This window comes from Eutrigla gurnardus (genome assembly GCF_963514095.1).
Source record: "Eutrigla gurnardus genome assembly, chromosome: 3".
NCBI classification, from domain to species: domain Eukaryota; kingdom Metazoa; phylum Chordata; class Actinopteri; order Perciformes; family Triglidae; genus Eutrigla; species Eutrigla gurnardus.
In genome coordinates this window covers 26,387,570-26,531,748 of record NC_139917.1, presented here as the reverse complement: position 1 = coordinate 26,531,748, position 144,179 = coordinate 26,387,570, and the positions used below count along the sequence as shown (strand labels likewise).

General features: G+C 42.2%; 6 protein-coding genes across 7 annotated transcripts; 3 read left to right on the top strand and 3 right to left on the bottom strand.

Moving 5' to 3' along the window:
* Nucleotides 1–33,764: 33,764 nt before the first annotated feature.
* On the top strand, nucleotides 33,765–34,850 carry LOC311011557 (myb-related transcription factor, partner of profilin-like; the record flags this gene model as incomplete). The annotated part of the gene is made up of 2 exons (XM_084006591.1): nucleotides 33,765–34,430; nucleotides 34,543–34,850. Exons 1-2 carry the CDS (start codon nucleotides 34,013–34,015, stop codon nucleotides 34,848–34,850), a joined length of 726 nt encoding a protein of 241 aa, XP_083862717.1. The 5' UTR covers nucleotides 33,765–34,012.
* A 45,481-nt stretch (nucleotides 34,851–80,331) lies between these two features.
* On the bottom strand, nucleotides 80,332–81,534 carry dctpp1 (dCTP pyrophosphatase 1). The gene has a single exon (XM_084005754.1). It carries the CDS (start codon nucleotides 81,396–81,398, stop codon nucleotides 80,859–80,861), a length of 540 nt encoding a protein of 179 aa, XP_083861880.1. The 5' UTR covers nucleotides 81,399–81,534; the 3' UTR covers nucleotides 80,332–80,858.
* gatb (glutamyl-tRNA(Gln) amidotransferase, subunit B) lies at nucleotides 81,481–97,607 on the top strand. The gene is made up of 13 exons (XM_084005748.1): nucleotides 81,481–81,791; nucleotides 82,562–82,715; nucleotides 82,805–82,918; nucleotides 87,704–87,902; nucleotides 88,266–88,388; nucleotides 88,506–88,619; nucleotides 90,073–90,157; nucleotides 91,115–91,159; nucleotides 91,499–91,691; nucleotides 91,835–91,968; nucleotides 95,723–95,801; nucleotides 95,881–96,015; nucleotides 96,113–97,607. Exons 1-13 carry the CDS (start codon nucleotides 81,637–81,639, stop codon nucleotides 96,236–96,238), a joined length of 1,656 nt encoding a protein of 551 aa, XP_083861874.1. The 5' UTR covers nucleotides 81,481–81,636; the 3' UTR covers nucleotides 96,239–97,607.
* Nucleotides 97,608–97,633: 26 nt separating this feature from the next.
* fhip1aa (FHF complex subunit HOOK interacting protein 1Aa) lies at nucleotides 97,634–123,966 on the bottom strand. Its single transcript, XM_084005730.1, has 13 exons — nucleotides 123,742–123,966; nucleotides 113,522–113,583; nucleotides 111,615–111,841; nucleotides 107,457–108,122; nucleotides 105,854–106,012; nucleotides 105,657–105,743; nucleotides 104,174–104,341; nucleotides 103,289–103,368; nucleotides 102,933–103,135; nucleotides 100,416–101,405; nucleotides 100,151–100,329; nucleotides 99,946–100,066; nucleotides 97,634–99,048 (listed from the first exon to the last, which is right to left on the bottom strand). Exons 3-13 carry the CDS (start codon nucleotides 111,720–111,722, stop codon nucleotides 98,843–98,845), a joined length of 2,967 nt encoding a protein of 988 aa, XP_083861856.1. The 5' UTR covers nucleotides 111,723–111,841; nucleotides 113,522–113,583; nucleotides 123,742–123,966; the 3' UTR covers nucleotides 97,634–98,842.
* Nucleotides 123,967–125,814: 1,848 nt separating this feature from the next.
* Nucleotides 125,815–138,784, top strand: sh3d19 (SH3 domain containing 19). Of its 2 annotated transcripts, none has more exons than XM_084005059.1 (21): nucleotides 125,815–126,055; nucleotides 131,362–131,401; nucleotides 131,912–131,952; nucleotides 132,224–132,263; nucleotides 132,463–132,589; nucleotides 132,807–132,936; nucleotides 133,025–134,026; nucleotides 134,145–134,261; nucleotides 134,453–134,565; nucleotides 134,985–135,025; nucleotides 135,111–135,324; nucleotides 135,415–135,483; nucleotides 135,577–135,720; nucleotides 135,808–135,865; nucleotides 136,599–136,729; nucleotides 136,829–136,887; nucleotides 136,978–137,207; nucleotides 137,747–137,796; nucleotides 137,934–138,120; nucleotides 138,263–138,363; nucleotides 138,442–138,784. In XM_084005059.1, the coding sequence occupies exons 1-21, from the start codon at nucleotides 125,974–125,976 to the stop codon at nucleotides 138,550–138,552; spliced, it is 3,087 nt and encodes a 1,028-aa protein (XP_083861185.1). In that variant the 5' UTR covers nucleotides 125,815–125,973; the 3' UTR covers nucleotides 138,553–138,784. The 2 variants fall into 2 exon arrangements, with proteins under 2 accessions (XP_083861185.1, XP_083861184.1); XM_084005058.1 differs by having other exon boundaries at nucleotides 125,817–126,055; nucleotides 132,786–132,936.
* A 615-nt stretch (nucleotides 138,785–139,399) lies between these two features.
* On the bottom strand, nucleotides 139,400–142,983 carry rps3a (ribosomal protein S3A). The gene is made up of 6 exons (XM_084005060.1): nucleotides 142,841–142,983; nucleotides 142,110–142,213; nucleotides 141,521–141,708; nucleotides 140,266–140,474; nucleotides 139,898–140,007; nucleotides 139,400–139,570 (listed from the first exon to the last, which is right to left on the bottom strand). Exons 1-6 carry the CDS (start codon nucleotides 142,900–142,902, stop codon nucleotides 139,443–139,445), a joined length of 801 nt encoding a protein of 266 aa, XP_083861186.1. The 5' UTR covers nucleotides 142,903–142,983; the 3' UTR covers nucleotides 139,400–139,442.
* Nucleotides 142,984–144,179: the final 1,196 nt, after the last annotated feature.

Genomic DNA, 144,179 nt, shown 5'->3' with positions numbered 1-144,179 from the left:
TCTTCAAATGGTGATTTTCTCGATCCAGAAGATGACAGATGAGATTTTGGTGAGAAGTAAAATACAAATTATGGGCTACGATGCAACAGAAGACACCGTGCAAGGATTTTTCATTTTGTTTTATTTTGGATAGTCGCTATTCGAACTGACAGACTGTAACTTTGCTGGGTGATGGATAGTTATCTAAACGTTTCCAGATGAGTTACGGAGCCTGCTCCAGCATATTTACGACTCCACGGCACCCAGAACCCAAATTTTGAATCCACAGAGACACACAGACAACAAGTCGGTTTTGTTTGTACATACTGTATCCTGTGAATCTTGCATTATTTACTGGAGATGCCAAAAGTTTTTTTCACAATTCTAATCAAACCAGCTCTCCACAAAGAGCAGAGCAGCCTCAATGACTTCAAAGTGAATGTTTGTAAGGTAACCTACAATTTAACAGATGATTCACAAGAGTGTATGATGTCAAATTATCGACAAGAAGTGGATAATCATTTTAATTTCGAGGTCTGTCTCTTTTTATGATAAAGTACATCATAAAGTACAGAAAGTGAGTGAGTAAAATCCTGTCTTATACAAGTAAGTACAATTAAGTAATTTTCTGTAAAATATCAATGTTTTAACTGTCATATCACTGAAAATGCCCAGATCTCAAGGTCCAAGGTCTGGCCTTCTAATTGTGTTTAAAACCCAAAATATTTAAATGAATATAACATTTCACAGAGAAAAGTAGCACATTCTCTCATTTGCAAAACTGGGAACAAATATGTTTGATATTTCTCTTGGCCAATTGGCTTCAATTATTAATCTGTTATGCAAATGGTTGATTTATCTCCATCAGTCAACAAACTGATTAATTATTTAATCATTTCCACACAACTAACAACAGAAATGTAAAAAATAGGACCCTCCAATATCCACATGTCTTCCCCACATCATCATTCTATTAACAGTAACAAAGTGAACTGTGTGTGTGTGTGTGCAGACAACAAGTACTGAAGGGAGGTAAATCAATCCGTAATAACACAGCAAAGAAAACTGACAGCAGGATTGCAGGTGCATATGAGCAGAGTGCTTTTTGAGTGCTATCGTTTATGATAAATATATTGTTGATAGTGTCCAGTGGGCTTTGAATGGTCGTGAAAATCAGCAAGTGGAAAACAAATCAAGTTGTGCGTCTCGGCTGAGTACTAGGGGCGCTCGGGTGTTTGCTTTTATTGGTCCTGAATCATTGTGATGTAGCGGGAACGACCTTGACTCCGCAGCCTCACGGTGCCGATCCTCTCAGAGGACGGTTTTACACGGCGTGGGCGTGAGCACGGGGAGTCAAGATATCGGCCAACAACTGCCCCTCTTGTAGGTTAATACCCCCCTCAGCACTACATCTGCCCGTTCATTAATTCCCTCTCCCTTGAGACTTCTGCACTTCCATCCAGTCAGACGGCCGACCTCTTCTCTGGGGTTTTTTCTGCTGTCAACACTGTTTAAAACAATTTGCAGCCTTGTCCCGCGGAGGAATATTACATTTTATAATCACACCAACACAGCCTGGTGATTGCATTGTGATCCCAAATCACTTACTGCTATTGTTAGGCAGCCATTGATGAATATGTGACGGTGTGAGAGTGACAAATGACAGGACTAATGACACGACAGGCTGACTGCAGATTAGCTGTGGCCTTATACGGTCAGGAGGAACTGCAGCAAACTGACGTGACTGACACACACACACACACACACACACACACACACACACACACACACACACACACACACACACACACACACACACACACACACACACACACTATGAAGGTAAATCGATGTCAAAACACTTAGAAAGATGCGCAGCAGCGTGTGTGTGAACGCATGGTTATTTGTTATGCGTGCGTGCGTGCGTGCGTTGTCGTGCGCAGGTTGTATGTCACGCGTAACAAGAAGCTGCGTACATATGAAGCAGCGTGCACACGTCTGTCTGTCACTGTTTGACAAATGTTGTTACGCGTTCACACGCACGTGCGGTCGCAGATTCTGATGCTGCGCGGCCGGAATTGATCTGCTGTGCGCACCTACTCCGCGTAACTTGAACGCGTAATGTAGTTGGCCTGTTCATTTCAGTCAACCAGGGGAGGCAACTACATTACACGCTCATGTTAGGCGGAGTAGGTGCGCACAGCAGATCAATTCCGGCCGCGCAGCATCAGAATCTGCGACCGCACGTGCGTGTGAACGCGTAACAACATTTGTCAAACAGTGAGAGACAGACGTGCGCACGCTGCTTCATATGTACGCAGCTTCTTGTTACGCGTGACAGAGTCTGCGCACGTCGTTTCCGCGTACATGTGAGCGCCTGACAAAAATGTTCAATTATCTTCATGCGAGCGTTAATGCGTGCGTTCGCTAAAAAACGCATGAATGTTACGCGTAGTTACTCCGCGTAATGTGATCACAGGCGTGCAGCAGCCATCACGCGTGAACGTGCGCGTGAACGCGTGACCATTATAAGTCAATGAGGAAACTACATTACACGTCAGGCGCTGTGTGCTGCACAGGCGTCAAAGCACGCGGGTGTGACGCGTTCAGTTGATAGTTGCGCAAGTAATATGAAACGATTCTGACGCCATACACACACACACACACACACACACACACACACACACACACACACACACACACACCGACTACTGCAAATAAACACAGTGGTAATAGACCGATGCATCCTATTTGTACTTGCACTGAGGTCTTGGTTTTGCACATGTGCATGAGGGTGTTTCATTGTATGTTGCTGAGCTCTTCTTGGCGCTGCTGTGTGACCCGCTGCTGGCCTGAGCACAATGACTGGACCCAATACACTGACAGGGGGATAAGTAATAGCTCCACTATGGCCGCCAGCCTATACAACAATCCCTGCTATTGCCTCCACTGATTTATTGAAAGACAACAACCTTTGCTTCCACTGAGCTCGCCGCCTGGACCGGCTCCCAATGCATGTATTGCTTTTCCCATTTAAAGCCACATATTGCGGGGGGGGGAGGAGACAATGTGGCCTTGAGCTGGAGCTGGGGTACCGGGACGTCTCTAAATATGCGACTGCGTTCATAAAGTGGCCACAATATAGTCTTATATTTGTGTTTTGTCAAAACATTTCAGGAATTACAAGGCAGTCTAATGTTATTTATGACACACAACCTTTGTGAGAGGCACTAATATATAACTCAATGAAATCTCATATATTTTACTGTGAAGTTCCCTTGATTGATGGCTAATGTATTAATTAAAATACGTTTCAATTAACTGAGTTGATGGAGTGCCGATATAGTGGCGTGGTAAATCATACAGACGGTGAACTGGACTGTTCTGGAGGCGAAACTAAATCACCTCCCAGTCATACTCTCCATCTCGGAGTGTTTGTTAATTTATAATCCATTTCGCTTTGTCCGGACAAAATGCTTTATGGGAAGGCAAACATTTCCACCCGAGCCAAAAGTTGCTTCCTGTGCACGGTCCTTTCATCAATCGCGTCACGGTGGGTGAGTGTACAGCCAGGAGCAACCACGCTGATAAAATAATGTGGCTTCGAGCAGACTTTGAAAGCAAATGAGCGGTCGGTGAGAAGAATGAAAGAGGGAAATGTGTAAAACCAGAGTTTCTGCTTTTATTAGGTTATCTGGCCTAGTTAGTGTGACGTCTACTCTTATCTACTCCGTTCTGTTTAATGAGATTGCAGCTAGAAGATGAGGATAAAAGGGGGGAATATTTCTCCTCCCACAAACTTCCTGCAATGATATCGGTTCTGCAAACCGCCACAAACCATAAGCTGAAGGTCAAGTATAACTTTAAATGGCGGACAGGGACATTTAAAAACATACATCTGCCACCTGTTAGCATATGATGGCGTTTTCTGCACTAAAAGCTCTGTTTCTATCAGAAATCACGGGGTCATTTTGGAAGGAAATGATATAACTTTTTAGTTTGGGGACATTGTTAAATACCTGACTTTGCTCACTATATTCATATATATGCTTAAAGAATCAGATGTTTTCAAACTCATCTTCCAAATAATGAGTCAACCAGGAGAGTTGCATGTTTCATTCAAACCTTGGAAGAGCTCCAACTACCAGTCACCTGATATTATCTATGCAATACTTTTGCTGAGATTTTAACTTCCAGAAGCATATTTAAGGTTTCATCAAAAAGTGGAATGAGAGAGTGAGAGAGAGAGAGAGAGAGAGTGTACTGAGGAAGAAGGATGGAGGGAGAGTGAAAATCCTCTGTCAGCTTACATATCGAGGTTGTGTTCTCCATCAGTGGGTTTGAGGGATTGAGGAAGGAGAGAGAGATCCAGTCCGCTGGGCACAAGAGCTCAGAGGGGTGACATGGAAGAGCGTGCACACACACACACACACACACACACACACACACACACACACACACACACACACACACACACACACACACACACACACACACACACACACACACACACACACACACACACACACACACACACACACACACACACACACACACACACACACCTCATCTACCTTTATCAACTCTCTGCCGCTTCCTCGAATATTTGTCCGTTTGCACTTACTTTCCTGCTGCATCCCTCCACTGCTTTTCCCCACTTCACCTCTCACTCACTCGGATGTGTTGCACTCATGACTGACTCCCTATCTCCCTACTGTTATTTCAAATTCATGTGCTTCACGCGACCCGTAAGACCTACTCAGGTAGCATACGAAATGCAGGCTTGTTTGTCTGCAAACAAACAACACGTCTGACGGTTAATACTGAATACTGAACACTCCGCTTTCGGTTTCCTCTCTGGGGCGATATACGCGGCTGGTAAAGAAAGAGTGGGTGACAGGTGAGCGAAGAGGAGCCTCACAGGTTCATTACCGGCTGGCAGTGGAGCACTCCGGGGCACGGCGGTTGGAGGTAACGCTTCGGGCCTCCTCATCAACATCCTGTCACCTCCATTTTCATACTCTCCAGTTTGGCACAGCGGCTGACCCGATTCGCCCCCGGGGGAGAACTGCCTTCCTGAACAATAAGTCTGCACCTGGTAGGAAGAAAAAAAGTGTTTGTTCAGTCACAGAGAAATACATAAAAAAAAAGCTATAGTCAGCTGACCTTCCTGCAAATCTAAAACAGTATTTAATGAACAGTAGTGTAGACTGTCGTTATTTGCTTTTTGCTTAAGGATGTTTTGTCACTTTGCACATCAGTCTCGAATCGATTATTTCTTCCACCTCTACTGATGATTATTGTTGTTTTCCAGTATTTTTTTATCTAATCTTTTGCCCAACACTGCAAGGGTAAACATTTATTTTTTGCCATGTTTTTAAACAACACAAAATTAAATTCAGGTGAAGAATCAGATGTAGAAAAAGATTGTGGTTTGGCTCAAAATAAGTAACCAATCTTTGGTAAAAAGAAAAAAATAACTCATTGGCTTCTGGTTTCACACTGGACATGCACAGTGGTCTCCCGGGTGAAAGTCCTGAGTTTGCTTGACCCATCCATCACACTTTAGAACCTGCAGAACAGATTTTGCCGCATTTTGTGGTCAGCGTCGTAATCGTGTATTCATATAATAATGAAATTATATATGAGTAATGAAACGTGTGAATAGATGATAACGGCCTTGTGAACCTACTAGGTTTAGCAGGCCCCTTCTAACACACATCCAGGAGGCTGATAACTGCCGATAACGCCCCATCTACCGGCTGATCACGTCCAAAACCACTGATTGTTTACTCCTCGCCCCGGCTCTGTAGTGGTGTAATGGACCGTATGATCCGTGATCCATACGCAACACCCCCACAGTCCGGCACGGACGTGATCCGCTGATTAATTACACCGTTTAATCATGATGCATTCAGGCCCGACTCAGTAAAAATGAGTATTGGGCGAAGGTCAAATATAAAACATTATCATGATTTATTTAAATTTAATCTTTTTTAGCTTGAAACCTTAACAAATACAGTTGTTTAAAAGGAGATGTTTTCACAGCAATATGTAGATATGAGAGAGCGAATTAGGACCTTTTTAACTCTAAACAGCGTATAATGCATAAGCAAAACTACTTCTTTGCTCAATCACATTTGGATTGTGTTCATTTGAGTTAAGTGTAGTGAATGAAAAAAAGCAATCATCAGTGGAGCTCCAACACCCCCATTCATCATGACAACAGGTAAATAAAAGGCAGAGCCTCCACTCTAAGTGGACAGAAGCATATTAATACGTAGGCTAATTTGTTACCATAATAAAGTTTTATCCAGTGCTGTCTATTAATTCATCGTTTACCAGACTTTCATTTCCTTAATGGATGTTAAAGTGGTGGAATATTTGTATTTTACATTTGTGCTCCACTCTAATCTGATGGGCAGGGAGACATAGAGCCATGATCGCAATCTGACCCAGTAATAATGTGTTTGATGATTAGCACTTGAAAAGGTATCGAGGTTAAAACACTGTCGATTTGAGATTTTAAAACAAAGGTAGTTAATTCAGACAAAGCACTGAAATGATGTTAAAACATGTTCAAACCTCACTTTCAAACATTCTGCAGCTGCCCCATGATCCAGCTCACTCGGAAATATGAAAATATAATCTAAAATATTATGGGAATCAGATGAAAGCTGTCTGATACACAACGTTTTGTATAAAAGTAGAACATGCAGGTTTTGATGTACAGTATCAGTGTGAACCAGGTAAGTTATCTCTCTTTCTGGAAGTGAACCCAGAGTTTCTCCTCTTACCTCTTACCTCACCAAACCTGCTTTCTGGAACAGAGCATAGCTGCTATAACAAAACAACACGACAACAAAATCCATATCAGCCAATCTGGCTCATCCGCGCATGACAATCAGCATCGCTGGCAAAATACATGAGGCATCTCTTAAAGTTATATTTCCTCCCTTTTTTTTCCAACCCTGCTGATCTGATCCGTGACTCAAAACTGTGATAAGATCCGAACCGTAAGATTTGTGATCCGTTGCACCCTGCACTGCACTGGAGGCGGAAAACCGGTTTCTCTCAGAGGAAAGACATGCAGCAAAGATCCAGGCGCAAAATGTTAGTTTATGGTTGGCGCCTTGATTCTAGGCCACCAGGTCGCCCCATGAAAGAAAAGTTTGTAGACCGTCCTGATGATACTCTACAACTTCAAATTGTCCATGATTTTTGTAGTTAATGACTTTTTTTGTGGATGCGAGATGATGATGTAATTATAATTATTGTTTATTCACCGCTGTGCTGCTGTTGGCTTTCTGTGACAGCACTCAGACTATACTGTGTCAGAAGAGTTACATAATTAGGATTTCTGGCCTTTATCAGATTGACTCAGGTGCTTTTGCTGTGCAAAAACAAATGAGAACAACATGGAAAATGAGCTGCACATTGATGTCATAGTGTTGCTTTGAAAAGTTGTAGACTCTGCTGCAATCCTATTAACTTTCCCATTACTACAGTCGGATTCTCTACTTCCTGTCAACACAGACTGCATGTTAGGACTCTTAATTTCAAACTTTGGAGCAAAGTCTTTGAGAAGTTCCCCCAGACAATTTCACTGCAGTATGAGTGTACTTTTCACTGTTATCTTTGGGTAGAAGAGGTAGGAGAAGCAAGTCATGCAATATCAGTCTGTAATATGTTTAGCTGAGGGCAAGAAATAGCCAGGCTTGTAATTGCTTTGGGACAAGCAAGGATGGTTCCTCTGGCAGGAGGAGATTTTCTTTTGGTCAACCACAAGTGCAATAAGACAGATAAGAAAAGGAGGGAGAGAGACTCAGAAAGCAAAACGGAGAGGGAGATTTTCTGATTCTCTGAAGTGTTCAGATGAAATAGAGGCATTATCGTCCCATGAGGTTACAATGAAACGCCCACGGTTGGTTGCCCTTCGAAAAAAACACATACATGAGTTGGGAAAAGAGTTTCGATTTCTGAGTGCATTTCTTCTTGTGAGCATCCTTTACAACTGTCCCTCAGCTTGTGGCGACTGTCACACAACCCTCGCAGGAATTGTGTCGCAGTCTCAGCTTTTAGTGCCACTATGAACAGCTTTTCTCTAAACGACTTCACTCCCGTTTCATTACCGCCTCTCGACCAGATAAAACCCTCTGGAAGATACAGGAGGAGAGAGTGGAGCCGCTGCAGCCAGCGGTGTGGCCGGCCGGCTGCTGCAGGTGTAACGTACGTCACTGTTACTGTCAGGACGGAGCTTGTTTACGGTCTCTAAGGTGTGTCTTCTAATTATTAGCTTCGGGGCTGTTCTGTGTCTTTGGCTGTCTGAGGTGGGAATGAGCTTATAACAGAATAGACAATAACAATCTTCTATTTATTTTTATTTTTTGCACTTTCCTGTACAGCTCTTTTATCAATCATCTCTCACTTTATGTCTCCGTTTGTTTATATTGTATATACTATATATTAGAGTCACTGTTTGTTTATTGTTATTGTCCTCAATGTATGCACCTTAGTCCCCATGACATATTCCTCGTTGGTGTAAAATCCTTCTTGGCACTAAATATGTTTCTGATTCCTGATTCTCCACACCTGCAGAAGGCAAAGTGGGTAAGAGCTGAAACAATAAGTCGATCAATCGATTAGCAGATTGCAAGAAATATTATATTTGGGTGATCGATTTCTTGTTTTTTTTTTTTTTATAAGAAAACACTTTTTAATTCTAAAGTGTGCTTATATAAATTAATATTTTTTTAGGTTTCACAGTTTTAGTTGGACAAAAGAAGAAGAAATGTCATCACAGCACCTTGGGCTTTAGGAAATGATAATGGGTAATTTCCCCCCATTTAAAAAATGAATCATCAGATTCATCGATAATGAAAATGAATAATACATTATTCAGATATACATAGAAACAGATGAGTCATCCTCTGCAGTGAGACGAGGAACTGCGACGGCTTTCTAGTGTTCAGGTTTGTCAAACTGTAAACAAATGAGCCACAAACAGGGAGATGAAGATCGAAATATAGACCTTTGAAAAGCTTCATCCTCTTTTAAAAAAGATTTGCAAGATAAAAACCTGACTGATGTTGCATTGGTTGTTATTTTCTCCTCACGATCTGATACTGAAGCCTGGCACCGTGCGTGATGAGAAAACTGAAGCGTTGGACTCAAACATCCATGAAAGTTGTCTCCAAAGAGCTTCGAGATCTTTGTCAATATCTTTCTCTTTTTTTTTCATAAAAACTTCCTGATCAACAGAATCTCCTCCCACTGCAAGAGACATCACAGCTGTGATTTTGGGTTAAGCTAGACGCTTTAAGTGCTTTAGTTTCCTCCTTCCAAAGAAGGATAAAGCCCAAATTCCACTGACTTGGATTTTCATTTAGAGACTCAATCTAGACTTTTGTTTAATTACTGGCACATGGAGAGGATATAATGATATTTTGTGTATTTTGGGGGGAAATTATACTAACACATACAAATCGGGGGTATAATTTGCAGTAGAAAACTTTTTAACACAGGAAATCAGCAATTTAGAGAATTTAATCAAATTCTGTTAAATTTCAGTCACAGCTTTGCCCACGTCTGGTATAAATCTGAATACAAATAGGGTTATTTAGTTAAAAAACAAACGGATACAGATAGCAGCACTGCTGCAAACCTAACCTGTAGACAACAGAGAACATCACATCTAGGACCAAACTTGTTGTAGGCCATCTGGTGATTAATTTCTATTACTCCCAATATTCTCGTTCTGTTTGGCAATGTTCCTGGGCCCAAAATATCCAAATGAATCTTATTAAACCGAACATATTGCCACCTAGAGGCACTCTTTTTCCTCCCTTTGTTTTAATCTCTCATTCTGCTCTTTTCTTAAAGAGCAACGTCGCGAGGAGATATTTCCATTCTCATATTGAACTCTATTACTTCCGTCTCTGGCTTTCCGCATTACAACCGTATGCCCCGAATACCTCCTGTTGCAAAACATTTACTCTGCCCGCTGCTTCGCTTCAACAACTCATAACAAATACCCCATTATCTGTAGCAATGCCCCGTTTCTTTGCCTCCTTGTTCTACGCTATATTTCCCCAAACACTCATTTTCCAGTCGGGCAGTTAATTGAATTCAGTGCTTCAGTGTAGTAAGTAGTCGGTCCTTAGCCACAGTTGCCTGCTCGCTGTGCATGAGGTAACCGGAGTTAGATTTACCAAAGCCGGGCTCAGATAGAGGAACCAATGGTGTGTGGATACACCCACTGAGTCACTGATCATGATATTCCATGCTGGATGCTCAGAGTCGCTACTGGCTCTCGACACGGATGCGGGCCTAACGGCAGCTGCTCCGCCGTACAGAAGGAAACGTTCTAATAACCCAGCGAGATGCTTGATTGGCTTTGGGCGATAGTGAGAGGATGGATACATGCAGCACATACAGATGCTTGATGGTCTTAATACACCAAACGATCCGGGTCGGGAGACCGTTTTCCTGTCTGTTCTCTGGCTGCACAGTATTATAGCCTGTAGTGGTTGTCAGAGCGCCACTTAAAACTTTAAAGCGGTTGGTTCCTGACAGATCTGGTCTCTTTTCATCACAGTGCAGTCCTTTTCAAATATTCATCCATATGCATTTTATTTTCATCATTCAAGCTCACACCTGGAACCACAGCAGTGTAAAGAAAACCCTCCTAGAAGCTGACGGGCATGCAGAAAAAAACCCTCCTAGAAGCCGAGGGGCACATAGAAAACCCTCCTAGAAGCCGAGGGGCACATCGAAAACCCTCCTAGAAACCGGCAGGCACGCGGAATAATGCTGCATTCGAGCCGACCTTTAGCGATGGATTGTGGCGTTAAAAATAGCCCTGGCTGTCCGCCTCTCCCTCCTCACTTCTCACAACACGCCACTGTCAGATTGTTGCACCTGCTGTGGTGAGAACATTGCATAACCATCGCTGCTCATGCAGAAGATCAGCGTTTCTGTCCAGCAACATGCAGAGTGTGTGTGTGTGTGTGTGTGTGTGTGAGAGAGAGAGAGAGAGAGAGACTAGTAAAGGACACTGAAGGTCAATACACACATCAACCCGGACCAAATGCACCTTTACACAAATATAACTATGTACGATGCTAAGATATTTTATCGTTTTATCACAAATTCATGTCACTTTTACAACACTGTGTGACGCCCTCGACTCAAGGACACAGGGCAGATCAAAGTACCAGTACATTGTACATTAACAGTAATTACAGTTTTGTCGTGAAATAACGTCTGTGTTTTTTCTGGGAAATCGCTAATGCTAAAAGCCTGAATTGGAAAGAGTTTCTCTCTCATAGGTGTGTAACATTTCAGCGGATCTGTTTGCAGAAATTTAATTAAATATACATAACTATGTTTGTATATTAGTGCATGAACACCTAAAACTAACAACTGTAGTGTTTTAGTTCCCTTAGAAAGGGTCCTTCATGTCTATAAAGGGAGTACGCCGTGTTACAGTAGCCCAGAATGGACAAAACTAACACCGGCTCTCGCGAGAACCTTTCATAATTTATCATGAGCTGAAGGCCACCGTAGTTCTCCGACATGATTATTAAACGTAGGTAACAAGGGCTGCAGAGTGCAAAACGTTGGTACCGCCAGTCACCGTTGTACTTTCAACAACAACAACAACAACAACAACAGCAACACAACTAACTCCTGAAGGACACCGTGCTCCTGTATTTTACCTTTTACATTTACACGACAATCCAGATTCAAGAGCCAACATTTCCCAGCAACTTCACTGATCCATCAACATTTATTTTCTTTCATGCCCTGTGAGGTTTAATCAAGCTGTAAATCAGGTGCTTAGTGTGTTTTACCGGCAGATTACTTCAACAAAGGTCACACAAGCTAAAAATGCCAGCGTATGAGAACCACTGATTATAAGCAGATTGAAGGGATGAACGAAGCATCTTAAGATTTCAGTATGATCCGTTATGCATGTAGGTCATCAAATGTGCCATTTAAAAAAAAGGAGGAACACACGGGATGCACAAAAGAGAGAGTGAGGGAATGAATACGAAAAGCAAACCAAAGCAACAGCAGGTTAAACTAACAATGTGCAATTCAACAGGATTTACAAGAAGTGCTTTCAGCATGTATCAAGAAAACGAAGTGAAATTCTCCTTGCTTTAGGGACAACCTGTAATAAATCAAGAAATAATAAATAGCCCTCGTGCTCGGATAGCTTGCCTTGAGGTTTAATGCCGACTTTAATTGTGCTGATTTACCGGATAACTCATCTATAAACTGTCCTAATGTGGCGTACACAGCAACCATTAGCTCCGTCAAATCTTAATACGACTGTGAAACATTTCACGTGGTTTAGCGCTCTCTTACTGAGATGTGGAGAAACATACTTACTGTTGACATAAATCACAACGCCAACAGTCACAAGTAAATCTTTTCATCTCACTTCGAATGGAAGTGGGACTCATGATATTCATGTAAATGTCTCCGCAATGACGATTTGAACATCCATAGAGATCGACAAGTGAAGTTTCTCCACTCGTACCATTATAGTATAAGCCATAACTGTATAATACCGCATGATAGAAGGGTTTCTTTCTGGGTAACTATAAATAATTGATGCAATATAACACCCTCTCAAGTGAGGCTTGTCCGGAAAAATTATTTTAACTTCTTACTGAAGAATCTGAAGAATAATTCCCCCCATTTTTGGCAACGTAATCTCACTCTGTGTCAACAGGATCGCCTTCAGAGGAGCTGCCTGCGAATTGATGGAGTTAAATTGCCTTTCCCCTTCAAACACTTCTTTAAATGCCATCTTCTTTCATTGCTAACTTTTAATAGGTTTTTAGGTACGGGCCGAAGTATTGACTGCAGAATAAAACCACGAAAGTCTCCTTTTACCAGGTTTTTGCAAACTTTTTTCCATATCTGTAACAATTTTTAATTTAACAGTAATGTTAAAGTTTTTTGAAGAGCTACTTGATGTTCATCTTGAGGCTTACTGAATAACACCTTTCAGAGGGCATTTCTTTTTCCACACTAAGCAGAACTTTGGAGAGGATTTTGTATGCTGCGAGTGCAAACAAAATTCACTCAACTGGTTTAATGTCCGACTGACTGAAATGAGATGGATTTGAAACTACGATCCAAGACGTGCGAATTGTGCGAGTCGTGTTTGCTGCGAGGTGTAGCGAGTCAATTATAGCAGGAGTGATGGGCAACAGCGCTCAATTTCAATTACTGTTATCACCTGCCTTTAAAGATGGTTGCATCAAGAGGCAACGCAACCTTCAACCAAACAGAATTGCTTTGTAGGTCGAGGCACAGATAGAAAAATGAACGGCTTTGATCGCAAATGGAGCTCTGAAGTGAAGATAAGAAAAGAGACGGAAGTTTCAAAACCTTTTGTGATCCTTTGCTGCAAGGCTATTAAATTGACTAAAATTTCAACTCTGACTTTTGGATTGCACTCTCCAAGTGTTACCTTTTACTGTACGCGTGCATTGAATGTGTTCATTGTTGAGGAGGACCAGTCGGAGCGAAGCGACTGGACACTGTGGGATGAAAGGTCGTCATGTTGGGTAAGCCTCCGATAGATGTCCTGACCAGAGCCATGAAACAGATGGAGTAGCTGAAGGGATTGATTCAGGTCTATTGTGTGTGTGTGTGTGTGTGTGTGTGTGTGTGTGTGTGTGTGTGTGTGTGTGTGTGTGTGTGTGTGTGTGTTGACTTACTATACTAAAAAGTCATAAGAAGAGACCAACTTTCATTTTGTAGAATATTAGATTTTAATTGAGTGTTACAATCGCACATTTTCTAATTGTACATCTTGTCTAATTGACTGCCTGATATGAACCCAAACTAACGGTACTACAGGCACGAATCTGCAGATTTGTAATTTCTTCTCTCCCGGCCCAAGGGACAGCTTGACAAATAGATTTTAACAAAAAACAAAACAAAAAAAAAACGTTTCTTATCATCCCCATTCGGCATCTCCATGACAACTAAGCAACTCAATCTGCTCAGGAAAGCCCACATGATGTGGCTGATATAGCTTAAGTCTGTAATTATTTTTGGTAATCATGTCAATTAAAACATGCACAGACTCCCACACCAATTGTGGGAAACATGTTGGACCGGAGGAGATGAAATATGCGAACATGTTACACAAACAATCCAGAAGTTTGGGATGAAGATAGTCAAGAGTGGGGAAAGAGAGATGTAAGGTACATTACTCCGTGTAAACTTCAACAGGGTCACCAGGATGTCACTATCAATAATTCAGGCTCCTCTAAGAGGCAGTGCACTGTGTGTGAGGCTGAGTTATTACAAACCAGTTTGCCAACCACAAGCATCATTTTTTTAATCAATTTTGTTGCTGTGTGACCAAAAACTAGATGTATATTGGATAAAGCTTGCCACATTACATCATATACTAATACAAAAAAGGACCACTGTCAGCTGCTCCTGATTTCATAACCCCGCAAGAAGTTCTATTGAAGTGAAGCAGGCATGCAAAAAGAGCATGACAGGAGTTAATAGGATCTTTATAGGGTGAGTTGATGGCCAGCAGCAGCATGGAGCGCTGGCTTTGAGATGTGGCGTGAGTAGGCGAAGGGAGAGTCAAAAAAACACCAATGTTCTCTGCTTCGGCTAAAAACCTCCACCCCTCCTTGGCTCAGCTATTTCAAACTGGGGAAAACAATTGCTTCGGACAAAAATAACAATCAATATGCAAATACCAAACAGAGCTGTAACTCGTGGCTTCATTCCCCCCCCGCTACAGTATGAATGTCACAAATACCTCCAACATTTTCATCATTTTGACAGTTGGGTTTGCAGAGAGCCATGAAATGAAGAGGATTTGCCAAAGTAACAGATTTAAATTCGAACCCATGCAGCCCTACAATAATGTACTTTCAGACAGATCTCCTAATCTTTCATGTCTTGATCTTTAACCACGGGGGGGGGGGGGGGGGGCTCTTTTACTTAAACATAACTAATATAATTTCACTTCTCCAGGAGGACGTGGACAAAGTATGTAACGGTTCTCAGCAGGCAGTGTAAAGTTCACATAAAAGGATATAGCCGTCATAATTGGCAGAGAATAAGGATAAAGGCAAACCCTATCTGTCCAATGAGACGTTGCAGAGGCGACACGAGGGAGGTTGGTGATTATTTCAAAAGGGTATAGTTATTGCAGTCGTCCATCAGCATGCAGGAGCTGTGTTTAAACTTTAAAGTCAAAGGGTTTTTTTTAAGTTGAGAAAAAGGACTTCCACCTTAAACATCAGCGGACCTTAAGTGAGCCTGGGCCTAGCTTCCAGGCTAACCCCCTTCACTTTAATCAGCAGGTGTCAAACAAGACATGGGAACTGTAAATGATACACTGCAGCAATAACGCTATTGTCTAATAGACATGGTCACACACATGCGCTCTCTCACAGCTCAACGAACTGATAAACTTAGTTGGAAAGTGTCCACAATAAACCAGGCAACATCGTGGCTGCCAACGCTCCCGGACCGGCAAACCGGGGGCCCTGCCCGTTTTGATCATACACTGCAGCTGGTGATAAATGATGGATTTAACCGGTTTGTGCATCTGGTTGTCTTTGCAGCTGTGCGGGTTGGCTTCACCCACAGCATTCCTGCATGCACGGAACTAATCTCGAGGGTTTGCAGTTAATCGGTTCACAAAATTAGCAGCCCTACTTACCGAAAAGGTACCTTGACTAAAGAACAGCCTTGACGCATGGCTTGTTGCTATAATGCCGTTTCTATAGACCTGAGAACAGGTGCCTCAAGGTCAATTCACACTTGCTGAAATGATGCTGTTGTTATTCTTGAGAGGAAAGTGTGAGGACACAATAATTTTCATCCCTCTTCTCTTAATCACGGTTCATTTACAGTCAAGTCGTGTCCAAACAGGTCAAATGTAGAAGTTATAGCCCACAGTGCTGTTTAGCTGCAATGATGCTTTGGAGAAAAGAAGGATGCTGATTTGGCATGAGGTTTCACTCTAAATGACGGTTGAATAAGTTGATAAGAAGTATTGAAGTATGTTTTTTGTTTTGCTAAAATCTGCTCCGGGTTCCGGAAAAAATACCAGTGGATTTTAATAATTTGTCCTTGTTTGCTTTCATTTCTGTGTGTGTACTGAAGAGCATCAAATGTACTTAAAAAGTTTGGGCATAAAAGACACCTTCACCAAACCTTATTAAGATAAAAGCTTGTCCGTCCTTGAATGACGTTATTAGCAATAATACAGTAATAAAGTGCAGTCGTAAAAATGGATCAATTTTTCACCTCCAGAGCCTTCTATTCCAAAATGACAGTTGATATCTCAGACTGTGAGAACGAAGCGAATGCAAAATCTCTGAATGAAAACCAGCGGCTGAATCTGACCGGCAGTATAATAAAGGGTATAATAATAATAGCAGCTGGGTATATATTGAGTGCAATCTATAAAAATAAACTTGACGGGGAGGAATGTGCACACGTGTACCGCAGACCTACAGGTGCACACATTATGAAAACTGGGGAGACGACGACGCAGATGTCGGAGGTGGTGAATTGAAGCCAGATTGTAGAAATTAAATGTAATTAGCATCATCATTATCATAATGATGCTTGTCACACATTTGATTTCACTTCATATCATGTGTTACTTATAGATCCACGTTGTCATAAACATTCAATCCAGCAGTGTTAGTTGAGCTAGTGAGCCGTAACTATTCCATAAGCACCGTTAAACTATAAAAGATAAAAGCAAACTCAGATCAAATTCAAGTCAACGTTCCATTAGAGCTGTCTCGCCATCACACTCGCCACCCTCCGGAGGGCAGAGAGGGCCGGACTGTGTGCTTCTGTTATTTAACCTTTATTTATCCAGGATGATCCCACTCAATCTCTTTTCCAAGGGGGTCCCGGCTACTGAAACTGAACAATCCTGGTTGAAAATGTCATCATCGGTTGTAGAAATTCAAGATCAAATAGCATTTAAAGAATTGCAGAAAAGCACATCAATAGTTTTCAGTAGTTTCTCCTGATACTGGGCATATATCACAAAGTACGATTTTAGTTTTCATACATTTTTACGGCTTCGGTGCGAAATTAGCAATTACCAGTTATTATTAATATCAATCATTACATTAATCATCTCATGATGCAGGCCAAGCTCGCCATAACAAAATAAATCGTCATGCGTTTTCAAATAATATCCAAGGGTGAGGGGCGTTACTGATTTTTGGGATTATCGTTGTCAGTCAGATTTAAACACATAAATATTCAGGTGACACAATGCTGCACTGCAGGAGAACTGCGTGGATGGAAAAATGATAAGGGAAGGAGTGTTCAGGGACCACCTCACCCACAAGCAGCTCCATTTCTGTGTCAGACAAATGCATTTTCTTGGTCTTCCGCTCGGTAATTACTGTGATTCACCGCAAAAAGACTAGTTTCTATGCTTAACATTCATGAGGTGCTTCACACTGAGCGTTTACGGTTGAATGAGGGCATGTAGAGGGCTGGATATGAGGCAGATCCACGTACCGACAATTCAAAGTTGATTTGGGATTTCAGAAGCCAATCTGTAGTTGTGGATCCTACACTCCGTTTTATTAATGAGAGCCCAGATGATTTGACGTTAATGTTGATATGAAAAAAATGTACAGTTGCCATTGGAGGAGAGGACCGTTAAAACAGTCAAATGTTCAGGGGGAGAAAGTTTGTAAATGTGCCAAAATAAAATGGGTATATTTTTTGGTGATCACTGAAAAGTACAATGTTGTTTTGCACACCCCACTGGGGCCAGTGCTTTGATCTCACTAGCTCCCAAATGCCCAGAATAAATACAAATAATCCTCTTGAATAACTAAATAAACAAGAGACCCAGCATCTGGGTTTGTTCTGTGAGCCTCCAAATTCTGGCGATCATAACTGGAAGCATCGTTTTAGGTCATGAGGGTCCAGTCGTCTCTCCTGCAGCCGAGGAACACCTCGGGATAAAATCTCGTCTGTCCTTCACCGGCTTTGAGAGGATTATCGGTGCATTCATCTCATCTTGTGGGCTACAAACTCTACTTTGTCCTCCGTCAGAGTTCGCTCTCCTGTCTAGTGCAGCTGTAGGGTTTATCACTATCTAAAAGCTGGACTTTTCTTTTCCTCTGGGCGCTCATTCTTTTTTTTTTTTTTTGGAATTAAGATTGGGCTCAAACTTTTAACAATCAATGTTGTCAAAGTCCATCAGAACAGGCTTTCGGTCCAATGTTCTACAAATGTGTAATTATAACACTTCGAGTGTTTGGATACTTTTATTACAGCCGGCACGTCACAGATAAAGAGATTAGCTGCAAACTCCAAGATAAATATCACTGCACTCTTATCTACAGCATCTTGTATATGCTCAACATTTTTTTTTTAATTATTGATAGTCACTCAGAATATGATGGTTAATAACTTACAAACTCGCAAATGAGCTGCTGTTGCCGGCACAGTGCTACACAGATATTCACTGATATCAATCATGGAGAAATTGTGCATTTGGAAACTCATATTTGTGCCAAATGAGTGAGTTCTTAGTTTGTGATAACTACTCTATTAAACTACTATTGAAGAGTTTCCAAATTGTTTTTCAGATCTGCAAACTTTAGAGTAGTAAATAAGTTGACATGGTATGAAACTGGGGAATTGAACCACCAACCTCATGATTTAAAGACAACCCGCTCTACCTTCTGAGTCACATTCTGAGTCATCGATTTGAATGGAATACGGTCGATGCTAGTCTGGATCGGCGCTCTCGTAGCAAAGATCATGTGCAATGGCAGTCATTCGGTCCAAACACGATTCACGCAAATTCCCTGGTTGATACTAAAAACAGCAGCTGTAAGGCAGCGACTTTGCAGGATTGCATTCACATCGAAAACCAAAATCTAAAAGTTGACTAATTTCAATCTAATTAGGCTGAAAGTTGAGGCAGGAAAGTTTCTATATTCATGGTTTGCTGACCTGGAAAGGACAAAACCAAAAATGTGTTAAAAAAATAAAACCTCATATGCACAAGCAGACACGCACTCAGATGTAGTCAGACTCACAGTGGCAGAATTACACCAATGATTTCAAAACCTCTGACTAATTGATTGGATGACAAGGCTGCGGCTAATGGGGAATAAATATGATTAGCATTCGCTCATATCCTTCATTAACAGGAAACAAAGAGTTGATCCTCATCAAATCAATCTAGCGGAGCTGTACTTGTCAGAATCCAATGAAATGGAAAAAATTAGAATATTAATATTAGAATATCAGTGTTTTTCCATTTCATTCACCAGAAGACTGATTATCCAAGACAAGGATGTCATTATTAAGCAAAATGTAGTGATTTCAGTTATGGACTTGGAGTTGAAACAGCTTCAGTGAATATCGGTTCTATGGAAAAGCACTTACTCAGGGCTTGATAACTGCCACTTCCCTCTCATTTCTTCATAAATGTGCACTTTCAAAAGAAGATACACCTGTCTCAGCAGTCAATCAATCACCTGGAAAATACTGTTGATATACATTATATTGCTATAGTTGCGTCTGTATTTTACTCAAATTCACTGGTATTATGTCAGCTCTGCATAACATTCACTTTTCTAATGCTATTTATATAAAATATTATACATATTCTCACTCTCAAAGACCTCTTGCTCCATGGTGAAAGGGTCTCCATGCTGTGTAGCGAGATGAGCCTCCTGAATTTGCAATTACCAGCCTTTTCTCAACTTGGAAAGAGGCAGAAAAAAACATCTTGGCTAAAAACATAAAAAGTCGAGAGAGGATGTTTTCTCTCTCAATGCTCATCCAAAACCATGATATTTCTCTAACTGTCTGGATTGGATTGGTGAGGATGAGATTACAAGAACAATCACCAAAAAATTGACACCAATGCATTCAAAAATCATAACATCTATGTATTACATACATATTTTGGGAGATAATTCTTCCCAGTAAGTCATATTCTGTCACCTGGAAGAACAATGCTAAGTGTAAAGGCTGATTAAATGGTGCAGTAGCTTTCATCATTTTCACATAGTCCCATATCACGTATCAAAATATAATTAACCTTTCAGATTGCGTATTTATGCTCCAAATGTCTCATTTAAATACGTAAATATGATATGAAGTGACACGCACAAATCTGCATAGTGCAACAAAACCACGGTGCTTTCTCATCTCCCACTGATCATGCCAATCTCCCATGATGCATCATTAATTGAACTCAACCCAGACTTGTCTGCCCTGACTAACGGAGGGTACCTCAGCTCCCGGATCAATGGGACTATTCGACCATAGGGAATCTGATGCTCTGCCTAATTGGACCTGCCTGCCAATCACTGTCAGGTTTGTTATGAAGCGACGATGCAGCTTTGGAGTCCTGCCTGCACATCGAGATGGTGGATCAGGTATGTCGGTCAGTGTCAGGCTAACAGAACAGGTGCTGACTCTGCTGATTCAGCTTGTTTCATGATAGCTCCACAATGGGCTCATTATAGTTAATGGTCCAGGGTTTTTTTCCCCCCCATAATGAACTGATCGTTATGTTTGGTTGGAGGTCAACTTGAGGTCAGAATTCATTTGGACTGCAACATTAGTGGAACGATTAAAAACTGAACAAATAACTTTTTGGCTAATTTAGTACAACACAGCTTTTGTTTTTTTTGTTTTTTTTTGCTTCTTTATCTTTGTTTTCTTTTTAATATTGAAAGAGAGAGCTGTCAGCCATTGTAATTGTTCCTCCTGTCCCTGCTGTTTGTGAAGAGATAATTTCCGGCCTCATTTCAGATGTAAGAGATGGAGGTCAAAATGAAGAGTCCTTGTTCCATTGTAAAACAACAAACACAGCTAAAATGAACTTAGATGTTACATAGGCCTCATATTAGCTTTAGCATTAGGATGAAATTCAGAGTGCACTTTTGTATTGTGAACATGCTTTAAATTCTCCCTGAACATTCCGTTTAACATCCTAAATTACCTTCACTTGCTCTTATTTATACTTCATGAATATATACAACATAACATTAAGATTTTGTGAAATATTCATATCCAAGATGCAATTTTGTATTAATGCAGCACAACAAGACAACATTGCTTGAGGTGCAATTATCATTGAAGACACTCAAGTTGTTTCTCGGGAAATAGGTCTCAAACTTTCCTCTCAACAAGAGTTTACTTACTGTGTTTACACATTGTCTATATTCCACATTTTAAAAGTCAAATTTGGAACTGTTTAGATCAAATATCTAAATAAATGTATATATTTTAGTATTTTCCATCTGGCAGTGTAAAGGTGAGACAACAATTAGACCAAAAAGAACATAAAAATATAAGTTCAACAATAAAACGATTGAAATGTTCCAATTTATATTAGATACCATAACATTTTACTGAATAGTTAAAATGTCTGGGGGTTCTGCTGCTTTTGTTTACTGTATTTTAGATGATTATAGATTGCTACAGCTCTGCACACTGCAGCAGCTCTGCTTAAATCAGCAATTCAGCCAAAGCAAGTCACCGACATAACAAACATGCACAGGCAATGCAGGATAATAATTGGCAAACAAAAACCCACCATGCACCAAAAATAGAGCCCGTATTGTTTCCGTGCTTTATCTTCATCTCCTTCCTCCTTCCTCATCTACTCGCACATCATCCCCTTCAGATTTACCACCCTCCACCATCACTAATGTGCACAGTCATGGAGCCTAAAGTTGCAGCAGCTTTGATTCAGTTTTTTTGTCCAGAGTCCAGCAGTTATCTGAGGACAGGAGTGCTGCTATCTAATCAGGAAGTTCACATCGATAAGATCCCATCAGCTCCTGTGACGAAGACTTGCTACATGGATGATAACACTTTTATTCATTATACTCAAAGGTTTTGGGGAATACCATTCACAGCTGAAACTCACGTGTGTCGATCGTTTATCCATATTTTGAGGCCCACTTTCCTTTTAGTGGGAATGTCTAGCGATTTATGAGTCCTTATCATTAAATATCTACTAGTTGTGAAATGTGTAGATCAAAGTCTACTACATACAGAAGCTCCGCAGTTCGAGGGCAAATTGGTTGTGAAGAAAACAGAACGGGTCAGTATGACTGTTGGCCCTCAAATTACTCAAAACTGAACTGTCTGTGACTTCTATGTGGACAAGAAGGAAGGATAATATAGATGTGAGTCTATGAATTCTAATACACCTCTGGTTTTCTTACCCAACCTCAAAGTAAGATTATAGAGAGTTTGAGACAATAAACTGAGACACCAACACAAAGAACCACATGCATCACTAAAATGCTGATGTAATATTCTTGTGTTTGTTGACATCTTAGAGACCCAACTACTTGTCAATAAACCGAGAATAATTGACGGATTAATTGATAATGAATAATAATAATAATAATAATAATAAATTATATTTGTAATGCACCTTTCATTGTTCAAAGTAATCTCAATGTGCTACAGAGTAAAACAAAAGAGGTTTAAGAACAGCACCAAAAGAGCACAATGTTTACTACTATGCTTTTTTTTGTTGTAATGAAAGCAATCATTAGTTTCAGCCAAAATCCAGTAGCCCTTTTTAACAATGGGAACCACCAACCTGGTCTGACAGACATGTGGAGCAAGACAGCGCAACATTATCCTGTACCTCCATAAGGCCACTTCAGACTGCTGTTTGATAGGTAGTAAGAGCCTCTAAAGTAAGAAGTACCTTCCTCTCCACAACACAAGGGTCATGTCATCTCATTCTCCAGGGAAAACTCTAACACAGTGCCAGTGTGGTATGAGTACCTTCATACCTGCCTTGCCCCTTCTTAACTTGGAGTAGAGCAACACTCTGGCCAATATACAGGACTTCAGTTCTAGTGCTGGGGCTGTGCAGGGGTTGCCCAACTGTATCTAGTTGCCACTTCACGACTTTAGCGCCAGCTCCATCTCTGCCAAAGAAAAAAAGGTGACGCTCGCTCTGCAGAGGCCGTTTTGTAGCCAAAGTACCGGCCTTCCCCTCCCACTTGATATTTTGAAATCCCATTTTTTAAATATCGTTGGGAAGATGTCAAAGAAGGAGTTTCCCCAAGAAGCAACCACCATAACTCACATCTGAAGCCAACGCCTAAGAGCATATAAGATGCAATACATCTAATGGAAAAACAGTAACTCCAAAAAAACTGACTGGATTGAAGTCAAGAGGCGAACCCCAAACATCTCATTAGAAATTCCAGAAACCTTTTTTCACTTGAATTTAGGGTCTTGATTAGCTAATGCCACCTTGTCTAATGTGCATCTTTTAAAAGTCGTTGTTCACTCAAGAGGCGTTTAAAAGGATTTAAAGTGGAATTTGACTGGGGGGCAGTGTTGCCTTGATTGCTTTGCCTATCACATTGATTATGGTGATGGCTGATTACTCGCATCAAGCAACATGTTCTCTGGATCCAAAAAACCCTCAAGATGCTGGTGAGCATTAGACCCTAACTCCGGGCTTCAAAGCACCGCTATAGAAACCCTATTGGTGATGTCACGGCCACTAGTCTTTCTATTGACTGAAGTGTGACCAAATGTGAAACAAGTTGCCTGTTAGTGTATCTTGACCTTTCAGGTATTTAATTCCCTGCATTGATGGAAAACAAATAATCTACCGGGAAATCTACATTCAAATATTGCACTGTATATATATACACTGGCGCAGTATTTTCTCATATTGTCCAATGCTGATTGTCGGCACAAAAACTATTTAAGGTTAGGGTATAACAGATCTTGGTCACGGTTTATATCAGAGTCATTGTTAAAGGAAACCCCCGTTTGTAGGAAATAAACAAGCGATCTCACACACTGACCCATCCACACAAAGTCCTTACTATGAGGTTTTGCAGCACTATAAGAAACAAAACTCTACTTATGCCATGACAGGGGTCATTTTTCACACAGCCACTAAAAGTTGTTGTCAAGTAAACAAGAAAGTTAACCAAATATGTTTTGCTTGAGGGACAGATTTGGCCCTTCGGCCACAATTTGCAGTCAGAGCTCTAACCTCACCTCCATTTGTGCAAAAAAAAAAGTGGTTAAGGGCAATATGAGAATGTGTCAGTTCCGATCCAGTTCAGACCTGCTCTACCTACACACCTCTATAACACCTTTAGACAGTTTCTTATGTCTATTCATTATTGCCAACGTGCAAAAAGCTGCACAGAATAGATCTTGTGATGTCTTTGGCTCACCTGTACAAATGTAGTGTGAAGTAAAGTGAGTCACATAGACGTCAGAGGAAGAGATACACTAGGACTGACCTTCAACAGTATCCATCCAGTCCATGAAAACACTGCTGCCCGCTTCACTGAATTGTGGTTTCCAGGGTAACAGAAGCAATTCAACCTCGAATCCTTCCCTTAACGTCTCATTTACTCCTACGATATTCTCTCTCTTTTTTGGGAAGTAACAAGCCTACTAATACAAAAATCTCTGCAGGTCCTAAGTGGACAGTAACCTGCCTTCATCAGGCTGACTGACAGCAGATATATACTGAACCAACATCGTCTTCATGTCTACTCCATAGGAAGAAAACAGGCCTATGTATTGATTGATTGATTTTATTTCCATGCCGAGTGAGGGGACTCACATACAGACTGCCAAACCTGCCAGCAGCGGTTGCCACTAGCAACAGGGTGTTTAACTCAAATAGACTACCGGTGGCAGAATAATTACTGAGGTTACTGATTAAAATTTGAAGGAGATTATCACTAATGTATGACGGATTAATCCATGCTACCCTGTACTGAGAACAATACAGTATTATAAAACGGGTAGCTCAAATCAAGCAATCTGATTGGTTCATAGCTGTGATAATACCGAATGGTATGCTATGACGTCTAATTCCTCTGCATTTTCTGTATGACAATTAAATGAACATGATGGACTGTGACATGAGGTTTAAAATGTGTGAATGGCTCATCGAAAAACTGCAGTGCAGAGGAGTATTATACTGTATATGACATTTTGGGACTTATTTTGATGCAAAGATTTGTTAATTAGCAGGAATGTAGCACAAAAGGATAGTCAAAGTAGTGCTCTGGTGGTATAATTGTGGCTAAAAAGTTAGAAACATTTAAATTGGAATGCATGACGGTTATAAAAACAGCTTACTTCAGCCCGTAATATGTTGTGACTATAGCAGCTATAGTGACGTTTGGCTGGTATGTGATGCAGAACACCACATACCACCGCCTGGCGTGAACTACAATCTATAGCATACGACAAAGCCAGAATATTCCTGCCCTTGAGCCGTTTCAGTAATGTACTGGAGAGGGTTCTGTCATGTACTTGGAGTAATCATTTACATTGACGGTGACAGCTGAGCAAGAGATTTTCTTTCTGGTGATTTATAGTGAAGGCGCCTGGGCTCAACACAGCCTCTGCTACATGAACAGAAGTGCACAAACATCAATAATGTCAAATGCCAACTGGCATGGGTGGTCCGGGCCTGACCGACAAACTTTTTCCTTTTCTTTTTCTTTTTTTATAACTGTGCCATGCTCGTTTAATCTGGCATTGGCTGCGATCATATCTTGACTCAGCTTTCTATATCGATTCTTGGCTTTGCTGACCTCTCTCACTATCTGGCCGACTTAACAAAAAAAAACACCACTAAAGAAGTTAAAGCCAACCCTACAGCTTCCAATTCTCCCAGGTCTGAAGTAAACTATATTGCTTGGCTTACCACTTGATACATCTTTGACTTGGTGTGTAGGATTATTGTCCATCAGTAGCAATATTTAGGTTCTTTTGTAAAGTTTTTTAAAAATTCATTTTTGGGAGTTTTGAATCAATTCAGAATCTTAGAAGATAAGAATCTCTATTCTTTCATCAATACATTTTTCCTTGACTCCTACTTCAAATAAAAGGGCAATTATACAAGTGTTTTTTTCTAAATTAAATGTAATTTATTTCTGCTGTGTCTACCCTCTAAAGATGTCCCTCTGAAATTTTAATTGCTGGAAAGAAACGGACCAAGGGTGAGGGTTAGACCCCTTCTACTGTCACATTGGGGCACAAGGAGATCTATAATGTTTTACCGCATGAGAGGATCGGTTCTGTGCTTGAAAGTAATGATCTGATTACTGAACGTTTGGAGGAAACCCATGCACTTTCTCCCACTAGAAAGAGTCACTTTATTGTAATCTTTCTTGACTTGGAAACCTTCAGGACAGAATATTGGATTTGGACACATTCACTTGGCTTAAAGCCAAAGGTCAAGGGTGACAATGCCGAAGGTGGATAGACCTGAACAGGATGTGAAAGAAATAAGGTGTATTTATGTTGCTTTTCTTCCTGTGTCTGGATGTTTCTTATTGCTTTTTGCTGTATGTTGTAGTGCTTTTTTCATATTGATCTTTAGCTATTTGGATTTAAAATCTCAATTTCCTTGGAGATATTTGACAACTGATCTGTTTGTGATGCTACAGCTCCCAGAGTGAGGAGTGCTGTGGTGTGAGGCATGGTGTACCGTTTCTTGAAAAGCAGCATTGAGTACATGAGGAGGAAATATCATTTCAGATGCAAGGAAGAAGCGTGCACCAGAAATGGATAAAATAACTCTGGCACTAAGAAATGGTCCTTTAAGACGAGTGTGTGACATGTTGGTTAATTCTGTTTGATTTTAATTTCAGAGTTTTAAATAATTTCATTGTTAACCGTTGGAACGGATGGTTGACGGTTAGGGAAACAGCCTCAGTCCTATTTCGGGCAACAGTAACGTGACAGGTCTGTGGCAACTGTGTGGAAATGGAGCTGAACACATGCAGGTTTAATTCAATAAAAATACACTTTCTATGTGCATCTGACTCAGATATTTAAGTAGAGGAGGAATATGTGGTTAGTGGGAAAGAGAGACGGTGGAATGTCTTGAAAAAAGATTAAGTCATCCCTCCAACTCACACATACACAAATTAAACTGAGCAATTATTTCAGTGTTGGCCTTTTCACTACATGCTAATAGCAGCCGTCACAGAAAGCTACGTACGAGAGGGTTGGGAATTTTATTTTCCATCTTTTCTGCTAATGAGTTAAAGAGGGACTTTGATCTCACACTGAAGATTCCTCGCAAAAGATTAAAATGCTAATTACTTAAAGGGGAACTGTTACTTTACGTATCAGAGAAAAATGTTCATAATACTCAGAGAAATTGGTGCTTTAGCTCACTCTGAGCTAAAGTACTGGCTTATATAAGCTGTGTGTGGATTTTCAACATTATCTCCTTGTGTTAGTCATACAGGTTGTATGTCTATAATGTCCACAGCTCTTTATCCACCTGTAGCAATTAACCTCCACCATCCACTGACGTATTGGATGCTTAAAGAGAGTAGATAGTTTACTGCAGGGCTATTTCTGGAGTTTTCCGGTCTGCTGTCAGTGCTGAGAAATGCATTTCGCATAGCCATGCAGTTTCCAGGCATGCTGCGGACATCATGGGTTCCTGCATATTTTAGATGTCGGCGTCAAAGCAGATTTGTTAGCGCTACAGTCCACTACGCAGGCAATGAAACTAGGCACAGCAGGGGAGTCTGGGACATCAAGTGGATGCTGGGTGTCTAAGTGTATTTTTGGAAACACACGTGTTCATATCCTTTGCCAGAGTTATATGTTAAGTAACCATTCGCCCCATGTCTGCGTGTTAAGTACAGAAATCTGCCAATCAAAACTTCTAAAGTCTTGTTCAATCCGAACACAACTCAAATGTTAAAAAAATAAAACTAGTTTTGGTTGTAAGGGGAGTTCCATGCCGTTACTATTTCTTGGGGAACAACAGTTAAGCGTAGTGACTCCCCACAGTCTTGTCGTCGTGGTGAGGTTGCCTGGTAACCGGCGCTTTAGAGTTGCTAAGTGGAACGAGCTGCTGATGAAGTATTTTTGCCCACTCCAAACTCCCGTTTCATGTCTTTTAATAACGGTTTGGTTTTTGACACAAAATGATCCAAATATGCACCAAAAAACAAACAACTATACACAGATGAAAACAAACATAAAACAAGGACATGAAAAAATAATGCCTATAATACATGTTTGAAGCATGCAACAGGATAAAAACACTCAAAGTTAAATAACTTTAATTAATAATTAAAAAATAACTACAAAGACTGCCATTTTGTTTTTATAGTTTTATGTTCTGACTATCCGTTTTTGATTATTTCAAGTATATTTCAAAAGTTTTTTTCCCATCAGTTTGTCATGGCATATGCCTGTAAACACCAATACCCATGAGTCTTGGCTGCCGTTGCCATGGAAAAGAAGCCAGTCAGAGCTGTAGTTGCAGTTGTCAACAGAATACGCTATAACGTCATCGTTTCCAAATCTAAATTGGTGAAAAGGTAAAAAAGAATCCAAAGGTAAAGTCGTTTAAACTACAGATTGTATATTTCCCCAACAGCACCAACTATAACTTCCACGCATAGAGTTCAGCATTCTGGCCGTCGCCATCTCAGAATTTTGTGCCACCAGTGATCGGAAATGACCACTTTTGTCCTGCAGAGAAACTGCAAGTTTAAGGCACTTAGCAGCATGTATAACAATGTCCATGTTCCGATTCTTACAGAAATGCACCTTCTAATTTTATGTTTTTATGTACATAAGCTTGCATCTTTAACCTTCTGTCAAAGAACACAATATTCTTTTTGTATCTTTTGTACTGATGATTCAACTGGGAGTTTCATCCTCATTTGCTTCTATCTCATCATGTCAATGCAGACTTACTTATGGAATCAAGGGCCTTTTAAAAAATACCCCCTTTGCAACTCTTTATCCAGAGATTCCTCAAATGGTAAAGCCAGGCGGATGGATAAGCTGTTTGTCAAGGAACTGTTACACGGCACAAATCCCCCGAAAACCACAAAGTGTTGTTTTTTACATTAGTGTGTGTGTTCGGATCAAACAAACAAGTTACATTGTGTTAATTAGTGAGTTTTAGAGGTCTTGGAAGGCAGATTTCTGAACTTTGGAGAGGCCCAGGCCTGCTGTTTCCCCCTGCTACCAGTATTTATGCAAATCTACACTAATTGCCTCCCCACTGCACCTCAACACTTAATATGCACACATGAGAGTGGTGTCAATCTTCTAATCTAACTCTCCGAAAAAGAAAGTGCATATTTTCAAAAATGAAGAACTAGGGCTGGGAGAAAATCACACATTGCAAGATTTTAGACTGAATGCCTTGATATCAATATTGTGACAACATTGTAGAGTATTGGTGTTTGCTATATTACAGTATTATGATATCCCAAGTAAGATGATATGTAGTCTCATTTCACGATATTGATAAAATATCGATATATTGCCCTATGTTGACGTATTTCCTTTAAGGGGTGGTTGGTTTGAGAGTAATATTAGTAGTGTTAGTGATTATACTGATGTGTAAAGGCAACCAATTTCCTGTTAGATTCAAAGCAGATGGGATAGCCTTACATTTGAGCCACAAAGTCTGATCGCACCACTTCTTTTAGGCCATATACGATATTTCTTTACCACATAATGCTTTGCTTACTTAAAGAAGTTACTCTGCCTTTGGTTGTGGGCTACTTTATGCCCCATTACTCCTGTTTACGGAGGATGGGAATTGGTTCCTGGATCCTCAGAAACAGCTTGGCAACACCTCCAACCACGTCTAGTCATCTGACGAGGACGCCAGCTACTCTGGATCATAACCAGTGAATCACTATCTAATATGACTCACAGAGGGGAGACCGGGGATTAGACTGGTGGGAGATAGCGTCAACTGTGTAATTGTGTATGATTTCAGCTTATAGATGACAGAAGGAAAAAAAAAAAAGTTAACTTCACATCCAGCTACAATTGCAGAGGCGCATGAATATCTATAAATTTCCCCTTCCTCAAAGTGCCTCCCAGGGCCGTGGCACATGGCAGACGCTCCACACTTTCATCCTGTCACGTTTGCTCATTATTGGAGAGCGACACACCAGCTGTGACTGGATTCTCTCTCTCACCCCCAAGGCTGGATAGAAACTCGTCTGCGTCTCCCTCCTCAATCACGTAAAACAAATGAAGAAGTGTTTCCTCACAAACGAACAAGGAAAATAAAAAAAAGTGGAAGACACTGGGCGAGAAACAACTTAACCGAGAACAGTGTCAGGTGAATAAATGATAGAATCGTGGATAACAATTTTTTTCTGGCCCTCGGGCTGAGAGCCAGTGTATTTCTCACTGGGTTATGATCGCTGGTGCAGAGAGCAGACCTGCTCCTTGGATATATTTCCTCCTCTGTGAAGGTTTTAGCTTTCATAAAAAGGAGGGAATAATGATGAGGACGATAGGGTCAAGGCCTTCGGATGCAAAGCATTTATAATCAAGGGCAAAAGGGAAAAAATGATCGCTGTCTCTTTAAGTGGAACATCTGGTTATAGATGGCTGTCATACTGAGACTATCAGTCTCCACAGACCTGTTTGAAAACATGTTTTCTAATTTTTTATACAGAATATGCCTGTGAAATATATTTGACTGCACTTCAGTCATTCAGATCCCCTGAATAAAGTGCCAGAATAATGTGAACATCAGAAAAAGGCATGCTGAATCACTGCTGTGGATGAGCTAAAAAATAATTTTAGTTGGGTTGAATTGTTGTTGTCTTTTATACCATAACTGCTCACATGTTGTGTCTGATATAATCCATATTTTCTTATTGACGATGGATAGAATCAATATGCTTGATGTATGCTACCTGCACATCGCCAAACAACATACAGAGAAAGTTCTGTGGGGCATTTTCTCCTGTTTTTTGACATTTCACACACTGAAAAGGTAATTGATTAATTGAAAAAATGAATTGGCAGATTAATCAATCATGAAAATAATAATTTGTTTCAGCCCTAATTAGCACTATCGCCAAAAGCCAAATAGAAGATCAGGGAAGACAACATTTCATAGCTAACTGCCTCACATTTACATATTTGCCATGTAGAAGACGTGTTATTATGTCTTTGCCTTATTTTCTCATTACTCCCTTCCCTCGGTGGCTGTCCTGAGGTTAATTCTTTAACAGTGAGGAGTCAGCCCTCGGTAACACCTGCTGAATAAATGACAGCAGTGATGGGTGTTTATAATGAGTATAGTAGAGTCATATGTGGTACACATCATGTCTAACAGGATTGTAATTCCAGCGGAGATAGAGGTGTGAGAGATCAGGGTGCCTCAGTCTTCCCTTATAGTATACATAGTGATTGAATTATTATTATTTTTCCCTTACATACATTATATAGAGCTGACTCGAAGTCTAATAAAATGCCTCATTACATGCATAATCATTTTTTCACTATTAGAAAAATAGAGGGGGGTGTAATATAAATGATAATACTACAGGAAAGGGAACATTACGTCCTACTGTTTTATTTAGAAATTACTTTTAATACAAGAAACGGCAACCAGAATTGCCTATTACGCCACATTCAAGTCGACATAAGAGAAACAGATTGTTATAAGGCAATTCATATTTCTTTTACATATTTCCAATGTTCCATTAAAATCGTTATTTCTCACAGAATATATTAGGCATGTTTAAAATATGGAAGAATCTGTTTTAATATTGAGGATAATATGGATTTATGAAGATGAATTTGCAACAATAAACTCCAGTGCTATTTTAATTGATGCCTGTGTGACTGAAAGGAGCATTTTATTTCTTATGTATGAATGCATATATTTGATACCTGCTAGACAACAAGTCTTAAACATTAAGCTTTCCTACAGTATGTAATCCACAAGCTGCTGTGTTTGTTGTACCTACAGATTGAGTCCCTGTGCTGGTGTCTCGTCCCTGCGAGGGCGTAATGGATGTCTAATCAGATTATGAACCATCTCCGTGTCCTTTCAACCTACAACAGATGTAGACATGTCCAGGAAAAGCAGTTATCCATTCCTGAAGCCTGAAGCCCCTTTCATCTTATTGTCTGATGAAATATACACCTTCAAAGGGCATATTTTCCATCAGGGAGAAACTGGGATTCAAGAAACTCTCTCTTATTAGGAAGAGACGTTTCCCAAATGTTGGCCACATTGTGCGTTATGCAATACTGGGTGTTCTGGGATGAAAGCACGAAAAAAAGGCATACAAGTCATACAATAAATCTGATGCCTGAAGGAACCAAATTTAATCTGCCCAAGTGAACATAATCTAATTACACATAGACAGCATCTTTGGATTCATGTCTTCCTTACAGGTCTGTGTAATTGTTTAAACGATACATGCATAGATACATTTTATTCATACATCTACGATGCTGGGAAGAGTTATTATTGCTAACCAGATAAAGTCACAATGTCTCCTGTAGGTTTCAACACATTACAGCCGAAAGATGCCATATCTCGTCTGCTTGATGGAGCTTAAGGCAGAACGGACACTAATAGGCTGGGTAATGCATTTGTGAGGTCATTCAATTAACATCGCCGGTTGATGTCTGCTGTTGATTCCAGCTCCTACGGTAAGTCGTGGGGAGACAGAAAATAACTCTCGGTTTGAAACAAAGAGGAGGTAAGATGACATGTTTTTATATATCTGGCATGTTGTTCTTTCTGACTAATTATTTGGTTATTTACTATTTAATTTTTCTTCATCATATTGTGATATTTATACATTAACACAACAAACTTTGAGCCGATTTATCAACCTATGTTAATCTGCGTCTATTCTCATAATAATAATAATAAATCATAGTGAATGCAACATTAACATAACATCAACTTTAAAAAATGTATATGTTCTTTTGTTTGGCTGAATGTTTTTTATTTTTCGTGTACGTTTTATTTTTCGTTTTATGGAATTCATAATTAAAGTGAATTTGAAATTATGTGGCAAATGTGTGGAAAATAATGACAAAACCAATGAACTGAATGATGCTAAAACGCTGAGGGGAACTGTGCAGATTTGCCACTCTGAGTGACCCTTTTCAAATTGCACAGACATTTGATCCATTGTGAATAGAAAAAATATTCATTACAACAGCTTTCCATTCATCTGAGGAGAGATCATCTGCAAAAACTGTGAGCCAACATTCTGGAAGACTAACCAGGTATATTTAGAAATCAGCAGGCACAGAAATATTTTCATTTGCAAGAGAAGTCATTAACTCCTGCAGTGGCTAAGTATTATTCAGAGAACACGGAGCCCTACAACTCGTGTAAACCATAATTTTCTGCCAAACATAGGTGTTCCAACAATCATAATGAGCACCGTCTTCCTGAAATAACAGTATGAAATAAAAGCTGTTTACGCCCATGTTTGGGCTGCATGGTGAAAACACTGCCTGTGTTGCATGACGGGAGAGGATGAAAGACGGGGAATGTGCTTAGACCTCTTAGAAAAAAGCTATAGTGGTATGTCAATCAAGATAATGAGTACTTACACTGAGGGAATGAGACTGTAATCAGCAGAGGTCTGTGTTGATGATCAGTGTTCAGCCAGTACCATCAGTCTGTTAATGAAGTCACTGGCTGAAGGCAACGAGAGCATGTCCGTTCACTGAGACACGCTCACGCTCTTCTTCACCCGTATTTCCCTTCACACACACTTCAGATTATAGCAGGTTGGAGTCTTTACTTGTGAATCCTGCAATATATCTAAACATTAACCAAATGGAATTGAGATTAAATCTTGTTCATGGTGCCCAGAAGAGATAGTCATGACTTCTGCCTTCCTTTGACTTTTCCTGTAGCGCTACCGTGAGGCGGTGACTCTTTGGGCCCTATTTTAACGGTCTGAAACGGAAGTGGGAAAGCGCATTGCGCAAGTAGCTTTGTGGGCGGTTCTACGGCGCTATCGCTATTTTACAGGCGGATAAATGACACTTCCGCCGCGGCGCAAGTGTCAAAAGGGTTGGTCTGAAGCAGCCTAATTACCCGTAGGTGTGGTTTGGGCGTAACGTGCAATGAACCAATCAGAGCGTTTTCTCGCATCCCCTTTAAGAACGATCGGCGCATGTTCCATGGCGGATTGCTATTATGATGGCGGGTTTGCCAGGCGCACGCAATGATAGGTTCACCAAAGAAGATACGGATGTGCTTGTCAGAGCAGTCAAAGAACGTGAGTTGGTTTTATATGGGGATGGGAGAAACCCACCCAAAATTGCTTCAGTGAAAGCGGCTTGGGAGGAAATCGCCGTAATTGTCTCAGCAGCTGGACAAAATAGGACATCTCTCCATTGCCGTAAGCGATACAACGACGTCAGGAGAAGAGGAAAGGCCAAGCTTGCGGCCAACTTGAAAGCGCGTCAAAAGACTGGAGGAGGATCTGGCAGTTACCAGGACCTCACGCCAGCAGAGGATATCGCTGCGTCAACACTGACCGCTGAAAGTGTTGAGGGTTTTGGGGGCTTAGAGGTCGGCACCCAACCCGATGCACCAGCTGTCCAACCCCAAGGTACATAAATAAAGTTCACATAAATAGAGATGTCGTGAAAATCTTTTTAATCATTTTTGACATTTATTAAATGTAACACAGCCATAAAATAAATCAAAACAATGTCACGTAGCTTCTCAGGAAGAAGACCCTGGCCTCGGGACCAGCGCGCACGGGGCAGCTGAGGGAGCCGCGCGGCGCCCTCAAGCACGACGCCGTGGCAGCAGCAGCAGCATGAGGCCGCAGGACCACCCGTTCCTGCAGCTCCAGCAAACCGGGTTCGACATGCTGGAGCGGGAGCTGGCCGGGATGCGGCGAAGCACCAACACCCGTCTGGACCGGGTGGCGATGTTGCTGCGGCCTCTCGGGCGCATCGCCTCAAGTTTGGACCGGATTGCGACAGCAATGGAACGTGCATGGCCCCCAAACGATAATAATTAATTAATTAATTTGATCCGTCATTACGCCTGCTACAATTCGCGTGAATAATTTGGGTAAATGTGTACGCTAGATTTATGCCTATTTATTTTATCTTTATGGACACCACAATGATTTTCCTTGTGTGGTAATATTTTATTGTCCTTGTAATTATGTATGGTTTGCAAAAATGGGAACTGCTGTCCGTGTAGATGAGAGAAGCAAAGTGTATGCGCGAGGTGCACAAGCAATCCGTATGCATCGCATGCGCATGTATGCATGCGCCCTTAAAATAGCATCTGAACAACGCGCCACTGACTTTAAACCAGGTATTTCCTGGCCAGTAGCGCAATGGTTTTTAGAAACGTCAAAATACCGTTTGCGCCAGAACACGCCTCCTCCTTCCGCCGAACCGCCCCTTGGGGCGCAAGATCATTCCCTAATTTAGCGGCGAGTGGCGCTGGTGGCAAAAGAACGCTCTGCGCCAGTTGTAAACTAGCAACGACACATGCGCCAGTGACTAAGTCACTTGCGCCGGATGCAAGATAGGGCCCTTTGGCTTTAAGTGAAGTGTCTCAACAACTAAGGCTGGACTTGGATGGATTGGCATGACATTTGGTACAAAGATGCATGCTCCCTTATACATTTTGGATGAGTAAAATGATAGCATGCTCACTAAGATTGAGTTGTTAAACTCATCACTTAAGGCAAACTTCTGATTGTAAACAAAGTACTGACTAAAAAGGGGGAAACTGGACTTTGTGATGCCAGTGTCAGCTGTAAAAGCAAAATAAATATCCAGTTTATACCCTCACCCATTCCTGCCTGAACTCATATTTAATGTAGTCAGGTTCCCATTTCCTCATTTTTTTATTTTTACTTGCTTTCTACAGTATCTGTGCGTGACAATTTGGATGGTTAAGGTGAGGAAAGGTTGTGGTTATGATTAATAGAGAGGCGGACATTCATTTCAGGTTTGTGACAAGATGCAAAAGGGTCTTCTGGATGAAAATCAGGCCCATCCACAATCCTGGTATACACATCCACACCAGTACCTGCATTGGCATGGAATATAAATTGGTAGGTGTGGATTTGTCAAATGTGGATGTACCTCCTCAGGATACTGAGCATGTATGCTTCTGAAAAATACTGACATGCTTTCAGATCTTTGATGACAGTCTCACTTTGAGAAGGAATCCCAGACTGAGGGAAAAACCGAGAGAGAACTTTTGACGGGGACATATCCTCCAACCTCAAGTTTGTTTGTTGGCATTAAACGCAGAGCTGGTGGATAGGATGTGGTCACGATGGCAGCTGTGTGGATGTGAGAATGCCAAGCCATCACTCTCTTTTTGAAGCCAAGTGTGAAATGGGCTTTAAATCACTTTCACCCCAAGCAGTCACATTATTGATGGGAGCCTCTGAATCCCATGAAAGAGGGAGTCTTATCGGTTTAGCACAAATGCTGCAAATTAGTTAAGTAATTATTATGGCTTTAGCTTTATAAATGCATAAAACCACAAATCCTCTCAACGACACGCATGCACGGAAATTAAATATATTAGGAACGGAACAGACCAGAGGGCACCTTGCACAAACCAGTCCGATTCATGTGAAATGTATCTCTACAGTACAAGTACAAAAAACCCTACCCCCCCTTCAATCTTTCAATTCATAATGAGAGGCTGGTTCATTGTATAATATTGTTTCATTAGACACAAATGGATGGAAAACAAATGAACGCCACTTCTAAGTGTTGTTGACACCTGAAGCCTCCATGGATGATTTACCGTTTCATCGTCAAACAGATCCCAAACTCTTTAAAAAAAAACAACTTGGCCCTTCTAGACTAGTAAACACTAACATGTCAGACTGAGATATGGAGAAGCACTCGCGGGATTGGATGACCTGCTCCAATCTGGAGTGTAACCCTTTTGAACCTCGATTGAACCTCAGCAGAAAGGAGAGGGCGACATCACGGATGCTGGACAACTATCACCTGTTGGGGCGACGGCGGGTTCTGTGCCAGTCTGGGTTGGTGTACTATCAGATCCTCAGCCGCTAACAATTCATCTTCGCTTTGTGTTTTTCTCTGGGAGATGCAATATGACATCATTCCCACTCTCATCTCATCTCATTCTCCGGAAGCTGTCGCTGCTGTGATGAATCCTTTCATCTTCTGTTCTTCGCTGGATGCTGGAGAGACGGAGCAGCAGGCGTTTCCAAGGCAAATGTATTGCATACTCATTTTTACAGGCCTTAAACAGCAAATCTAAACATCCAATATTAACATTCCCTATCTGCCTGAAGGACGATTATGGATCCATCACTGCCCCCGTATACCCATATGCTCTACACTTATTCTCAATGTATCTTGCTTTGTTCTAATATTGTAAATGATAATCTGTCTCTCTTTTTTTGTATTTCACACAAGACACAAGAGCAAAAAGTGGAAGAAATTCTAAACTACAGTATGTGTTTACCTGCTCTAATGTAAGCTGTGATAGTTGTGCATGTCTGGCTGACTAGCTTATTGCCTATAGTAACACAACAATATATTTCCAAAAGAAAGGGTTGGCACATCATTAAGCATCTACATTTCTTTGTGAGACTAAAAGTAAAAAAGAAAACAAAAACTCTTAAAAAGTTTACACTTTTGCAGCTGCAGCCAAAATTACCCGACAGTCTGATCTAAACACAGTTTCCTTCCACTGGCACTAACTAGCTCTACACTGCAATACAAGCACTGCTGCTTTGTTTTCCATATTCATCAATTGATGAGCATGCTGGGACATTTGCCTCAGTCTTTAAGGATTTAAGGTTGAAAACACTGACAACACCGTGATAGCAACAGGTCAATCACAAGGTTGCAATGGCCTAAAGCAAATTTACCATCTATTTAATCTAAATGGGACAATAATTCACTAAATGAACATCATGCAGCTTTGGAGAGGACTTGAAACGAGAGAAGTCAGGTAATTTTCTCTTTCGCCTACCTCGGTCTGAAATCAAGGAGTCATTTCTCCAACAGACCCTTGTGGTTTTGCTGTGTAATTGCTTCAAATCTGTCCATCACCAAAAAAAAACGGTGCTTTGTTATACTGAGGACCAGAAAAAGCCTGATGCTTTCATTGTTAATCCAAGGGTTAGAGAACCCCCTCCCCCCTCCGTGCAGCCAGATGTACTTTTCATACAAAACCAACATTAATCCTTCCACTTACACTTCAGAGGAAGGAAATTACCTATGGTGGGTGGAGATTCTGTGAAATGGATGTGAATATCTCAACGGTGAGTGCAGCTGTGCTCCATGATTGATGATTGAAGTGTAGGGTATTTTTAATTTTCACCCCGTCTCTGCTGTAAGGGGCTATTTTCAATCACAGCTCCCAATTGGCCTCCACTTCCATGCCATGCAGCCCCTGATACTATTATCTCGACTATTCTGAACCTAGAAATCTGATAGGTAAACTAACACATAGGGTTGCACGGTATACCGGTACTAATTTGGTACCGGGGTACTGAGGCATTTAAAACGGTACTATATTGCATTTGGACGGGACCGGTACTTGCAGCGCCCACAACAGCGCGGCGAACTCGCTGCGTGACGTCAGCGCGTTGTAACTACAGCTGAGAGGACGAGGAGCGAGCCGCAGCTTTGAGAGTTAAAAGCAAAAAGCAAGCAAGCCGGAGGAAACCGCTAGCAAGTTAGCGAGCAGTGTGGACTGTAGCAACAAACGGAGCAGGAGGAAAGCTTGGAGAGCGCGAGCGAGAGAGCGAGCGAGCGCGAGCGAGGGAAGCACGGAGAGGAGAATGGCTGCTGCCACCGTCACCACGCCGCAACTTGCGGACAAACCAGCGCCGCGAACTGCGATATGGCCGTACTTTAGCTTAAAACAAATGCGCAAGGCGAGGCAGTTAACGCTGATGCACCACTGTGTAAACGGTGTTTAAAACATGCATGGCTAACGGCGGAAACACCTCCGACTTAGCCAAACACTTAAAGGACAAGCACCCAGACCTGCACACTGAACTCAGGGAACGACAGGTCATTTACTCAGGAAAAAAAGACACATTCAGTGCTAAAAGCGCCACCCCCCTTCAATCTTAACAAAAGTAGCTCTGGAAGAAAAAAAATAGAGCTGGTTTATTTATATTATTATATTTTATATTATATTATTGTATTTATATTTTCACATTTTTAAAATTGTGTTATTAGAAACGCTTGTCTTTGTGGTATTTTATTTTATTTGCTGATAAATATGTTATTGTTCTAAGATTTTCTATTAAAATAAAGTCAGTAATGACATTTTTAGCATTCACTTTTTATTTGAAAAAGTATCGAAAAGTACCGGAAAGTACCGAAACACATGTTGGTACCGGTACCGGTACCAAAATGTTGGTATCGTGACAACACTACTAACACATCTTTAATATATAATCATAATAATGATAATAGGATGTATAAATACATAGATGAGGACAGAGAGTTGAGGGGTTGGACATGTTGCATGCTCTGTGGGTAGTGTTGATAATTAATCTTAAAATAATCTCTGAGAAACTTGTTGATGGCAGTTGAACGTAAGAGGACATTAGTTCAGGTGTTCATTCACTGGGAATAAAAGGCTTTTAAGATTTGAGCTACAGGTTACCTACAGCTGAAGGATCCCATTGTCTGTTGTTACTTCAATAGTGCTGCAACTAATGCTTACCGTATCATCATATTTTTGTTGATATTTTGTTTATAAAATATTAAGAAATAACAAAAAATTAATTAATTAATTAAAAAGCCCATTCAATTGCTTGTTTGGTTCAACCAGAACACGATAGTTGTCAAAATTCAAGGATATGAATCTCTGACATTTTTGCTTGAACAACAACTGAAACAATTGATCATCAAAAGAGTTGCCAATTGCCAACGGCACTTTAAGGCATCTTTAAACAGATCAACTCCGGGTACAGTGCACTTCAAACAATTCAGCGTTTGGTGAAGTCGTGGATAACGTTGGCAGCACAAGATGCTTTCATGTCAAAAACTTGGTTTATTGCCAGAGTGTTAGAAATGATATATGACTGAATCAGTGGCATTGACATGCAGGAGTTGCACATTAATTCACTCATTTGAGGCTGCTTCGTGCCATCAAGCACAGCACAAACACGGAAAGTAATTTACTGCAATGTCCTTTACTGGGCGGTGTGTCTGCGGTTGAAGGGAACAGAGTGGTAAATTGCAGTAGACATATGTTGTTGTGTGTGTTTGTGAATATGTGTCTTTCATTATCTGTGCATGGAGATAAAAGTAAAAACACATCTGCATGATCTCTGCGTGTCTGCCTCATCCAATATCTTCCTCTGACGAAAAGCAAGTTAAATGAAAACTCCCCCACTATCTGAAAGCATCGGGACAACAGTGTCATCATTACTGTAACAGAGGAGTAATTAAGAGTTCAGACTGGTGACACATCACAACTCAGCGGAAAGAGGAGAAACATAAATTGAAACGGAGACTTTTCAATCAGAGCGGCTGCACTTTGCAGATGTTCTATGTAATAGAGATATGGAAGCCAACAAATTGTTCAGGACAGAGTTGGAGAGTACACATAGCCACCGGGACGAAAGAGGAAAAAAACAAACAGAAAACCAATTACTGTCATTTTAAATGCTCCTTCTGCTTTTAAGAGCCGAGTGATACAATTGTCAAGCCATAAAGGAAATAGCCAAGAAGCCTTTACTCCGGTTTTTCGATTGTGGAGGGAAAACCAACAGTTCATATAAACGGCTGTAAATCTGTCCGCTTGACTTTATGTCGGTAACATCTTTTTCTAATGGGTGTAATAGACGACACTCGGTTTCTGCGTAGACTGCTGCCGGGAGACTGCGGTATTGACTTCAACATATTGTATTAAAGTCAATAAATTTTCCAGCTTCGTGCACTCACACAGATGTGGAAAGTTAATAAAGACAACACTGGAAACGTCTCTAAACAGACTAAAAAATGATGTTGGCTGGAGGGAAAAATAAGTTTGTATCGAGTTTCGAAGCCATTTATCTGCAGCAGTTGTTGCAGCTTTCTCCAAAAGGCAAAAAATCAAAGATAAAGCGACAGATAAGTGAAAATGAGCATGCAGAGTCACATGAACAACGTTCAGTCAATCACAGACGAATCCTTGGAAGCACCTATAATTGATTATTGAACGGCAATAATGTGAAAAGGCCGTCGCTTGTGATTTGACCAGAGAATCACTGAAATCGTGAATTTGCAGCTTATTGTTTCACCGTTTTGGTTTACTGTCATCGCTTTCATATCGTTGTTTTCAGTCACAGCAAACAGCTGTTTTCAGTGGAAACTCCCTAAAATCCCAGTGTACAATCCCTACTGCCACACAGACAGCAACTAGCTGGAGAACATAGTGGAGGCCGATATTGCCCACAGGAGTTGGTAGATACCAAAAACAGAGCAAAAACAGTGATTATTCGAGTTGCCTGGTGAACAGAAACACAACTCCACATCACCATCCACCACAAGATGACGATATGTCAATGTTGTGTTCACAACTTTAAAAGTGGATCCCTGTTTCGTGTGTTTTTGTGTATTTTTCCACAAAGCTGAACACACCAGTTTCACACTGTTCCTCTGATTGACAGTTGGTGGCTGTAAAGCGTGAAGAAGCGTAGGCAGTGGCCGTAAAGGCGGTGAAGAAGAATGAGCTTGATGCTTGCAAATGTTTTATGGAAGGAGGGAAATGCTTTCAACACGTTTGTAAGACCTCAAGGAGTGCAGGTGAGAAACTATGAATGTACAAAGAAACTTTGTTTACAAGAAAACTCTGATTTTTCCTAATCAGCTAAGTAGTGTCATCTTTCTACACAGTAGTATTTGTCAAACACCAAAACTGGACAAATATTATCCAATATGTATAAATTAGACAATTTCTACAGATACAGACCTGTAGCAAACTAGCAAATTGAACTCAGGTGTGTTTATTTTAAATTTTAAAATCAATATGCATTTCAACTTCGATGTGCTTTGAACTGAAAATTGCTTTTTTGTGGCGAGTACAAAAATGATAGCAGACTTATAATGTATGCCTCTTTACTTTTGAAAGTAAACAGACCAAAGTATTCTGATGAAATCTGATGACTCAGTGGAGATAAAAAAACAAATCTAATTTGATGCAAGCCGATACAAATAGATGAGATGTCACCAGGTTGACCCAGAAAGTTGTTTTCTTTCTGCAGGAATCAAGCCTCTTTAATGGCCCCGCTGTGGCTCAAAGACAACAACATTTGAATAACTGCAGTCTTTTCATCTCGGAGCTCATCTCAATGTGCCTCCCATGTGCTTCTTATCTGAAGGGCTTTCAAACTGGCGCATCGCTGAATACACAAACCCACAAGGCTGCAATGAGCCAAAGCTGCAGCCGTAGCGTCGACGCACCCAGAATCCATGCACCACTTGTTCGTATTGAAGTAGTAATTCGCATATTGGCATCTGCTCTGCCCCTCTGTGGATGAATGGTGAAACCATCCCATTGTGGGGTCTTTGTAGTATGTGGGGAGGGGCATGAATGTCTCAGCCGTGGCATCTTTCCATGGAAGTAGATTTTAATGTTCCCACTAAGGGAGTAATTGTAGACAGGCATGGCCAGACTGGAAGTACACACCACAACACACACACACACACACACGCCACTTAGAGGGGCCATGATGACAGTGCTAATGCTATCTGCTATAAAAAGGCAGGAGAATTAGCCATGAAGGACAAGAAATTTCAACATCAGAGACACGAGCTTGTTAATTGGGACGTTTAGATGAACCGAGTAAACAAACTTACAGCCGTTAATAATGGCAGCGAGGCATAAAGGGATTTGTAGTAATGATGCGGAGGAGCTGTCCGACGTTCACACAAAACAACGGGAATATAGGCAGAGAAATAAACAGACTTTCAATCATGTCTGTTTCTGACGGCGACGGTGTGACATTTCCACATCACTTAGCCAAGCGAAGTCATAATTAGTTGAGCAGCAGAGGTAGGATGAACTAGGCTTTTTTTAAGAGCAATGTTCATGTAGGTTTTACTTCTGAGTATGTAAGGAAAAGAAAAGCACAATAACGTTCAACCCTGTGGTAAAAAAAAATATACAAAAGGGCATTCAAGTTTCAGCTAAGGCTCCAGAGTATGACGATGCGTTTGAGCGCCGTGCTCCTTTTGCTCCCAAGATTGGTTTTGTCAAGTATCTTGTAATAGCAGCGTAATCAGAGAAGTTTCGTGAGTTGGATCTGAGGATTAGCTCGGGCCCGAAGAGAGCGGGGGGGGTTAAAACTGCTCAAATTAGAAAAAGAAAAACTTTGATCCTCCAAGAATAATTGTGTTTGCCTAACGCAGCTTTACTTACAAAAGAAAAGTGTAAAACTTCTCCCACCTGTCCTCTGGGAGGAAGACAGAGGCAGAAGTTTGCCAAAGGTAATATTGTCTTTGCATGAGGCAGTGAAGACGATGCATTATTCATCGCATCTGGTCAACTTCAAAAGGGTAGATGTAAGCAACAGTAAGGTATCGCCGCTTGAGTGTTATCTCCGAAGAGACCCTCCATAGGTTTATGTTCTCCAGGAGCAGCCTAACAAGATGTTGTCTTAGGAATCACACGTCAGATCAGAGCTCAGAGCTGGGAGAGATGAAGGGCGAAAGAAAGAGAGAGCTCTCTCCCAAGGATCAGTTATTCCATATTGATGTTGCACAATGTACAGATATGTCATCATTTTATCATAGACAGGTCTCCCTAAGCCCTATTCACATGGGACTACAATTACCTGGGGATCTCGAGTGATTTGGAATAATTGTGTGTGATGTTGACCCTGTGCAAATCAACCACGTCTGTAATTTGTAAAGTAAAAATTCCAGCGAGAATAGGCCACCATATTTTGTGGCAATTGGCATCTTTGTAATTCAGGGTTGTTTGTTTTTATAACCATTTTCACCCCTCCGCTCCCTTTTCCCGTCTCTTTCGCGATAAAAAATCATAGAGGCTGCATTGGAAATAATAAATTAATGTTTTGACAGCATATTGGGTGCAAATGCGTGAGGCTCATCTTGCTACACAACATGGAGACCCATATAGAGACAAAGCAAGCTCAAATCCACCAAAACAGCGAAATCTCTGAAGATGATAGGATGGATGAACATGTTTCTGTCTTTCAACAGGCTGAATACAAACGCCTATAGTGTTAGGTTATTTCTGTATGTGGTAGCCTCTCATCGCTGGAGAAAAAGGAAAGCAGGATACAGGAAACGGGTGTTAGGCAGGCCTGGATATTTTTAATCTGGGGGGACATGTCAGTAAGTTCGAGGAAAATACAGACTTCGATTATCTCGTGCAAATCCCCGGGATGAAACACAGAGGTCGGGAGGTAATTTCTAAATCACCTGAGGTCCTCATGTAATATGAGTCCCGTGCGAATAGAGCTTTAGTGTGCAATAAACTCTGAACTCGTAACTACTCTACCCATTTAGTGCAATAAACTAGAAGCCTGATATAATCAGGTGATAGTATCATATCACATATATGTCATATTGGCACGTGTCAGCCTAGCAACAAGAAATTGGAATACAGAAATGTCAAAGATATCTTATAGTAATTTAGGAAGAACAATTCTGACATTAGTTTTACCAACAGACAGAACAAATGTATCATAACTGTACAATAAAATGTCCTGCTCAGTACAAAGTTTTGTCACAATTCCTTAAATAAATTTAAGAGACAAAGATTTGTTTTTAACATCTATTAAAAAACAAAACAAATGTTGACTTATTATCAGATGTTTTACTATTTGACGGCATTATTCAGTATTGGTTGGGCTGTATAGTGAACTGTAATCTAAAATGTTTTGATTCGTACCCAAACTCAATCTGCATGAATTGATGTTATCAAATTAAGACCTAATGCGAAATGGGGTGGTGAGACTCAACGAGGATAATTCGATCTGATCAGAGATGCAGTCGACCCAAAAGACATACAAATAGGGAGAGAAACACTTTGGCAGCAGCATGACGCTCCACCAATTCATGAGCACTGTGAATTTTTAGCAAATTCCCTGTAACTTCACAGTTCATCAGGATAGGTCCAAATATATATAAAGTCAGTTGTTACAAGGAACCAAGTGGACCCATGAAGACCTTTACAATGAAGGTGTGATAGGAAGGACAAGGGGTCGTTAATGTGACTATCGATGCAATACAATTTCTACTTCTTCACTTAAGCCAGTGCTCTAAAGTGAAGGAGATATGAGGAAAGATCGGGACCGGACTCACAGCAGCTGATCCTGCAGATACAGGTCCAACACTAGTTGAGAGAAAGAACTGATAGACAAAGCTGCTGGGGCGCCGCACCGACAGTCGTCTGATTACTTTCCTCCTTAGCTAACAATGATGTTCACATCGGCAGGAGTACAACAAATATCTTACATCCCCGCCACCTCAACAAGAGCCTATTGTGCACCCATAAATCAACAAACTACTACCAGACCATAACATTAACTGCTCTCAGTTTCCCAGGCCACTGAATAGATCATAAAACAAAAATATGCACAGCAGATAAAGAAATCTAAATGTGCATTGTGATATATGTGCATTTCAGGAGGCGGGATAGCAGGGAAGGCTGCGAAACAAATGGACAAAAAATATATGGCTATAAGTTGAATTTAATTTCACAGGACATAAAGCTAGCCTTTATTACCTTTTCTCTCAGACTGTGAAGCATGCTCTAAAGCCATAGGCCATGGAATATGCTGTACCTATTGAAAATCAAATCATAAACAATACCGATGCTTACACCCGCCTTCAACATAAATAACGCTGCAGACGCCTATTCTGTGGTTTTGTTCGCACCTTAAAGCATCTCAATTTTCTTGTTCTCACGAATTGAAAACAAATGCATTTTTTTTCCTATCCTCATGCCACATCATTAAAGTAGGAATCCCAGGAAGTTTAAAGAGAAACAAGCAGATGGGAAATGAAAACTTTTCTGATATCTGATGCAGACAGTGTAGATTAAGACTTCATCGCTGCAGGTCCCTCAACTGGGTTTTCTGCCCTAATTGGCGTGGCTGAATAAAACATTTAATGAGTGCTCTGCAGAACAGAAGTGACAAATAATACATTCAGGGGCCGCCCGTCAGTGATCCTGTTTGCATTAAGTACTGAGAGGTTTATTTGTGTCTCGCATTGTCACCACGAGGTGATTACAAGCAAAATAAATAGATTTGCAGAGTTTGTTTCCACAACTAATGGTCAACGCTTAATGAGAATTGCCTTGCATTATTATTCAGAATCCATATTGTACATGTGATCGATTAAATGGCACAAAAGGCTGCCTGATGCTGAATCACTACGGGCAATACTGCATCCATCCATTACCTCTGTAAAAAGGGATACGGATCGCCCCTGCAACCATACTGAACATCCATCTTCCCTGTCTTGTTCGATTCCTAAGAGGCAGGATAATAATGAATAAAAAAAAGAGGCAACAGTGAGGGTTGAATGGGAGACAATTCTTTTAAAATGCAGGTATAAAAGACATCTTATACTCCAACAACCCCAGTCAGCTCATGACTTTCGCTTGGTATGTGAGGAGGGAATGAGACCAATAACCTTCAAATGATGCATGGTGCCTGCCTTCAACCTCCGAAGCAAACCAAACATATTTTTCTAAATGAGACAGTAGGAGGAGATACAGTAAAAATGTGGAAAGGGGGGTTGGAAATGCTTATTTCTCAATGCCAACTCTTAAGTAACCCACCCACGCACTTTTAAACTGCGCTGTGATTTCCCTCTTCAAATCGTAGAGCAAGACGTTACATATAATGTGAATGACAAGACGCCTTTTTAATGACTAAGTATGTTCTTCATTTGAATATTAAAATGGCTCTTCGTTGATCTATGTTTTGGCTGACGCTGTGATTGACTGTGTTAATTAAGCGTGTTGGGAGTGACATTTCCGTGCCCACTCCTTCTCCTGATGGGCTGACGGCACGGCGGGAAATCAACGCCACCATCACGTTTCGATGAAGAGGCTGAGAGTAATGAGAGAGATGACACTGAGGACATTGTGGTCTTGGTGAGGATGGAATACATGAATCAATGCAAAATATGTGGAGTCATACACTTCAATTTTAGGCACCAAGGGTTTGGCTTCACAATGTGCGTATTTTTTGTTTGTGTGCATCCGTTTTCTCGCATGAGTGTTGCTTTTGTGTGAATGGCCAGTAATAGGTTTTACATTATATATTAATGTCTCCTCACTGCCTTGACTGTGGATGTCAGATCAATCTTGCTTGTCAACTGGCACAAAGAAGCAAAGAGTTATGGATCCTGAGATTCAATTTTCTGCTTATGAAAAAGACATGATTGTTCTTGCAGAGAAATAGTCTTTGTTAATGCCACAGCGAGGGAACCGTGAGGCCATGCAGCGACACACTACCAGCTGGCATCACGATGACAGACCGACTGGTGACCAGAGGAGTTGTATTATCTCATTATACCAGATTCACTCGCCATATCTGCAGATTACTATGATAAACAGTAAATATATAAAGATACTCTAGGCAATAACAACAAGAGTTTATCTAATAGTACATATGTTATGAGATTTAAAACCAACAGTCCCATGTTGATTTGTAGTTGACTGCAATTTCTTAACTTTTATTGTCAGACTCGTCTTATTGACAGACTCGCTTATTCATCAGTCAAACAGGAGATATATATAATTTATAGCAGCTACAAATGTGGAAAGAGTTTGGGGCAACAAACAGGTGGTGACGTTCGGTGCATAAGCAGCTTTCTTTGCCGATAGAGCTGACTGACAGCAAGAGGGAAGAGTAAGAAAGTTCTGCATTTTGTTGTTCAACAAAACAATAAATCCGACATCTGCAACTCAGTCTGATCCGTCGTGAAATGTTTGTGGTGTAGCGGGGGGGTTCCACAGTTTGCTTGAGGCAACCTCACGTCAGGAAGCTCGAAGCCAAGAAGAGAACTCTGCTATGAAGCTCTGTTTTGGTGAAGTGAAGCGTTTCTGGAGATGCAACCCGGGCCATTAAAACTTTTAGAGGTTTTGTTTACGAGGACTTGAAAAGAAGACAGACAGTCAACAATCACACTAGTATGTGAGTCTCTGTTGCTAACGGGTTCAGACAATGCTATCATACTTATCAGGTGTAAGGTTTACCATGTTCACCATCATAGTTTGGTGTGTCAGTATGTTAATATTTGCTAAACAGATTTTGCAGATATTTAGTCATTAACCAAAACACCAGACAACTTTTGACCAGTTGGTGGCACTTGATGATCTTTTCAGTGGTTGAGATACTTCAGTCTGGACCAAAAAGGTGGATCGAACAGATATTTGATCTTACAACAGGCTGTACCACAGGTCATAGCTTTTGCAACAGCGTGCCACAGATTGCATCAAGTCAAAGAATGCTTGTGGTGATCGGCTGCACACGAAACCATACAAATAGTCTTTTTTTCCTAGATTTGGGTACAAAAAGGGTCAAATGCAGGTAATGTTTGACTGGAGAAGTTTTAATACTACTTGGAGCTGGGATATTTCGGTGATACACAGCCATAGATATGATACATATTGAGTGACAACCTTGATTTGCAGGAAGGAAACAATTATATGTCTCTGGGTGGTAAACGAGGGCTATTAAATCAGTCATTGCACTAAACTTTTACCCAATGAAATTCTATTATAAATTAGGGGTGTAACGGTACACAAAAATCTCGGTTCGGTACGTACCTCGGTTTTGAGGTCACGGTTCGGTTCATTTTCGGTACAGTAAGAAAACAAAATGCAAAATATTAATGTGCTAGTTGTTTATTACTTTTGTGCTTTTAACAGTAGGAACATGCACTGGAGCTAGAATGCTGCTCAAAAATATAAATACAAGTATTTAAAATATTTATTTAAAAAATAAAAATAAATAAAAATAACAGACTGTTTCTTTAAAAAAAAATCTCCATCTGATGTGCAAAATTGAACAGTTGCAACACTAAATAGTTTCAAGTTGTTGCTCAGATTAAATAACATGAATAAGGCTCAGACTGTTTTTTTAAAAACAAATCTTTTCTCCATCTGATGTGCAAAATTGAACAGGGCAGGGAGAGGCTGTTTAAATGCGGTGGAGAGCTGTGTTTGCACTAAAGGCGGGTCCACACCGGACCGAAAATCGGCGTCTTTGAGAGAGTCGGCGTCCGTGACATGAGTCTCCTTGGTGTGGTCGCTCGAATCGGCCCACGTCGGCGTTCATTTCAGCCGATTCAAATGTGTAATCCGCCATTCGAGTCGGCCATATTAAGTAGCCCGACTTCATTTACCGACGCGAGTCGGGCAGTCGGTGCGGTGTGGACCCGCCTTAACGCTACGCTCGTCTTTCTCCTCGTTGTAGCGATGTTCACGTGGGGGTGGTGCCGTTTCAAATGCGTCAACAGGTTTGACGTGTTGCCAGAAACATACCCGACCTCACATGAACAATGTCGGCAAACCGCTTTGCCGAAGTGTTCCCAAACGGGAGACCTTAATGTCGCGGGAGGGTCCTCCAACTCTGGCTTGTTGCCAACGCTAGCGGCATTAGCCATGACGGCCGCTACTACTGCTGTTTATTGTGTCGCGGTGTGCGCAACTGCGCATGTGCGGCTGCAGCACGCTCCACAAATGCGGTCCTCTACTTAATATGTCCGTGTGGAAACTCGTTCGGTACGCCTCCGTTCCGAACCGAGCACCCCGTACCGAAACGGTTCAATACAAATACATGTACCGTTACACCCCTTTAAACCGTTAAACCATTATAAATGCTTTCATAATATTGTGAAATATGTGACGTTTACTAATGTCGGATTTATCCCACTTTGCAAGTACCCCCCTTGGAACTGCATGTATGCTCAGTAAAATGTAAATGAGACCCTCTCTAACAGCCACAGTGACACCTTACACCACCTTACACCACCTACACCGTGAGCTCAATTTCAGCTTTTTATTGCGGGCAGAGATAAGGTGACTGCATCGCCCCATGTTGTGCAGTCATTCCCCACCTCCACAATAGACACTGTCTGCTTGCCTTCCAATCTGCCAACCCCCCTAAAAATGCTCAATCACCTCCCACCACCTTGTTCAGCCCGTGACAGAATGTCCTGATAGCCGGCTAGCCTTCCCTTCACACAGGCTGATAATTCCACCTGCGCCTGCATGCCTCCAAATTGATTCGTCCCTCTCGGCCTGTCCCTTTGGTACAGCCTGGCTGTATGATTGAGGTGCTCCCTAATGAATTCTCAGAGGCCAGGTGCTAATACTGTGTTAACTGCAGGCAGAGCGAGCCCCCTATAAAACAGGGGGGCGTGAGCCTCGTTGGACAGTTAAGCAGGGATCCTGATGGGACGGGGCAAATTAAATACAGGTGGTAAATATAACATCCACCAGCCGCTTTGTCACAAATCTTGCAGCACAAAATCCCCGCCATCACTGATGTGGTTTTATCATTTCATTATTATGATAAAAAAAATACAAAATAAATTGCATACCTTAGCTTCACCTTTAACAAGAGTGTGGCATGAAATGATCATTACCGAATTACTTTTTATCAGGGGCAATCTGGATAGACGTCTGCATTACGAGGCACGACACAAAAGGGTCCTGTTTTACATAAAGCTGCCATGATAGACACAATGTCACCCTGGCTGTTCAGAATTAATGGCGAGATGAAATGAGTTGTCTGTCTGGGGGCATGCGACGCAGGAGATGACTGCCATTAAGATGAGAGGGCAGGAAGGCAGAATGCGCTTTTTCCGATCGTCTGTCCGACATTGTAATACGTGCTGACAAGTTTATTGCTGTGTCCCATCCTTGAACGAGCGGCAATTACCGTGCCATGTTGTGATGGTCGGGCCCTGTCGCAGGAAGTTTGTCACATGAGAGTGGAGATTTTAAAAATCGAGTCAACAAATTCCTTTTTGTGTGAATGATTCAGGAGGTTTGAAATGGAGGTACAAAATGTAAAAAAAATAAAAATAAAAACGGAGGGGGGGGGGGGGGGGGGGATTCAAAATACATAATTCAGGAAGCACAGCAGTGGCTCCGATTCTTCTTTTGCTCACGGCCGAAATGATTAAATGAGTGCCCATGGTGGGCTGGTGTCAGAAGGCATCATGTAACTGTCCATCCACACTGAGCAGTTTAATTTGCGTTGCACTGCTTTAAGACAGCGGCCCACATAAAGCTGGAGGATTGTGGAGAAAATCCCATGTCACTCACTGGCATTAAGACTTAGTTAGGGCTGGAATGTAAATGGTGAAAGAATGATTTTTATTTTAAAAATCATACTACACAACTATGAACAGGATGTGAGTAACCGGTTGGGGCAATTTACATCAATCTCCATCCCCAAAGTTACCGTTTCAAACTTTATGTCCTCGCATGTCATGGCCAGAGTTTTTAATGATAACAGTAACAGATTTTAATGCTCAAATTTCATTTCTGAAAAACTAAATCTTTGATTGCAGACAAATGTAGACAAAAGCAGGCTTGTTATTTCTACGTAGCAACAGTCGAGCTTTGCCAGCTGAAATAACAACTGTCATTAGCAGATTTTAAAAGCTAGTTAGCATTAGCTTTGGCTAGAAATGCTGGCTCTGGCTCTTTCCAACGGATTCATTTTGAAACAATTGTGTAAAAAAAGTCTCTTTAACATGAACTTGATTGCTAAATACATGAAATTGTGCAAAAGGACCGAAACTAACACTGCAAATGATGAGTAAATGATCCATGTAGAACAGATTGCTGGTGTATTGGTGTAATATTTAGTAGTCAATACCAATGCCAGTGAAAAAAAAGAAACAAATGCCCTGACACGGTTCTTTCTGATATCATTTCAAAATGACAAAACTGGGTTTGTTCATGGCAGACGGTACCATTTCACATTGATGCGACTGTTTAACATAATCGATACAAAATCTGACATTACACCCAGAAGCAGTAATATCACTAGATGCCGAAAAGGCTTTCAATAGGATCGAGTGGGATTATCTCTCCCATACACTTAGTAGATTTAGCCCCAACTTTATTCAACTAATCAAGCTTATTTACACTGATCCAACTGCCTCTGTTCATACCAATTCTATCTCCTCTGATTACCTTTCTCTTCACAGAGGGATTAAACAGGGAGATCATTAAGTCCACTACTTTTTGTCCTTGCTATAGAGCCACTCTCCATAACTACTAGATCCAATTACATAATACAAGGGGCTCCCCAATGTCTTTTAAATTGCATCCACTCGTTGCATCTTAGTTCCTCCTACCGGGGATGCATGAAGAGACACAAGGATATGAGGAAATATGTTTTTAAAGAAATGAGATATCCTTTCCTCTGAAGCATCACATGAAGCAACGTCTGTTTCTGATGACGGCGGCTGCTGATCACAGCTGGATCAGCTGTCAGTCGGTTCTCACAGCTGTAGAGACTTTAGTTGGAGTGTGTGTACATATGTGCCCTGCATTAATAGTAATGAGGGCACATTTATAATCACTGCCAGAGCTGCACTCCACGAATAAATGTTTAAAAAACAAAACAATAAATTCAAAGTACTTCAACATACACTCCATTGTTACCGTTAGCTGGAAGCGCCGTTATTTAGCCAAGCAGGACTGTGCTGCATTGGCTGCTAATAGCTGTTTTTTTTATTTTGGCATTAACTTAGTCATGAATTATCGATTCTTGGGACATCCCGAACATAAAGCTAGTTACCTTTATCGTTGCAAGTATGAAGGAGAAAAATATACAATCAGACTGTTTACTGTTTAGTCTTTTAGCTTACATACTTATACCAAGATTTCACTGTTAACTTTACAAGAGAAAAAGGCTTTAAGGATGAGGATCTTGGCTAACAGGTTTGGCTGGAGTGTAAACATCCCCAACTCCAGTAAAGAGCCACTAACTTTACCCAATACTCGTCCAGAAAGCAGCTTCTACACGGGAAATACTACAAAGATCCCCCCCCCCCCCCCCCCCCCCAATACAACCTCACAAACGATATACTTTGTAATGATATACTCAAATGTGCTCCTGGGCCTTGACAGTTAAGCTTGATTACTAGCGTACATTGTCAGCTAGTTCAACTTGCTCACAATTGTAGCTTAATTGAAGTAAAATGAACCAATCTGAACTCAACTGATATTAAAAGTTCATTAAAAAGTGAAATGAACTACAGGGACCTGAATGCAACTGAACTGACTATGAAGTGAGAAAAAGAATGAGGAGGGAAAACGAGTCGTGCTGCATACACTGGTATCCTATTACCCAGTCTGGTCACACCTTTCTGCAAATTATACTGCTTATTGTCCCTGAGCGCTCTATCACAGCCCTAAATCAGACTGAATTATGGGTGCACACCCTCTGCCTGTGACCGAGCAACACTCCCCGGCTGTGTGACAGCCGAGAGAACATCATCCTACTCCTTCCATCCTCTCCTTTCTCCACCCGCCTCTCTTTCATCCCCTTTGTTTCTCGCGTTGTGTGCCAATGCATCTCTCCCAGTCAATTGGGCTTCACTTCAAAATCGGCTGTCTCCATCGATTCTCTATCTTGAATTTAAATTTTCTACTTCTCTGACTTCTCTCATTTTTTCCTTATCGAATTTAGAGTGGAGCTACTGTGTCCACGGACTCACTCTCCATCCCGTCTTTCACATACGATAACCGTTAACAGTTTCACTCACTGACAAACAAACCGGAAACAGTGATCTGAGAAATAAATCAAAATAGCATCCAAGCATAAACAGTAGCTTGGAGACAGAGGGTAACTTTATACCATAGAGTGGAGAGATGAAAAAGTTTGTCAATTAATACTATCATTATTATTGATTCTATTGATTCATGTACATGGAGACGAATTATACATTTCTTTAGCTCAGCACTACTTTAAAACTATTCCCATTGAAAGTGTCTTTCGTGCACCACATTTTCTTTTCTGTCAGTCAGGAGTACATTACACGACAAAATGAAGGTTTAGCCACAAAAACGTAGGTTTAGGAAAACGGTCATCAAAGCACAACAACAGCGGTCCTGTGTTTGTTTGACCCATCCACCTCCCCCAGCTGCCCAACACAACACCCAATATTGAATACTTCATCACTAGACCTGACCATTCCATAGTCCGGTGTATGCATTTAATTTGCAGGACAACAAAAAAAAGAAAGATCTGCCATGAGACTGGGTTGTAAAATCAGTATCAAGGACGATCCGGACCTGTTTTAATGGATTATATCAGCTGAAATAAAGCTGATCCAGACCCGATCCGATCATTCATATCTATAATCTATTTTTTTTCCATGGTGTGTCCATCTCAGTCTGCTGTCGCATCACAGCCGAGAGCAGCTGCAGATTCAACGGATGATTCTCTGCACATTCATCACTCCCAGTGAGCCCTTTCGCATCGTCATGTTGTTTCCACATTATTATTTGATAGATTTTATTGTAAAAAATATTAAAGTCGCTTTAAGTACATATACGGATCAGATCAGACAATTACAAAGCAAAAAAAGAAACGTGGACATCCTTTGAAATGTATTAAAATGATATTTAAAAAATCTATTTCAAACTGAAGCCAGAAACAGAAGAGAAGTGTCTTCTCTGCGACATGTAATATTAATATTGTTCATACATTATTTTAGAGTCGTCTACTGCAGCTCTGTCAGAAACACATGTCACATAGCAGAGAGAGATGGGAACACAGTCTGACTTGGCAGTATGCTTATACTCCCGGGGACGTTCTCTGCTGCGGCAGCACTGCATAACAACACTGAATACGCAGCACACAATAGCGAACATGCAGTGAGGATTGTAAACAATCCACCAATGGGAATCGACTAAGAAATAAAGACCCTCCAGGGCGGGTAGGAAATCAAAACAGGTAGAGGCTGCAGTGAGGGAGGCTCTCGGCAGCAGCTGATGTAACAAAAGAACGGCACGTGTCGTAGTTTAGAGTCAGCGTGAGGATGAGGCCTGTAAATCATGTGATGCAGGTTTTTATGACTTGTGTCAGGGTCAGATCATCAGTATAATAAAGTGTACCATCGCCACACTCGGGTGAAGGTTGAAGGAAGTATACACGACTGAAGTGAATAAAACTACTTTGAATCGACTCCACCTTGACACCGTAATTTAATATCAGGGACACAATAACTGAAAAAATATATTCATCGGTTGGCTTTTATTCTGCCATTACAAAACAACCTTCTTCCTGGTGTAATAACCACCAGATTTTTCAGCATGAATGTGCAGCCAATAAACTTTGTGAACGTATCAACATGGAGCAGAATCTCTGAATAAATATTTCCTGTGGTGTTTTTGCATACAACTCAAGCTAAAGACAATTTTGACACTGTGATGCGGAAGCTGTACTAACCAGGCAAATAGATCCAAGTTTGTTTTAACTGAACCAAACAGGTTAGATATTAAAGTCTGAAATGTTTCCAGCACCTTATTGAAGCCAAGGCATTTTGTTGCACGGGGGCAAAGGGTGGTCCAACCCAGTTTTATGAAGGTGCAGCTAATAAAGTGGCCCCTGTGTGTAGGCTCTACATGGACTAAAGAGTGTGTAGACGCCCTAAACTCAAACTATTATGAATGGACAGAGAAGCAAACCGATTGAAAGACAACTGAATAAGTCACAAATTAACCAAATGACACAAAATTGCAGTCTTGAGAATAAACATTCTCATGCGTCCCTTGTAGAATGAATAACACAATTTGTAGGAGTTAAATTTACCAAATGTCTTATATTTGGGATTTTATAAATACTCTAACCCCAAAAGATCCTGTGCGGCAGCAAGTGACCCGTTTGCATTTTTTAAAGTTTGGGAGGAGGATAAACACAATCTTGCTGTGTAATTAAGTGACAAAATATCTTGACAACATGAAACAGTAACGAGAAAAGTAGAATTAATTATGGAATCTCGAAGGGCCAAATCCTCATAGTTTTGCATATTTTTGCAGTTTTCAGAAATTTGACTTGCAGAAATGTTGCAGCGTATTCCCCATCTCTGTGTAACCTGTTACATCAGGATGAATACATGATTAGAGCTCAGCAGTTTCCCACAGCAGCAGCAGCAGTCCCTAATGATCAGCTTTCAACTTTATACTTGCTGATTGCATTAGCATTAGTATGTATTGCACTCAGTTTCCATTTGACTAAACTGTGGACCTCCGTTTGCTAGCGGGCGCGCGTGGAACGTGCTTGGGTAATTTAAAGTGTTTTGGAAGAAATCAACAGACGCAGGTAATACTATTACCACATGTGTATATTGATCGTCATCAAATTATTGCATTTTTTCCAACCAATTCAATGAAAACGCTGAAAAGAACAAGCTCTGTTTTTATTGCTCAGTAAGAGTGGACAGTATGATCAATGGTGTTAAACTGACAGTTCTGTCTCTCATTTTTCCTAGAGAGCAATTTCAAAGACTCAAATGATTTCTGAAGAGCCCTCACCATTGCCTACATCAAGAGATTGAGTGTCTTCCCTCTGGACGGACCACTAAAGGCCAGGACTAACAGGGTAAGAAATTCCTTAATCTCCCAGGCCATCAAATTCTTAAAAGGCTCATATAGGCCGGCTGATGAGTCATCTGTATAAAAAAAGTTGTGGGTTTGCAGTCATGGGTCGGCGATAGTGGTGATGTTTTAACTCTATATTGAGCTAGATGGTGATGGCTGAATGTACTGCAGGTTTTATGCCATGCAGTTGCTTTTATGTGCATTGTATTTTATGTAATGTTTTACATTCGGTTGCCACTTTATCAGGTCAGCCTAGTTAAAACGTATGCAGTGCAATACAAAAGCCCTGCAATAAATCCTACCCTCATGGAGGTTTAGCCTATACACAGTGATTTAAATGGGGTGGACCAAATAATAAATAGCACACACATTTAAGCCTTCAAAAATGACCAACAACTTGAATAAACAACAGTTATAACAAAACAACATTACAACCTTCATAAAAGGTAAGATTCATTGGTATAGTATAGTATAGTTTTTAGTTTTAGGTGTACTAAATAAACTGTGTATATATTCAGTCCTGTCAGGCTGATATCAGTGTCTTGGTTTTTATGGCTCATTATAGTTGACTGTTGAGTAAAATGCAGGAATTGGGTCACATTTGTCAGGCTGTCAGTTACAGGTTCATAGTAATGACTGCAGTTCATTGGCTGTTAATTGAGTAAATAGACCAAATTCATGTTTCTCAGATGGAAGAACTGTCGTCATGAATCGTCTGTGGTCTCCTGGCATCCGTGGTATTAGTGCTGTTTAACATACCAAACTGTTCATTTAAATTCCTAGTTAATTATGCATGTGTGTATATCTGACATTCAAGATATGGTGTGACAGACGTGCCAAGAATATCAAGATGTATGTAAGTCATTATGTCTCTTCTGGGAAACATCTACTTTTTCAACATTAACTACATTTTGGGGATCTAGAAAGTTTAGACTGCGTTCGATCACAATGGCACAAGGCGCATCGTGGCCTGTGGATGTCACAGTGAGCGAGTCACACAAAGGCTCAGTGTGAACAAGTGTTTGGAGTGTGTGAGGTTGGCTTCCGCTAAGGGGAAACCGCCCCCCTGCCAGGCCTTAAAGTCTTTGACAGAGAAACCGGGAAGCAGAATAGAGAGGAAGAGAAACCCAAGTGTAGACATAGAAATTCAACTGTTCTGTAAGAACTTCTATTATTCATCTAAGACATCGTCTTTACATGCCAGTGATGTGCCATTTTGTTTTTATTTGAAATTCTCCAACCAAAACAGACAAAAAATACTGTTATTGAGCTAGAATGTTTGCTATGTGTGCAAAAATGCATGGAATGAATGACACTAATACAATTCAAATGCAAATGTATGCAAATTACAGCTGCATAGCAAACCTGCTTGTTTGTTTATTTCATATTTTTCCTTACGAACAATGCTACAGTTACATTTGCACAATGAGAAGCCACGATTGGTTTATATTTATCAGGTGCAGGTGTGTGTGTTTGTGTGAGACTAAGCTGTGTGTGTGTTAGAGTTAAATTAGTGAGTAGGATTAGTGCCACTCCTGTGGCAGGTCCATATGGCACAGAGCTCAGCTCCAAGCCTGGCTCCACTCATTAACATTCCCCTATCATAGAGGCCAAGGGGAATGCACAAACCAGTGTGTGTGTGTGTGTGTGTGTGTGTGTGTGTGTGTGTGTGTGTGTGTGTGTGTGTGAGATAGAGAGAGAGAGAGAGAGAGAGAGAGTGAGTGTCCTCATCGTATCCAAAATCGTGATGTATCAGCACTCTTGCATGCAGCAGACATCAATGGATCTATTGATGCTGTACCTGCCCTTTCTCCACACACACACACTCTATAAATAAAAGCTAATATTTATGAGAATGAATGGAAAGATGAGCTAATTTGATGAAGAGCAGAGTGGGATCGGGGGGGTGGGGGGTGGCAGCGGATGGAGGTAGGATCAATCCCCAAATCACTGTGTCACATTCCAAAAAGGGTGTCTGCCATATGCTTGCTGTTGAAGAGGCAGCTGCCCCCGAAGCCTCAGATTCCATGTTTTTGTGGTTTTGTGTTCTGGCGCCAGCGTGATTCTGTACTAATTACTATTTTGGAACATGAGGAAAAAGGAGAGAGAGACAGGGACAGAGAGAGACAGACAGGCAGAGAGAGAGAGAGGCAGAAAAAACAGAGAAAAAATGAAATGCTCCAAGTTTGCACAATAATCACATTACAATGACAATGGAGGGTTGTTTTTTTGTCTACCTTCCAGCTTGCTCACATCGGATGCACAAAACCACCTTGAAATGGAAGAAATCTCAGGTGATTGAGACATTTTAAAACTACACCGTTCCAAGGTTTTATGGAGGTATTTGATAAACGAGCGCATGTATGAGACAGGAGGGAAATAACAGAGAGAACTGATGTTACAGCTAACGACCATAACTTGGTATATTGGCAGTTTGGGGTGAATACTGCACTAATAGTCCAGAAGTTAAATTTGGCTGAATAAGGAGAGGGAAAATCTTGCTTTACCCCCTGTTTGTGCACATTCTTGGCCAGACTTTTTGGACTTTTTTCCCTGCCCTGTCCTCTTGGTTCTGGTAGCCTGTTCCCAAACCCAACTCTGAATTTTAACACAGTAAAAAGGAGATTTTAGCTAACCTGTACATTCGAGATCTCTACAACTTTCACTCAGACGTTACATTTCCAGTGGAAGGACTACGTTGATGAAGCCACGTCATTGACCTCTTGATGACTACAGGAAGATGCTTAAGTTCAAGTTGGAAGTTCACAGGATGCCAACAAAATGACCTCAAAAGTTTGAATTCATACGAATCACATTAACTAAGGTAAATGACAAGTACTAATCACACAGATGGCAATGACTTTGCAGAAGACACATATATGCAACAGCGAGTCATTCAAAGTTGGTTTGGTGTGTGTATTATCAAGTGTGTTCTTGGCTGAATGCCTAAAAAACAACCACTCGCCCAAAAATGACTGGGGAAGTATTTTCATAAATGTGTTATAAGGTAGCTGTTCACTTTACAATATTTGTTTCCCCCCCCAGTTCCTGATCATACTGTCTGGAGACTGCTGTGATATCTGCTGTTTAACATTGAAAGATTGTTCAAGAAATAGTTTCTGGAACACACAAATCCAATTATTCAGCAACAACTACGGTATGCCATTCCCTGCAGTTTCAATCTACTTCTTTCCATCCGTCCCTTTGGAAAACACGGATCCGCGCATGACATCTTAAACACTGAGTGTCGGTAGCAGAACATAAGTCCAATCTCTCCTAGTGGCTGACCTGTAGGTCACAATATCTCCTGCTTCTCATCTCTAAACCACCCAAGAGTGCCTCACAGAAAATACCAAGGTCAAGTTCCTCTTCCCTCCCTGGTAAATAGAAATGTTAAGTCCTTGTTCGTAATGGCAACTGGCATCTCACACAGTGGGGAAAAAAACATCCACACATCCTCTGGAAATGCTGTGGTGTCATAGCACTGACATACTTAACTTGCAGCGACGCACAGTCTTTGGGGCGCACATAATTTAGGACATGGAAACAAAAATAACCACCCACACACTTCTAAGTGGCACACACACACAAGCACACACACACGGTGTAAGACATTTGGCTATTCTTCCAAAGCTCACAAGCTGAAACAAGAAGACAGAAGAATCACAAGTTCATATCTGCCTCATTTTGCCTCTAGCTTGTCACAAAGCTTAGGATTAATGAAATTTACGAAAACAAGACACCTGAACAGATATTTCCCTCACAGAAAGGGTTTTTTTTTTTGTCTTGATAATCACAAAGCAGCAAACATTGAACTACTGAATGAATACTGAGGACGTAAACACAAATTCTTGTTTGTTGCTGTAGAAAAACAGACATGGAAATTATATAATTATCTTATCTGACTCTGATCTAATTTGACTTGCCCAGGAAACGGCAAATTAACTTAAAAATGGATGAGAAAGGTAGAGAGAGATGAGGAAAACATTGCCTGTAAACTGGAGGAAAGAAACCTGGATGGACTGGATTGAAATTATTCTGACAAGACACCATGACTTTGAGAGGGAGGGGTTGCTTGTTTTATTAAGCTCTTTTTTTTTGCCTTTATGGGAAAACCTTAGGGCAGACAATAGTCGTGGGGAGAGTGAGAGGGTTATGACATGCAACATGGATTTAACCAAACATGCAATATGCAACTAAACCATTCAACTTCCACCCAATATTTTCCAGTTTTATCATTAGGACTATTTTTCTCTCACTGTGCGTGATGCGGCGGACCAATTGCTGTTGTAAAAATAGAAAAAGTAATTTATCTCTTCCTCAAATCCCTGTGTTGACTGTTCTTGATTTGAGATATAGTATTTCTGTGATTAGTTTACAGTCAATCCAGCTGGCAACCCAACAGTAGCTGCCCGAGTTTCCTGGTTATCATACCAGTTCATTTAAAAAAAATATTTGGTCTAATTCTTGTTTATACCATAGAATATCATTGTTATCAGATTTTCAATCACTGTCATTTAATTATAAATTTCTCCGAGCACAGGAAATATAGCTGCTGCAAAGCAATGAATGAAAGTAATGAATAATATTGAGTAGCTGTACTTCAGCACAGACAACATTTCTAAGAGTGGAGGTCGGTATGTGGGACATGGGCAGCTTCTAGTTTGAGCTTTTAGAAAGCACTCCAGTGTCCCGGGGAGTTGTTGAACCGTATGGAGCAGTTTATTTGACCCGGGTGAGTTAAAAACTGATTTCTGTGAAATTGCAGTCCAGCTCAGGACATTTGATGAAAACATAAACTCCATGACACAACATTTATTTATTTTTTTATTAGACAACGTTCTCAATTCCAGGTTTATGGCAATGATTTTCCCATTTTGCTCTTCTGTATTCATATTTCAATATTGTTTAATCCGTTGTTTTCATCTGCACATTCTTAACTACATATTTCCATGTATAGAATTTATGACAGACAGGTAGTGAATGGGCTAGACACACTGGATCCTTCTATTTATTGAATCAATGGTACATAAAAGGCTATGGGTGCTTGTTTAAATGCATTTTTGATTGCTTGCCTTTTATCCTCCAAGTCTGCTGTCTGGTAGATCTGACATTTATATAGAAGGACCCTCTATTAGCATGACCCAACATATGTATTAGTGCAGCCAAAGAACAATTATCAGTAATTAGAGCTTGGCCAATAATCATTAGAAATGCATCATTACATAATATGTAATTATATTACTGATGATTGTAGTACTGATCGTACTCAGAGCTTTTCTGTGTGTGTGTGTGTGTGTGTGTGTGTGTGTGTGTGTGTGTGTGTGTGTGTGTGTGTGTGTGTGTGTGTGTGTGTGTGTGTGTGTGTGCCTTCTCATGTTGAATCTAATGTTCTGTATTTGTTAAGTGAATGCTGATATGGACGGAGCTGTTGTCGCATGTTGCATTTCAGTTTTCATCATGGAATTGTGTGGGTGGCGTTAAAGTGAGGTGTATTTGCCACCACGTATATTTTTACTGTATTTTGACTGATGTGACGCAGCAGCTAATGGATATCCAAATAAACAGTGTGTTCCACCAGAGAATACTAGTGAGTGACAAGTTGTTGTTTTTTTTAACCAGTTAAATGCTCCATTCAATGTGCATCTTGGTCAGAGTTGTGCAACATAACGTCATCTGAGTTTTAAACTCTCAAATATGGGCCTCAAAATTCACAACACACAGTCTGGTCTGCCTGACTCCCTGATCCACATCTGACTGGAGGTTTGTGTGAGTTAGGATCTATGGCTCTGTAGCCCAACTGTGCTGTGTATTGATAAATCCATGGAGCTGTCCGCGGTGCTGAAGTTGCAGATGGATTTGTAATTGCGACTTTTTCCCAATGAGTCCTTGGTCTTGGATCATACTATTCTCTAAACTATATGGCTAGCAGGGTGTTCTTAGATTTGAAACGCTTTCAATACTAATTTTCAACAGTATCAATACACAGGTACTTGCTTCGCTTTGTGCTTCTCACTGACAATGTTCTGTACATTTTTCAATGGGAAAATGGCATTTAATATTGATATAATTTCAAGGGTATATAGCCTGCAAGTAATCTGTAAATCCAAGGGCACACACTGGTACGTTATAATAAAACTATATGCAGTAGAGTTGGGTGGTATCCAAATTTTGATACCGTCAAACCTCCTCCCTATTTTACCCCGGTATACGGGATTACCGTGACTAATTAAAAATGATGACGTAAGGCTCAGACGACGTCACTAAACTCATTAGAGTTTATCTTCTCTGCCCGAACCCGGCCCGAGACACTTGGAGACATAAAGGATTAATTAAAAACAGCACAATTAACGTTGAGCAAGTCATCAGGAAAGTCCGAGGGATCATTTCAAGTGGGAGAAGGCGATAACATACGTGTCGGCTTTGTCCAGTCATATCCTAATCGCGGCACTAACGTAGCCTATGTAATTATTTGGATATTTTTGTGACTGAGTAGCGGTGCAGCCGCACCCCCACTTCCCACGGATATGCACATACAACAGCCTCAACCAGGTCACTCGGTGCGTGACTCGCCATCTTTTTTTAATCTCTCTCTCTCTCTCTCTCTCTCCTATATAAGTGCATTGCATTTTTTTAATGACGGTATTGAAACTGATACCGTTGCTATTTTTAAGACCCGTGGTATACCGTATTACCGTATTACCGCCCAAGCCTAATATGCAGTAGTTCTTATTTATTCCCAAGATGAAAGCGTTTGTGGGAGTGGTCTCTTCAAAACTGTTTTCCATAGGTGATGAACAAGCGGCCATGGTGATAATTCAAACAAGAGCTTGTAAAGAGACGAGAAGAAAATGAAAAAGATTTAGAAGCACTCCTGCTCTGGGGGACATTTTCTTTTCAGGGAGAGAAAGGGCGCCTCTCTTCTGCCTCAGTGGTGCCCCTGGCTGTGCCTGTGTTTAGCTGTGGGAACAAACCACTTGGTGGCACGTACTGAATAGGGGGCCTTTACCCCTTTGGCCCTCCCAAAGTTGGCCTGCCATCCAACAGCCTTTGGACCATCTCTTTATCCTCTTCACTCTCATCTTGTTATTTTATTCTCTCAGAGACACACTTATCACAGCCCTACTACTTTCTGCTTACTTTTCTTTATTTCGCTTTTGTTTTCAGCTGCTCTCCCTTCATCGTTTTCCCCTCACTCACAGCAACAGGAATCGTGAAGAGGTAGAAGACGAGGGGGGACTCCGATGTGTAGATGCCTGTGTGTAATAATTAGTCATCTCTTCAGCAGCTTTCCAAAGAGGCTTCCCCGTTGGCTGGGATCTCTATTGTGGAGGGCTGGACTTGGTAGTAGGAGCTGGCCTGGAGGCCTGGCCCAGATTCCTCTCTCCCTCCTCCTGTAAGGGAGGTGGGGGGCGGGTTGTTACTACTGGCCCTGGTGGTCCAAAGCACACGGGCCAGACTAAGTCTATTAACCATAGTGATTTAAGTTCTTGATGAGGACTGATTTATCACCACCTATAGAGATGTGGGGCCCCTCACTTTGGCCAGCATACCGCCTCCTTCCAGAGGGGTCTTGATTGGAGTAAAGAGGGATGGTGGAGGGAGGCGGGGTCTAGGCAGCACCCATTAATGGACAATGGAGCCTGCCACACAGATGGACTAGTGGGAGCGAAGTAAAAGGTATTTCTGTGCGTGTGACAGAAAAGGAGGCATCGCATTTGTGTGAAAGCGCGTCTGGGAGCCTTGATGTGGTCTCCCTTGATCAGTTTGCCCAATAAACCAAATCACTGATTATAACTTCAAAAGTTCTTGTTGTCTATTAAAATCAATTTGGAGATGTAATGAAACCAGACTGAACAGTAAAGGGGGGGAAAAAATAATTGCCTTGAAATGCTCTTGTTCTGAGCTGAAACATGATTTTCTTATCTTTCAAAAGCTCCATTTTCAAAACGACAATCACTAATGAGCCAGAGGGCTCGTAGATGAATGAACAAACAGTTTTGATCCTCTGAATACTCTGTCAGATCTCATATTATATTGACAATGTATGAATATATTAAAAGAGCGGGACACACATTCAAAATAGGTCAAATGTGCAGAGGCAGAGTTGGAATTATTTGTTTCAATTCTCTAACTGGGAGGCCACTCGCATGATTCTGCACAGGTCCAGTTAATCCATAGTAATTTACAATCATATCAAAGCTTCATGGACCATAATGTATATGTATATTTAAAACCAGTAATCATACCAAATGTAGCCTGTCAGCCACCAGTCATCCATTCCACTCATTACCCCAGGAGGTGCATTGTGCTGCACATACCTGCTATCACAGATATCCAGGGGGCATCAATAATGACTGTGATCCATGTGTACTGCAGGTTCTCACTTGTTGTGTGTTTTGAGTACTCTGCCTCCCCATGATCCGTGGGAGGACATGGCCTCATACCGCATGAACCATCCATAATCTATGAGTTGCCATGTTTGAATGGAGATAAGGATGTCTGAGCGGCTCAGCGGCTCTGCCAGACGCTTCAGGACAACCGAGTCAATGCAGGATTTCACAGGCCAGTGGGAGGTAGAGATGGTCCCTGCTGGTCTCTGTCAGATTTACTGTCTGCTTGATTTCTTTTATATATATATATAAATTACACTTAACCATCACTTTCACTTCTTTTTTTTAAGTTCAAAAGTGCAATCAATGATTCATACTGTGTTGATTTGCCCTCTGCAGTCGATGTTTGTTAAAGACTGTTTATGAGGTCAAATAAACATCAACCTGTAACGTCACAGTACTACAAACAGATAAGCTACCTGGTACTTGACTCTGGAGTATGGAACAACTGTTCCAGTCATGAAGGGCTTTTCTAAAAACAATATTGTCTTGTAGTATAAATCTGTTCTCATCATCTCAAGTGAGCCTGTTCTATTTGAAGTTCGCTGTTCTAATGCAACCGCTCGTATGTAGTTGTGTGGCCGTAGTGGTGGTGTGAGGCATTAGCATTTCCTGCGCTGCTGCTGAGTGATAGCCTGCCAATGGAAACACTGGGAGAGAGCGGATGACCCCTGTTACAGGCCAAAGTTAGGAAGCCCCTCAAAGGTTAGACAAGTGGCAGGGTGAGAGACGAGGGAGCCCGGGAACAATGGAGGGACGGCGGGAGGAACCGGAGGAGGGTGAAGACCAACATAGGCAACTGTGTAAGGACCATGAAAGGAAAACAAGGAAAAGAGGTGTGACTCTGAAAGACAAATAGAGGGACTAAATCACCCATAGCAGGTGTGGCTTTTAGTACAAGGAAGCACACATTATCTCAGTGGAACTAATGGGGAGGTGTTTTGCGTATATAACCGGGGCTTATCTGTATTCTGGCTCCGTTCAGAGAAACACATGCGGGTGGTATTTATACAAAGAGCATCAGCCCACAGCTGCTGCTGCTGCCACTAGAATGATCAAGAATTCAAACACCCACCGCAGCAGGTGTTCACGGCAAACTCTACAACCTGGGGAAACAGGATGTTACATGAGCACTTGCGGTGTAAAATGCTCAGAACGTGTGCATGAGCGTGCAAATTAAACTTGCCAAACAAGCCTGAGAAAGTTTTGATCTGTTGTGCAGTAATCTGTAACACAACAGTAGCAGCTTGATGATGAGGGAATTGTTGGATGACACTGAATCCGTGGCTGGCCCTGAATGTTCTCAATGGCTGGCTTGGCTCGTCATGTGGACTGGCAACAAAGCAACGGTGAATCAAGCGTGGATATTTTCTGGTTATTCCACATGGAAAGTGCAGGAGAGCTTTGACAATGCCCGTTTCACTCCAATAACGCACAGCAGTCTTAACAGATGCTGGCGCAGCCTCCTAGCACTGGCCTACGTTAAAACAGCTGCAGCAGGTAGGCACTTTGGGATGGCGACTATGTCCTTGCAGGCCTGATCTTTGAGCATTGTAGCAGAGCCAACCTGCAGCAGCAGGTTGTACTCAGTGGGTTTCACAGACCAGGATGTTCTCTGATTGCAGCTCTCTGCGGAGGGGCAGTGCTGCAATGCTCAAAACACCAGCCTCGTTATATGATGCACACTTTCTCCTCCAGCAGGAAGTCCTTCAACTTCCACATGTAGCGAGAGACTTGAGGATTTTCAATTGAGCATATACACGAATGTAGCATGAATGTGGAGAGCAACAGTAAAGCTGTGGGCGGTATACTAGACAAGCATCATAGGGTATTTAAGGGAAGTATTTGAATGAGCCTTTTATGATCCAATGTGCACACATTCTCGCAGATTCAAATCATACCAGCTCTGTGAACGCTGCGTCCTCAAAATTATTTTTTACATCTACTAATTTGCAACAGGAAATTAATTGAAACATAATGGATGATGTTTTTATAACATGAGGAAAAGTTTTGCACAAAATATTTATATAGAATGCACCTTGAAAATGTTTCTTTCAGTGGCTTCGTTTTAATTAGTTTTCCCTCCAACATCAAGTAGCAAGTAAAGCATGATTAAGGTTTTATTGAGTGGTAATGTTTAATCGCTCACAGCACTTGGTTAAGGTAAGAGAAAGATTGTGGTCTTAGTTTAAAAAGCCAAAAGTGACTTGAAGCACGAAACGGGACATGTTTAATTCATCACAATAAAGTGCTTTTTTGTGTTGCTTACACCGAATCACATGGAGGACTGCAAACCCTGGGCTGAAAATGCCAAAATCAAACCATGACTTACACAGAGGCTTAAATCCTTGTATCATACCAGCAATCCTCTGGATTCTAGCTATAGCAGCAGAACCCTTCAAAACATGCCTGTTCAGAACATGCCGAATGCTTGGCCTGTGGCGTTTCTTCACACTCAACTATGAGCTTCTATGGGTGTTGCAATACACTAGCCATGACATAGTTGCATCACACACACACACACACACACACACACACACACACACACACACACACAGAAACAACAGGAAAATAGACCTACAGTTTGCTTCACGGGTGGAAAAACTACTAAAAAGGGCCCCAAACAGCTATAGTTCTACAGTATTATGATGTTTAGATATTAAAAGTATTCCAATCAAAGACCATGTTGGAAATACGTGTCATCACTTCAACATGTTATCGTTTGGATTATGTGTCTGTCTCTTAAATCCAAAATAAATCGATCAATCATCTCATTGTGCCCAAAAATTACTTACAAAAGGGCCCCACAGTATTTATAAGATATGCAACTCAACTGTCGTACTTCTACTTTAGAGGAAAACATTGTAGTACTGCATTTACCTGAGAGAGAAATGTTGCTGGTTGCGTCAGAATGAATGTATTATGCATTGTTATTCATTAAAACATCCAGCATCATGAATTGAAAGCCTCACCTTGAACACACTTTTAATAATCATGTTTGGAGTACTTCTGTTACCACTGCCATTCCCATCATTCCCAGAGAAAGTAAGACGCACTTAATCCGACCCTGAAAAAAAAAAAGGTTCCCCGGGAAACAAAGCAGGGGGGAGACTACCACAATAGGCATCTGCCTGTGGCCCCCAGCTAAAAGGCTCCCAATCAGAAATAGATTTATTATGTTAAGATATGAGAAATATTCTAGCTCATTGTACCCTGAAATAAGTTACAAAAGCCCCTTAAAAACATGCAACTCAACATACAACTTAGTGTGTACTTCTAAGTCAGAGGAAAACATTGTAGTACAACATTTACCTGACAGAGAGACTGGTTACATTGCAGATTCAGATTTTACTCACAATATATAATAAAATATATGATGAATTATTATGAATTTAAGTACCAGCATTAAAAATTCAAAGCTCCACATTGAAAAGACATTATAGCCTAAATTTAAGTAAATTGTGCCGATAATGGCTCTCTCTCACTCTTCACTTGAGCGAAGAACAGCACTGAAGGCTTTTCTCAATGGGAAAGATGTTTTTCACCTTTCCCAAGTCATTTCGGCAACACTTTGATTGACAGATGGTTCATCTAATAACCTATATTTTTTTTTAATTGCCTGCTCTCCCTCACAGGCACTAACATGCACAGGCATCTTATTTTACCAGCGGCAACGTTATTAGTTTCACATACGAGTATAGCAAAAACGTACACAATTTGAGTTGCAATGGCAGAGTGGCGATGTTCCTGTGTTGCTGTCCAGCAGCCAAAGTGAACTGCAGTCAACGAGCCAGCTGCTGTCTGCTGCACGCTGCAGATGACATGCGCAGGCCGCAGAGCCCTGAAGCTCCGCCCCCGCTGTTACACAGAGTATATTAATATTGAACATGTCACATGCCCAACAAGACACCCACCTATTGTGAAGTAAATCAGATGCTCAGCCCTCAGATATGCCAGACAGCGAGTCCTTGCTGTATACTTGTGTATACATTCTGGGATAACAGCTCCCATACAAATTATATAGCTAGCTAAATAAAACAGGAACCATGAGAAAACAGACACAAACCCATCTCTCCTCCCTTCAGAGACACTCACTTACAATCCCTAGTCCCACCTCTCTTGTCATAATGAAAAAGGGGATAAAGAGAGATTTGTCTTTAAAATCCGTGTAGAAACTGAATATTACAGTCTCTGTCTGTACCGATTAATAAAATTCGGTGTGTTTGATGTTACAACACTCTCAGTAAAACGTCATATGGTGAAATGCTGAATCGGTCTCGGATGTTAAAAACATTTTGACAAGACAGGCTGTTAACCAGCCATTCTGCAATTTGTTATTTCTACAACTGAATAATTGTTCTGCCATATCTCCCCACTTCTTACAAGCTCACAATATATCAGGGACTACACAACAACATCGGCAGCGATCGAGCATCTGTTTCCTGTGCATATTCCAAAGTTTATGAACATCATGGAAAATGTATATACTATGGATATTATTCACAGAGCCACTGTTCAGAATGTAAAAAGGCAGCAATGATGCATAAATAGCCTACAACTGTTGAGAGCAACTAAGAGTATCCATTGCACAGATGCAAACTTTGATCACTTCTTGAACTTGGTCAGTTTCCTCCTCAGTGTGAGTCAGAGAAGGAACCCCCACCCACTCCCTCAGGTTCGGACTCCTCAGGAAACATCACAGGAGACGAAGGGAGAGAAAGGGCTCCTCCCTGTGGCGACGCTACAGCTGTCCATCTCCATGAGAGGGTGAGAGACTCCTCCATAGCAACAGTCCTACATAGCAACAGTCCCATTGAATAAAGATAGCCTTGGATGCCATTCAGAGAGTATCTTGTATCTCCAGTCCTTAGAAACAGAGGACATTGTAAATGAGAATTGCTTTGCAGGAATTCAGAGGCCTCTTTTGCCTCATATGTGGTTAATGACATTGTTTCAGTAGGAGATTCATTCCAACTACAGCCTGGAAAATAAAAAAAGGCTAGCTCCTGATTTCCAATTTACGCTTGGCAGAGGAAAGAAAAGTGAAAGGAGAACAGAAACGGCCATAAGCGTTCAAACCCTTAAGATCTGCATTTGAATAACAACACCTCTTAGCCCCCTCTGGTAGAAACCAACCAAGAACTTGCTGGTCTCCATTTGAACTTTTCCCTCATCATTTCCACACTCAATCATTCAAAACTCTGCGCTGGAAATGAAACCAGACAGTACAGAACGTCATCTTGAGTTTTCTGAGGCCAGCCCAAGTCCAATTTCAGTCCGAAAAATGCAGCACTTTGATCAGTGTATACGGCTGATTTAGGATGTCGCTAATAACTGTCTGTCACTCCTACGCAGCCCCTCCAGGAGCAGTCGAGCTGAGCATGCTGGGATTTGGGACATGCCAGGAAAGCGGGAGTGATACTATTCTGTGGCTGACTTCCAAATCAAAGAATGTATGTCGTTGCCAAAAAAATCCCCCTGGCATCATTGTCACCCGTGTATAGTAAGACAGGATGTTCGGTCATGACGTGGAACTACTTAGTTCTCTTCCAAGGTATCAAAAGACATGTTGAGTGACGGGTTATATTTCTATTATTGACAAATAAAACCAACTAGGAATTCATCCTAGGTATTGCCAGCATAGCCAGACCGAATACAGCCCACTGTACTGTAACTCATGTGACAAATATCTCCCAAAACTATCACCACTGCAGTAGGTGCCACATGCACAAGGTATTTACTTCTACAGCACCCAGGTGTTAAAGACAATTATTTACCTTTTTTTTAATTAAATTACTAACCTGTGACTCATTTCTACAAATTTACAAAGTATACAATATTCACATATTATAGAAAAATTGACAAAAAGAGACTGATCAAGGTCAAGGGCCATCGCCAACACAACATAGAGAATATATCATTCAAACCAATGACCAAATAGGAGAAGGGAGGCAGGGGGTGTTTTGGACAAACTCATCAGCTGTCAGGGTATGGTCACCAGAATAACAATAGATAGATAATACCTGCATGCACAGACGTGTCTCCCCATTTAGATTCATTAAAGTATTAAACTCTATGCACACATTGTCTAATCCTGGAACCAAGAGCACAAATACGTTCATAAATGTTTGAATTTGTAAATATAGAATATTTGCATTCTATATCAAACACTGTCCTATGTCCTTTACTTTACATGAAAAAAAGTTTTAACCAGCACAGTACGTCAGCTAGTCTTTTTGATGCTGCACGGCTCAGTCAAAAGACAATCCTCCTGTCTCTCACTGTCACATATCAGCTTTGTTGCTCTTGGCTCCCTGTAGCCATTGTGTGGATGGGACCTGTGCCTGTTCTGTCACACTTTGATCATTCACCGTTATTAACCATTCGCCAGATACATGTGTCAGATGTGCTTTCACACAATTTAGTACCTGCTGCAAATGACAATGTCAAATACCTCGAGGGGTCGGACACCGTACGTGCAATCCAGTGCTGAAGCCATGCAATGTTATAAAATCCTTTTGAAGAAAACGCTCCACTTTTGTTTGAGTGTGAGAGTCAGAGTGTGATCATTTTCAACCATAGTTTAATGCCACTCATCTTCTAGTTTCCTTTACATAACGTACATAATTGTTATTATTTTTATTTTTTTTTAAAAGGTAATTCATTTGATGACTATTTCCTTATGTTTCTTATCTCACGACGTATACTCTGAAGCTTGCTTTCCATTTTTTCTCCAAGACAAAAAGGAGAGATAGGAGGATGCCAAAGGCAACAGAGATCTGAATGCTTCCATCAGTACAAATATAGCTTCACTAGCTTGGCGAGCTCTTCTTGGACCGGCTGTACAAAAAAACAGATATTTTCTCTCATGGAATATGTAGTCCCTTTTGTTTTGGGAAATGACACATTTTGTTGTCTCAAATCTAAAGTCTGCCAAAGAGGAGCTAACAAATTATCTTGTGTGTTCTAGTTCGGACTGTTCATACTCCACATATCACACAGTAGTGAAATATCTTAGCTGCTTTACATTTTTGCAGATTGTTTTGTTTCCATAAAATCCTATATCATTTGATCCCTATTTGATTTTTAGGTGTCCCTTACTCAAAAACAAGACCTGAGACATTTAATAAGAATCGATGTTGCCTTTGATGAAACAGTGGGTGAAACCATTTATTATAAAAAAAAATTCTACCAATTGAAAAGCCTCAGCCGCGTATATGAGGTATGAATTTTTGATACAATGGTCCGCTCAATGTAAAAAGCCAAAGGCAATTCAAAGGGGGTTCTCTCCTGTCCTTCACGGTACTTCCCTTTCAACAAGTAGATAAAACCACAAGGGGACTGCAGGATTAACCACACTGAGAGTCTCGGTACAATCATAAAAGCTGGCATGCATACAGTTTTTGGATGGAGAATGGTAATATATGGAATTGTGAAGTGAAACTGCAATAGTATGCGGCTGGAGAGTGTTTCCATTCTCTACTGAGAAACGTTGGACAGCTTGTCGGTTGTCCTGGTCGACAATGACGGTAAATTCTGTCAAAGCAGCATATTGGCAGTGGTGCTTTTTTATGCTACGTGTATACAGTCCTACATTGAAATCCACGGCATTAGCTCATCCGTTTCACACTTCAACTGTTGCATTTTCTTAGTTCTGTAGCGCTCGATCCAAACAAACAGCAGGCTTTCACAAAACCACCACCTTTGATGTGGTTCAAACATCATTTCAGGCATCTCTCATTGCTCGAGAGAGAGTAACAGTGTGGAGAAAGATTTCATGTTCAAAAGAAAGAAAGAAACGTCAATATAACCACAATATGCAGCAAAGTAACAATAGGAGACATCCACTCAACTGTTGGTGCTGAGATTCCCTTAATTGAAATGGCCTGTGCTTAACACTAATTCCTTTATTCGTCCACACTTAACGAGTTCAGTTCAATTCACTTTCAGTACCATTTGTCAGAGGAAGGTAATTGGTTTGCATCAAAGAGCACATGAGGCGAACGGAACAATTCACCACACAAAACAATAGGCGAGAGCTTTCAATGCAAAACAATATGCACGCAGAAACAAAACAGGCTATAAGAAGAGACCGACATGGATCACAAGAGCAACAGATGCCTGCAGGTTAAGATTCAACTTGAAAATATATATATGCATTGGATACATATCATACACTGGTGCACCACAGACAAGTCAAGAACAGCACACACACACACACACACACACACTCAACTGAATGGCTGTATTATTAAATGGATACAGAGCAGGACAGAGTGAATCTGGTGTCTGGAGACGGACCTGAAATCACTCCCTGCAAGCAAACACCAAGCTCAGCACAGCACAGATTGTGGGGTGACAGTGATAAACTCCTCCACGGGGGAATCAGAGCCTACAGGTGGATACTAGCGGTGGAGGTGGGGTTGATAAAGGACTGGATGAGCAGCAGCGATGCTGAGACGGTGTTTGCAGCAGTAATGTGAGCCCTCGCTGCCATATACTCACCTCAAACCAGCAGGGAAATTAACTACCTTGTGAAATCAGGTCAGTCCACCTCATGTGTGGCAGCAGGCTTTGCTATTGTTACCGCAAGTAACAAGAGCTCACTTATTCTCATTAAGTGTTATGAAGCAGCGGATCACCATGAGTTATGAACATGAGCATAAGGTTGGCAGCTGTTTTCGAGTAGAAGGACGGTAAAGCATGGAGTAAACTCTGTGTGTTTAAAGAATGGCAAAGCAAGCCTTCTTTGAGTTCAAATCTTCCTATAATGCTCAGCTAAATATGAAATATATAGAGACAATGTAAATGTGACTATTATAAGTGCAACCATAGTCATGTGTTTCCCTTTCAAATCTATTAGTATTATAAAGGTAGTGGATTGGCTGTGTGCACTAATGTTTATATTTCTAAAAGCATTACACAATAAATTATACTTTGTGTAGCTATTATAAAACACTGTAACATCATTTAGCTTGAGACACAAAAAAAAGCACAACACCAACAGCCTGGAGGGTGAAATATGCTGTAAAGCTCTACTAATAAAAAAACACTGCACGTTGCAGACAACATTAAAGAATCATAATGCATGTGCACAACTAAAAAAAAAATTACAATACAATTAACTCACAACATTGCACAAAACAGCATGACAGCAGAAATTAGCTAGCAGCCAGCATAAGATAGCAAACTCTTACCTTCGACTTGTGAAATGAAGCAGCGTCCAAGACATCTTTACATACGTTTAGTGAGGAAAGTCCTTGGGGGAAGAGTTGTCCTCAGGTAGGAGTTGTGGTCCAACGGGCGATTTGTGACTACTTCAAGCTTGAGGCGCCGCTAACAGACGAAGCTAACATGCCAAGCTAATGCTAATCGCTAAACGACTTAACATTCTTCCACTTAGCCAAGAGAAAGTCAACGTGAGATGATTCCAAGACGGGTTTCCTAATTAAGTGTTGACGTTGTTTGAAGTGTTGAAGTTGTTTGACTGTATAATTTAGAAAGCAGCAGGTGGCAGCAGCGGACAGAGAGCGCGGCTAGCTTAACAAACCGCCCTTCGACCGAGGGTGTGGTCGTTTTACGTGACACGGGTCACGTGACTACCTGAACGTTAGCTAGGCTTCCCCTCGCCCATTTTCGCTCCTACACTTTAATGAGAAACGTTCTCAAAACAATGAAAAACTTCCTCAAGTTTTTGACTTAGTATCTCAAAATAATAACATTATCACTAACTCATTATTTTGAGATACTAAGTCACTATTTTTAGACCGTTTCTTATTATTTTATGATATTGAGTCACTATTTTGAGAACGTTTCTTATTATTTTGAGATATTAAGTCATTATTTTGAGATACTAAGTCATTATTTTGAGAACATTTCTTATTATTTTGAGATATTGAGTCATTATTTTGAGAACGTTTCTTATTATTTTTGAGATATTGAGTCATTATTTTGAGATACTAAGTCATTATTTTGAGAACATTTCTTATTATTTTGAGATATTGAGTCATTATTTTGAGAACATTTCTTATTATTTTGAGATATTAAGTCATTATTTTGAGATACTAAGTCATTATTTTGAGAACATTTCTTATTATTTTGAGATATTAAGTCATTACTTTGAGATACTAAGTCATTATTTTGAGAACATTTCTTATTATTTTGAGATATTGAGTCATTATTTTGAGAACGTTTCTTATTATTTTGAGATATTAAGTCATTATTTTGAGATACAAAGTCATATTTTGAGAACGTTTCTCTTTTTTTCTGTGTCGGAAATGGGCTTCATTCCCAACCATAAAATAAAAAAGGCCTTTTATTACAGTGTTACTCAGACTTCGTGGCTCCACTTAAACCCTCTAAAATCGACATCCTGTCTCCTTTTACATGAGAAAATGGATGTTTGGTCAACTCATGTTGAATATCCCTTTGTCACAGCAGATATTTTGACGTGTCATAGTATTTGAAGAATAGATCTCACTAATACCATTAGCAATGGCTCTGTTATTAAAGTGTCTCAGTAGGCCAGCATGCACAATACATCTTGGAAAAAGAGTCAGTTCATTATTATTTAGAATAATATATTTGATTATTCACACTTGAGCTTTTCATACTGTAACATGTCAAGATATCTTCTGTCAAAGGGCATATTTAGGCCCAATTCCAAGGTCCCACCCCCGAAGACCTTAAACCCTGAACCCTCAGGAACTTAACTGACGTCACCTGGTAAATGATCGAGTGTGAGAGGCTGCGAGGGCTTGAAATGGCATAAATATATGTAATGTAATATGCCATCCTCTCGTTTTAAATCCTCCGGGATTCCCTGGTTACCCCGTGTTTAACGTCACAACGCTATGATTTGTGGGTAATTCCCTTGGGCAAAGCCTGCAGAAATGCGGACTTATGGAAAGTGGGTATAAAAGGCTCAAAGTGTCTGCAAGAGAGTCCTCAAGCACTCGATAATTTGACAGTGGGACAGCCCTAAACCCTCACGGACTTTGCGTTAACGTGCCTCAAAGTCAGTGAGTGCGGAGATTGGGTTATAAATTCCTCAGAGTTTCCGCCTGGTTACCCTGTGTTTAACGATATGATTTGTGGGTAATTCCCTCAGGCAAAGCTTGCAGAAATGGGGACTTACAGAAAGTGGGTATAAAAGGCTCAAAGTGTCTGGGACATGAATCGATGATTTGACAGTTGACAGTCTGTATGAGTGTGGAGATTGGGCCTTAGATATTTTAGTGCAGGCTTGTTTGGCAGCATTCAAGAATTTAAACTTTTCACATATCTCTATATGACAAGTGAAGGAGCCCAGAATTTGCTCTCTGTAATTACACAATATAATCTACTTAAACTGCTGGTTTAATAGTTTTGCTGCTTAAACTTTGTCATTTCTGTTCCTTTTCCTTCATTTAAGTTATTTTAGTGTTGTTTATTTGACCGTTACTGTACATGCTCTTGTTTATCTGGCCACGTTGAAGACTGTAGCTATTGTGTCTGATAAATGTCACTGGTTCAATAAAGCAATAAACCAGTGAAGGGGGAAAAAGGAGAAGATGGCTTTTCACGGCAGATACAGAAGAAGCACAGGTGGATCCAATAACATTAACAATGAGTCTTATCTATTGACCTGTGCCACTGATCCAGCGTGCCCAACGCTGCAGCCTGGAACCATCACACCTTAATGGAATGTGGCTTTGATTAATGCTATTGATTACACCCGAGCTTTTCCTGCTATCACGTGTCGAAACGTCTGCCTATTTTACAAATCATTTCCACGGTTTAATGGCTATTGTCATGAAGGACATTTGAAGTCGCAAATTGAAGCTATTTGTTCCAGTTGATCTGAAACCACAGGTGCTTAATTGTTTATTTCAAATATGAAAACAAGGGCAAAAACACCAAAATAGCATTTTGCTTTAGACAGGAAATCATTATTGCCCCCCCAAAACAAACAAGCACATTGCATCACAATCAAATTAGCATATTTTCATCATTTTATTAATTTTATCAAGCGTTTCTACATCAAAACATATTTATTACAAAGTATAAAACATGCATTAATGTTCTTTGCAGAGAAGCAATAGCCTGTACCTAAATCCCCCCCTTGCAAATAATAAAGACTGGATTGTAAAGCGTAGACACACTCATAATAATGTTGGGATGTTGGCAGGGAATTTGACTTTTGCTGCAGTGGCTCAGCTGTAACATTCACAGAAAGGAAGACAATTGCCAAGTGGTTGATGTTCAGAATGAATCAGCTTGGGGTATTTCAGATGTGATTGCCCCTGACAACATCACACAAAAGGGAATAAATCGTGCCTGTCCAACGGTCACATGTGTGTGTGTGTGTGTTAGATGTGATGTGAACCCCTGCAACTGGGTAACCCCACTGGGGGAGATCTGACGGCTCCCACTGCCGTCTCCATGACAGGATAAAAGAGTGTCTACGTGTGTGACTCAGATAGTGAAAAAGAGGAGGAAGTGGCCAGAAAGAAAGAGACAAGCTTATTCATACACACACAGACACAAAATATAAAATGCATTCGAGTCAAACGTCTGTTTGAAAGCTTATCTGTGTGACCGTGAAAAAGAAAACTAAGACGTCCCGCATCCTTTTGAAATCCGCAAGAAGCAACAACAAGGCCTGATGGTATCTGCTGGGCTGACCACTATAAAGTAAAAGAAAAATCTGAGATTTAAACTCATCAAAAGCCTTAAATGTAATTAAGCCCTGGGCGCATCTTCAGAGGAGGAACGGCACCGTGGGAACCATCCCACTTCTCTCTCAAAGCATGCAAACATGAAGACATGCGGGCGCCGGGCGTCTCCTCAGTGAACTTTCAACTCATTTTTTAACAACTTGAAAGTCTCAAAGCATTGCTGAGTAACAGCCTGCACTTCAGGGTAAATAATAAAAGTGTACATTTATTTCCCACCTTTAAATAAACAAAATGCAACATGGTGATAAATGCACCCCTGAGAATCTATTAGAGAGGCACTTTGCAGTTCTAGGTCTTCTTTGTTGTTCCATTTAAAGCATCCAAGCATCAAAAACTCTGCCTGCAAACATACAATTTACCATGACATTCCTCCGCTCAGAAACTTTGATGTATTTGCAGCGTTTCCAAGCCATTTGTCTTCGCTGGCTGTAAAAAAAAAGAAGAAAACAAAGACGACTTCCATCAAATAGCAGGTGCACAAAGTCCACTTACCAACAGTGAATTGAATGCAGCATTAAATGAGTCCTTGAGAGTGCTTAAAGTATTAAAGACTTATAAGGAATTGTGAGAGTATCCCAGTCGACGCGGCCTGAGGGGACATAAAGGCAGATTTTTGTGAATGGAAAATTATTTCACAGCCTCAGTGTGCAGATAGAGATACGGTTTATATCCTAAATGTTACTCATTTGCATTCAAATGAAGCGACCCATGATAAAACGTGTTTTAAAGCAGAGGTTTTCAACGTTTTCAGGCCAAGGACACCCAAGATTTATAGTGACCCCCTATTACATATCATATAAAATGTGTTATTTAACCGGTCATTAATAACATGTAGTGCAGCCTATAGTGCCATGTATAACAGTACTTTGTAATGATGTATGTATAAAATGCTAAGCCATTAAAATAATAATTGTTGACAGATTCATATTTTTATTCTATTTTGGCATTTCTACATCACAATTTCACAATATAATATTAAACAAATAGGAAGATTTATGTTTGCTTAATAGAGGTTGTATTGTGGCACTTCCTTTGGATCTGTTGCATGCTACTGTCTAATACACACATTTGATTCTGTTTACACTTTCTCGTCGTGGTGATGGTGAGGTTCGGGGACGGATTTAAAAAGTGTTATATCGGATGTGCTTCGTCACCATCTTTAAAATGCAGGAGGAGTTCTTACCAAATCCACTTCTGGATAACTTTTGGCAGCGTCGCTGTTCTCTGGGAGAAGCAGCCGGAATAACATTGATGCAGGCTGTAAAACGGGTACATTGTGCTCTCCGGGGACAGACGTTATTGCTTCAGCTCGCTACCTGACTGGCTCTCATCTAATATCGAGACAGCGCCTACAAGGCTTCACCGTCTCCCGTGACTTATTGCACGCTGTTCCGCAATGATGTTCACTGTGCATCACAAGCCTCAAGTGAGGGAGAGCTCATGTTGGGGATGAACTTCCTGCTGAGAATGATTTCACTTTCTACTGGAGAGCGCTGTGGAGTTTGTGGGCTGTAATGTCAAAATTAGGGATTTATGATGGGAAATGGCTTTTCTAGCTAACTAGCTACTCCAAGGCGCTTCACATTCATTCACTTTTACCCGTTCACACACATTCATACACCGATGGCATCAGGATCTTACTCGTTTATACATTCACGTGCCGATGGCACAGCATCGGGGGTAATAGTGGGTTCAGTAGCTTGCCCACGGACACTTCGGCATGCAGACTGGAGGAGCCGGGATTCGAACCGCCAATCTTCCGATTGGAGGGGTAATCCCTCAGGGAAACACATTTATGTGAGGTCACTACTTTATTTGATCAAGAATAAATAAATAGCCCTCGTTTTGCCTATATCCCTCACACACAAGGAGCCTAAAATGAAAATTATGTTTGAGGGACCCAGCGCCAGCAGGAGGAGAGAGTCTGCATACCCAAGTTTTTGGATAAACACCAAGAAAATGGACAATCGCTCATTCTTAATGTGGCGCGCTGCGTCATATCTGCTCAAGTTAAAAGCTGTTTACTCAGAAGCGAGTCTCGACTGGCAAACGAGCAACATTTTAGTGATGCATGACTGTTCTTCCCTTGCAGCCGGCGGATGACTCATGCTCCTGAATGACTACCCGGATACGCAGCTGAGGGCAATGTTTGTTTCCCGAAACAAATCTAATGAAATAAAAAGGAGGAAAATAAGGCACATTTTCATCACAGCGTTATTAAACGGCCGTCCCTTGTGCACACGCAGACGCCTTCCCATCTCGAGTTTTACTCCAGTTGGAATGCATTGGTGAATGGCAACGCTATAATGCCGATAGTCAGGCACACTTAGCAATGTGTTGTGTGTGAAGGAGGAAAATATACATGAATGCAGGCCATCACTCACGGTGAGCTAGTTAATAAAGATCTACTGTCTACAATGTGGCCATTCAGTCAGGCAACCCAGTAATGTTTAAGGTAGTAAAGTAAATTTGTTTTAAAGGTGGATTTGAAATTGTGAGGATTATACAGAGAGGTATTTTTAAGATTTTGGACAGCCCATCTTTTATGAATGACATTAGAAATACCTCTCTGTACAACGCAACGCTTGTTTTTTCAACAAAAACCTCAACATAAGATGAACATTACAGCTTTCATGAAATATATAATACCATAAGTCACAGCTAGGTGCATCCTATAACGTGGTGATCGAGTGGAAATGTATTCCAAGGCTCTCGTATTTACTCTTAAACATGCATGTAGGCAGCAAACAAGCTGCAGATCCCATCGCAACAACACACGAGTGGAAAACACACAGGGAAGAATTAAAGCAACTTTTACTTCAGAAAATAAATGTGGCAGTTGTGACGTGAAAAACAACAGATGAGTTGATTAAACCATGATGGGAAGAGCAGGATTAATCAAAAACATAATTCAACTCCATATTTCTCATCCACACCATCACACTCCTAAACTGGAGTCAAGCTGTAATTCCTAAAACGTTCAGTGAGACTAAATACTCCCAAAATGGCACTGCACAACAGTCATATTTTCTTGCAGAGTTGCCTCAAAGTCCCTTAGGTACATTAGGAATGAGTAAAAACCAAAAGTAAAAGAAGTTAAACTATAAAAATCCAATATAAGAGTATTTCCCAAAAGTGCATAACCTAGGAAATGTGATTGTGCATATTGGGATGAGAGAAAACAGAAAATCAAAGCCCATTGAACCCAGGTATAAAACATTTATAAACTGCAGCATGTCGTCAGTAAAGTGGGGAAGCAGCTCCAACAGTCACCACAAAACCAGCGGCCTCCTGGCGCACATGTGCCGCTTTAACAGCCGGCCATCAGTCCTTGTACTCGGTGTACTTCTTGGCCGAGCCGTGCACCTTGCTGGCGGGGTATTTCAGTCGGTTCAGGGCCATCTTACGCAGCACCGCTTGCGGGAGGTCAACGCGACACTTCTCGGCCAGCTCCACCAGGTAGATCATGACGTCACTGAGCTCGTGCGCCAGCTGCTCCCGCTCCGACTCGGTCCAGTCCGGCAGGCCCTCGGCCGCCTCGCCTCGCCACTGGAAGAGCTCCGACACCTCGCCCACCTCGCCCACCAGCGCCAGCAGCAGGTTGCGCGGCTGGTGGAACTGATTCCAGCCCCGCTCGTCCGTGAACTCCGCCTGCAGCCGCCGGATGTCCTCGACGGTGGGCTCGCGGCTGAAGGTGAACCGGTCCGCCTCGGCTCCTCCGTTCTGCGGCTTCGAGCGAGGAGACGCCGCGGGCTCCGTGGCGGCTCCATTCACCGTAAACGAGTCGTCGTGGCGGCCATTTAATGACACCGATGGTTCTTCACCGTTCAACCCGCAGGCGTCCTTTCCGTTTGTAGCCATCATGGTTTCACGATTCTTTTTTTAAAAAAAGGTCTGTAAACAACACCACGCTCTCTGCAACTACCGAGCCAAGAACTCCCGCCACTCTCCGCACCGGAAATGACGCAACTTATGACGGGAACCGGAATTCCTACATAGGCTGGGCTTTGTAGTTTCAAACTGAAAACCAGCGGCGTACACGGACAACAAATGTCACTTTTAAGAAACTACATTTCCCTTCGTTCACGTGGACTTTTCAAACATGGCTGCCTCCTCCACAGCAGCAGCAGCTAGCGAGCTGCTACGTAAAATGAATAAACGCATATCGATACTGTCTCCGAAGGCTTCGTGTGTTATTAGACGGGCGAGCACATCCAGCGCGCGACGCGAGAGTCAACCACGGCGGCGAGCGGAACAGTAAGTGACGCTGCTGCAGCGGAACACTTTGCGTCATAACACTCCCCCCTGACCTGCCCCGTGCTAACTGGTGCCTCTGGTCGCGCAGCTCACACGTACTCCAGCACTTTACTGTCGCATTCATAGAGCTGGTGCGCGTGCACGAGACATATATGTTTTTATGGAAAGGTGAAAACATTACAGCATTCCTATTAGTCCCTTATATGGATCAAGTAAAACACTTCCCATAATGCAACTCTATAGCTTCTCCCTTCCTGTTACAAGGAGCAAAATTTGGTTTCAATAGATATCAATACTGGGCTGATCGATACCGATACCCGTCTAGCTCACTATCATGGTAGAAAAATGAAAAATAAAGCCTGACTTTAAAAAATATGCAGGATACAAAAAATAAATTATTTATGAAGGGGGACCAAATTATCTTATTTAAGATTCACTAAAAACAAAATGTGTCTCATCGGTGATGCAATAAAAATGTGTTTCTTATCTAAACCCAAAGTGATTCCAGTACATTTTAATGACATTTTACGAGTTTTAAGCACATTTTCATGATTATCGGGATGATAAACTGAAACTGGTGTCGACCCTATTGACCTTAGAATGGATCTCCGTTCCTAGTTACAGTCCCACTCTAGTTTTCTAGTTAAATAAATAATATGAAGAAAATCAAATAAATATAAGTATAACAAGGAGCCATGTTATACCAGCATAGGACTACTGGACACATGCAGTTTATTTGTCCATTATTTCTCTCTCTCTCTCTCTCTCAGTGCCCCCCAGCAGCTGGTGGGAGTTGTGGGCTTGGAAGTGCATGCCCAGATCAACTCCAACACCAAGCTGTTCTCCGGCTCAGCCGTCCTCTTCTCATCACCTCCGAACTCCCTGGTGTCACCCTTTGATGCATCCTTACCGGGCACGTTGCCCGTAAGTGTTGTTTAACTCAATTCAGCAAAGATAACCGGTTGTTTTTCTTGGATCGTTTCTTGTCGGCTCATCGGCTAAAATGTCTCCAGGTCCTGAACAAACGCTGTGTCGAGGCGGCGGTGATGACCGGATTGGCTCTCAACTGTGCCATAAACAAGAAATCCCTTTTTGACAGGAAGCACTACTTCTACGCTGACCTCCCCGTGAGTTCTCCTCTCCATGTCCTCGTTTGTTCCTCCCCGTGCAACACCTGGGTTTTAAATGGTCGGCACTTAATCTGACAAACAGCAGTGTAAAAACACGATAGTCCCGCACACGGTGCTGCATCATTGCTTTTGCTCTGATAGAAGCTGTCCTCATCTGCCTCCACCTCCTCCATCACGGCTTTCCCACTGAACTCTCACCGCCACGAGCTCTAATTGAAACAGCAAGTCGTGCTGAAGCAGCAAAAAAAATAAAGCCATTCGCCACACGTACAGACGAATGACACCGAAGGCTGTTAAAGAAAATGACCGGCATTTTTTTTCCCCCCACTTTCCTCCTCATTTCCTTCGGTGCGCTTCTATTTGTACATTATCCACAGGTCATTTCCCTCCCTGTGCCTTCGCTGATCATTTTGGGGATAGCTGTCGTTTACTCACATCATTTGAATCGTTATTGGAATCATTAAAACAAAGCCATCTGGTGTTGTTGAACTAATACTGAAATACGAAAATTAAATAGTTGATTAAAAGTAAATATTTGTAAGCTCATGAGTCTGATCTTCAGCTTAGATCACTTAGATACAAGCCATTTTCATTGTGTACATTTGTATTTCGGATAAACCCCTTCAGATGTATCATCTCGTTTTCGAGGGAGTCCCAACATATAACTCATCACTACCAATAACAGAAATTACAGAAAAAAACAAATAATAATATATATAAAAAAAAGATCAATACAACAACGTGCATACACAAGCAAACAGCCAATAGAGCAGCATTGCTTTTTACTAATTTATGTATTATGGCAACTTGAAAGGACCCACTGTATACAACATTTATATATATTTCATACATTTGAAATGGTGAAAACGCTAGCATGTAGCAAACAGTAGCCTTCTTCTACACCCAGCAGACACAGAGCAGCATTAGTATTCATACGCAGTCTTGTTTTGGTTAATCTGATGGATGAAAGTCTAATCCTTTTTTATCTTTTTATATGTTGATCTGTTTTGGTCTCCCGAATCGACTCCTGAAGGAAAATATGTGGCCCTTCAGCTGCTGCCAGCTGCTACATGCTCACTCTGCTGTATGTTCACCAGCTAGTCGTTAACCTTGTTCCTCTGATGTTTGCTGCTGGGTAATTAGCATGCGGCGGGTTTTCAGAGCTTTCCCCCACTGAAAATAACCGCCTGCTGTGGCAGGAAACGATGGTGATGAGAGCAGTGAGACTGTAAAGCTGCCGACCGTAGCACCAAAACAGTGAGAGTCGGGTGATATTTCACTTGTCTTTCATCACTGTGAGCAACACCCTTCACATTACACACAGGTGGAGCTTTAAAGAGGCTATAAACAACACTTTTATGATACGAATGTGAAAACAATGTGACAGGTGTACAGATTGCTACCCGAATCTGCAGCTCCCCTTGGCTTTATAAAGCTTCATCGTGACTTTCAGCTCGTTTTTTAAGCTGTCCGACCCGAAACGTCACTGTTTTGGTTCCCTCTCACCACTCTTTCTGAAAAAGCTGTACAGACTACCTGCTCAAGACCAAACAGCCATAGTTGGTGACTAGCTAGTGGAGCGTTTAGTAGCTAAATAGCCAGATGTGTCCCTCAGGGGTCGGTAGGGACCAAAATCAGAGCAAAAAGGGAGTGAATATTGGATTTATATTCACCTGGGAGCCAGAAAAACACGACTCCAAATGATGTGATGTCGCTCCGTAACTGCTTGATGTGTAAATTAGCATAAAAGTGAAATATCCCATGTTCGTGACATGTGAATCCATACCATATGAGCGATAACTAGTCTGGTAGGGTAGTGAGGTATAAAAAAAAAAAAAACCTCCAACATTGGTATTTTCCATTTAACAGTCTTGCCCAAGTGATGTTCACTTTGCTCTCTGTAATGGAGTGCTCGCATGGCAAACTTTCACTCCCCTTCAGAGCCCACGGGTAATTTCACTGCTATTATGAGTGACATTTTAAGACGCCCATGGAAAAGACAAAATGTCACGGGAACTCGCCCCACGGAGACCTTTTCTAATATATCTGAAAATTCTCAGAAGGAAAGGTGTTGGAGATTTTTTTTTTTTCATTTTCAGTGCTCAAAGTCACTCTTTCACTGGTGAGATATTAAGCTAACACGGCTCGGGGCAAGGTAATGAGGAGGGCCATGAAGAACGTGAGAGACGGACCTCTTTTGGTAGTATTTCACAGAAACTGCTCAAAGAAGTGGCTTAACACGAGAGTACCCCCTATAAGTAGCAGTATGACCGTCAGCTGGTATTTTTACTGCACTATTTTTATGACCGAATAGCACTGAAATAAACTATCTCTTACTGTGATATTTCTGATTAGCTTAGCTAAATGGACTATATCGTGAAAATGGCACTGATAAGGCTTAATGGAGCACAGCAGTTTTCTGTAGATCTTGATAGATGGGAGGTTTTTTTTCTTCTCCCACATTTAATATTTCAAAGACTTTACTGGTTATCACACAGGACCTAATTTAATCACAATGCTAGATACATTTCCCACCCCAGAAAGTCCCATGTATCACGAAATTCCAGCAGAAATCCTCTCCAGAAGCGCCGCGGATTACTGTTGGTCGCTCTTCCTCTTTAGTGTGTTTGCTCAAGATTGCATCAGCTCCTTTTGGAATAACACTCAACAGTTGACACACAGCAGGGACAATCATACCCCATTACAATTTTGGTTTGAAACTTTATTTGTCTTTTTAGATTCACTGTGTGCACGATAGCTGCTGCTGCTGCCTTGTTTGGGACTGTTTAGTTTGCATTAGTGTCATCGGCTGCTCGAAGGGAGCGATGTGATGTGAATCAGCTTGATGAACTGAAGTCAGAGTGGTTTTGATTCGGCAGATGACGGGAGATTTTTTTCACATTGGAGCTAAAAAGTTTTCAGCGTAATCGATGCTCGGCAAAGTCAACCCCGTAGCAGCGGGATCGAGGGAGGAATTATCCCGCCCATGAAAAATACATTTGTAAATTGCGTTGTACATTATTGATATGTTCCACTAGAATCCCTGATTGCATTTTGTAAAACAGCACAGTTGCTCATTAAATGATTAATGCTGCTGTCTGACCGGCATGCCTTCTTTTCTACTGGAATGGCAAGGCAAGGCGCGTGTGTAATGTTTTTAACAAGCCTTTAACAACACGCCTCAGCAGCTCTTACACTAACTGGCCAGCAAATGCGAATGATTACAATTTCCTCGAGATATTACGTTTCCAAATAAGCCAGACATGGCCTGGCTATTGAAGCTTTGACGTGCTTTTTAATGAGAGCTATGAGCGTCTTTGTGGCAGCTGAGAAAAACCATCAGTGTGCCGGCGCGTGGAATGAGACGGCCCACTGACTCTTGTTTGCTTAGTGACTTTGAAATTAGTGGGAGAATGACTCAGCAGCAACATGGAAGTGCGTTCGGTGTGTGTGTGTGTCTGTTAGTGTGTGCAGGCATGCATCTGTGGGATATAAAGAGTGTGAGGAGTCACAGGGAGTGTGAGGAGCATCGCTGCTCATTAGGGCCTGGAGAGTAATTGGGAGAACTTAATGTGGCTACCAGGATGTTATTAGCGACAGACTCGCCTCACCCTTCATTATGTGGCAACAGCAGTTGATTTATTATGCAGGAAATGCAAATAGCGTTAACTTTCTGCAGACGCTGAACAAATGTGTAGTACGGCGCCCTCGAGCTTCGACCCGGCAGATACGGAACGAAACTCATGGAAAGATTAAGGAAGAAATGGGGGATTTCTCATAAGCTGCAACAGTATTCACTAAAAATCCAGCAGATTTAAAGATTGAATCCACCAAGAACAGGAAATGTAAAAGAGAATCCCCCAGTAGTCTGTTTTTTCTCTTATCTATTTTAAAAGGAGGAAGTAATTGTACAGACCCCCCCCCACACACACACACACACACACACACACACACACACACACAATCTCTTCTCCTCACTCTCTTTAGCATTAAGTATGATTAATGTGTAGTTCCTGTGATGTAGTTGCCATAGTAACACGGGGAATTAAGACTTTGGGCTGCTGATTCTTTTTAAAGAATAGCGGAGCAGATGAAATATTTATTCTTATGTTTTTCTGAGTAGGAAAAACCTTGAGTGAAGTGGCAGCACTCCTGCTGCATTATAATGACGGCTCAGCCAATCAGCCAGCGGCGTGTTTAATTGATGCTGCCTGCCTTTACGTGTACATAGACCCACGATACCCACTGCACCATACATCACTGGAATGACTCCCTGAAATCTCCAGTATATTACATTACATGTATGTATTTGCAATTGAAAAATTATATTTTGGTTACTTAGAATGAAGGATCGTGTCATTCTTTCACATTATGTATCTTTAAACGACACAAATTAACTCAGATTGCAATTTTCAGCACAGAAACGGACAGAAAACGGCTTCGACGAGCAATGACACCTGACAAAAGTTCAATATGAATGTAATTAACGTAGGACGTGCATATCAGAAGCAAACAATAGGGAGGAAATATATTCACTGCAGAAGAAAAGTATTGTTTTTAAGGTAAATCTGATCATTCTTAGGTTATATCATGCAACTCCACAATTAAATAGCAGGTTCCAGTTAGTAAAACACTGTTTTGTTTTATGAAAGAGATTAAAGGATGCCGTTGTACAATTGGAAGTACTCGTACTATTACTACTACTCATTACTACACAACCCTGCTGCTCCAGAGTTTTACAGGACTGAATGTGATTTAGGGCGGTGTGTTTTCACCTTTCAGGCTGGATACCAGATCACTCAGCAGCGGCGGCCCATCGCTGTGGACGGCACGCTGACTTACAGCCTCCTCGGAGGGAAAAAGAGGAGTCAGGTGATCAGAAAAACCACCAGCATCAAACAGATTCAGCTGGAGCAGGACAGCGGCAAGAGTCTCCATGACGACCACCGCAGCCAGACGCTCATAGACCTCAACAGAGCAGGTAAACACTCTAAGTCTGTGCCCTTAAGTTAATAATATGTTTCTTATTGTCAACAAATCCCATGGAAAGCAACAATAAGTTGAAGACACTCCGTCCAAAAACAACTAAAAACACACGAATGAGCCACAAAAGTACTATACATGTGTGTTAAATATCCCTCCAATGAGCCTGCGGTTGAGTCACCTCGGTGGGGAAGTCTCTGAAAACGTTTTACACCAATTTAAACGCCGACCTTCTCCTTCAGAACCGTTCAGACATCATTCTATATATTTAAATTGCTCAACAAAGTGGGAGCTGTGGAGTTTCTTGGCAGCGAGGTGCCTTCTTAGAGATGTAAAACACAGCTGTCTTCACACGTGTCAGGTGTAGGTCTAATGGAGCTGGTGATGGAGCCAGACATGAGCTGTGGAGAGGAGGCTGCTGCAGCTGTCAGGGAGCTTCAGCTCATCCTGCAAGCCCTGGGCACCTGTCAAGCCAACATGTCTGGTATGGAAATCACTCATTTCTCCTTTTTTTTTTAGGTTTTTTTCCTGAACTGCTGAACTTCTAAACCCCAAATTTGAATCCCCGCTCAGCGTGCCTCTTGTCCGTCTTTCTGCACAGAGGGCCAGCTGAGAGTAGACGCCAACGTGTCCGTCCACAAACCAGGGGAGCCCCTGGGTGTCAGGACGGAGGTGAAGAACATCAACAGTGTCCGATTCCTGGCCAGGGCTATCGGTGAGCGCTGTAAAAAGAGATAGTGTGTGACGGGTATTTAGGGAGGCTCTTTGAACACCGTTTCGTCTGACTGGGTCTCAGCCGGCTGCACGAATCCTCACACACACACACACACACACACACACACACACACACACACACACACACACACACACACACACACACACACACACACACACACACACACACACACACACATTCTGAAGGTGACAACCTTTTCGTGAGGTGACATTTTCACTCCGTCGCCCTGAAAGACTTATTGACAGTGTTTGTGTGGGCTACAAGTCAAACTGGTGATAAGAAACGCTCAGGTAAGGACGTTTACTCCAGTTCTGTTTCTCACCAAGAGTGAGATGAGAAGATTGTTTCTATCTGAGAAAGCAGCCGGCCAACTAGCTGAGCACAAAGACGGGAGACAGGGACAGATGACTACCAGCCCACCGGCACCTCTACACCCACTGAAAAGCATCAGTTCGTCATGTAACAGACTACTTCTTGGTCGGGACCAGTGAACTTTCTGGTGACCTCTTCGTGAAAACAGCAAGTTTTTTGTACTCCACCTGGGTATTCCATATTTTGCGACTGTTTACTTTTACTCCACTACAATTCAGAGGGAAATATTGTACTTTTTACTCCACTACTTATAAAATATTATACGTTGTTACAGATTAAACTAACAGTATTTAAATTATATTTAAAATTAGCTCTACGTTGACCAATTCCAAAAGTAAAATGCTACGCACATATTGCATAATATTAAAACTCATATTTCTGCATTATGTGTACTTTTTATACATTAAGAACTTTTTACAGACTACTTTTATGTACTTCCACTAAAGCAAAGACACACTTGTAGAAAGAAACCAAACATAAACACACTCACAGTCCTGCAATGTTGTATCCATCAGGCATATATACATATATATAGAATTACATTCATGCATAAAGATAGATTTTGTTTAGTTTTTTTCGTGAAGATGTCTGGATTGATGCAGAGACATTAAGACAGGAAGCATAGTTAATACTGACAGTAACTTGCGAAGCATAAGTTTGGGACTGACAACCATTCACAAACAATTAGCTGTGTGATCGCAGCGTGGGATGCTGAATTGGCTTCACGCAGCTGCTCACTTAAAAAAGCATAGATTTTTATGTCAGCTCTAACTTCGCCGACTGCTGATGGAGCTTCACTTAAAGAAGCCGAGCCACAGCCAGATAATGTCTGCATTTTTTTTTTTATACGTGCAGGTTTTTGACACACCGCGGTGCCGTGCGTGAATTATTAATCAGCGAAGTCGTATCACATTTACTCTGCTGCCAAACGGGTATTTAAAAGTCGTGTAGAAAAACATTGTTTATCACGGTTGTAACGTGGCAGCAGCACGAAGACGCTCAGATATTTACCATAAAATTACATTTATTCTGTCTGTTTCTTCCTTTTTTACGCCACCAGACTACGAGATCCAGAGGCAGATCGGAGTCCTGCAGAGAGGGGGGACGGTGCAGAACGAGACCCGGTCGTATGATTCCAAATCAGGGTAAGCAGGATGACGGAGCAGAGATGCGATGCCAAGCTCGAGCCGGCCCGACACACTCCCGACTGGGAGCTCTGCCTGGTTCATTAGTCCTGAGCTTTGCCGAGGAGGAACCATCATAGTAATCATGATGAATAGAGCCATTTGGATGCTGCCATCATCCTGTGGTATCTGTGAGCTATGTGCTACTCGCGGTCTTACCAGCTCACAGAATGATCCGGCCTGCTCGAGCCGAGGCCTCCATCATCTTCTGGTCCCCAGGAGACCTTTTTTTTTTTTTTACACGTTCAAGGTGGAAACACAGTGGGATGGCCTGTGATTGGTTCTTTCTGCTCGTTGGTGTCTGAGAAGGTGGCTACGCTGGTTTGGAGAGGCTGACTGGAAGACAGCACCACTTACACGTTCCCAGTCTTTTTTTTTGTTTTTGGCCGGACGGCAGCTCGACGAGGCCAAACAAATCACTGAAATGAATAGACGACAGTGTTTCTGCTCTGCCATCAATCACATGGGCTATGGAAATCCGACGAGGTCATTATTTGTCTCCTTTTCCTCTGCCGTTTGACGTTTTAATATAGTTTGATATGGCCAGCTGGGGCTTGAAACGGTTTGTGTTTGTGCCTCCACGTGTGCCGGACAGCCAGCGTGAGTCTGTTGTTTACGCCAGTGAAATGTTTATTACATTTTCCTATAGTGGAAGTTGACATGTAAATAACAGAGTAAAAATTCAAGGTATTTAATTTACTGTTATAGATAAAGAAAAGAAGCAGCGAATCTTCCCATTCAGATGCTTCAGCCAGTGAAGTTTTGCCATTTTTTTCCTTAAAATTATCTTAACTTGATCTAAAGTCATTGCTGATTCATTTCCCAATCAACCTTTTTTTTTTTTTGCTACAGTTCCTCCAGTTGAATTTCTTCTCATCTTTCCAAATGTTGATCATAATAATGGTCTTTTATCTCTAGGGAGACCATCGCCATGAGGGACAAAGAGGGTCTCCAGGACTACAGGTGAGTTTATGGCTTCTTCATGTCATTGTGTAATCGTGTTTATGACATCAGAAGATGAACTCGCCCTCGGCGGGGGGACTGAGGGAGAGAACGAGAGCATCTGAGTGGCAGGTAGATGGAGAGAAATAAACGAGGTCTGTACCTCACTGGTGTGTTGGAGGGGGATGATGGATGGACGGCTTTAGAGCTGATGGAGTCAAATGATTACGGGGAGTAAGTGAAATGTGACAAGCGCGGTTTCAAGAGGACTATTAGTATCTCGACAAAAGCCAACCTCCTCTTCTCCGAGCTGATCTGTGCTCATGATAAATAATCCCACTCCCTCCCTCCCTCCTTCAGGTTCATGCCAGAGCCCAACCTGCCCCCTCTGATTGTGTATGAGGATAACGCATCGCTGCCCACTGGCATTGACGCGAGCCAGGCGGTGGTGGTGCAGAAGATAAGGGAAGGGCTGCCAGAGCTGCCCAGCGTCAAAAGAGACAGGCTGGTGCAAACGTACGGCATCCTGCCCGAGCACAGCTTCACTCTGGTGGTGAGTTTATTCCCCTTTCCTGCATCTTTTTTCTTTTAATTGCCGTCCCGCTTGGCGGCTGTTTACTGCCGGGTTGATTTGGTGCTAATTAGATAATATCCAAGTGAAATGACGGCAGCGTTTTCACGGCGCTTCGTTTGCAGAATGAGGACGGCCTGGTGGAGTTCTTTGAGGCGGTGCTGAAAGCGACCAGGAAGGAGCCGAGGAAGGTGATTGGCTGGGTCACCAACGAGCTGGTGGGTCACCTCAAACAGCACGGAGCGAGCGTGAGCCAGAGGTGAGACAGTCACGCGTTGCTTTTACAATGTGTCATTGTTTCGGGCTCACGAACGCAGCACTAAGTCACTTTGTAACTTTTGCATGTCGTGCGCGAAAATTGTTGTTGATTGAAGGTGGATGGAGCAGCTGCTTCTCATGGCCATGAGATTCCTTTTCTCTGGATGTATTCACATTTTGTCTTTTTTTTCTCCTTGAAGAGTTTTCAGCCTGAAGGCCTCCTCTTATAAATAAAACATCGTGAACAGACGAGGTTACGAAAAGCAGCTTAAACTATTCATTTGAGAGAATGGGGGGGTAAGAAGTAGACCATCATGAACCCACAACGCCCCGAGTTCAGGTCTGTACTGAAGCCTAAGTTGTGTGTGAAAAATGACTAAATGAATTGTCACTTAAAAGTTATTAAGTACATCTAGAGTGGGAAGTTGAGCTCCGTATCCTTCAACACGTGACTGAACTTAAGTCTCAGACACTTTAAGGAATCAAGTGTTTTCTAACAGATGGTTACACAGATAGATTTGGTACACAGATAATCTGTCAAGCTCTCAAGAAAAATCCCATTAGTAGGGAGAACTAATCCCCTCTTGATAAACACATTAGATCTTAGTTAAATCAATAACTGCAAAAACCCCAAAAGTTTTGGGTGGAGGAGGGAGTTCTGGCAGAAAACAGCGTTGGCATGTTGGTGGCGTCTCAGCAGAGGGAGGATGCAGATGGTGGAGGATGTAGTGACGCGGAGTGGCCTGCAGCAGGAAACGGCGTGGGGAGGTTTGTAAACGTGCAGGAGTCAGTCTAATAACGGCAGAGTCAGAAATCATACAGCGCTTTATCAAACATGTTGCTGCCATTAACGTCGCTGACCACACGGAGGCCAAACGGCATCCTTTCTAATAAAACCAGCCTCACAAAGTTCAGTCTGATCCAACACGGAGGAGCCGAATAAATGAATCAGCTGAATATGATTCAACATAATTTCAAGACGGGGACAATGCACAATTAGACGTTAAAGCTTTGGTCTACATTCTGAAAATCAGTTGAGCCTCTGAGACCACCGTCCCCCCCCCAACCAAACCCCTCGACGAGGCGGGAGTGGGAGGGGACGAGGCGGGATGACGAGGAGCAGGGGAGACGAGGGGATTGGATGGAGGGTACGAGCCAATGGGAGCCTCCCGGAGCAATGCCTCCCATTGGTCAATTTCTATGCAGGCCTACAAATCATAGACCATAACTTTAATCTAGAAAAAGAAAAGATGCATTATGCCAGGCTGTAGAAAATTGCTGTTTTCCACCTTAATTAAATTAAAGGAACTTCAGCGCTCGACCACAACTAATGATATGCTTCAAATTGTGGCTTTCCAATATAGAGAAAATCAAAAATGGCAATATTTTTCACTAAATATATCAATATTGTAGGGTTGACTAACTAAAATATTCCCACAATGATATTTGTTATACAATCATCAGTTGGATAGAGTTGGGTTACTTGGATATAATAGAACAGCTGGAACAGTCTGACACATTCAGAAATTGACATCGGTTTTCTGTAACGCAGCCTTTAAAACCAGGAAAGGACGATATCTATTGTCATATCACAATATTGATACAATATTAATATATTGCCCAGCTCTACTTGTTCAATGATTTCACATAATCTGACTTCATATATACACACAGACGCCGTGGTCGCTGGCGTCTTAGAGCATCAAAACAAGAGCAGGAGTTCTATTGATGTTCAATTTACAAAGCAAGGGGAGAATAATGAGTGTCTGTCTGCTGAACGAAGGGGAAAGTGTAGGGCAACAAGCATCACACACACACACACACACACACACACACACACACACACACACACACACACACACACACACACACACACACACACACACACACACACACACACACACACACACACACACACACAGAGTTGTTAGGAGATGCCACTAAAAAGCAGAGCTATAGATCCGTTTCCTCTCTGTTCCTCGATAACGTTCACACCGGATCGAGCCGGTTCGTTCTGTAAAGTTCTGAGTTTTTATCATTAAGCTACAGCGTCTGCACAACAACCTCCGTTAGATCAAATCATTTCTTATCTGTGAATCATTCTGCCGTGTACTTGGTTTGATTGACGTCAAGGATTATTAGATTCACAAAATACTGATTAGACCGTCAACAACAACAACAACAAACACGCGTGAGGTCATAAATCAGCAAATATTCCCTAATTCTTCGTGTCTGTTGATGAGAAACCACCTGCGACGGTCCGACAGCTCGTCACTTTTGACAAATGCAATCACATCAGTGAAACCTTTTTGGGGGAAGGCGTTGTTTCGACCTCCCTCCCCTGCTGAAGGCCTGTTGGCTGCAACATGTTGGGTTTTGTTCAGGTTCCAAAACACAAATAGAATCGTGTTTGTGTTTTGTTTTTTTTATTCATACAAAGAGAAGTTGCCATACCTTTCACACTTTCCCATCTAGCCACCAGCAATGAAAAAAAAAACACAATTTGTCTCTCGCCGTTTCTGGATATCAGGCACTTATTTCTACTCGTTTCGATTCGAGAGGTTTCTGATGCTCGGACTGAAGGTCAGTCACCGGATCACGACCTTAGAAAACTTCGCTTCAGCTTGTTGGAGATGGAAATGGACATTTTTCAGTCTTCCTCCTCCAAATAAAATGTTCTGAGTCATTGCAGAGCAAATGGAATTGAAACAAGTAATGTGTAAACGCAGACACTGCAAGCTTTACTTTATCTGCCATTCCCAAGCTGTTGTGAAGCCTGCGTGTGTGAGAAAGCCACAAACTAGCTGGTGTTTATTTATGCATGATGTTGCATTTGCTTTGGTTGAAAGCGGGAGAGTTAAAGGAAAAACAAAGAGCGGCTGGCAGGACTCTCAGAAGCTGCAGGCGGCAGAAACAAAAACAGAAGCTTCGTTCACTAACTGGCATCTTGAGTCTAAAATAAAAAGGTTTTCCACGAGGAAGTGTCTATATGATGGCTGGCCTTGTATATATTAAGGTGCTGCTCTGGCTACAAGCCTCTCAGTAGGATGGATGGAAGGAGACATTTGGAAGTGTATTCTCAGGCAGCAAGAGGGGTGAAGCTCATCTGACCTGACATGATGATGTGATGTCATTAAGAGCTCGTTTGGACGCTCAGACCAGCGGAGATGGTCCCTCCTGCTGGCGGCCGCCCATAAGGGAAATCCACCGCTCTGTAAAGACATGGAAACAAATAGCTATTTCCACTATTTCAGCTCCTGTGCTCCTCGTCATGAGCGTCGCAGCTGATCCAGGTCGATGGGCAGCTTATTGGTTCTTATTAATCTACTTAGGTCGTCTACGTTGCTGCTTAATGCAAATTATGTTTTTAAATGACATTTTTAGTTAAATTAATTAGTTTGATGGTTAAGATGGATAGCTTTCATCTATTTCTCCACAAGGTCGTGGCCATGTTCGGGGCTGGTTTAGCTGAGACAGGCTGTCTGACGCCGAATGAAAACCCGTGGCTCGCCCACTTAATTTATTCTAACTGGCTCCTTGATTCCTTTTTGTCTCGTAGCCTGGGGAATAAACAAGGAGACACTGGAAAGACAAACACATTAAAGTCAAATCACAAATGTCGATCGACTCCCGTCCTCCCGGTCTGATTCTCTCTCTCTCTTTCTCTCCCACCTTCCCCAGCCTCCTTTTTTATATCACCAATTCTTCAGTGCATCTATTAAGCTGTAATGCAATAACCCTTCATTTGATTTCAGCCCAATCTCTCCTGCTGCCCTGGCCGAGCTGCTGGAACTCCACGAAACGGGACACATCTCCTCTTCGGTTGCCAAGCAGGTCAGTCAGCTGCACAGACGACACAATTATACACACACACACCAGCTCGTGTTTGTGTTCTCACCTCATCTTCTCTCAGGTGTTCCAGGAGATGTGGAGGTCGTCGGGCAAGGCGGCCTCCCAGATCATCCGCGAGCAGGACTTGGGTCTCGTTAGTGACGCCGCACAGCTGCACAACATCTGCCAGCAGGTGGTGGACTCGCATCCCGACGAGGTGAGGGCTCACCTGCGAAAGCTCACCTGCGATGGCATTCGTATTATTTTTTTTCGTCTCATGTTTTGGGATGTTTTTGTGTTTTTGTTCTCTGTAGGTTCGCGCCATCAGAGGTGGAAACGAGAAAGTCCTGAATAAGCTGATGGGTCTGGTTCAGAAAGAGACCAAAGGCAGAGCCGACCCCGTTCTGGTGAGGGAGATCCTACAAGAGAAGACTTCATGAGGCAAATCCTGGCGTCTGTGACCTTCGACAGGGATGTTTGTATGAAAATGCAGAGTAATCGTGGCCATGTGACATGACCATATATGGTACCCGGTCTTGGGTTCCAGCTGAAAATGAAGCTACCAGCCAGATGTTTGTAAATATATAAGAATGTTTCATCAGACAACCATTATCTTCTCTATTTATGTAATACATCTCTTCAGAATAATGCTCTCTGTGAATATACTTGATTTTTTGACCACTTCTTGAATGTTGAATTTAAACGCTTGTTAGGAAATAAAGATTATGATTACAGGAACAATTCCTCTGAACAGTGCTGCATGTAGTTTAATATAACTGTTGGTAATTATGGTAATTTGTGAGGCCTGAAAATCACAAAGGCAGAAAATGAACCTGCTGACAAATACTCCTCCATGGAGAAACCCGGAGACCTCCTCAGGCATCCAGGCAGCAGAGTGATCAATGAGCTCCCTCTTGTGGTTGAAGCGTGTTACTGCGTTATACTTACTGGTATCATAATCTCGTTTTGATGCTTAAACTGCGTCTTATCATCCACACCTTCTCTTTCATAATCAATACATGTAAAAAAAATAATAATGACTGCTACACAACCTGCTTCTCTGTTTGTACAAAGTCAACATCGACAGAACAAACAGCCACTAAGCACCTCAGGCAGGAAGGAAAGGAGGAATATTGACTGTCAGGTGAAACCTGTTCAGTAAAGCAGCTTTCTGTTTTAAAAACCTTTTTAAAAAACAAAAATGTGAACGTGCATCCAGTTTCATTTACCAGAAGTGGAGTTTATTAAAAGGGGGGCATGCCTTCGGGTCTCAGACATCAGCAACAAACAGCAACACAGAAAACCGAGGACAGATGGTGTCGGAGAGGATGAATCTTTGGAATAAGAACCCGCTGAGGCCGATCAAGTCTATAATCTGGGTTCAAATATCCGTCTTGGTGACGGTTGTCCTGTGTTTGCTACACGGATGAGTCTGTGCTGGTTGACAGTCGTATGAAAAGGCTGGCAAAAAGCTCAGCGACGTTCTTTTACCAGAGAGAAATACTTCTTCAGCTCCTCTGAAAATGGCTTTGATTGATACAAATATACACTTCCAGGCCATTTGTGTAAAAACTATACGAGTACACGGAGATCCCACTGAACCATCTATCCCGACTGGTAACTGAATGGATTTAAAAAGGATCAAAAAGACACAATCCAGATTTATTAGCTGGATTATGATGATCAACCTGTCCTTTTACAGGACTAGTGTCCTAATAATTAACTTTTTTGGAATCCGTTATCTCAGCGTCTTCAAGATATTCCAGAATTCAAGATATAATAAATTTTATATAGCTAAAAAAAAAAAAATCTGACTTATATGTGTCGCATGTCTTCAGTCCTTATGAACACTTTGACAGCTTTCCTGTGTAAATCCATTCTCAATCAGGCAATAATGTGATCTAAATAACTTAGGCACTAATTACAGAATATATCTGCCCCCCGGTACGTCATTTAGACAGCAGAGGCGTGCTTTGTAACAAAATATATCTCTGGTATCATCTCATTTTAACAACCGTGTGAAATACCTGGACTAAAATAAAGGCGATCTACAAACAGTTTGCCCTCTGTAACCGTCACAATGCGAGATTGTTGTAAAACAGTGATATTGCAGACTCATCAAATACATACACCCTACACGAACCCTAAATACGACTAAAAACGAGCCTCGAGTACAACCTCGTGAAAAACAATATGGCAATAGAAACTCTTAAATACCCATTCCCATCCAAAACGTAACTATACCCCAAAGTATCCTTGCTTTGCATAGTGTTCTGTGTCATTAGAACCTTTTTTCTCCTTTCTTACAATATGTACATCATGAAGAATCACTGAAGTAAGGCAAGTTAAATATAGCATGGATCATTCTGGTGTTTACAGCTCTGGTGTAGAGAATGTGTGGAGCCCATTAATGTGACAAACTAGTGCATCGGAGGGAAAAGGCTGTTTAGGAAGTGAGAGAACAGAAGGTGCGTTACAAAAAGACTCCTGAGGTACCGTCGTGAATTAACAGAAGAAGAAAAGAAGTGATCTTCCTGTTTTACCCAAAAAGAAAGTGTAGTCGAGTTGCATAAGGACGAAGAAGACCGGGTGAGTGATGATGTCGTCTACGACGGGTGATCTTCAAATGACATTTTTACTAATTCAAAGGCTCGCGCTCTGAAAGCTGCAGATCTGGTGTTTGAGAGGTAAAACACTGTCAGAAAGGCCACCTGAGTATTTAAGAGAACCACACTGAGCAGAAACATTCAGAAGTTCAGAGGAGGCTGATGATTGCTTCAAAAAACTGCTAAAAGTCCTCTACGGTCTTTGGTTGGTGGACCCGGAGAAAGTTCTCGGCTGCCAAACTGAAATTTACAGAACTAGAAAGATGACATTTAAAAAGAAAACATAAGAAATTGATTATCTCTGCTTGGGAAAATAAATACGCTATGATTTCTTTTTTTTTTTAAATAGTTGCATAAAACCACTTGATCTGAGAGGTTTCTTCATCAAGTCATTTAAAAAAAGAAAGAAAAAAAGAACTGGACTCCACTGGGACACGATCACTCCTCCATGGGAATGTAGGATAAGATAGAGTGCTCTTGTGCGATGGCAGCCAGTTCTTTGAGGAACTCCGTGAAGAGGACGGTAGCGAAGACCTCAGTCCGATCCGGAGAGATGGCTTTGGGCTTCGGAGGCGGCAGCGGCAGCGAACTCTTCAACATCCTCCCCGCCTCGTTGTGGGCGGAGCTTCTGCTGCTGTGCTCACCTGAGAGGATTTCATAATTACAAAGTGGAAACAAACCATGTGTGAATATATATATATATACACTATATTTTTTGTAAACATAATGTTTTCCTGCTAATGATTTCTTCATTTATGAATAATTTGAGCTCTGCTTTTCTGAGAAACACAAGAAAGCAGAGGATCCATGTTAACCAAAGACTTCTGGTTCTCATCTTTCCACAAACACGCTTCCACCGAGGGTTATTTTGCAGCTCGTACAAGTCTGAAACCACGGGGAACCGACACCCCGGGGTTCAGCCGAGACCGCCACTCCACCGCAAAAGGATTTATTCCCAACAAGAGCCCAAACACAACCGATAATGAAAGCAGGCGTTGTTTTGAACTTGACCCATTTTTGACACCACCTCGAAGAGATCGAGGAACTCTGAGTTTATTTTGTACTGTCATTAAAAACAAAGTTGGAGCTAATAAGTGTCGTCCTGAGTCGACTGCTTCACTGAAAATACAATAAAGTCATGTAACATTTCATATTTAAGTCTTTCCAAAAAGTTGACTATAAATGTCTAATCTGCGACTACAATAAAAATATGTTTTTTTTTTCTTTTTAGGATGATGACTTAAGCTCATGAAGGATTTGCAAATACATAACATCGTAGCCAGTTAGCTTAGCTTAGCATAAAGACTGGAAATGTGCAAACATTATATCTTGTTTGTTATTTTAATCAGGCGTCTTGTTTTGTGCTAAGCTAACAGGCTGCTAGCAGTAGCTTCATATTTACTGACATCACTTCTTTTATGTTGGCTGCTTGGATTTTTACGTTTGGATATTTGAAATACTAGATGTTTCGTGCATATCTCATGTTGTTTTAGATCCGTTCACAGCCACATAGAAACTGTGAGACGTGGCCGTTCGGTCACCTGCTGCCATGAACGCCGTCTCCCTGCTCAGCAGCCAGTGCTGCGCCGCGGTGATCAGCTCTGGGAAGTCTTTCCTCGAGGCGGCCTGCTCTTCTATCTGGTTCTTCACGGTGGCCAGTACCTGAAGGCACGGAGAGACGGAGGATTACGGTACGTTCTCACATCTGCAGTTACACTGATCAAAGCTGATGCTGTTTGTTTTTACCTGGTAAAGGGAGCGGACGGTCGGCTGGAAGACCAGGTTGGTGTTGAGAAGGAAGGAGCGCAGCAGAGGCTGAGGGTAGGCCGCCAGCTGGGCCAGGATGCCCGTCAACAGCAGGTTGACGTGAAGCGAGTTGGACGACATGTTCTCCAGACGGGACAACAGCACGCTGACGAACGGACCTCCAGGACAAATCATCAGAATTCAGATTTAATAAGCCGTCTGGTGATCAGTTCGGCTGCCGTAAAGAAGAGTCGCCTTAACTTACCGGTAAAAGGCGCCGCCTGCCTTTTCACTCCACCTCCGCTGACAAGCTTAGGCCCAAATGGTGAATGCAGTTTCTCTGTCTCTGGAGTCTCAGCGGAGAAGGAGGTGAAATCCATCTCCTCCTCCTCTTCCTCTTCCTCTGCAGGAGCGACAGGCTTCTTCATCTCTCCGTCGGGTTTTACATGTTTCCCGCCTGCTTTAGTGTCCAACGTACGAATGAGCTCCTCATACTGAGCCAAAAGGTCGTCGCCCGACTCGGTGGTGTGTTGGTGAGAGTTACAGTCTGTCTGACCTTTGACCTTTGTGTCAGAGCTGTTCTTATCAGCCATCGCCGAGGTGGGGAGTGTTAGACTGAGCCCGTTTGTCAGGGGAACCTCTGCCGAGCCTGGCTGCGTGTCTCTCGTTTCAGACCCGTTGGATGTGAGCCGTCCTCGCCCGGCGTCGCTGCTGTCTTTCTTGGCGACGAGATCGTAGACCATCACGTCGTCCTGGAACTCGTTTTCCTCGATGTATGAGCCTTGAACCAACATGATGGCTGTTTTCCTCATCTCCTGGATGTGCTTCGGGGGCTCAGCAGGAGGCTGCTGTGGACATTTGCTCTCCGCGGGAGCCTCGGCGCTTTGCACCGGGCACGCATCGTAACTGTCATCCCACTCCAGCTCCAGCTGGGTGACGGACGGCGGCTGCGTGTTGGGCGGCGGGCAGGGCTGAGGGCGAGGCGCTAGCGGCTGTGGAAGTCTCTTGAACGCCACCTGGGTTTGCCAACTCTTCAGCCCCGGCTCCTCGAGGACGCCGGGCTGGTATTTCTCGGGAGGGGGGTCCTCGCCGTCGTACACCGCCGACCAAACCTGGCAGGCCCGTATGCAGCTGCTGATGCTGAGGCGGGCGTCGTAGAGGTAATGCAGATAACTGACGTCCAGGTAGATTTCTGAGCCGATGGTGCAGGAGTTCCCCGAGCCGTCGTCGTCCGCTAAGAAGCTCTCGTTTTCCTCTGCAAAATTAAGAAACAGCGTCTCAGCGCAGAACTCTTACAAAGTAGAGCTAATGAGTTTGACATGAAGCTACAGGAGGTAAAGTGATGTTCTACAGCACAACAGCAGGAGATCTCACCATTTATAAAATACTCATAATCATGGTAATATGTTCATGCCCCAGATACATGCAGGTCAACGTCTTGCAGTGCATTTTAATGAAAACCAGATTTGCACAGATACAATGTTAATAAATGATACTCTTTAATATCTTTTATCTTATGAGGTTTTAGCGCTGCAACTGATGGCTTTCCATTTTACCCTAAATTTTGCTCTCTCTTTTCCGTTTGTTGTGGCTTCCCACCACCATTACTGAAGTTATAAACATAAAAGGGTTATGAATAGTGGAAATCTGCTGGTTGAATTCGCCTCGCAGCGGATTTAAAAAGCTGCGAAACAAAAGAATCCATAAAAAGCTGATTATAAATATGTCTGAAAAGACGGCATTGATTTTTCCCGCTCGTCTGCAGCACACACAGTAATTAAAAATTCAAAGTATTCAGAAAGCATGATCAAAAACAAGATTTCCCCCCCCCTCACACAGCTGGTAGAGCTCCATCTCAAGGACGCCTCAGAAGTCCCTTAAAAAGGCTTGAAGGGTGTTTTTGCAACACTCGAGGTCACTCGATGCATTCCAGCTACATTAAAGGAGTCATAACCTGGTTTTATACGTATCCAGCCCCCCTTGGATCGCTTTGGATCAATTCGTAAAACTTATTAGAAAAAAAAAAAAAAAATTTAATCAAACATTGAGCTTGTTCTGACCCTTTTTCGTACCGCGATTTTATCACGCGAGATTACGCGCGAGGTTTTGACTGGTCCGGATGTGCATTGTATAATATGTAATGAGGCGCGCGTTGATTCGCCGCAGGAAGGACAGAGCCGGGGGGGCTTGCCTGCATGCAGACTCCAAAACATAATGGCGGCGCTTCGGCGATTTCAGGTAGCGGACGGGGCGGGGTTGGGTGGTGAAAGAGGGGTGGGCTTATGCAAGTAGCCGCCACGGTGACGTCACCGAAGGCGCAGAATCAAAATCTCGTGCTTTAGGAATGCACACCCTTGTGTGCTATTCCTGTTCGGAAAAAGAGCAGAAGCGAAAAAACGGCGCCACTTTCAAACTCCAGCCTTTCAGGCAAGTTTCAACTGAGGTCAAACACAGATATGCATGTTTTAACAAGAGAAATTGCGATTTCCTGGTGATGACTCCTTTAATATAGTCCATACTGTCCATGTACTTCTTAAAGCATAAATAGATCATTACATATTTGGGTCTTATTTTGTAGTTTCGTCTATGATTCCGATCCAATTTGCCTCCAAATCGAGTGGTTTATAATCCGTTGACTCGTTTACAACCTCTATGATCTCATCTCATCTGATTTCATCACAGCAACATCCATTCTCAGATCTGAGCACTTCTTTTTGACTGAATGATTGATGATTGAATTAATAAGCCAAACGTTCGCCTCCGGCGTCCCCGTCCCGCTTACCCGTGGAGCTGCTGGTGTTGGGAGCCTCGGCACCCTTGGAGAAGACGATGGAGTCCAGCTGGCGGAGCGGCGGGGGGCTGCGGTCGGGAGAGCAGCAGGACGGCGTTAATGCCAGGATCTTGGCTGCTGACACGGAGTAGCAGTCTCTCTCCCCCACGACACGTCGCTGACTCAACATCATGTGATTACATGGGATCAGGTACCTGGGGAGGCAGAGGGGAACGGATCCTGTTAGGACGACCAGCGGGTGGTCGGAGAGGAGGAGGGGGTTTGGTACGAGCTAAGTAAGGCTCATCAGGTTGTAAACCAATTAGACGTTCTTCACCTCATAGCTGCTCTCTGTGTGCACATCTTACCTCAATATGAGCTGCAGCATCACGTCTTCACAGTATAAGCCAATGAGAGTGCGGAAAAGTGCCAGTGACACGGTGCCCAGCTGCAGAGGTTTAATGGAAGCACACAATCAAACAGAATCAATTAATTATTCTATTTAATATCTGTGTAAATCAATCAAACTGAAGACGATAGCAGAGTCTGGGAGAGATGATGGAGATTTCCATGAGTCTAGTTGATTAACTTAGAAATACGAATAATCCACAGATAATTTAGTCATTAAATGAATGATGCGGTAAACATAAAATGAGCCGAGGCTGACGGTCTGAAACATTTCACTGCCACCCACAGAGCCTAAAATGGAGATATTCAGGGGATTAGTCAGTAGTAGGGTAAAATACAAAAAAAGAATATATATTAAAAGTCAGTTTTCCTTTGATAAGCCTCGAGAAAGTCATGTATTTTGGGTAGAATATCGATTGTGAGGTTTTTTCTTCCGTCTCAGCCTGAAACAGCATGAAGGACACGACTACCTCATACGTTATTCAAGATCAAAAGGTAAAAGCAACAGTGTGGAATATCTGCATGTAAGTCTGTGTTTAATTTGACTCGAGGTCAAAAATGTGAAAAGCAAACATGTGTTCCTGTTTTTCACCGGCGAGCAAACACTGGAGGGAACGCTCCAGCAACGTAAAGAACACGACTCGGACAAGATATTCCAACACAGCGGACTGTTCCAAAACACTCGTATCTCAGCTTTGCTAACGGGATGATGACACGTGAAACTGAGCATCACCATGGCAACAATCTACCAGCTTTGGTGCAAAACGTGCCTCTGGGGCTGATATTAAAAGAGGAGTCGTGCTGTATTTGTGGAGCGTTGGAAGATCCCCGGGTTGGTCCCGTACCTGGAAGGGCGTGTTGATGCGGCTGACCAGAGTGTCTAAAATGTGGACGCTCTCATGTCGGTGGAGGAGGATGAAGGAGAGGAAGGTCTGCAGCAGCGCCGGCTCCGACGCAGTCCTCAGGAAGAGGTCGAGGTAGGCTGTGGTGGCCATCACCTCCTCTAGGGTCAACTGCACAGGGGGGGGAGAGTGTGTGTTTGTGAGGAGCAAAAGAAAAACATCAGAATCATAATATACAAGCATGAGTCCCTTATCAGACGGCGCTAAAGCTCTATGCGGCTCACATTTTTACAGAAGCGCCCCTGAATGCCTCTGAACTCAGAACGGAGCAGCACCCAACATCATTAGCATCTTTTCTCATTGTTGTTCTGCTGGATACTCGGAGCTATATGACTTTCCCCAACCATAGTCACCACGATCTGAGCAGGAAAAACAGCGGGAGGCAAATTTGTGTGGCACTCCAGAGTTCGGGGAAGTTGTTTTCATGAATTCAAACTGCACTATTAACTATTAAGTAGTAGAAAAAAGACGCAGCAAAGAGCAAAAAAAAGAGAATTTGTAATTCTTGCATTTGGAACTTTTCTGCTGCGGAATAAATTACAGTCTCACATTTCCGAAATATATACCATCCCTATGTTCCTAGGGCTCCCAAGAGATTGTTGAGGGCCATTTTCATAGTTCAAAATACAAAAAGTTTGATGGGAGGTGGATGTTTTAAATGCCGTTTGAATGGTAAAAGTACATTTAGCCAATGTGGAGATAATCACCGTCTGAAGTCATTGAATTGTCAATATAGATATAGATAGATATATAGATGTTTCCTGAGCGAAGGTGTAAGGAATGTTTAGGAGGAAGAGGAAGATGAGAAGAGGCCCAGAATTAAATTAAACTTGGCTATCTGATGAGGAACAGACATAAATGAGTGTTGTCTCTCTTTGTGTGTGCGTTACACACTAGCTTTAGGAAGGAAAGCCCATATAAGGGAGTAACTAAGTATCTTTTTTCCACTGAAATGGTTACGCTAAACAACACATAAAGCTTTAGGATGGAGCGCCTGGCAACCTCTCTCTTCCATTGGAGAGGAAGAGGATGAATTTTCTAATAAGGTGACAGGATGATCGAGAAGAAGGCCGATCAGGAAGTAGAGCGCTTTAAAGAAAGACATGTGGCAGGGAGTTTGGATTTCCTTAGATTCAAGGGCAAGTAAAGGACTTTCCAGGAACAGGTGCAGAGGCTCTAGGGAGAACTCTGCCAGGGATTTAGAGGAACCGCGTTTCGGACGCAGGCTTGATATCTGTTTAAATAAAGATCATTCTCATTCCACCTGCCTGACTCCGAAGATTCATTTACCACCGATCTACACATCGACATCTTTGGGGAAGTTGCAAAAGAAACCAAAAGAATTTGAAGGGAATTCTGTTCTAAGTAGTCTAACATCAGCAGGTCGGGGATTTCAACATAACTGGAGGTGAAGAGGAGGACCGACCTTGTGGAGAGCTGGTGCTAGGACAGGCACGAGGAACCCATTGTAGATGTAGCTAACGAGCTGGTCTCTGATGTCGGGGTGGGCCACCTGGGAACAGTCACATGGGAACAGTCACATGACATGTGAGCACTCAGCAGAGGGCTGCGGCCGTGAACCATTAGCCGCGTCGATGCATTTTTAATGTGGCAGGTTCCTACCTGAATAACAGCGTTGCAGAACTCCAGCGAGTTGAGAAACTGGACGAGCGACGGCATCAGCAGCCAGTCCTCTTTGTGCAAACAGTGCCACTCCTCGCTGGGAACCTCCAGCTTCGTGGGCAGAGACGAGTAGAGGCCGCTCAGCCCCGTGGCCAGAACCTGAGCACACGGACGGGTCAATACTCAATCAGGTTGTTCCTTTTTTTCACCAATCCTGTTAAAAGGTTACCCCATTGGTTCCCAGATGACGTTGCTAATACTCAGAATTTCATTTAATTTCATCTAGAGCCAAGTGAAACATCTTTTCCTAAATAACTATTAGAGGGACTGCCTTGAAATGTACAAAAACATTGGTAATGAGTCTTCTTTTAGCAGCATTTTCAAGTCAAAATGACTTAATACTAAATACCTGCAAAACTAATGACATTCCCATCAGCCTCGGCTCTACTGTCTGCTGTGTTTAGTGGTAATTTGCCAATTGTAGCATGCTAACATGCTAAGCTAACATGGTGAACATAATACCGGCTAAACAAAGCATGTTAGCATATTCTCTCTGAGCATGTTAGCACGCTGACATTAGCAGTCTCACAGAACCGCTAGCATGACTTTAGACTCTTAGTTTTGTCATAAAATTAATTAAATAACCTTTATGGCAACTCTTAGGAAAATGCCCTTTATGCTAACCTGTAATACTGCTTTAATTGTCGACATAACACGACTCAGCTGTTTGCCTCCACAGCAAAACTACACATGAATATATATTTTTTTACCCGTCCTGTAGAACCCCCCCACTGTGCTGCAAACCTAATCATGTGACCTATACAGTCATTATGGGCATCATTAAACATTAATGAGGGAGCGTATGGCATGCATTATATATATATACACATCTTGGCTTCACACAACAGATTCATAACGGTTATACGGCTCACTACAATGCAAACATACTTTCGTAACTCACTTCTTCCTCTGCGTTTTGATAATGTAATGCAGATGTAAGCAGAGCCTCCTCTTCCTCCTCACATTCAGACTAATGCACATGGATTTATACCTCCTACAGGCCAGCTCCGCCAGCAAAGACTTTTATTGCCCATAACTTTCCTTTCATGATCATCACATATTAATTAAGTCACTAATTAATGCATTTATATCAGCAGGCTTTCCATGCAACAAATGCCCAGGATTAATATGATTCCTGTCTTTTCTGAGAGGTGTAATTTTAAGTATTTACAGGCTAGGATTTCCGAATAATGGCCCCGCAGTGTAATTCAACTGTGAGATGATGCATCATTAGTGATCCATTGCTGTATACATCCTCTATAGGATTACACTTGTATCCTGCCAGTGGAACAAATTAAATTCAGACTCCAGTTGTTAAACTGGCATCACATCAAAAGCCGTGTCTCAATGCGACGTCTGCAGCTGCCGAGGAAACGGCATTATTCTCGTGGGATTAGCTCACATCCCAATGCCAGACATTTGTAACGTTCAATGCGATTGCTCCGTAAAGTCATCTGCATATTTGTTGGCCAGAAAAAAAAAAGAGATTGATTGGTTTGAGAGAAACAGAGAGAAGGAAAGGGAAGTGAGCAGTAGGACCGACCGGACAGAAGTAGGTATTCTCCGCCACGTGTTTGGCCACCCGCTCGTTCTCAGCAGACAGCGACATGATGAGCAGCAGTGCATCCCGGGCCTGCTGGCCCACTGTGCCGTCCCGGTGGATGAAGGGGATGAGCAGGGAGAAGATGAGGAAGTTGGTGGCTCCCTGATCCTCGCTGGTGTGGAAGAACAGCTCCAGAATGGACGGGTCCTTGGCCAGAACGCAGCACAGCTGGTTGAGCAGCAGCACCAGCTCGGCCTCCACCTGCGGCGCCGCCGTGCCCGAGCAGGACGACAGCAGCATCATGAGCGGCCGCAGGATGGGCTTGTGGTGCAGCAGGGGCTGGCGCGCCTCGCCCACCAGCATCTCGTACATCTTCAGCTGCTCCAGCTTCATGTCGTCCGTGAACTCCCGGCGGAGGCTCCACACGAAGAGACGCTCCATCACGTTCTCCATCACCACGAACTCCAGGATGGGGCCCATGGCGCCCGCCTGGCCGCTCTCCTCCTCCATCAGCAGGAACAGCATGTTCTCCACGTAGTTCTGCACGGCGCTGGCCTCGTCTCCGGGGATGGTGCCGAAACGAGGGCCGCCGCTCGAGCCGCCGCTGAGGGAGTGCAGCGTGGAGCTGCTGCGAAGGGGATCATGTTTTTCTAGGATCTTCACCACCTTCAATAAGAGACAGGAGGAATATTATTAAACACATTATATCCATATCTCATTTGATTTGCAGCTTGCTTTGCAGAGTATTAAGATTTTAAAAAGTCAAGCAACAATCTATTTCTATTCAGGCCACATCTGGATGAAGTGCTTTGGGGTGTATTCATTCAAAATCTGAAAATAAAGTTGTATTCTTATTATTTACTGCTTTGTTCTGCATCCGTTTAAAGAAAAGAAATAAATACAAAATCATATTGAAACATTCCTTTTGTAAGGGGACAAATCTTGAGGTGGGCCACCCAAATGAATTCTCCACATGAGAAACCAAACTAGAGAACACAAAGTGAAGATCGACAGAAACTCAATCAGGAAATCAGCAAATTGATCGCTGGGATTTAAAAAAAGTGCAAAAAGCACAGAATCTGCCTCCATTTATGTTGACAAAGAGGATCCCAATCATTACCACTACATGCTATACTGTGGACACTTGACTTAGCGGTATTCATCTTAATTGCAAGGACCTTGCTTGTACACAATGTTGGACTAAAACTGATACGTTGCAGGTAAAAATCCTTCCCTTCCTCCTGACAGGTTCATTATCCACAATAATGGGGCGTAAACAGACCAGCAGCAGAACAGATAAACTGGCTTTGGTAGCACCGAGTGAAACAGTCCTTTGTGTATGCAGTCCCTCCCTTGTGTGCCGGCTGCGTAGAAACCAGAGTCACAATAATGGAGCCAGTGTCCCCGGCCTGCCATTGCTGCCATGACAATAACTGGGCACAAGAGAACAAGAGAAGAGCCTGTAATCACCGTCTGAGTCTCAGGAGGCCTGGACCAGTCGGGATCAGTCCAGTACAGGAAGATTTAACCGGACATACGGAGTCAGAGTAATAATGACGCTATCAAGGTCAGCTGCAGACAAGATTAAAGGGGCAAAATCTCATAATAAGTGCATTAATATAGTCACAAAGTAAAGATATAGATTCGCCGGTTCAGCCAACCCCATGGGGAGACAATCTCTCTGCTTTAAATACCATATAGAGAACTTGATATGTGTATTATTAGCAAAGCAGCTGCTAGAAAGTATGAATGTTTGGTTCCACGGATCAGAAGAACTCTTCTATTATAAGTGCAGATTTAGAAGAAATAGTTGTAGAAAAATAGAGCACCATGATTTCAAGCCAAACCTGCACTTTACACTGATATAGACTGTATTAACATTTAAAAAGAAAAACACAAAATTATTAAAAACTCAAAAGGCTAATAATTAAGGGGCAAAGTACCTTCCTGCTTTTACATAAATCATGTTTATCTGATGCTGCTGTCACTTTTAAAATGAGTCCGCTTACACAGGCCCTCATGAGTGTTTTCACATATATTCATATGAATTATTAATACAAGATGACAGATGTGGTGTCGGATTCAGCCCGGTGCTCTGAATTGCCAATTTTAGAAAACAAAAATAATCTCAAATATTATTCTGAGACTAAAATTGGGGATAATAAAAAAATGTATTTGCTTCAAACCGGAGTGTTTTTGTTTCAGTTGACCCAAAAATGAAAATGTTCAAATGCACCTGATGCATGATGGGAGCAGGGAGAATGTTTATTTCACTGAAACTCTAAAGTCTGAAGAGGTTTTTAAACGTTTTCACTGGATGGAAGCGTTTCCACATAAACAGAAGCACATTCACAAAACGGCAGATTTATTAGGAGTCACGCTGCATCGACCATGAATGGGAGGACTCCCTATCTCTGGAGTACGGGCGGTTTGTTCCTCCTCTCCGCCGTCTACAGCGGGAGATCGTTGGCAGCCGATCGGTTTGCATGTCACAACAAACACAGTGAGCTCTGTGAGGCCTGCAGAGCTGCAGATAAAACACAGCAAATCAACATTCATCTAATCTGCCAATGAAGCAGGCGGAGATTCTTACGGAGGGACGAGGCCAACATCACTTACGACATGTTACTCGGATTTCAAGGTTTTTTCCAAACTGAAACCAAAGTCAAGAGCGCTCTTATCGGCCCGCAGATTAGCCGAGCGTGAACAGAACTGCCAGTTTGCCTCAAGCAAAGCTCGCTTTGATCTGAAAAGGGACTTTCCTGTTCACAGGTTGGGACTAGTAAAGAATGTCAATCAATAAAAATAAAATAAAAAAACAACCTGAAATGTTAAACCTACCTATCAGGCCCTGGTCTGGACTGTACTGACAAGCTAAACTTGGAGACCTGCTTCAACAGGTTTGTATTTAAAACGATAAGCAACACAGTGTTTCCACATAAACCTGAATTCACCGAACCACATTAACGGATACATTACACTTCCTGGAACATACTTAACATACTGTCAAACTACCGCTTCCAACGTCAACACGGAAACTTCAAGCTCAATTTATCAAACTAATGTAAAAGAAAGGAATTCACATAATCCTTCAAGGAACCAAATGATGTATTATTCATGAACAAACTAGTAAAAAAGTATATTACCAAATATTCTAAACGACTGCAAGAGTTTTAAAACATCACACCTACTCGTTCTCCCGCAGTGGAAAATCCATAATATATGAATATGTAAAAAAAACTATTAGACACAAGATTCGCTGAGAAGTTTATCCTCAGAGTTTGTGATGGTTTCAAGGTCACACTATTGAGAGTGGTCAAATATGCATGATGCGATATTACAAACCGATGAATGTGAAAACAGCCTTCTGGGGCACAAATTCTGCCTCTGCCTCACCGACAGTAGAAACTGACTCAAGCCGACAGTTGGGTTTGCTTTACGGTTTGCATCCCAGCAGCACTGAACTGCACTTATGGCCAGTGGAATATTGGCCGACGGTCTTGGCCTTTTGGCTCTCTGCAGCAGCATGTGTCCCCTGTTCCGCCTTGTGGGTCCTGGCAGCCGGCGAGACCTCCAGTCCTGATGAACAAGCGTTACACGGAAGGACACCGAGGGCCGGGGAGAGCGTGTTGGTATCCAACTTTTTCCTAATCCGTCTCAGAGGCTCAACTGATTTTCAGCTTTAATTTGAAGTCCGCTGTGTTTTTATTACATTTGTCGCCGGATTAGCTCGCAGGGATTAGTTGTGTTATTTGGTCAGAAGTCTGGTGGTTTCATGCAGATCTATGAGACGAGATATCATCTAACATTTTGGATATATTAATGTCATAATATGACATAAGTGTCACTTTTCCTGGTTTTAAAAGCTGCATTACAGCAAAGTGATGTCATTTCCTGACTGTTCTAGCTGTTCTATTTTGGTTTTTGCCTTTACACACATATCAAAAAAGCCTAATGTGTAGACCCAAGACAACCAAATTCTAAATCAGTTCATTCTTGAGTCCAAGTGGACGTTTGGGGCAAGATATGAGACTGGGAGAATGGACCGGACGTTACAGAGGGAAATCCCCAAAATGTCTCCGGCACGGAGGCAGAAAAAGGCAGGTTTATTGTCAAACTGTTCCTTTAAGCGACTCATTATGTAGTGCTGGCGTTTACCTGAGCCCAGTGGTTCTTGAACACAATCATGCAGGTCTCTGGATCCACCCCTTTCAAGACCAGAGACTGCCCATCTGGGTTTCCATTGGCAACCATGGAGGCCATCATGGTGACCGGATCGTGCGTGGGTTAAACCATGTCATAGGCGGCAGCAGGAGGAGGAGGAGGAGGAGGAGGAGGAGGAGGAGGAGGAGTGCTTACTGGGAGCAACCATAATCACAGAGAACCTGAAGAAGCAGAGAAAAAACAAACATTATTATACACAGAGTCACAAAAAGTTGCTTCGTAAAATAGCAGCACAGATGCACGGATATGACTGATGATTGTGTCTCTCTCCCCCTGCATGAGCAGACAGCAGCTATGGCAGGCATGCAGGAAAGAGAACAATAACAGGAGGAGGATTCAGAGACGCATCTCGCTCGGCTTTGGCTGCCTGCCGCACTCTGGACCTCGGACTGAGATGTCAAATTGCTTTCGGACTACCTCAGACGCCCAAAGTGGATTCCTGCAGGGCCGCCTGACATCACTTTCATTACAGCAAGCCTTTTTTTGACAAGAGAAGGCGAACGGCGACCGGGTGTGAACAACTCCGGCTGAGTGTGGGGAGTTAGGAGGGGAAAGACAACATATTTAGGCAAGTGAGGTCTGTATTGCTTGTTTTCATAGAAAATCTTATTTTTGTCTTCGTAGAAAGTAGCTCGAGGGCAGCTTTGTAGATCAGATCCAACACTCACATTGGCACCGTGGAAATATGTAAAGGTTCCCACTTTTCCCCCCAGAAAGGAACTAATTTGCTGTTTCTCTTGGAAGGGACATTCCTGGAAACACTGACTCTTCTACAAAAAGACCTTTTCTTTGACATTACTGGGGGACAGAAAGAGTGTCGTGTTTTTTTCAAACAGGATAATGTGAGAAACAAAAGCCCATCAAGGTTAAATCCAGTGATACTGTACAAGGTTTCCATGTTAGACGCCTGCATATCAAGAGGAAGGATGTGAGGATGTGTCCTCTGTCTCTGTGTTTCCTCTGCCTGCAGACAGGGAATGGATGGACTATTATTAGAATATTATGAAAATGTATATGAAAATCAGAGACATGTTCAAAGGATCTCACAACCAATCTCTCCAACTGGATTAAGAGTCTCCAGGCACGCTAACTGCTCCGTGAGGCTATATTTTTAAGCTTAATGCTACGACTGCACTAGAGGGAAAGTCGTCAGATCAATTAAATTATTGGGATTCATCCTCTGGGCAACATGAATATCTGCACCAAATTCAATCGCAATCCACCCAACTGTTGTTGAGACATTTCACTCAGAAGCACAAATGTCAACCTCATGGTGGCGCTAGAGGAAAAAGTCAAGAGATCCCCAGAATCCTCAGAGGACCACGAATGTCTTTACAAAATTTCATCCAAATCCATCTGATGGATTTTCAATCCTGGAGGAAAGCGGCGACCCCCGACGACAGACCGGCATCCCTGGAGATACGCCGTGACGACAAAAAAAGGACGCGATGATGTCATGAGTGCGTGCGCCTGGGAGCACGAACACAACGCGTCAGCACTCACACAACACAACACAGCATCACATGGTCTCTGCCACCACAGGGGCTCAACTGTGAAACACGCAGCAGCAGCTGCACGCCAAAACACAAAATTAGAGCCTCTAGCCCCCGCCCCCTAAATGTGCCTCTCAGCCAATCACAGCTCGCCTCCTTTCCTTTTGAATTCCACTTTGCCCCAGTACCGCAGAAAAGCTCCCCACCAATTACCCAGTTAAAGCATAACAAGGCACACAGTCAAACGTTGGCCATCTGCTTTCAGTTAGAAGAGCGCCGGTTGGATTCTTGAGAAGGAATGTAAAGGCAGCGTGGCGAGTGTGTGTGTGTGTGTGTGGGGTTTCTTACCTTTGCTGAACCATGTTCGATCAGGGACCGGTCGCTACGCCGACGAGGACCTCATACTTGTCCTGTTAAGAAAAGAGAGTGTGTCAAAGAGAGGAGAAGGAAGTGAGTGTCCGTGTGAGAGGCCAGGCATGGTGGGAAGTGACTGGACATGAGTAAGCTTCTCCGAACGCCACTTGGACGGAGATGGAGAGGGAGGAGGCTGCAGGGAGGGAGGGGAGGGGAGGGGAGGGGAGGGGAGGGGAGGGAGTAAAAAGGGAAAACATAGCGAGAGAAAGTCTCCAGAAAAGGAAAATGACAGCAACCACGTTTACATGCGACAGAAAAGGACAATAAACAAAATCATGTGTAAGCATTTCTTTGGGAGTTCAACAATGATATCAACTCCTCATGATCGCTCCATCACGGGAGAATAACACACCATTGTGCCTCCCAATTAGTGGCCTGGTGTAATTGGCATCCTTCTCCACAGCGAGAGGCCCGTTCCTCAACGGACGTTTACAACTGCCCTCTCCAGCGATTACACCGAGCCATCGTGGGAATCGGTGTCACGTGACGCGGCGGCCTCAAATCTCTAATAATCTTATTTGGTCGTTTTCGATCAGTTTTACAGCAGGGAAGCAAGTGAAGACGTGGGTTTCTGAGAAAACATGCAATGTGTCATAGAAGCGTGACGTGGTGAGACAGATGGAGATGTGTGTGTGTGGGTGAGTGTGTTAAAAAGGGGAGTCATCAAACACTCAGGCTGTTTGTGAGCCTCTCGATGGACTCACAGTTGTACTTTTAATCCAATGGAACACTTTAAAAGGTCACCGTCTTGTTCAGGACACTTGAAATCTGAACAGGAGAAGCTGAGAGATTTAAACTCCAACCTCTTGATTAAAGGCTGCTCTACCAACTCAGCAGCAGCAGCCTAAAATAAAAGCACCGTCCCGACAGAATGGGTGCAGTTATTATTATTTTGAATCTTTATAACAGGAGTTTGTAATCAATCATAACTCCTATATGTCAGTGCAAAACAAGAAAAGTTAACATCTTGTTATGGTTTTGCTTTTTGGTTTTTATTCATTGTCATTTTCCAAAAATGCAATATGTGTAATTATCAGAAATATTTCAGGTGTTTTAAACTCAATATTATGGCCTCAGAAATCCTTGATTGGTTGTGCTTACAGGTAAACACAAGCATACTGAAAGAGTCCTCATTTTGTGACCTACTAGAAGGGAAATATGCAGAATTATTATCTCTGGCTCATCTCGGGAGAACCAGGTTGAAACTCTGACCCTGCCTGCTGTAAATCAGGTCAGACTCACGTTCTCATGCTGCTTTCACCAGTTTATCACTTTGCCTCTGAAGTTAATTCCCAGCTGTCTCCGCGATGCTCCGGTCGTCTCGTGGGTTTACTGATGCCGACATGAAAACAGCCACGAAGGTTTGTTTTCAGTGCAACAACCGACTGCCAGATTAGCTGGATGCAAGCAGCGATTAGCTCCTCTCAGACAACAATACTCTGGCTCCCCTCTCAAACATGCTCCATTTGGTACGAGCCAAATAGGTCAAGACTCAGATTTACCAACTCGATACGCCACAAGTGGGACCGAGTTCCAGCGGCATCCCATAATACTCCATCGTCTCCTGGAGATGCAACAAGAATAATAAAACACAGTCTAGTAATGAATGTCACGACCTCACAGTACCTGTTACGTTGTGACACGGAGGGAGAGCCCAGTTACCCAGAAGACACTGCTCTAGTTGCTCAAAATAACCTGAAGTACAGCAGAGCCACACGCCAAAATATAGGTTGTTAAAAATACATCTTTTGAGATTCAGAGGCGGTTCTCGAGATCTGAACGTTAACACAAGAATGCAGCGTTGCGTTCGTGTATATTTGTCCGGTTCTCCTCATTTTCAATTATCCAATAATGGCAATTTGATAAGTAACATATTTGTTGCTTCCATGTCTCCACAGCCAGATGAGATCACCAGAGAAGTGTTAAGAGTTATTCTTTTTAACATGCGAAGACATTCAGAGGTCACGGGGTCACGTTTTAATCATATTTTTTTAATGCATGAGGCTCTCATTTCTGGAACATTAGTATGAAAACATGGATGCATGAAGAGAACTGGCCTCGTTCTAGTATTGGTAAGAAGCTCACGATACGATACGTATCACGATACTTTGGTCACGATACGATACGTATCACGATATTGCGATATAAATAAAGATGAAAAACACAAGTACCTGTATATGTACATCAGATGATATTGATCAGAGGACAAATTGAGTCAAAACTATTTCATTCAAAACAACCTCTCCATTTTTATTAATTCCCATGAAATTCACTGGAATAAATATTGAAAATAAAATGAAAAATGATAAAGTACTGCTTTCACAACACGTCTGAACATGAATCTTTTTTTTTTTTTTAAATCGATCTTTGGAGTTGAAAAGTCGATATTGTATTGGGCAGCAAAGTATCACGATATATTGCCGTATCGATATTTTTAACAACTCCGCCTCCCAGCCATCGGTCCACGTCATCGGACTGATTCACATGAACACGGGAAAATAACTCTGGATTCAGCTATTAGAGCATTTTACAACTTTTAGAACCTAAAGAATTAAATAAAGGGATATTTAAGTCCGTGCTGGTAAGTCGATTTCCCCAAGAAAAATAAATCTGATGAGTTACGGACATCTCCTTCCCAATCTAAGTCTTTCTTAAACCCAATGGCATCATGTGATACACCCAGATATTGTAATTTCACTTTTATGAAGACATATGAAACAATTTAACGCTTCATCTGCACACTCTTGTGACGGCGTAGGAAAGCAATGAGTCACCAGATGTTGTAATGATAGCGCCGTTTAATTTCCCGTCCACTGAAAGGAGATGAAAGGCTCGTTGCTGTCCTGTGACTGTGATGCTTCACAGAGTAATCAGGAAAAAATAATGATAGACGCTGTGAGGAGAGGCGAGGAGATTGTGTTATTTCATTAGCACCAGCATTGATGTGTACTTTTATTATAGCTTAAATAACACCTTCAACTGTGCAGTTACTCTTGAAGTCATATTGACCCACCGAGGGAAACACGACTTTACACAAATTAAATCAGAGAGAATGAAATGAGAGAGAGTAAATTACACACTGCTGCCATGTTACTCTACTGAACAATAAGCTTGTTTTCCACTTGATTTATTCTTTGATGCTCAGCTGTGAGAATCTGACTTCTTTTTACTGCCGTTTCTTTTGTAAGGTGACATGTTTTTGAGGTACTTCCAGGTTTATTCCCGTGTGGCTCAGCTGATTGACGCAGACAATGAAATGTAATCGCTCATCCTTATGAAGGAGGGATTACACAATAGCCAGGAGTTGTTACAAACAATCCATTTTTCTGCTGGAACACGCCATTCTTTTCATCGCCAACTGTTGCATCAGTTCAACTTGTTACTCATTATCACGACGCAGATACAGCTGGAAAGCAGGAATTCAGCTATTCTACTCGGAGGGTTTCACAAACGCTGTTGCATAAAGAGGCAACGGGCTCTGGTCCGCTCCCTCCCAGAGTCAACACGGCTGCAACGTGAGGGCAACGGCTTGGCCTCCGTGAGAATTAAGGAGAGGTAAAAGCCCGACGGAGAAAGAAGCGAAAAAGAAAGAAAATGAAAGAGAAATGCTGGCCTCAAGGGGTTTTGTCTGTTTTTTTCTGATCTGGTTTCTGGTATTGTCAGCTGTCTGCCTTCCCAGAGGTTTTCAAACACACAGGCGTGGTCTGGACAAACAGCTCTGAGGCAGGACACACCCTTTGCTCCGAGTAAAGATCATCTTTCTTGCTAAACCGGAGTTTTTAAACCTCAATCCCAGAGACGATTTCCCAAAAACACATTTCTTTTTCTACACGTTCATCTAAGGTGAGACTGGTAGATGCTCCACTAAATAGAAGAAAAGCCCGTCGTTTTCCGAGTTCAACCAGCCTGATTATATAATGTAAAAGAGGTCAGGTGGCAGCCATGGCAACCCAGTGACAGACAAGCCCATTAAAGTAGTGGCCAATGAAATATTTAAGGACAGGCGAAGCCGCTGAAGAGCTGATCATTTATAGTGTTCATCATCCAATCACCTCACAGAAGAAGGAGGAAAATTGCTGCTCATTTTCTTATGTCTCCAACATTCCCTTCAGACTAACTCATGTTCAGAACAAATAAAAATGGATCTCTTGAACAATCAGACATGTAATTATTGTAATTTCCGAGTGAATGGAAAAGAAACAATAGGGAGTCCATAAATGCAGATATCGTTTTGACTCTCCAATAAACTTCATTCTATCATACAGAAATCATAATTCCACATACATGAAGTATCCCGAGCCCCAACAGGTGCTGAATAATGACTGTACACGGCTTATGAGATAAGACTGTGATTATATAAGCAGATAGTGCAGGACTGTGGATGAAGGCTGATCAGGGTGTTTCCTGTATTTCATCTCAAAACTGGTTCCAGAAACAGGCGGCTCGCACAATATTGCTCAGTGATACGAGAAGAGCTTCATTAGCATGTTCAAACACACACACAAACAGGTGGTTGTGAAAACGCTACATATTTAGTTTCTATTAAAACAGACACCCCCCATATTTTTGATTCATATCTGAATAGTTCATCTCTACAGTGTTGCATCATTCTTGTTTAATGTGGAATATTAGTTAAATTATTTTGAATCCATGTGCATTCATCTTTCTTACTAGTCTTTTAAATTGTTTAATGTAAATTTGGTCTTAATATTTATTTACTTTGTGTTACATATGATTTAGAATGAATGTGAAATGACTGAAATGTGTGTATCATATGCAGAATCAAACGAGCGCCGACCTGAGCAAGACGTAGCGTTGGTCCTCTCTTATAATTAATTAATTATTTATTATATTATTTTCCACAGAGCTGTTTTCTTGGCTACACAGTGCCTCCTTGCCTGTGTAACCTTTGCTGCCGGTCCAGATTCCCCCTCTATGTAGCGCCGGCAACAATAAAAGTACCAAACACCCGGAGGAATAAAATACGTCACTGCAAAAATGGTGCGCTCCATAAAAGACGTAGATAAAGAAGCCAGCAGCAAGATAAAAGACCCCCCGTGCCCTATTGTTAGAATCAAAGACTTCACATGCTGAAAGAGAGTTCAGCTACAGTGAAGAGACAGGCTTTTTACTGCAGACAGGACAGGTGAGACTGTATCCTGCTTCCTGGCGATCAATGCATGTACTGTGCATTATGGGTTTATAAAATATGTGGAATTTGTCTTTGGCACCCAGGGAGCAAGAGGTAACCCTGGATACCGCTGAAGGGCCGCAGAAGATAACTATCATGTTTTTCTGACAGGAACGTCTTTAATATATTAGAATATCTTTCTTTTTCCACATCAAATTTCACATTTAAGTCATTTATTTAACAGTATAATAGATGTAAACCTTTACTCCCTAAAAGACAGCTATGCCAGGGCCTCTGTGAGGCTTTATTTAGGCTCAACAGTTCATTGTGCTAAATGCTAACGCTAACATGGCAACATGCAAGTAACGAGCAACATGCATCCTAATCAGCATCACTGATGGCAACGCAATTTATTCTGCAGGTATTTGGTCATAAAGCAAAGATATTTTTGACCTGAGGACGCCGCTAAAGAGAACATGAACGTGTGGATCAAATTTCACTGCAGTTGTCGAGACATTTTACTCAAAAACCCAAATTTCAACCTGAAAGGGTGGCAGTAGAAGAAAGGTCAGGAGGCCACCAAAGTCATGAGGGTTCATCCTCTGGGTACCATGAACGTTGGTAAACGAGATAAACGAGCACCAGACCAAGCGTGTGTAATTGTAGAATATTAACTTCCATCTCTTCGTAATAAAACCCTCTGAAATGATACAACCTAAACGTTTGAAATGCTCTCCGATACCCTTAAACCACAACAGGTCACGACACATTTGTCACTCCGCTTCTTTCTGACCCTCGCAGGCTAAATTACCTCATTGTATGTACACAATGTGAGCTGGTGACATCATTCCTACTTGCATGTGGGTATTTGGCCCATCACCGCACTACAATGGGCGTCTGTCAGTGATAAGAATGTGTTTAGTGTGGGTATATCCTATCTCTGCTGCTTCCTCTCCAGCTCCTTTGCATCACGTCTCGCTCGCTGATAAAACAGAAGAGAACATGTTTGCATGTGGAAGGGATGATAGATCATCGTAGAGATGAGATCAAGCTCACCTGGACGAAGAGAGAATTCTGGAAACGCTTCAGTATGATAATAATGATAAACAGCTCACTCAAAGAGTTGGTTTTTAAAAAAGGGAATACAGAGCAAATGTCTGCTTATGTGTGAAAAATGTGGCTGTGGATAACTAGCAACCCTGTTTTCTTTTTAAACGTTTCATCATCTTTCAAACAAGTTCAGTGGACGAGAGGGAAACCTTCACTCCTTCATGTTGGCTTTTTCTTCTTGTTCGTTTTCACACTAAAGGGATGCAAACTAGTGTACATAACACATTGTTCACCATACTTTTTGACTTTCGGTCAGCGACTGGCTTTCCGATGACAGAAGCTCCGTAAACAGCCCTGGTGCCTTCATTCCAGGTCATTCTTAAACACACAGAAGTGGTTCGACCTGATTCAGTAACAAACTATTCTTTTCTCTCCAAAGAGAAGCTTTTGTAAAAAAAAGAAAAAAAGCCTTTGTGCTGAACTGGATGAGTTATTTGTGCTTAACAGGCTAGTCAACAAATTAGCCTCACCTTGAAGCTAAGGAGCATGGGGAGAACGTTTAATAAGGTCAACACTATTCCTCGCATCGCTACCAGAGCTTTCTCTAATGTGTTTACACGAACGTCTGTACACGGACACTAAGAAACAGTAACAGCACTTATCTCCCCCTAAAACCACAACTAAATACATGAGATACAACTTAGGACTCAGTGAGCTTTGGAATATTGTTGTGGGGCTTTAAAAAAAAAGGTGCTAAATTCAAGGCTTATGAGCGATTGTCTCCAAAAGGCTCTCAACATGGCGACTGCTGAGCCGGCGGCTAGCAGCTAACCGTACTGACGGCACAAACGGCACTGCAACAGTGCTAGTCTGAATGCTAGCCGTTGCTCCGTGGATCCCGGGTTTATGCTAAGCTAGGCTAATCACTTCCAGTCTCATGCTTCATACATCCTGTGTTTATGCTAAGCTAGGCTAATCACCTCCCGTCTCATGCTTCATACATCCCGTGTTTATGCTAAGCTAGGCTAATCACCACCAGTCTCATGCTTCATACATCCCGTGTTTATGCTAAGCTAGGCTAATCACCTCCAGTCTCATGCTTCATACATCCTGTGTTTATGCTAAGCTAGGCTAATCACCTCCCGTCTCATGCTTCATACATCCCGTGTTTATGCTAAGCTAGGCTAATCACCTCCAGTCTCATGCTTCATACATCCTGTGTTTATGCTAAGCTAGGCTAATCACCTCCCGTCTCATGCTTCATACATCCCGTGTTTATGCTAAGCTAGGCTAATCACCTCCAGTCTCATGCTTCATACATCCTGTGTTTATGCTAAGCTAGGCTAATCACCTCCAGTCTCATGCTACATACATCCTGTGTTTATGCTAAGCTAGGCTAATCACCTCCCGCCTCACGCTTCATACATCGACACAGATGTGACAGCGATCAACCGTCTCATCCGAGCCTCGCTACGAACATACTGAACTGTTATTTACATTTATTTAAATAAAAGAAAGGTGTTGATGACACTTTACTGCACGCCACATCGCTTTCATGTTGTCGGTTACTTTTCTCGGGGTCAGCTTGGGGCCACAGGCGGGGAAGGCGGGGCTAATCCCAAACACGGGACAAAGCTGAGCTGGCTGTGAGTGTGGTAGGAGAGGTCAACACACACACACACACACACACACACACACACACACACACACACACACACACACACACACACACACACACACACACACACACACACACACACACACACACACACACACACACACACACACACACACACACACACACACACACACACACACACCTGTCTCTTTGACATGATATATCAACTACAATAACACACTTTCTATTGTATATGGATTCTAAAACACCATCAAACTGTCAACATTGTGTCCTGTATAGGCAGCAACAAGCCCAGTCACCATCTTGTGACCTGGACCTATATGTTGAATCACATCAGTATGACTAATATTCACAGTCCAGCATGCTGTGTGTGAATATCTTTCTCAGTCTGAACTGTGATTTCCCACTAAATGAGACCGAGTCCCTCCTGAACATCAGCCGTAAATCACACAGATGACTGATTAGCCACACATTCCTCTCATTCCTCACAAACTTGCTACATTAATCTTTAAGCTTCACATGCATTCTTCTGCTGCATGCCAGTATTCATGTCCAACCGGTTTAGGACGCGGCCACTAATGGAAAAAAAATGTTGAGATTTACATTTTTTTGCTGTAGTCTCTGGAGTGGAACTGATTAAGACTCAGCCTCAGTATGTAACCAATTATGAACAACAGAGATCAGAGGGTACATGTTTAGACATCAGACATTTTTTTAATATATATAATCAAACTGTCCTGAATGAGTGCAGCTTTGTGAAACAAAACAGTGAAATCACACTCACACAGTTTCCCTTGAGTCGTGAAAACCTCTCACGTTCACATCATTCACAGCGGCGGCATTTAGAAACACCTTTAAGTGGTCGAGTGGAGCGCAAAGAAGAGCCGCTGGGCTTTGAGGAGCGATTTGGTAAGACCAGCGCGGCCACACTGAAGGATGGCGTGCAGACGTTTGTGGAGAAACTCGTTCTCAGCTTAAAAGAACAAACATTTCAGGAGGAGATGGTTCAGTTGTTACCACATGACCCCTTAGTGTGGAGTTTCAGTCACGTGACGAGTGGTGGATGTTTGTTGGGAGAGGCGAGGGATGTGAAAGGGACCATGACATAAAAAAAACCCCCAAAAAACTCCATACAGGTCACATGATAACATCTGAATTATCTCCATGACAACTGGGCAAACTTCATCCACTGTCTAACGAATGTGTACTCTTTTAATAAATACGTGTCCCAGCAGGTTTGCTTAATCCAAGTGCGTTCAAGAGAAAACTGTTTTTTTAATGTTTAAGAAAAATGCATTAGTATTGACAATAGAGTTAAAACAATTAGAGAACTAATTGATTAGTCCACTTGGTTCATAATTTGTCTCTTGAAATGTGAGGATTTGATTCTTCTTCCATAGATCATTTACATTCTGGACAAAAAAACAAAACAACTACAGTCGGCCACTTTGGGAAATTGTGAATTTATAGACAAAACAATTAACCGCTCAAGTGAGAAAATGATTAACTGTTCAGCCGATAATGAAAAATAGCTCTTTTCGGCTCTAAAACGTCCTTCTGTTTACAAGCTTTTTTTTGAAAGCTCACTTAGAAACACAACAACATGGTGGAAAAATAAGCCTCCCTGCAGCCGAGTAATAAATCAAACACACGATGAAGAAGAAGCAGCTCCTCTCCGACTATTTCCCAACCACAGAAACAAAAACACTTGAAGTCATGTTGGACGTCTCCTCTCACAGTGATTCGGCGCGTGTGAAGGAATGACACTCCATGAAACATTCATGCTGTTTGCTGGAAACTCAACACCGGCTGCATTCTGGATACCTGAGTTCATTAGGAGCCTGAAAGGTGAATCAGGTCATTCAGGCTGCACTTTTATCATGTTATGGCTCCAACCTAACAAAATAAAAGCATGAAAACATGCTATTAAGCAGAGACTGGAGTGTTGACTCAAGCTGCAGACATATTGTGAGCTGTGATTAAAACAGTTAGGGTGGGACTATTTTGTCTCCATGGCGAGGAAACAACAGTGAGGCAGAGCGGAAACACAACAGAGCTTCGTTTATCCTCTCGTTTCATTTTACAAGGATGCGAGATTTCTTTTTGTTTTTTTTGTTTTGGACTGGGACCCCCCCCAGTAAAACCAGCAGAGACCTCCACTTGCCCCCCCACAAGTGAAACCCAACGCGTCCACACACCCGCACATGTCAATCACACACACACACACACACACACACACACACACACACACACACACACACACACACACACACACACACACACACACACACACAGCGGTCACTGCCACGTTTGAGAACTTTCTTTGCTTCTTACCGTCGGACGGATCCTCTCCGGTTAGACGTGAAGGAGAGCGCGGCACTTTGACGTCGAGCAGCAGGCTTCTTTTTTTTTTAACCCACGAGCACGCGCTGCGCGTGTCCTCTCGGGAATAAGAAACAGCGCTGCCGGTCACAGATCCATCATTTCCACCTGTTTCCTAACAGGCAGCGAACATACGTGTAACACGAAAGCTACTTAACCTGGTCCGCAGCGGCGCACTGATCCTCACGTAGCTCCGCCCACCGAGGTACGGCAGACCCGCATGACCCGCCGGCAGGGAGACAGGTTCCCTCATGAGGAATAAACAAACCTGGGAAGGGGTGGCATTATAGATAGGCGTATATGCACGTGTAAACGCGCAAGTGCTTTGTTGATGTTTGCTGTTAAAACTTCTAAAAGGTGAACCCACTCGTGTGCGAGCTGTCCCGCCTCGCTGGGACTCAGATTAAAAACAGGACTCATGAGGTCCCAGTTAAAACCTTGATGGGGATGAGGGTTGTGGGATCTGTGTAAGACGTGTCTGATCCTGATCCTATACCGATTCCACGATCTTTGATAACAGGCAAGTTTAGAGAATCCAGATTCCTACAGTGTGTCGCCATCTGCTGGTCAAAAAGGTGAGGTACAGCAATGGGATCAGTTTTATTAGAGTTTTATTTAATCTCTATTTACAGTCAAATTGATCCAGAATTCGAGACTCTCCTCTTTTTGTCCACGTTGAAATGTAAGATGCATATTTTGCCCACATACAGTCTATACTGTGTTTATAAATCCCCCCAGTGTTCCCATCTGCAGTCCCAGTGGCATCGTAATCATTGTGTTATCATTCATCCGTGGGGATTTCTGCTGAATGAAAAAAGTGGACCTGATTTAAATGAAAGACACGTTTAAAGTTTAAAGCATATAGATTCCAAGGTGTGTAGCGACATCTAGTGGACAAGCAGGTTAATTGCAAATTCAATCCATTTAGAGGAGGTTTTTATGAAGATGTGGAAGAAGTATGTGGAAATTTAACTAAAGTAAAAGAAGCAATAACACAGTGTGGAAATACTGAATTCAAAATATTATAAAAGCAAATAGAACCTCAAATAATCAAATAAATCTAGCAGACTATAATCATACTTCCCTCTGGCTACTCAAGTACAAGCGCCTCAAAATTGCACTCCAGTACTTGAGTAAATGTACTTAGTTACTTTCCATCACTGAAGGTGACTCAAAACAGGTCATTACATATGGCAATAAGGCTGTGCATCAATAGCCTACCGAAGACATTATGAGAGATAATGCTGAAGGGTGGGACTAACTACAGCACACATGACTCAACAAATGACTTTTGAACATCAGCAATCTTCACACACTTTCCCCCGGTGGGAAAACGTTTCCAGAGAAGTGTGACAGATTTTCTCCTGTAAAAAGGACACTGAAGTGACGTCTTTTGGTATTTCTCTTGGAATTGGTTTAATGTTTTAGTCAACATTCAATAATCTAAAACTTGGTGAGTAATTTAAAAACTATTTTTTGCTTTACTGTTCAACAAGAATTTCCTGGGAATTTGGAGAAGGCTTGACACTGAATCTTATATATACAGTGTGTGTGTTTGTGTGTGTTTCAATTACAGACATAACAGTATACTGTATGTGTGTGTGTGTGTGTGTGTGTGTGTGTGTGTGTGTGTGTGTGTGTGTGTGTGTGTGTGTTGTGTGTGTGTGTGTGTAGATTTCTGAAAGGTTGATATCTGAAGAGAAACCTCAGCAAATTAATTTCATCATTTGTTTGAGAACTTTAACAAAGTTTTACCATGGCCTTAATTTAAAAAATTAAAATAATAAAAAAACAAAAAAATACAAAACGAAACTAAATTCAATTCAATTCAATTAAATAACAAAAAATAATTAAATTAAATATATAAATTATTATTAAAGTATGTATTAATGCGTACTTTTATATATAAGCAACATAAGTAAAATAAATCACATGCATACATACATAAACAGATATTATTCCCCCCCTATCACCACCAGCGGTTACGTTGTCGCTGGCAGCCGGGGGTCCTGACGGTGAAGGGCACCACCTCCTCCCACTGCCGGGCAGCGACAACACTCCTCCGGTGTTCGGGACGGGAACCCACGTTTGATCGACCGTGTGGACGGATGAGGTAGCTGCGTTTCTAGAGAAGGATTTCCGCCGTGTTTCACTTAGTTTACTTCCCCGTTGATCGGAACCCCGATGGCCGAAGCCCGGCGGGAGGAGGAGGACGTGGGGGAGCGCAGAGACCTGCGGGACGTCCGGAACAGGAGCCCGGCAACAGGTACGACTGTGTGGGAATGTAAGAGGCTGACGACACCACACACTTTCCTGAATCATCTAACGGACACTCGGAGGACCTGCTGGGTCAGTCCATCCAGGGAGCTCTTTCTTTTTACATGGCAGCTCATTGAACAGACGTGGGTGTGTTTTTCCTCCCTTTTCCAGCCGTTCATCCATTGTGTTTCATTCATTCATGCAGAAAAACGAAAACCAAACAGCAAACTCCTGAAACTTGTGCAATCCTCCACAGTGAACATAACAAATCTGCGTTTTATTTCGTCAAAGTCACGTTATTATTGTGTGGAAATGGTATTCCAAGAGTCTGCTTTATTTATTTCATTTATTTATTCCATGCCATGTTGAGATGAATGGGAAATAATGAAAAACACATCAACCCTTAACTACTCAAAAAAGTATTTATTAGTTATGAGAAGCTGCTGAAAGCTGACATATCTGTATGAAAGTTAAAAATCTATCGTTTGCCAGTTTATATCTGGACAGATTGATCTTCTGACATTTAAACATTACCAGGATATTGATAACTGTACTTTGATACCTCCGGTACTCCCTCAGTTGTTGCTATGAGACACAAAAGTCTTCTACGGTATGAGGCTGTGAAGCTGGTTGTCTGGTTTTGGTCTCCTGGGTGGATTCAACGAAAACATTAGTCCAAAAGCTTTTTTTTTTTTACATTTAAGACCAAATATACTGAAGGAAAAACATGTTCTCATTCAGTCAAAATGCTGAAATAATCCTGTACACCCTGTGACCAGCCACTGATTTATTTCTCAGTGAAGTCCATTTGTTCGCCTGTAGCTGAAACACAGGCGTTGGAGCTGGAAACCTGTCTGTCACCTTATTACAGTAACATCCCTCACCTTCCCACCGGTTATAGGAACTCCCTCTGAGACTTGGTTTGATTACAGGTTTTCAGTGTCAGCGTTCAGCCTCCGATTCCATTAACATCAGCTTTTCTTTTCAGTCAGCTGCCTCACTTATGTCTTTGTTCCTTATTTTTCCAAGCAACACCTGCTGTGCAAACACTCATTTCTCGACCCCCCCTCAGTGCCCTGCCCTGCCCAGCTATCTGCAGCCAGTGTGTCAGCTCAGACTAACCCCCGCTGACCCCCCCACCACCAGCTGTCTGGATGGAGATTTCCATCAGTCTCTCCGGGCAGACAAGCTTCAGCTGTACGTGTCTGTACACGATGCACTTTCCCATCCTTTCAGAATAATGTTTTAGGATGATGCATTCCACTAACTTTGGCCCTTATTAGCATTCTGGTACACGTCAGATGCCATTTCAGGTCGTTTTTCCACCGTGAGTCACTCGTCTGCTTCGACACCATTTAATCTTCTCTGGCTGAAGGTCTGCGTCAGCTGCCGACGTGCTGTTAGTCACCGACACCTTCTTTTCTAAGTTCGGTTTTTCACAATAGTCCGCATGATAACGAGTAACTTAACCCCCAAACCACTTTTTGTTCACCTGAAAACCAATTTATCTGGGTTTTTAGTAGTGTTGATGTTGCCAGGTCCAAATGTTTACATTTTAATTTTAAAGTATTTGTCTCATAAATATGTACAGAACTGCCCCCTACTGGTTGAAACCATATTGCGACTGGCTTTAGCTATTGATACGGACCTGGAGGCAGGTGACTCCTGTAAGTGTTGTACCTTGAAGAGAGCAGTATTTATCTATGGAAGTATTAGTAAAGGACCCCTTTCAATTAGCTTGTGAATCGCTTATACTAATCGCTAATGCACATAGCTAGTGCTAACATTACTAGCATACACACATCCCAGCCTTGCATGTATACAATTCACAAAATAGAGTTTATAGCTATAACAGACCCCTTTACAACACGTACTTATCCATAATAATAACAATAGTCAGCATGCTAACAATAGCTATGGATATTAGCACTAGCATTTTGCATAAGCTAATTGAAAGGGTAACAGCACAACAGTAAAGTCCGGCTACATGTTTGAATAACGGAGACCAAGCCCAGAAGTTCATGCGATGCTTTTATGTTCCGTAACCGTAGCATGATATCATGGTGGAATTAGCGAGCTAGCTGGCTCTCCCTAAATGGGTAAAATTTAACAACTTAGCGCTACATCCGCACACACTGGATGCTGTGATTGGAAAGCTGCAGTGGTTACAGAAAATGGGACAGTTCACTTTCCCACGTCTTTTGTGAAAAAGGCACTTTAGCTGAAGAGTGAGAGATTAAAGCCTGAACTTTTTATCGGACTCTATCAGACTTCATGTGCTTCTGACTTCCCCAGTGTGACGTTGAAAGACACTTTCCTCCCCTCGGTCGCCGGCCGTTTCCCCAGCTGCTCTGCGACTGCTGCCGCTGTTCTGAGTAATGGCAGCATGTGTTCAAGTGAGGCTGCAGCTGTGAAGGGAATCCTTCCCTGCTGACCTCGGCAGCTTTTCTGTGTGTTTGTGTTGTCTTTTCGCCTGTCGGTGGTCCACAAACACCAAGGAATGAATGCTGATTGGAAATCAGAATCCAAAACCTTCTAATGTGCAAACAGGATTCTGCAAGAATACTATAGACTAATTAAAGGAACAGTGCGAGGCATTTGGGGAGATCTAATTGGCAGAAATTACATATAATATTATTAAGAATGTGTATATTCACCTGATAATAAGAACTGTGTTTTTGGTACCTTAGAATGAGTTTACGTCTACACCTGGAGCGGGTCCTCTTCCTGGTGCCGGCTCCCCAGTGTTTCTACAGTAGCCCACAATGGACAAACCTGGCACTGGCTGCAAATGGGGCCATTCACGTTTCCCTGTTAGCCACTGTAGTTGGCACATGGGAGAAGTTTGCAGATCGCAACCAACTGAAACATCTAAAGCACTACGTGGTCTTTATATTAGACAACATATGGAGGCCACTTTTTCAATGCAAAGATAGATAGATAGATAGATAGATAGATAGATAGATAGATAGATAGATAGATAGATAGATAGATAGATAGATAGATAGATAGATAGATAGATACTTTATTGATCCCCTAGGGGAAATTTGGGGCCGTAACTTAACGACTTAATAGAGGTCCAATCAAAACTTCTACCAGGTTTGAATGGCACACAGCGGCGCGACCTTTTACTTTACGGGGAAAAAGACAGCGACGGTGCAGTGTCGTGTAATACAGCCACCACTTCCTGAATGACCACATTCCAGTTCATCAGATTGGCCAGGTAAACACAGGAGAGCTGAGATATCACAGGGCCCTCCCTCTCTCTGCTGTTGTCTGTGGGTGTGGGTGTGTGTGTGTGTGTGTGTGTGTGTGTGTGTGTGTGTGTGTGTGTGTGTGTGTGTGTGTGTGTGTGTGTGTGTGTGTGTGTGTGTGTGTGTGTGTGTGTGTATGTGTGTGACGGCTGGCTTCAGGTCCTTCGTTACGCTCAGACACTCGATGGACCAGGAGGGAGGATCCTGCTGGAGATATTCTTTTAACACTGAAGATTTCATATTAAACTGCTGTAACTCCTCACAGGTAGGGGCATCGTTGCATTTAGGATCATCACAGAGGTCAACAGCACAGTGAAGTAAACCAGCTGCGTTATTATATCTCCTGTATATCATGCTGCATATTTACAAGGAAACGGTGATGTGTGAAGGAACTGGAAACTGTGTCCGGTCCCTGCTGGAACTCTTCTTTGTGTTGAAGTGAAAATACAGGAACTCTTAGATGTTGTTAAAGAGTAACTTGAGGCAGAAGCTCTGTGACACTAACAGATAACAAGCTACAGGTGTGACAGGTGGATCCGTCTGCCAACGAGGTCACGGCTTCAGGCTAGAGCCACAAACGCTGACATCGGCTACGGGCCTGTATTTAGTTTTTTCTCCTATATTCTTCTAGATGTTTACTCTCAAATAGAAGGAAATAAATAACCTTTTATTGGATTAGATTGTTTATGTTGCTGATATTGCTCCTTGGTTGTTAACTAATGAGCTGTGATGTGAAATCTGCTTTTTGCTTCCTTACTGCTTGTTGTTTGAGTAAGACAAGACATTTCCTGTGTGTGTGTGTGTGTGTGTGTGTGTGTCCGTCCAGAGCAGCACGTGGAAAGAACCAGTTAATTTCACTTTTGCCAGCCTTACACACTGAGCACCTTTTTAGAAAGTCAGCCATTTTTACACCAGCTTTGTAAATATCCTTTTTAACAGCCCTATTTCTTATAGAATCACATTAACACAACACAGTATCTGTTGACCTCCGCTTTTATGGCTCTATCTACTGCATTAGTTGTGATATAAGGTATTAAATGCAAGTTAATGAAATGCATTGCTCACCTTGATAATGTAAACGTCACTTTGTTGCTTTCGACGCGCCACCAACCAACTGGTTCGCCGAGATTTAATGGCTGATCTGGCCGGTTATGTTGTGGTTCTTGTATTTCTAGTTCATAAAGTTCAGTCTGTTAACAGAAGCAAGTCATTGCAATTTAAATGAAACAGTGACTGTGACTTGACACTATGCAGCTTTTGAAACACAAAATGTCTCATTGTTTCTGTTACAAATGACTCTCAGCTTTACACATAAGATCACCAGTTTAAAAAATGTATCGATGTATTTAATTTATATATAAACCCACAACTTTAGAGGCCCCAAATATATGGGCATTATTAAAATAAACTCACTTAAGTTTAAATTGGTCGCAAAAACCTTTTGTAGTCAATCCTTAGACTTTAGCAGGCATCCTATCATCCCTGCATGATCTTTTCCTCACCAAGTGATACACGTGAGGTCACAGCAGATAACTAACCACTGTTTTGTTTTGTATTTACTATAAATCTGGGTTCTTCCTCCTGCTGCCTTTCTAGGGGACAACATACTATAATGAAAATAATATTTCAACTCATTCACTGTTCTGGATGTGAACACCTTCAAACAGTCATAAAAGTCAGTATGACCTCAATCTATGAAAACTCTGTTGCCGTGGTAGCAATCTCTTTAATACTTCTGTATATATTGGGCCATTGTGGGTAATATAGCAAAGCAATTTGAAAGACCGCTTTATGGTAAAAGTGGATTTCATAAATGTGATGAAGTGTCTTGATTTAATTCACCGCATCAGATGGAAATAGACTTTCCCAGCTGGTTATTCTTTCATTTAAACGCTTTTCAAATAGATTTTCTATCAAATGTACTGTCTCGCCACATTTATCAGTATCGCACCAAACCTTGATAGGGGATTTTATCCGTAGAGCCTTTAACAAACATCATGAGATTAAGACTGATACCAGGATGTTGATGCCACACCTTTTGAAATATGTCCCTCTGCAGATCATCCTGAAAGAACCAAGCCGGATCATTTACATTCAAGGTATGCCATCTTTTCCTCCAGCCTTGTATCGGTTTCACCAAACTGTCTCTGCTGCTGGGAACAGGGCACTCTCCCTTTAACGGTCAGATCTGCTGATGCTGGTGAGGTTTGTGAATGGATCAAAACAATGCACTGGTCTATCTGACTGACTAACAGAAGGTCAACACGGGGACAAACACGTCATGCTGCCGTTTTTACTTGTTGTTTGCCGACATTAAGGAGAGCACAGGCCCTCGTAGATCCTCGTGTTTATTACGGATCACACAGGATGTCACGTTTGCAGCTCAGTGAGCTAAATAAACAACGTGGTATCGAGGTGATTGTTGTTTTTTCCCCCAGGTAGTTTACATCACCCCCCTAATGAGCAGGATGTGTGTTAATGATGCCTCCACTGTCAAGAGAATTTACTGTAGCTTTGGTGACTGTCAGCATAGTTTAATCACGTTTAAAAGCACACAGACTGAGGATCTTACTTTCTAAGTGTTTAAGTTTTCTCTGCTCTCTTTTCAGCCAAGGACCTCTGTCTTCTATACGAGCTGCAATCAAACGATGTGAGTCTGCAATTTGCAAATCACTTAAAGGGTTCATTCCTTGATTATGCTTTTTCATTTATTTTTATAGATAATATAAAGATCTTAATCAGAATTATATTTCATTTATATGAGAGAGTTAGTAACTTTTGGGGGATTTAAAAAAATTTAACATTTTTGACAACTGGAATTAAGTCAAATCTTTAAAAAAAAAACGTCTGTAAAAATGTTTGAATATTAAAAAAAAATAGGAATCTGTCAAGCATAATTCACATGATCTTTCTTCCTTCAGCAAGATCAACCTCTCATAGTGACCACACCAGAGAAAGAAGGTACGTAAACAATAATTCCAGAGAAAATATATAGCCTCATTTGTTGCTTTACAAATGACCCTAGTAAGAGGACTGCACTTTGCCAAGAAATAAATCCAGTTATCAATGAGAATAAATCATTTGTCGGTGGATTGGCTGTGGAGGAGCATTTCGGTGTTCTGAATTGGTGCCATATATGTGTGTGTGGTTTGTATTTCAGGCGTCCAGAGATCACCATCGTCGCAGCAGAACCTCTGGACAGTAACACCTGGTTGTCAGGAACCTCTGTGGTTTTCCCTCGTCCCCCTCAGTCAGGCTGGTCTGCAGGCATCCAGGCTGTTTCCAAGGTAGTCCGCCATCTGATTGACAGCGTTTGATGCTCAGACGGGCCAGTATCATGATTAAGTGTTTTAAATAGTAGAATACAAAAAGGTTTGAGGACATAAAATGGTCCTCCTCAGGTACCAAAAGGAGCATCACATCATTCTGCATGGGGAAATAACATGTGCGTGTGTGTGGACACCTCTCTTTTTCATGACTTAGCCCCCACCATCCTATGATCAGGTGATTCACGAGAAGACCCAGGAACAGCCCACCGCGGCCCCCCGCAGGACCACCTGCACCACCACAAGTGGCACACAGACCGACCCTGTGAGGGAAGTCACTCCACGGTCAGCAGCGAAGAGACCTGCAGGTGAGGCACAGGAGAACCGTCGGTGGTGGTGTGAATGTGGACCGAAATGTCTGTTTCTAATCGAGATGACGATTGCATTTCCTTCCAGGCAAAAAGCCACAAAAACCACCGAGGCCATCACTGCCGAAACCAGTGGACAGAGGTCCAGTCCCTGAACCTGCTGCACCTGCTGACGAGAGGGTTGTAATTGTAACCAATACTGCAGTATCCACAAACACAGATGACCAAAGCGACTCCGGTTTGGATGTAAAGCCACCGGATTCCCCTCACACCTGCAGCAGATCCGTCACAGTGAGCTGGGTCTTTCCGCTCTCTCCAGACTCAGAGCCCAGTCGACCCCCAGTTCCACTTCCTCGTACGAAATCCCGAAAGCAGCCGATCGCAGAAGAGGTCAAAGTTCAGACTTTGGTCAAGCTCAGTGAACACTGTGACGACGTTCCCGCTGATCCAGACCTGGTCTCCTCGAATAAGTATTTCAAAGAGTTACTGGAGGTCTTCGGTGCAGACAACGAGAGTGAGGAGAACGCCGACACATCTGACCAATCAGACGAGGCCTTCCAAGGCGAGGATGCTGGATGCGAGATGAACGCCAACCACAGTCAACGCAACATCCGGGCCAGGATCCAAGCTTTTGAGACCCAGACTACTATTGAGGGGGAAAACATGGTCGAACCAGTCAAACCAGAACCTCAACCCAGAAAGGCGATCAACAGACCTCCAGTTGCTGCTAAACCTTCTGTAGCTCCTAAACCTCCGTTGAACCACAGTGTAGATAATGACTATCAAAATGTATTTACCACAAACAACCCGACACCCGCCCCAAGACCTCAGCCCACAAAGAAACCAGTGGATCTACCCGTAAAAGAGGAACTGGAGACTTTATTCAGCAAGGGGGCTGTCCCAAGCAGATCACGCCTCTCTGTATTGACCAGAGCCAACAGCATCTATGAAGAGGATCCTCCGCTGAGTCCCCTGGGTCCTACACCTCCAGCCAAGCTTTTTAAGGAACCTCTGAAACCCAACCTTAATATAAACAACCACAACTCAGCCTTCATGGTCACAGAGAATGTGTATGTGGACAGTCCATCAAGTGAGTATAGCATTTTATTATTGTGTAAGACAAAATACTGCTCTTTTATTGACAAATAGATGAAATATTACTGATCTGGATTACAAACGACAGACTAACATTTTGTTGTCCTCTCCAGTTTCCATCCCTGCCATCAAGCCTCAGCACAGTGTGGACAGCAACGAAGCCTCTTTCACCCGACAAAGTATAACACGGAGACCAACCACCATTCGGGTCCCCAGCAAAACTGGTTCATGTGAGTTCCTCTAATGCACAGCACACCTTATGTGATTTTACTGTCAAAATCAGTTAAATTGGTAATTGGTTTGTGCAGTTTGGTATTTGATTCTATCAAAAGACATTGATATTTTACACAGATTTCTATTTTCAAAAACACTCAGAGGACACATTTTCAGTACGTCGAGGTAAAGGCAATTCTCTTCCTAGTGTCTGATAACTTTGTGGAGAGCCCCCCTCCTCTTCCTGCTCAGAAGCCCGTCGGCTCCCTCAACACCTCAGTGACCCAGAGACAAAGCCAGACGCCCATTCTCCCCCGCCAGGTAAGATTTGAATCCCACTGAACAATCATAAACGTAGAAACTGTGCGATCAACACATCCACAAATTATCATCCTTTCTGGACACGGAAATACATCAGGGGAGTGATTCATCTCGTCACACAACATCTTTAACCTTTAACCTTTCATGTTGTTCAGCCGTCACTTGCTTAATTAGAAGGTTTTCTATAGGCCTACATACTTATGAATGATGATGGGGAACATTTCAAGCTCATAAAGTCTCAATCAGGTTTATCTTGTCTGTCAGCCTCGTAGCCTACCTTACATGTTGCCTGCTATGGAGCCGAAGCTAGCTCTGACTGGATGCTATGTGTTGTAGCCCTGTTTCCATGGTTTCCAATTGCTGTAGGCTGTGAATTTGTTTTAATGGCAATAAATGGCAACAATTGGATTCTTCTGCAGGAGTCTTTCCCGTTTGGGCCAGAGCCATCGCTACCACCTCGGTGAGTAAAGGGGGAAAGGATCGGTAAAATGTATGCTTTGTAAAGATGCCACTCAACTCAAACTGATGACGGTGTCACACTTCAGGAGGCTGACGTCAAGCAAAACCCTCCCCGCCCGCCCACCTCCAGCCAAAGCAGGCCCGGGAAGACCTCCCCCACCCAGCCTCCAGGCCACAAGTCAATCCCGTTCAGCATCATGGGAAGCTTCACCTAAACCCCAAGCAAAGAAGCCCCACAGGAAAGGACCCGTCTTACCTCCGAGGCCCCACCCAGGCCACCGTCTCTACAACAAATACACCGTGAGAGAGATCACACTGCAGTGACTAATCACATCTCAAATACAACATGACGAGCATCTGTTCATCAATTTCACTTTCACTTTTGAACAGTTTGAACTTCCTCATGGGATTGCTTCCTGTGACTACAATGGGAGTAACACGGGAGAACTCTCATTTCAGGTGTCTAAACTACTTTTATTGGTTTAAATACACGTATACGTGTTGGGAGTTGATTCAGCAATAGTGAATACCTTTTGTTGGCCCTTTCTATAGCAAAATGAGGTGCTTCTGCTGCTGGAAGAGATTGACCACAATACGTTCGAGTGCCAAGTCGGTGACGCGAGAGGCAGAGTCCACAAGTCTCGCATGAAGGTCATAACTCCTCTCTCCTCCGTCTCACACATGTCCCCACCACAGGTAGTATTTCTGATCAAATACACGTCTTTAATACTTGACCTTGATCTCGCCCAGTGAGCTCTGATACATTAACCTCTCGCCCAACAGGACGCCAGTCCAGCTGGTTCTGAGCTTAAGGTGCAGGCTACACATGACTTCAATCCAGGTGACGCAATAGTGGTTTGTTCTTTTAAAACTCAAGCAGCTGCAAGAATAGTTTGATATTTTGGGAAAGAGTTAGATAAGAAGGTTAATAGCACTCGCATATATTTATGGAGCTAGAGCCTGGAGGCAATTAGCATAAAGACTGGAAGCAGCAACAGCTAGCTTGACTATCTCCAAAGATTAAAAAAATACATACATAGATTAAACAAATTGTAAGGTCTGAGGTGTGGGAAGGAGTTTTTTATTTAAATCGTTTAACTTTGAAGAGAGCCAGGTTATCTCTGTGTTTGTTTGTGCTGGAGCTAGGAGCTAGCTTAATTTAGCAGGAGGAAATGGGTATCCTGATTCTGTCCAAAATTTAAAAATACACCGACCAACACCTCCAATGGTCTAACTTATTAACATACAGTACCTTGTGTGTTTATTCATACACAAACTTAAAAACAAAGAATTTGCAAAACGTATGCAATTTAGAGAGAGAGCCAGGCTAGCTGTTTCTCCTGTCTTTATGCTACACTAGGCTAGGCTAGGCTAGGCTACACTAACCACCTCCTGACTCACACACAGATAAGAGATTTTTTTTTTTAAATGACATTTAAAAATGTCAAACTATTATTACGGTCCATGTTTTTAAAATGTAGACACTGGTAGGCTGAAAAGAATCCAAATGAGTGTCTCAGTGTGTAACAGGATTTAATAAATGGGCCCATAAGAGCTGTTTGTTCTGCACATAGAGGGTCCTGGAGAGCTGGCTCTGAGAGCAGGAGATGTTGTGACCATGGTGGAGCGGCTGGACGATGAGTGGTACAAAGGCACTTGTAGGGGATCCGCTGGATTCTTTCCCGTCAATCATGTCAAAGTGCTGGTAAGTTTCAACCACTAAAAATCCACTGCTTCGATGGCCTCTTTGGTGGTATGTACAGTATTGACGATTCCCAGGATTAATGACAATTTCTCCAACTAGTCAAATTCACCGAAACCCCTCCCTGAGCGTAAAGCGAAGCCGCCACCTTCGACAGTCAGGTATTGTGTTTAAACGCCTTTGCAAATGAACTACTCCCAACTGCCCCAATGAACTAACCTGATGTCTGAAACGTTGCCGCCTCCCCTAAGTGGCCCGAGATGCGTGGCGAAGTACGACTTCGAGGGCGAGAACAACGATGAGCTGTCGTTCTCTGAGGGTGATGTGATCCAGCTGAAGGCGTTCATCGGACAGGAATGGGCGCAGGGACAGATCGGCGCCTCCACTGGCGTCTTCCCTCTGAACTTTGTGGAGGTTATCGAAGATCTGCCTCAGGCCTCAAGTCAGCAGAAGAGGCAGTCCATCGGCATAGCGCTGCCCGGTGAGTGGATTCGAAGCACCATATGCTGAACTTGTGTTGAATTTGTTTTGAAATGTGAATACATACACTAGAACAACATGCTATATCCTCATGAGCCCCCTAATGAAACAAAAGAGCGGAGCTGTGTCCGTCCGTGAAGAGCCTTTGTCCGTCCTTTTGCTAAATGTTGGCTGGCCTTTCCCTCCATGGCATGTCAGGAATTTGTGCTTCTGTTTCTATCTAATTAAGTGGCTGTTTACACACTCAACACGTTGCCAGGAGTTTAGAAATACAGAGTCCATGAGTGCCACTACCCATAAATCCCCCCAATCAAATATGATTTAGACGGTTCGTGGTTGAATTATAAATTCTCCAGGTTTCTTTATGTGATCAACAAGTACTTCAACACAACACAACTTGTGTTAAACTGTAGACTTTAAACTCACCCACCGGGTCACAAAATCTCATTATCTCAGTAAAACATCAGTATGTTGATGTATAATGAGTTTTTCTTGGCATGTTTCAGGGGAAGTAATCTGTACACCATTTTTCTCCCTCAGGCATGGTGGCTTCTACGAACACGCAGCCCGAAGCTGCCAAACCGGCTCAGGTAACCGATATTTATACAAAAGGGAACCATCAAAAAGGATGATGTTGCAATGTGTTCTGTAAAACAAAAGAATCTGAGATCAAGGGTTTGTTCCAGCTGAACGTTGTGCAACGTGTATTTAATGATATCTGTTGTAGGCGTCCCAGCCTGGCGGCCAGTGGGTGGTGGCTCTCTACGACTTTGCCGGGGATTCGGACGGCGAGCTGTCGTTCCAACGGGGCGACTGTATCCAGATCAGCCAGCATGTTGACGCCGAGTGGAGCTGTGGCCAGCTGAACGGCAGAGAGGGACTGTTCCCCCGGGCTTTTGTTGAGAGCAGAACGGGTATGAAGCTCTCACTTTACCTGTTAGGCCCGACCATGTCAAACAAATACTCACTATTAAGTAACAAAAACTGGGAATTGTTGTTTAACTAAACCAACGTAATCGTTTCTAATTTATTAAATTAAATATGCTTCTTCAACAGGTGAAGTGTCTCCTGATAACCAGCAGAGAGCTGCAGCTCCTCTTCGAGGCAGAGCTCTGTTCGACTACAGCTCAGAATGTGATGAGGAGCTCTCGCTGCAGGTATGGTGATCAATTAATTGCACAAGTTCAGAATACCTCTTGAAAGCACCATTCAAACAACCTCTCTCTCTTTCTCAGGTTGGGGATGTCGTAACTGGTCTGGAGTCTGTTGATGAAGAGTGGTTCCTGGGTGATTTGAGAGGGAAACGGGCCCTGGTCCCTAAAAACTACATACAAGTACTGGGATAGTGCCATGTGGCCTTCAGCGTAACCAAAAAGACACTGTTGGATGACGAGAACTGAAACCAGATAAGATGTTTCAGTAGTGGAAGTCTGAAGTGAACCATCTTTAACTGGAATGCAGTATTTCATCTCTTAAGTTGTGCAACATCTTTTTTTATTTCTTTCTCCATTATGCTGCCTTAACTTAAAATGAATGTTAAATGAATAATTGTGGTTATGAATAAATGTGTAAAACTGGTCAGTGATTTGAAAACATTGGATATTGATTCACACAAAGTTTGGGTTTATTCTCCAACTGTGCTTTTGCCCCATCTAGTGGCCTCTTATTTTCCTTCCATTAGTTATTTGGTCCGGTTATACGTCTCATACTTTCCCTTCATAACCTGGTTTATTACATGAAATTGGGTTCAAATGAAGCTCACTTAAATTAAAAAAAAAATGCTACCAGATTAGATTTCTAAAGTAAATTAGGCCCTGGCCTTGAAACAGTTGAAGGACAAAACTGAAGCACAAATTAATGTCACTGCAGTGACGTACAAATGTAAAGGAGCCATGTTGACTTTTGGCATCATATACATCCTGTAAACACCAGTTTCCTCTGGATGTATCAGATATTGTGAACCGATTTAAACAAGGCTTCTATACTTTAAAACATTACTTAAGACAGAATATATAGTATAGATTGTTTACTTTGTCTCATGTGGTTGCTAAATATGAACACAATACAATAGAAATAAGTTGTGTGAGCTGTTGAATTTGATTGCATTGCTTGTGTGCCAATTATAGCATCAACTACCACCTGTAAATGTACAAAACTTAATTATATGCAGAAAGACAGAAAACAAAACTAGAATTTGTTGGTCATTTACATTTTTTATTAGATCTGTCAGGGTGTTTTAGACTGTCTCCTGGATGGGGGGCTCATAGCCATCAGCCCTCTCCACCTTGGCTCCAGTGTCATCACCGGTTGCCTTTGCAGTGCTGCCGGCACCGCCCTCACCGTGGAGCTCCATCAGTTTGCCCACTGCAACACAACAGAAATAGCTCTTAGCTAAAAACGGTCAAGAACGCACTCGCCAATGTAAAACGACTGGATGCTTAATGTGAAAACTGCAATGATGCGGTCATGAAATTTCATCCATCACGCCTCAAACCCAGTCAAGATTTTACATTCCAGTGCGACTATTGGAAACCTGAATCATCCTTCCACAAAAATCAATGAAAACAGTATGGTTTTCTTGTATGGTAACACCAGGTGATCTCAATGGGTAGTAATCAGGCGATCATCTGGGACATGCGTTCCCACATGTAGTGGTGACTAGACAGCCCGTTATAGAAGTATATCACTTACACTCAAACTTGGGCTTCTTAAGCATCTTGACCTTGCGAACGTAGACGTCGTGTAGAGGGTAGATAGACTGGCAGGCCTTCTCGATGTCCTTACCAACACTGTCAGGGATCCTGGAACCAAACAACACAAAACAGTTAAAAAAGGGTGTCCACGATTCACAAACCATTTCCTACATGAGTCTACATAAACAGTTTCAACTCATTTCGCAACAAATCCCACCATCTGGACAAGATGAGAACTACACGTAGACAATGATAAATCAGCAAAAGCAAAGACCGTCTATGTAACAGGAAATACAATAGGTGAAATTTCAAAGACTAAAATATAGATTGTTCATTTAGGTGTAGAAGAAAGTGCACATGACTTACATTTTGTTGACGACTTCCTTCAGGTCATTGGTCTGGACCTCGCGGGTCATGATCTCCATCATCTTCTTGCGGATCTGACGGACCTGCTGGTGCTGGGCGTAGGAGGTCTTTCTGATCTGGTTGGTGCGCTTCTTTGTGAAGCCCACGCAGAACAGACGCAGAAGGTAGCCGTCGGTGGTCTTCACATCCACATGGGCTTCGATCATGGTCTGAGAGGAGAGAACAAATCAGGTCCGGTTACGCTTCGTAGGGAAGATTTTCATCCAACCAGTCTCCAACCTGCCACCTTACAGTTTGTAGTACCTGTATTCCTTTGCTAAGCTAACCTTTCCTCAACCCGTTTATTACCACATTTCCTTCTTCAAACAAAATACATTTCACAACCTCTGAACCAGAACCTTGGTGTTGGGTATGCATACTTATTGAATGCCCTGTAAATCAGGGACAGTACAATGAATTAAGCTACTAAAAGGATGACTATTGTACAACCATCCCTCTATTTTTGGGAGCAAAAGTTTCACAACCAAAATCATGTATTGATTCCAGGAACTGTAAGCTATGTACAAATACAATTCATGGTTTAACCAAATTGCTTTCCATTGCTTGTGCCTTTTTTTCCCCCCATTATCATGGAGATCAGTCATGTTTCAGGATCAGAACAACAATGTGTTTGGCCAATTATCCTCCTCATGGCTTTCAAACTAAAACACCCTAGTAAACTGCCATCACTTCAAAAATGGTGACATTTTAGGGAGGAACTACTGGCCTTCGGATAACAGTGACTCCTGATAAAATTCAGCTAGTTCTTCATTTCTGAGACGATTCACATCCAAGTCATTAGTTCCTTTTGAAAATTATTGCAGTTTCACCCATTTGCTCTAATATTCTTGTGATACTGGCACCACAAAACAGTTACTAAGTCTAACTGTTTATGAAACAAATTCATTTAGTTGTATGCCTTCATCTAGCAACCTCAAATCGATCATGCTTTTAATGACCCTTCAGTACCAGTTTTCTAGCATCTCAAAGTAGCCACTACAGCTGCCTTTCCTGTTAAATCCTCCTAGAGAGTCCAACTGACACTGACTGACACATATAAGCCTAAAAATTAACATTGTGTGAATTATCTTCTAAACAGGGTTAGGTATGGAATCCCAAAACATCCAAGCACAAATATAGGCCAAATAAACATGTAGTTTGGCATTGTTGCCGAAACTCACGATGACCTCAGTAGCATTCATAAAAACATGATTACCTGCCATTTCTTGACCATGGAGCACATCTTGTCACGGGTCAGGTCCATGCCGTGGAAGTTGGTCAGGCAGTTTTTGCCCTGAACATCCTCAGTGATGAGCTTGAACTTGCGGAAGGCCACCTCATCGTTCTGGAGGTCAGCGAGACTCACCTCGAACACACGTCCCTTAAGACCATCTGAGGCGATTCCTAGGGGAGGTTGTGAATGACACGCACACGTTGGAAAACAAGTACACTTCAGGATGAAGTAATGATGATTTCATACGCAGTGGGAAAACTATTTATTGCAGGATTTAAAATTTTAATTCTGGGGTGGCTGTGGCTCAAGAGGTAGAGTGATGGTTTGATTCCTGGCTATGCCACTCGGCATGGGAAAGTGTCAGTGGGCAAAATAAGTAATACCCATGGGCCCTGAAGGCTGTGCCATCAGTGTGTGATTTATTTAGAAAAGACTAGAAACCCAATAAGAAAGGCAGGATCATCTTAACTATAGTCTGTCACCGACATCTATGCATGGAGCTTGTTTTCCATCACTCAGTCATGCACGTTATTGCTACCGACATATCGAGAACCATGAAGACTGGACTTACTGGTTCCCTGAGTCCTGGTGACCAAGGTCTTGCCAAGATTGCGGATGTTGAACATGGCTGGTGCCTTGACATCATACCAGTCCTTCTTGGAGAAAGGGTCCACACTGCAGGAGAGAAAGAGAGACAAGCTCTTAAATGACAGTTCAGCAGCAGCACACGGCCGAACTAGCACAGCGAGCATGAGACTAGCTAGCAACCTGACGAAGCAGCGGCAGGCACCGCACAGGACACTGCTCGGCTTAGCGTGGAGGATTTACCTCGACACATTTCCTAAATACCGATGTCTTACAATTCAGACATTAGTACAGCGCCTTCTTCCTGCTAATTAACCATCTAATTGTGTGGTCCGGCTGCCATGTTGGTATCTAAGCTCGGCTAAATCCATGCTAACATGTAGTAGCTGTTAGCATACAGCGTCCAACATTACTGGCCCGAACTATACGGCCAAACGTCCGCGGTTCTATGAGATTTTTCATTCATGATCCATCATAAGAAATGAACAAGTCCGAATTAAATCAACTGAATTATAACAGAACTACTGCACAGAGTAAACGAGACTCGGCATGTTACAACTCCAGCCAGCGCCACAGAGGCCGGTGACGAGACTTAGCACTGGCCCCTGTAACATCTCTTTAATATCGGCTTCATCCTGCACACATCTCGCACCAAAATCACACCACTGACTAGTGCAAAGCTTGTTCCATGTTACGATGTGAGAATTTGCTACTTACATCTTCTTTTTGGCACCTTTTTTGCCGCCTTTGGTCAGCCTCTTATTCTTGCCGACTGCCATGTTGGCTACAGGGAGTGAAAGAGGAGGAAGAAAGAAATCACGCGAGACATAAAGAGATCGACCTAGGTCGTGAGAGTTGTCTTTTCTCGCGAGTCCTTGTAGTCTCTCTTTTTGACGCCCTCTGTCGGCCAAAGGCCGATAACACGGGCCTGATGAAATAACCGTTTACAGAGTAAATAACTATCTTTGTGGCATCAATAAAAGCAAATACATGTCGTTATTTATTTATTTTTTTATAAGTTATTTAATAATTCAATTTCATCTAGTTATACAGACAAAATTCCATAGCTGACAGTGAGGAATATATACTTGAAATGAATAAAACTACACTGATATTGGTTCAATATTAGTCATTGAGTTTGGAAATCAAATAATACAGACAAACAGAGAAAAAACACCTTCGTCTTTTTGGATTTCTCTAAAAACAATTCAAAATTAAATTAAAACAGGGACATTCAAACCAATTTAAAAGCTATAAATTCAACATTATTCAATAGTAATTTAATTTTACAATAGTAAACTCTAAACAATATATATTATGTAAATTCACACTGTCACAGCCTTTATTTGCTTTCTTACATGTATTGGGTTAATTTTGTACTTTAAGTGGGCCTTTTTGAAAGTAACATGTTCTATTGATTTATAAGGGAAACGCCTCCATCATGATCCGTGAACAGGCAGAACCAGTCTCTCGGTATGTAAATACATCATGCGGGCGTGTAGCTTGTTATCCACCCACACCGTTATTGTGACAAAGGGAAGTATTTTGTCTGTTGGTAAAATATAATCAGAGAGAGAGGGGGGAAAAAAACTAGTCCTGCACACTCATAGTGTTGATAGTGTCAGCATGATCCCTGAGAATGTTAAATGATTGTTTTCCAGACCTTGGATGAACTATAGAAAGTTCTGATAAATGAACATTATTGTGCATGCAAGAATATTTTGAAAATGTACATTTTGAGAGGTGAAAACTGTGCCATTAGACAGATGTTTAATTTTACATCATGTATATTTGATTGAGACCTTACAAATACCAACATCCGAAGGCATGAGGCTTAGCATTACTGCTGTTTTCTTCAGTGTCCTGTTGTATTTGGATTTGTTTTTATTGAATCTAAAATGTCTGCTTTTATGTTGGACAAACACCAGAATTAAACTGATGGCTTTGCATTTTCTTTTGCCATCATTAAGCTACTTTTCTCTGCTTTCAGCGTGTCTAAGATTGAAGCTCAAGCCCGACAAAATCTTAAAGTAAAGCTCTTGGCAGCTTTTCGTTG

What these genes read in the sequence shown, in the direction of transcription:
- dctpp1 (XM_084005754.1), bottom strand. Translation starts at nt 81,398, where the DNA reads ATGATGGCTACAAACGGAAAGGACGCCTGCGGGTTGAACGGTGAAGAA.
- gatb (XM_084005748.1), top strand. Translation starts at nt 81,637, where the DNA reads ATGGCTGCCTCCTCCACAGCAGCAGCAGCTAGCGAGCTGCTACGTAAA. An exon ending in GAGGGTCTCCAGGACTACAG is followed by an intron (nt 91,160 to 91,498) that starts GTGAGTTTATGG and finishes TCCCTCCTTCAG; the next exon opens with GTTCATGCCAGAGCCCAACC. An exon ending in TGGACTCGCATCCCGACGAG is followed by an intron (nt 96,016 to 96,112) that starts GTGAGGGCTCAC and finishes TGTTCTCTGTAG; the next exon opens with GTTCGCGCCATCAGAGGTGG.
- sh3d19 (XM_084005058.1), top strand. Translation starts at nt 125,974, where the DNA reads ATGGCCGAAGCCCGGCGGGAGGAGGAGGACGTGGGGGAGCGCAGAGAC. An exon ending in GACCACACCAGAGAAAGAAG is followed by an intron (nt 132,264 to 132,462) that starts GTACGTAAACAA and finishes TTTGTATTTCAG; the next exon opens with GCGTCCAGAGATCACCATCG. An exon ending in GTATGTGGACAGTCCATCAA is followed by an intron (nt 134,027 to 134,144) that starts GTGAGTATAGCA and finishes TGTCCTCTCCAG; the next exon opens with TTTCCATCCCTGCCATCAAG.
- rps3a (XM_084005060.1), bottom strand. Translation starts at nt 142,902, where the DNA reads ATGGCAGTCGGCAAGAATAAGAGGCTGACCAAAGGCGGCAAAAAAGGT. An exon ending in AAAGGTGCCAAAAAGAAGAT is followed by an intron (nt 142,214 to 142,840) that starts GTAAGTAGCAAA and finishes TCTCTCCTGCAG; the next exon opens with TGTGGACCCTTTCTCCAAGA. An exon ending in TAAGAAGCCCAAGTTTGAGT is followed by an intron (nt 139,571 to 139,897) that starts GTAAGTGATATA and finishes GTTGTGTTGCAG; the next exon opens with TGGGCAAACTGATGGAGCTC.
- fhip1aa (XM_084005730.1), bottom strand. Translation starts at nt 111,722, where the DNA reads ATGATGGCCTCCATGGTTGCCAATGGAAACCCAGATGGGCAGTCTCTG. An exon ending in TCTGCAACGCTGTTATTCAG is followed by an intron (nt 105,744 to 105,853) that starts GTAGGAACCTGC and finishes GACTGTTCCCAG; the next exon opens with GTGGCCCACCCCGACATCAG. An exon ending in GCATCAACACGCCCTTCCAG is followed by an intron (nt 103,369 to 104,173) that starts GTACGGGACCAA and finishes AAACCTCTGCAG; the next exon opens with CTGGGCACCGTGTCACTGGC.